The 119,760-nt window shown below is 38.3% G+C and overlaps 1 protein-coding gene and 1 pseudogene across 5 annotated transcripts; both read right to left on the reverse strand.

Annotated features, from left to right (window-relative positions):
• Positions 1 to 21,228: 21,228 nt before the first annotated feature.
• On the reverse strand, positions 21,229 to 83,806 carry rad18 (RAD18 E3 ubiquitin protein ligase). Of its 5 annotated transcripts, none has more exons than XM_034314051.1 (14): positions 83,632 to 83,806; positions 82,204 to 82,282; positions 81,597 to 81,658; positions 81,325 to 81,395; positions 60,719 to 61,056; positions 58,548 to 58,647; positions 58,010 to 58,054; positions 56,746 to 56,927; positions 54,855 to 54,925; positions 54,659 to 54,719; positions 48,898 to 49,020; positions 48,269 to 48,407; positions 31,181 to 31,227; positions 21,229 to 21,463 (listed from the first exon to the last, which is right to left on the reverse strand). In XM_034314051.1, the coding sequence occupies exons 1-13, from the start codon at positions 83,680 to 83,682 to the stop codon at positions 31,203 to 31,205; spliced, it is 1,347 nt and encodes a 448-aa protein (XP_034169942.1). In that variant the 5' UTR covers positions 83,683 to 83,806; the 3' UTR covers positions 21,229 to 21,463; positions 31,181 to 31,202. The 5 variants fall into 5 exon arrangements, with proteins under 5 accessions (XP_034169942.1, XP_034169938.1, XP_034169944.1 ...); XM_034314053.2 differs by lacking the exon at positions 21,229 to 21,463 and adding an exon at positions 21,480 to 27,824; XM_034314047.1 differs by lacking the exon at positions 31,181 to 31,227.
• Positions 83,807 to 84,613: 807 nt separating this feature from the next.
• Positions 84,614 to 86,866, reverse strand: LOC113529572 (uncharacterized; annotated as a pseudogene).
• Between the last annotated feature and the right edge of the window lie 32,894 nt (positions 86,867 to 119,760).

Here is a 119,760-nt window from a genome sequence, read left to right on the forward strand (position 1 = left end):
TGAATTATCATTACATGAATGTCAGGGCTACTCATGCTATAGCTCAGGAACATCATAGCTCAGAGTATTTTCTTCTCCCCTGACTCAATATTCATGTTCTATTCATATTTCAAAATATTTCAAATGTGCTGTTTAACAATATGCCTACCTAAGATTATATAGAAAATGGCTATGTTTCTGTTTTCTGACCACATTCAGTCTACCTAATTATGTAAATAATCATTACTGCACTCTAATAGCTATCCTTTCAGCTATTAGTTTAATAGTGTTCAATCTAACAGAGTAATGTTGCAGTGAATAAAAAATTAGAAAACAGAATGAGAAAAAATAATGTAGAATAAAATCAGAATTTTCATGACAGTTCATTTCACAGGAGATCTAACAGCATAACGAGAAAAGCTTTGCCGCTAGGCCTTTTGTGTTGTTCCAAACTTAGTATAGCAAGGCCAGCATATGAATGCAAACGATGCTTGTAAATGTGTTGATCTGATAATGATATCTCAGTGATGCATTCAAAGCTAAAAAAAATGGTGGTTGCATCACACTGTGGTCATGACTCAAATCTGAGCTCCACCAGTCACATTTGTTCGTACTTTCAACATCACTTTCTATTTTAGTACTGCTGACTGCTGACACATCTACAAAACTACTAGGTGAAATGAAACAGGTGAAACATGGATATATTCTGCAACAAGAGACAGTTTAAAACATAAGGCAAAGTCAAAAGTAACCCCATATTCTCCAGCCAGGTTGCTGCTTAAGTACATATACAAACACCAATAACTGCTAAGAGTACAGTTGTGTAAAAACAAATAACACAATGTTACTGATAACACCAAAACATTCTCTTTTAGCTTTTTCCCATTATCTTTTTTGATTCTTCATTTCCAGATACTTATTTTAACATCCCAAGCCGCTACACAGTCTAAACAGTAAGCCACTATAAGAACTGATAATGGTGCACTAGAGGTGGTGCTGTTTAAATTATAGAGAATGACTGCTAATTCGAGATATTTTATATATTGTCTTTTATGGTATTTCCAGTTAGAAAACATGAGCATGCAACACATGGAAAGCATGTTTGATGCATGAAACTTGCAAAGAAAAAGTTCACTACTACCCAACATTTTCACACTGGAGCAGTATTACCTGGAATTCACACCGCAAACATTGAGTCAGCACATGGCAACTGCCCATACAATCTACATCTCACCTGTTGCTTATTTTTTATGAAAGAAACATCTGCCCAAATGTACAACAATAGGGACATGCAGAAAGGGGACAGTTGATGTTGGGCCAGCCATATTTACAATACAGTTCAATTAAAAACTTGGCGGAGAATGATTAGACACACCATAAACCACATATGTGTGTTGATTATTATCTGCATTATAAGTATCAATATGGTACAAACATATGGTACAGCTACCAGATGTTAAATTATGACATCATTTACCTTATGATTTTCAGTAAAGTTTACATCATATAGAACATGGAGGTATGGGGGTTTTATATACTGTAGGTGTAGAAATCATTGGAAAGTAAAGATGAGATGGGGAGCCGCCGGGTATAAACATTTGTCAAGCAAAAGAAGTTGCCAGACTCAAAAATTCAGTTCAGCCAAGTGGAAAAATGAAAGAAAAATCATAGTAAAACCTCCAAAAGGGAGGCGGCGCATGTAAAGGGTTGCAGATTGTCCGGCAAGAAGACCACATGCTGTTAGAAGGTGAAGATGCTGTTCCAGTGCTGAACGAGGAGAAGCCAAAACCCAAGAACATTGAAGAATGAAGAAGTGTGAAGAAGAGGAGCTCTAAAGGAAGCCATGTACAGAAGAATGGCAAGAAATTCCAGATGAATAAAACAGGATGAGAAAAAGGGTGGGGGTGAAGAGGAAAGATGAACGGAAATGGGGAGTGAGCAGCTAGGGTGGAAGTACTGACTGGCTGACAGGAAATGAGAAGCAAAATGATGTCAGGCTGAAGGGGTTGTTGGAGCAGCATTTATTCCAAATAGTGATTTTACAGTACAGACTAATCAGGGCTTTACAGAAATCAATGCCTCAACATCTAGTCAACAAGCCAAGAGCAACAGTGGCAAGAACAGTCACTTAAGAGAGATCAAGGGGGAAGATGTCTTGGGAGGACCTAGGGTCTAGCAGCGGGGGCCCATCCCCATATGTACGGCATGGAGAATAATGAGTTTATGAATCATGAATCACATGGAAGTGCTTATGGATATCCAATAAGACTGGTAAGATTATGATAGTTCTGCCCTTATGGGCTTGTTAACACCTCCCCATCACTGGAAAGGGGCATGTTAATAAAGTGCATAGTCTTTGTTAATAATAGTCTAGATCCTCAAAGACCACATCAAACCTGGGTGGTATTATAGCAGCTACTAGATGAATATCTATTTGTTATAGGTTGCAGAAATGTGAATTTCATAAATCGTCTGACTCCTTTTTAGTGCTAAAGGACCACAAATGGATGAGCATTTTAGTGCATACCACCCCCACCTTTCCCCCGGCCTGAGGAAACATCAGATGTCCCAGCCATGGTTAATTAGATGATAAGAAGCCGGCCAACATGGGCTCATTTGAGACTCTAACGAGGCTTTCGTTGTTTCATTATTTAATCCGTATTGTTGCCAGTGATCAGCGACCCTGTTATATCCAGGACAGCTGGCCTGGCTATCTATGCAAAACCTGCAATAATTGTTTCCATGATATACACTGTATTGACAGAAGTATGTGGACACATGACCATCATACCCAAATGTACTTGTTGAACATCCCATTCCAAAGTTCGTCCCACCCTTTGCTGCTACAATAGCCTCCAAAATAGATTTTGGAGCATGGCTGTGGGAATTTCTGCCCATTCAGTGACATGAGCATTAGTGAGGTCAAGCACTAATGCCAGGTGAGAAGGCCTGGGACATGTTGGCATTCCAATTTATTCCAAAGGTGTTCAGTGGGGTTGAGATCAGGGCTCTGTGCAGGCCACCCGAGCTCTTCAACATCAACCTTGGCAACCCATGTCTTCATGGAGCTTGCTTTGTGCACAGGGGCATTGTCATGCTGGAACATGTTTGGGTCCATAAGTTCCAGTAAAAGTAAATCTTAAAGCTATAGCATTACAAAGACATTCTAGACAATTTTGTACTTTCAACTTTTGTGGCAACAGTTTGGTGAAGGCCCACATATGGGTGTGCTGGTCAGGTGTCTACATACTTTTGGCCATATAGTGTATATTTTGTCCCCAGTTTTTAGGTCCCTTTCAAATAATACATTTTTCATACCACTTAAAATACCATCAAGCTTCTGTCACTTTTTTAACTGTCCATGTTGGGATGATCAGCATCCAAAGCCTCTTGAACTCCAGGCTCTATGGTAGGTGGTTGTTCTGTCTGGTTGATTGGGAATGTTGATTGGGGTACTTTCAGAAAACATCCTCAACCATTCCAGCTGCACCATTCTTAATGAAATAGGAATGTTTTTTTGGCTTAGAATTAAGATCACAATTCTCACTCAAATTCTCTCACCATGTTTGTAAAGAACAATTTACTGTAGCAGGCCATAGTAGCTACATTTTTCCTGCCTGATGCAGTATTAGTAAATGAAAAAAGTAAAAATTTTAAATTACTGAATTACTGGCACATTTGTACTGCAAAAGCCTTGATCCTCTGCAAAGATAACTGCTATTTACTTTAAATAACATTCGGATGATAAGAGTGCTGTGTGTCCTCCCAAAGTTAAACGCAAAGGAAGCAATAATAATCACTGGTTAATTAATCATGGCAGGCTTTCTGTTCTTCTGCCAATAACAACTCATGAGACACTTGTGGGTGTAAATCGGTCTTGATAAATGTGCTCTGTATGCATAATACATCACTGGCAATTTTTGAGCAAGACGGCATGTGCAGCTATGACTCATTACCCCATTCATTCCATATACTTAGTCATTATTTATTTAGTAAATTGTGAATTTATTATTCAGTACATTACATTAAATATTTGTTTGGACATATTTTTCATTTTACATCGATGGTCATTGATCACAACAGATAAGCAGAAATGGTGTGGCTCTGCTTTATGGTTGCTTGAATAGCTGTAGCTACAGAACAGGCAGCTCAGGCAATTGCTTGAAGCCCTGAAGGCAGACAATGTCCATGAAAATCTAAAATCTCAAAGTGTAGAACTACTCCAAAACCTCAGATGGGTAATGTGCAATACTGTACGATAACTTGCTTGCATAAATGAAGAGAACTCACCTGTCTGGAAGCCACTGGAAAACAAGAAGAAGATGAAAAGATGAGTGGCGAGTGGTGGAGATAATCTAATACTGAAATAATAAATAATAACAACTGTAGACTAAGCCATAAAGTAATGTAGCACTAGCTGAACATCTTTTTGGCAAGCAAGCAGCTAACTAGGAGTTGGTGCTTGGTTTGGAGCACATAATGTTAATTACTTAGCTAGCTTTCTTGGTAGAATTTGGCATTTTGCTCAAATTGTCTTGATAGCTTGGTCTTTTAAAGTATACAGAGTATAAAAGCAAACACTTCTGTTTTAGCCTTCGTGATATGTATGTATGTGCATGTCTGTTTTTATTTTTATTTCTATATAGTTTCTGTTATCTTGGCATTCAATGTGGACAGCAAAGGAAGAATTTCATTGTTCAGGGAAACTTGGTTTCCTCACTGTGCACATGACAATAAATGCTTTGAATCTTTGAATCTTTGAAACAGTGATGGTTTATCTAATCGGGAAGCATGATCTATCACTACATCTAGCATGCAGAATATAATGCTAACACATTCAGACAGTTATCCTATAGTTGGCTCATCATATTTATTCTTTATAAAGGTATCTAGGTAACATAATGGCAATAAAGAGGAAAAAATGGCAGGATAGCCCCTGCATTTTAATGCCTGGAGCCCCACAGTACCTAGAATCGACTGAGTGCAATTGCAGAGTTGATGTAGTTCTTGAGTCAAATTGAATAGTGAAACTAATCGGTATTGTGATTTTAATATGACTTTTTTGTGCAGTTTTAATGTAGGATTTCCATTTTCACCACCCTAATTGTCTGTCAAATTCTACTTAACAATCCTTCATGTGGACTAAGTTACAATATCTATTTTCTGTAGTTAAATGGTTTAAAAAAAAATAGTTCCACCATAGATAACATGGAACCAATTTTAGAAATGTGATGGTGCCGAATTGAAGTTATTTTACATGCAGTTTTAAAATAGCATATTTTAAAATAGAATAAATATTATTGCATTACTCATCCTCAAGACAAACCCAGAATGACTCTCATTGGTCGAATGTCTAAACTGCCTTTGAAGGTATGTAGAAAACCCTAAATAGACAAATATCCTGTGTTCTGTATTGGGTATTCTGCTGAAAAAAAAAATGCTATAAGGATCCAAAACCTGAAAGTCAATTAGGAAAGGATAACATCTCTTTTATTTGTGGTGTCATGACCCAGACATAGGATTGTGAAATTATGAAGGTCAAAAACAGTCAAATGCATACAAATATCCCCATTATATCTGTCCTAATGCTCATCAAGTGAATATACAAAATATATCTGCAACAATAGGAGTACTCTAACCTAAATTCCATATAAAAATCTAAGAGGGAGATCAAAGTTGAAAGACCCAAAGATATGATCCAAGGGCAACAACAGTAAAAAGAACAATAACAGTTTCATGAGATGGAATACTGCAGATGTAACCTTCTGGGATTGGAAAACCAAGAAAACTACTTGATCAATGCACTGTGTTCAGACAGAATGAGTGAAGGAGAAAGGTTTTATGGTTTCATTACTCTGTCTTTGATGGCTTTCTCAACATATCAAATATGTTTCTTGAAACAGAACCCTGAACATTCAGTTTAGACTGCAGCTCTTTGTAGTAGTCTATATATTACTATCTATTTCACAGTCTGGAAATAAGGGCCTTCAAACCCCATACTTTTTCCTGAATTATGCAGCAATCCTGGATAGTATGCATACCACCAACTTTGTCTCAGAGCAAGGAATCTGACTATAAATTGACAAAAAAAAAATCTAATTCGACAGATTCTCAAACTAACATAGTGGACAGAAGAAGTAAAGTGATCTTAAATTTAGCTATCATTATATGTACAGCAAGAAATAATTATTAAATTCCAAATAAGTTATCATCAAGGAAGATGGTACAATGGACACTCAGGAATTAAATTGAACTTTCCATTCTGAATAAATCTGCCAGTCCTTACCAACATCATTATTCAGAAATAAATAATGCCATGTGCAAGATTTTATACAATTTATAAACTGAAATATATGATAATATAATTACCAGCAATATGTAGGTTATATAAAATGTGTGTAGACTCAACAAGATAAAGTATCTAGCCCTAATAACAAACATATCAATAAATATTTGTGGTGCAGTTATATTCTGAACTTAACCAGAAATATGTTCTTGAATGGTTACATGCCCACGTACACACATGTCTGTTATACTATGTTTGGGAGGACCTTCCACTGATAATTATTAATGCAGCTAATTAATGCTATTAATGCCTACACTGTGTGTTTTTGTAAAAACGGTGTTCAGCAAAATGGTGATCAGCAAAATGTGGGACCAACAAATGTCCCCACAAGGACAAAACACGGGCAGATATTCCTATCCTTGTGAGGACATTTGTCATCACCAAGATTTAAAAACATACCTCCACCCACACTCACGCACAGTTCCTAAAATTTACTGAATTTTAGCTTTAATTCCAAGCTGCAAAGCTTAATTCTGTGTTTTGGGTCAAAAATAGAATTTAATATGAGAGATAACTTACAATGATGCTGATGCTAATGAGGAGTGATACATTTAGCCCCAGATGTTATGACTGTTGAGACAAAAGAGGAAACTGAGAAAGGGGAAGAAGCACCTGAACCACTTCAGCAATAGAATAGTGAAGTGAAGTGACTTGTGGCCAAGTATGGTGACCCATATTCGGAATTTGTGCTCTGCTTTTAACCCATCCAAGTTCACCTTCGGGTTGCAAGTCCAACTCTCTATCCATTAGGCCCGGACTGCCTCCGGACTGCCGAATAGGGCTCTACAAGTAATCACAAGCAGATGGGGAAAGTGGCATCATATTCCCTTCGAACCTCAAGCATCAAGACTCTTCTCTCCCAGCACTCAGGTGGAGGAATGAACTTCTCCTGGCTATCCAAATAGCTGAGTCACTGGCTGTCTTGATATGAAGACTAAAGATCTACCTCTTCATCAAGCACTTAAATATGCACTATTTAATTAAAATAAATCCCCTGATTTATTGCTGTACTAAATTCCCTCTAACATTGAAAAGAAATCTGAAATGCTGGCTGGATGGGGACATCTAAAACCAACTTCTTAATTACAGCATCCATGCCTCCAGATACCTCAACTCAACAAGCAGAACTGAAGGAATTAATCAAAGCATGCCTGGCAAAAAAATTGTGAATGTATACGCCAGTTCACAATATGGCTTAGGTATTGTCCATGATTTCAGACAGCTATGGAAACAAAGGATTCATAACAACAGAAGTGACAAGGAGAAGCAATTTAAACAAAAACTATTTCTGACATCAAACAGATACAACTCTTCTTCAAGAGAGGAGATCTGGAATTAGATATAACATGAGCAAAGTTTCACAAAGACGGTACTTGGTGTTATAGAACTATACCTATGGAGCCCGAATGCATTCTGCTTTGGATAGTGAATAAAATACATATTTGGATAGGTGGGTGAGGACAAACTAGTTCATCAATTTTTTTGAGATCTGAGTGTGCTTTAGGTGCCTTTTAGCAAATTCCAAGCAGGTTATCATAATTCATTTAATGAGGAGTGGCTTCTGTATGGCCATTCTGCAATAAAGGTCTCTGATTGGTGGAGTTCTGCCGAAATGGGTGTTCTTTTGGCAGATAAACACATATCTCATCACTTCACAGCCAGTGTTCAGTTAAATTCCATCAGGCTCTTGGTCAGCACCACTAAAGCCCTTGTTCCTGTTTGCTCAGCTGGACTAGGTAGCAGCTCTGTAGTCACACTGGCTTCAAACATGTTCCATTTAAATTTGATGAAAGTCGCTGTGTTCTTGAGAAATGTTTCAGTATCCTTCACCAGATCTGTACCTCTACACACACCTGAACTTTAATCAAATTGTAGAAACATCTCAAGGATGATCTGGATGCACCTGAACCCAGGTGTCTTAGCAAAGGAAGTGAATACTTGTGTAAATACAGGTGGTTACAGGTGTGATGATGTTATTATGATTTTTAGCTTTCATTATGATTTATGCTTTTATGAGTGTACTAGCTAAACAAATTTGCCCTTGTTTTTATTACCTGCTGCTGAGTCTTTTTATTAACACAAAGCAGGCTCTCAGCCATAGACTTTAAAGTAAATAAGTAAAAGAAAGTCAATGTTATCATTGCTGTGTTTGCTGTCCTGAACATAATTCTCCCCAGTACAGGCCATATAAATCACTGTTTGCATTCTACAGAAATATGAATGTTGACAACTATAGAAAGCAGTATGAAACCCATGAAGCTACAGTTAAGCTAAAAACAATCAAATTACAGACATGCCAAATGTAATATATAAACAGGAAAGCAAAAATATAATGTAAATGTTTGGATTTTTTCATTTTGTTTTGGGCCAGGACACCTGGAAGAAATCGCAGTAAAAGTACATGCTGAGAAATCAAATCTAGGAGAGTAAGAGCAATTTAGCAGTATTTGTCTTCACTCATGGAAAACATTCTGACAAGCCAAGTAATTTATTTCCATTCAATACAGACAATATGTGTGAATGTCCTAGCAAAGACACTCTCCTGGCATTTGTAGACAGATTCCAGTTCACAGGACTGGAGTCCAATATATTTAGGTAATTTTTCTGTTTAATGACAAGTTATTTATCTCACCGGGTTTAGTAGCTGTGTTCAAGCAGGGGAGTTAGCACACTGCACTGTACTCTTGCATGTGGGCCCCTGCCATGTACAATTCACTCCTACGTTAACAACAATCACAAATAATTTAGACAAAGTCCAGCAAAAAGGGTGAGAACATTTTTGAATAGCAAATGGAAAGGCATTAGTGAGCTTCATCATTTATCAGATAATTGATGTTTCACTCTATCCATCTATAGGTCGCAGTTAATTACAGTAACCAGTATGCACTCTATGGATGAAGTCTACAAGCCTCTTCTCCCACCCAGATCCTGTTTCTGCCATCCTGAGTCTGATTCACTTCAGTTAAACATGTCTCCTTTGCCTACTGCGAGGCAAACTAGTGTATCAGTATCAGCAGTGGCTTTTATAAATGGGCTGGTAGGGTTAAGCTCTCCATCACTTTTAAAGAAAAAAAAAAACATACAGAATGTTATGAAGAAGCAGGGATAACTTCTTTCTAATCCAGACTGGAGCTTCATGCAGTCTATCAGTCATGTGAAGTGATTTCACAGAGTGAATCCCTCTAGATTTTGTGTGCCTTAATTTATTTAAGCCTGCGTCACTGACACACCCATATCACATCATCAGCAGTGATTGAGAAAGTGTATGGGTGTAATAAAAATGAACAAGACGGATTATTTCTCAATCACAGAGGTGTTTCAAAAATTAGATTTAGGGGCAAATGGCAGAATTATACATTTTGTGTGATTTTAACAAAAGAACTGACTAACAGCAACAGAGCTTTTCTGTTCTTTCAATGCTTCTGTCCCTATGATGAGACCCTGTTTTATAAGGCTCAACAATAATGGTTTTTTAAATAATAGTATAGTGTGTTATTCATAGGAAGTAGAAATTTTTAGCCCTCCCATTCAATATCACAACCAGCCAATACTGATCAATATACTTATTATGTATTGTTAATATATATTCCAAATACACTGAGATAAAAATAATCCATAATCCAGTGCCAGCCAAAAGGAGAATAGATTTCACCTGCAGAGAACTGGTTTATGACAAGGTTTCTTCCTTTTCACTTCCACCTTAAGGAGCTTTTTCCTTGCTGCTGTCATCCTTGGCTTGCTCACTGGGAGTTAAGACAGACACAGGCAAGAGATTACAGACTCAGGCTTCTTTGCAGTTCATGGCAAAATTGAGTAACCCTCCAGAAAGTGTTAGTGAGAAATTTCAGCACAGATGAGCTTGGAAACATGACTGAATCCTGAGAAACTCATTTACTGGGTGCCCTTTATTGAGTGCACATGGAAGATCAACACAGCATCATAGTTAGCAGCCTATCTGTCGTTTACACGCTAGAGACTTTAAAGGGACACAGTGTCCTAAGAAGGAATGTCCTTGTAATTATTTTTGGAACAAACAAAGACCACACACATACACACTCTCCCACTGTCCTTGTACAGGAAGAAACAGAGCTGACACAGCATAATAATAATAATAATAATAATAATAATAATAATAGTCACCAAGCCGTCAAAATACTGAAGTTTGCGGATGACACCACCCTCACTGGGCTCATTTCTGAGGGGGATGACTCTGCCTACAGGTGGGAGATTGTCCATCTGGTAACCTGGTGCAGTCAGAACAACCTGGAGCTCAATGCTATTAAAACAGTGGAGATGGTGGTCGACTTCAGGAAGAACCCAGCTCCACCCGCCCCCATCATCCTGTGTGACTCCCCAGTTGATACTGTGGACCCCTTCCGCTTCCTGTGAACCATCATCACCCAGGACCTCAAGTAATGCTGAACATCAACTCTCTGATCAAAAAAGTGCACCAGCGGATGTACTTTCCTGGCAGCTAAAGAAGTTCAACCTACCAAAGACAATGATGGTACATTTCTACACCTCCATTATCAAGTCCATACTCACCTCCTCCATCGCCATTTGGTACGCTGTTGCCACTGCCATGGACAAAAGCAGACTGCAGCATGTCATTCGCTCTGCTGAGAAGGTGAATGGCTGCAATCTGCCACCTCTTGAGGACCTGTACACTTCCAGGACCCTGAAGCGGGCAGTTAAGATTGTGGCTGATCCCTCTCACCCTGGACATAAACTTTTCAAGGCACTCCCCTCCGGCAGGAGGCTGCAGTCCATCAAGACTAAAACCTTATGCCACAAAACAGTTTCTTTCCATCCGCAACTGGCCTCATCAACAATACCCAGTTTCCACCATGGTCTCTTATCCACCTCCATGGACATTACGCATTGCATTAACGAAAAACCCCACGTTTCTGTTTCATATGCTTTACATTAACGCACATAACTCGGACTGCTATACTCCACCTTTTTACCTCAAACTGTGAGCATTTGCACTGGCCCACTTTTGCACATCCTGCACTATTGTACACTTAATGTCTAATGTCTATGTTTAATTTATTTTCCTAAATTTTTATATTTCTATATTAATGCTCATAGTTGTTTACCGTATTAATATTCTTTTTATTTCTTGTATTTTTACTGTTATACACCAAGACAAATTCCTTGTACATGTAAACCCAGGGTACTTGGTCAAAAAGGTGATTCTGATTCTGATTAATAATAATAATAATAATAATAATAATAATAATAATAATAATATTGGTAGAACAGTTATGCAGTAGTTAAAGCTCCAGGGTTCTCCAGTTTCTTGCCACCTCCGCAAGGTGTTTTGGCTGCTCTAAATTGCCTCTAATAGTGTGTGTATGTGTGTGTGTGTGTGTGTGTGTGGGTGTGGGTGTGTGGGTATGTGCGCATGGTGCCGTGTGATTGACTAGCATCTCAGCCATGGTGTTTTCCTGCTGTGTGCCCAGCCCAACCTACAAACTCTGTGACATGAAGACACACAGGAGTCAGCCTTAAAATTAGCAAATTAGAATTATAGCAAACACTGAACATACAGATTAGTTTTAGCAGCAGGGCATCCACTATAATTGTCATCAACATCTCCAGCATATTTAGCATTTTCCAAGCACTGACATCGTCATAGTCAGCTGTCTCTAATAACTGACCTTCAGGTTTGTTGTTAAACGTAATGCACTTAACGGTGATGTGATTCATTTCAATCCGGAAGCCTGCTGCACTACACACATCAGCTGAGACACGATGTGCTTGACAATAGAATGGTTTTTACTAGGTGGATTAATTAGCATTAGCATTAATGAAAAAAAACTTTTTCCGAATCAGGAACATGGAGATGAAAATACTTTCAAAACAGAGGAAAATTAAGTTTGGCACAAAGCTGTTATATAACTGAAAATAAAGACACTAGCCAGACTTAAATAATATATTTTTTTTACATGTTGTTTGAAGACGAAACACCACATATCATAGCTGAAACGTTGGCCAATGACTTGCTAACTTTTTGTCAAAAGCGCAAACACAACAAGCTACATTAGAAACTGGAAGAGGACTCATTCATTTCCCTCAGTCTTTATTAATACACTTAACTAGAAAACTAGCTCTATGTTAAATGTTATTTTAGCTACATTACATTAGCAACCTCTAGCTTTTAAATCTAGTCAAGTAGATTTCAGGGGAACCAAAACATGGATCTGTGGAGCACACTGGAGCTTTTACTTGCCCAATAGCTCAATAACTTATGAATTTATTATTTGTCCAACCCTGCTATAGTTTCCACCACATATTTTGTATTCTTGTGCTTGGAAGACAAACAGCCTACAATAGCCTACAGACAGCCACCTCTGCTGTGGCATAACGTGCTGATCCATTTTCCTAGTGGCTGTTTGTGACTTTTACTAAAACCGAGGTAAGCTGAGTACACGTGAGAATGTAGACTCTGTCATGGAACAGTGCAAACTGTTGACTACAGCCTAGTAGTTGATTATTAATATCTAGTATAGATAGCTAGTTTACTCTACCTTATCTAACACAGGCTCATAAATGCTCATTCAGTCAGTGTTTAGGATTCATAAGCCAAGTTTCCATCCACTATTTGCACTGTTCTGTTATCAACAAAGTGAAAATGCATTAAAAAAAAGTTTGCGAAATTTGCTGTCTCCTGCCCGTTTCCATCCAGTTGGCCTTTTACTCATAAAATGGTGTGCGTGATGACATCGGCCTAAAAAACAACAAACAAACAAAAAAAACTAATTGTTGCATAAGTTTTGGTGCATCACAAAAGAAATCTACCCTTGAGCCCTTTCCATACATAATTTTGTGTATATCAAAATATGTGTAACTTTTGCGTCCCACATGTCCTCAAATCTTTGTATAATGGAGAGAGTATTGAGACAAATAATTGGACACTATACTGTCATTTTAATTTCACAAGCAATTGCAATTGTACGAAATATCAGAAAACGACATCAGAATGGAGCAGTTGCTCATCTGATAGGGTTCCAAGTAACTGCTCTTAGGCAACAAAGCCCATGGGTCTGGGAGAGACCACGCAATAAGGCGTTATAGGAGGTAATGGTGGAGAGACATTTCACAGAAAGTCTCTGGGTGCAACATTTTAGAATGTCACTGCCCACGTTTGAGATGCTGTGCCAATGAATTGGTCCTGATGTTGCACCCACAGCAGGTTGCCACCAACCACTGGGTCCGACCCGAAAGCGGATTGCCATCGCCCTGTTCAAGCTGGCAACCTGTGCCAAGTACAGGGTAGTGGGGGAAACCTTTGGTTGACTGTCTATCAGTGTGTATATCCTGTGTGCACAGCTATTAAAGAAAAATTAATAGGAGTTATATCAGGCTGCAGAATGTAGTGGAGGCCAATGAAATTGCATACCATAACATATTGTGCCACAGGTTTATGGTGCACTGGATGACATGCACATCCCTATTCTTCCCTTGACGGATGGCTACCGCGATTACATTAATTGCAAAGGGTTTTGTAGAAAATTGCCTGTTTCTTTTTTTATATAATTAATCATATGACGTGTTCGGTGATATGAGTACAGAGACACTCTAGCAACAGTTGTCATGTAGAAAATAAACACTGATCATAATGCACTGTTTTTTAGTATATTTAAAATAAAATGTTATGTTAGGCTATACAACATGTTGTGATCTTTTTAATACTTTATTGTTCTTCACATAAAACCTTTATTTGAAGAACAATAAAATACAAGCTTCATATCTTACTGCTTGCTCATGCCCACACGAAAGTAAAAACTTTCCACTCGTGCATCATTTTTTGGTGCATCCCACAGGATCCCAGTCTGGATGTCAACCAGATGCTCTGGGAACCACTGTGGCAAGCTTTCTAAAAAAATTGGAGAAAAAAGAATATTGCTGCTCCTATTCCTATCTATATTTGTATCTATTTAGCACATATTATACAATCTAAATATAATCCAAATAATGTATTTGTATTGGGTTACATCCCTACTCTATAGGATACAAAGAATGTATTTTTTTAAAGAGGTAGCTCAGTGGTTAAGACTACTAATCAGAAGGTTGTAAGTTCAAATCCCAGCACTGCCAAGCTGCCACTGCTGGGCCCTTGAGCAAGGCCCTTAACCCTCAACTGCTCAGTTGTACACGTGAGATAAATGTAAGTTGCTCTGGAAAAGGGCGTCTGCCAAATGCCATAAATGTAAATATGTAACAAGTAATTGGTAGTGTAGGAAGCTTATAACCCAAATAAGTTAACCATGCAAAATGAAAGCAGCAGGGGTCAGGGATTTATTTTATTTTAATTGTTTCCCCCATTTTACCCAGTAATGTGTGAATACTCCAAATAAACTCTAACTGGATTATGGTTGAATACCTACCAACTTTACATGCATATAATTGACTTTCAGAAATTCAAACAACTCCATAATCCAACCTGTGACACTATACAGTGAATTTTGTGTTTGTGTAAACCCCGTCTCAATGCTGAGCGACAGCCATGTAAGAGATAGAGACAGACATACTGCACAAACAAAAGTTGAGACTGAGGTGTGTTGTGTTGCCATGACAAGTGAAAGGTGTGTTATCTCTGTCTACTTGTATGCGTGCACCCAAATGATTTTTATTTCTAGCTTAATCTCCTGTCTGTCTAAGTACCTGCCAAACCCTGAGCTCAGCTCTGTCATGTGCGTACCTGCTGTGGATGACAAGTACAGGATATTTTCAATAGTAAAAAAGATGAGTGAGACAAACAGACAAAAACAAACAGAGAAAAACAGTAGGTGGGGAATAAAAAAGGTGAAAGGCAGGCAGTAGTCAAAGTGATGTACATCCTATGAAGACACAGAAAGTCTGTCTCAGATGAAAACTATGATGGTGAAAGGATAAAAAGGAGAAGGGAAATGGAGAGAATGTGAACGTGACAAAACATAAAGTTGAATTTTGGCAGCTGACACACCAACTTTCGCAAACTGAGCAAGCATCTGAACTGCTTTCTCTTTCTAAACCTAGCTGGGCTGTTTTATATTGCTAGTTTAAATCTCAACTCTTGCATTTCTTCTCATGTTTCCTGTTGTCTTTCTTACATTTTGAAAAGAATGATCCCGCATGGCACATGGATCCAAACAAACATAGATGGTCTGATAGCTGTTTATAGTCAACACCACATATGCTGAGATCAACTGACAGATAACTTCAGCAGCTCTATGCCTCACCAAGCTGAAGCACATTTAACCTGAGTCATAGTTTAGATCGGGGTTGTAAACTAAAAATGATGAAGAATCAGCTCCATAAAATTCTGGATAATTCTCCAACGAACATGACTGACTAGTGACAGGTTAACTTTTGATGCTTAACAACTAATGATTAGCTCATGCCTATAAAGAAGGCAATTTGAATTGGCTGTGTTGTTTCCTGTTTTTCTTCACTTTATCATTTTTTATTAGTGCCACAGATTCTGAACAAATGAGAAATCCATTTTAAACTGTTTTGAAGCAAAGAATAAACACATACTTCTCTGTCCAGTCATATTTAGCTTAACATATTTCAGCTTTTGTAGTTGACTTTTTGACTTCTTTTTGAACAAGCCACATTGCCTCCTCACTAATCAGACCACAGAGGTAAAGGAAATACAGTCATTTTTCATAGGTTGATTCTGCTACAGTGTTTTTCAAGTGCTTGGTTCCATCCACTGAAATACTTTGCTGGCTCCACCATTTGATAACACCACTGGTTTACAAAAAGGTAACAGACAAAAGCAGGAATATAGTTTTCCTGTGTTTATTTGAAAGAGTGTCTTGCTTTCACTAGGTGGCTGCAGATATTAAGCATGTGGTTGCGTGGCTGAATACTCATATATCAGGTCTTAGGATAATAACATCAAATCCCAAACATCAAATGCAACATTTGTTAAACCCTTTGAGTAAATGCCGAAAGTCTACACTTCACTCCAATCCTGATTGCTTCATTTTAAATCCATTGTGGTGATGTACAGAGGCAAAATTACAAAAATTGTGTCACTGTCCAAATACTTATGGACTGGACTGTAGCTACATTAAACCTACACTATACCTACACTATACATACATTACACCTACACTATACCTATACTATACCTACATTATATCGACATTAAACCTACACTATACCTACACTATACCTATATTATATCGACATTATATCTACACTATACCTATACTATAGCTATGTTAAACCTACACTATACCTACATTATATCGACATTATATCTACACTATACCTATACTATAGCTACGTTAAACCTACACTATACCTACATTATATCAACACTATACCTACACTATACATACATTACACCTACACTATATCTACACTATACATACATTACACCTACACTATACCTATACTATAGCTACGTTAAACCTACACTATACCTACATTATATCAACACTATATCTACACTATACATACATTACACCTACACTATACCTATACTATAGCTACGTTAAACCTACACTATACCTACATTATATCAACACTATATCTACACTATACATACATTACACCTACACTATACCTACATTATATCAACATTATATCTACACTATATCTACACTATACATACATTACACCTACACTATACCTATACTATACCTACATTATATCGACACTATATCTACACTATACCTATACTATAGCTACGTTAAACCTACACTATACCTACATTATATCGACACTATATCTACACTATACATACATTAAACCTACACTATACCTACATTATATCGACACTATATCCACACTATACATACATTAAACCTACACTATACCTACATTATATCGACACTATATCTACACTATACATACATTACACCTACACTATACCTACCTTATATCGACACTATATCTACACTATACATACATTACACCTACACTATACCTACATTATATCGACACTATATCTACACTATACATACATTAAACCTACACTATACCTACATTATATCGACACTATATCTACACTATACATACATTACACCTACACTATATCTACACTATACATACATTAAACCTACACTATACCTACATTATATCGACACTATATCTACACTATACATACATTAAACCTACACTATACCTACACTATACATACATTACACCTACACTATACCTACACTATACCTACATTATATCGACACTATATCTACACTATACCTATACTATAGCTACGTTAAACCTACACTATACCTACATTATATCGACACTATATCAACACTATACATACATTAAACCTACACTATACCTACACTATACATACATTACACCTACACTATACCTACACTATACATACATTACACCTACACTATACCTATACTATACCTACATTATATCGACACTATATCTACACTATACATACATTACACCTACACTATACCTACATTATATCAACACTATATCTACACTATACATACATTACACCTACACTATACCTACATTATATCGACACTATATCTACACTATACATACATTAAACCTACACTATACCTACATTATATCAACACTATATCTACACTATACATACATTACACCTACACTATACCTACATTATATCGACACTATATCTACACTATACATACATTACACCTACACTATACCTACATTATATCGACACTATATCTACACTATACATACATTACACCTACACTATACCTACATTATATCGACACTATATCTACACTATACATACATTAAACCTACACTATACCTACATTATATCGACACTATATCTACACTATACATACATTACACCTACACTATACCTACATTATATCGACACTATATCAACACTATACATACATTAAACCTACACTATACCTACACTATACATACATTACACCTACACTATACCTACACTATACATACATTACACCTACACTATACCTATACTATACCTACATTATATCGACACTATATCTACACTATACATACATTACACCTACACTATACCTACATTATATCAACACTATATCTACACTATACATACATTACACCTACACTATACCTACATTATATCGACACTATATCTACACTATACATACATTAAACCTACACTATACCTACATTATATCAACACTATATCTACACTATACATACATTACACCTACACTATACCTACATTATATCGACACTATATCTACACTATACATACATTACACCTACACTATACCTACATTATATCGACACTATATCTACACTATACATACATTACACCTACACTATACCTACATTATATCGACACTATATCTACACTATACATACATTACACCTACACTATACCTACATTATATCGACACTATATCTACACTATACATACATTAAACCTACACTATACCTACATTATATCAACACTATATCTACACTATACATACATTACACCTACACTATACCTATACTATAGCTATGTTAAACCTACACTATACCTACATTATATCGACACTATCAATACTATAGCTACATTAAATCTACACTATACCCTCATTATACATACATTAAACCTACACTATACCTACATTACATCGACACTATATCTACACTATACATACACCTACACTATATCTATACTATACCTACATTATATCAACACTATCAATACTATAGTTACATTAAATCTACACTATACCCTCATTATACATACATTAAACCTACACTATACCTACATTATATCGACACTATATCTACACTATACATACACCTACACTATATCTATACTATACCTACATTACATCAACACTATCAATACTATAGTTACATTAAATCTACACTATACCCTCATTATACATACATTAAACCTACACTATACCTACATTATATCGACACTATATCTACACTATACATACACCTACACTATATCTATACTATACCTACATTATATCAACACTATCAATACTATAGTTACATTAAATCTACACTATACCTATGCTAATCCGACATTATTATGACAGGACATGGCGTCAAAGTTTTATTGACGCGCACGGGGAGCAAAGGCTAGCCCAATTCCACAGATAAGTTACTGTAGGACAAATTTTTTTTCCTCTTCCTGTCACAATGCGGCAAATAGCACACACACACCTCATGAGTGAATTTAGCTAGTTAGCTAGTTGTGTACAATGAGTGAGATAAAGCAAAAAATGATTAAGGGAGAACTTATTACAGTGCCAAATGATGCAGGGACAGCTGCACTATAGAAGAATTGTGACCTTGTTGTTACAACCAATAAAGTGCTCAGCGGTTACGTGCAGCGTAGGACTTTTTTTGTTTGTTGTTTTTTGCAAAGTTTCATAACTGGTAAGGATGTGTTTCTCTATTTTGCTGTTGTGTGCCAGGGACCTGCTGTGCCTTGAGGAAACTGTGTTTGTTTATACGTGTTTGTTTACTGATTGTTGCATGCAATCCTGAAATACTGCATATTGCAAAAAGCTATTTGTTGTGAGAATCCGATTTCGGGTTTGGGTCGGGTCGGGTCGGGTCATACGATCTCGGGTTCGGGCTTCAATTTAAAGCCCATGCAGACCTCTACCCACTACTGCACGTCACTGCTGTGTGGGGAATAAGCTCTGGTTAGCATTGCTTGTTACAGTGGTCCTTTTCTATTGATCGATGGTGTAGAGGGGATAACAAATAGGCTTCGGTCTGTAAATGATTACCAAAAAAGTGCACCTATCATATATGGATAAGATGGCCAATGAGTGAAGATACAGGGTAGGTGTAATTAACTAGCAACTCTGGTTGTAACATCAAGCAGAGCTTGAAAACATTTATAGCCTTAAAGGAAAAAAGAGAAACAAACCCAAATACTCGTGTAATCTTGTTCTCTTGAAGATGAAAGACTTCGATAGTTATTTAAATTGTAAAGAAGTTAAAGGACCTAGCTAACTAGTAAGTAGCTTTCTTTGTCTTATTTCCATTTGTATTTCAAGGGCTACCATCTGGCTTTAATAAGACATCAAAATTAGAAGCACAGATCAAGCAGTACCTCAGAGCCTACAGTGAGTACTGTACCATGTTCCCCAAAGCAAACACATCAAGTTCTTTGTTACATTCCTTGCCCTTGCTTGTTGTTTTAAGATGTTTACCTAAATGGATGTCCAAAGCTGTGTATTGCCTTCAACCTTTTGCAGATGTGAAATACAAGTGAAAATATGATTCTCTAACACACAGGCTCATTACTGATGGAACAGATGGAGAAATCAAAAACATTCACTGAGAATCCCCATATCTTTCCTTTAATCACAAACTTCTGAATCTTCAGCTGGCTCAAGACCATTTTTCTTCTTGTTCTTTACAAAGAAGTACACTGTTAATCTTGTTTATCCTATAGGGTCAATATAAGCACTGTTAATCCTTTCTGCACACATGGAACATAAGTGCATCAAGTGGAGACAGACAACAGTCTTATAATTAAGCAAACAGTAAGAAGAGGCCAAGGGCTTGCATGCTAAGCTTCAATTGGAAATGTGCCAAATAGTATGGGTATCCATGCTGGGTAAATTATGCCTCTTTCAGATGCTCAAACTCAAATTGTTATAGTGTGCAAGCAGAAAGAAAGGCTAGATTCAGATAGCTGGTTATTATGTGTAAATTCTTTATCTGTCTACATTTGTGCATTTAAAGCTAGAGCTCACTGAAATTGTTGAAAAAGCCTGTCATATTAATGGGATCATGACATTTTGATTTTTTTTTTTTTTTTAATGACAGAGTTAATCCTATTTTCATTTTCTGCTTAAATACACACAAATCATTACATTATTAAAATGAACAGTACATTATCATCATAAGCAATATTAAGTAATAGTTATCATAAGTAATGATTTAATAATACTCATAAGTACTAATTTACTGGGACACAGCAGAGACATTTTTTAAAAATAGATTTTATTGTTCAAAATCTATGTACAAATCCTGTACTGAAAACAGAGAATCGTGTGTAAAGTTATAAAAAAAAAGTCTATTCAGTGTTAATTTTAAATTGTGTCCAGGTGTCACTCCGGTTCTTTCTAGCCATGAGTGCATTTTCCTCCCACAATAAGAGGATTCAACTCCCAGGAGCCTGCGGCTCTGCGTTAGCCTCTTGGACCACTCTCTGGGACTCTGTGGAAAGAAAATCAGAGAGTTGACCTGTCTGGCCCAGCAGTAATGCCCAGCTTTTCTGAGCAGGAAGAGATAATTTAGGAGAAATGAGTGTTACAAAAAAAAAGCAGAGAAACATCAAACATCTAGACTTTAAAAGCCTACACAGCGACCAGAAGTAGACTGCATACTGAAATAAGTTAGTGTTCCCTTGAGTGGTTTCATTACACTGCCATGTCCAATCTGTATCCTTTGGTCCCTGAAAGCCCATCAATCAGCTCTCTATACAAAGTAAACGACAGTACCAGACCAGAGGACCAGATTTTTCCATATCCCTTTTTAAAATTCAATTCAAGGGTGGCACGGTGGTGCAGTTGGTATCGTTGTTGCATAACAGGTCCAGGGTCTCCGGTTCAATCCTGAGCTCAGGTTACTGTCTGTGCATGATCATTACGCATGTGTTTCCTCTGGGTTCTCCAGTTTCCTCCCACCTCATTGGCTACATTAAATTGCCCCAGTGTTTGTGTGAATGTGTGCGGACAAGGTGCCATGTGATGGACTGGTGTTTCTGGGATAGGTGCTAGATCCACTGCGACCCTGACTAGGATAAAGCAGTTACTGGAGATGAACGAATGAACATCAATTCAGATCTAATTCTGTTTGCATGATATACACTCACTGAGCACTTTATTAGGAACAGCTGTACACCTATCATTCATGCAATTATCTAAATCAGTGAATCGTGTGGCAGCAGTGCAATGCATAAAATCATGCAGATATGGGCCAGCAGCTTCAATGTTAATGTTCATATCAACTGGCGGAATGGAGAATAAATGTGTTCTTGTTGATGAGAGAGGTCAACAGAGAATGGCCAGACCAGTTTTAGCTGACAGAAAGGCTACAGTAACTCAGACAACCATTCTGTACAACTGTAGTAAACAGAAAAGCATCTCAGAATGCACAACATGTCGAACCATAAGGTGGATGGGCTACAACAGCAGAAGACCACATCAGGTTCCACGTCAGACAAGAACAGGAATATGAGGTTGCAGTGGGCACAGACTTAACAAAACTGGACAGGTGAAGACTTTAAAAACGCAGTCTGGTCTGATGAAACTCGATTTCTGCTGAGGCACACAGAGCGTCAGAATTTGGCACCAACTGCATGAATCCATAGACCAATACCATTGTCAACAGTCCAGGCTGGTGGAGGTGGTGTAATGGTGTGGGGAATGTTTTCTTGGCACACTTTGGACCTGTTATTACCAATCAATCATCACCTGCATGCCACAGTCTATTTAAGTATTGTTGCTGACCAATTTACTCATCTTCTAATGGCTACTTCCAGCATGATGATGCACCATGTCACAAAGCAACAATCGTCTCAAACTGGTTTCATGAGCATGACAATGAGTTCAGTGTTCTTCAGTAGCCTTCCCAGTCACTAGATCTGAATCTAATAGAACACCTTTGGGATGTGGTAGAATGGGAGATTCACAGCATCAAAGTGCCATGAAGAACTGAGAGCAAAGGGAGGCCCTAGCCAGTATTAGTGTAGTGTTCCTAATAAAGTGCTCCATGTGTGTATAGTTCCATTGTTACACCTGATCAACCCACGACCAAAAAGTCATTTTGTTTAATCAGTTATTAAGAAAAACTAATTAGATTTCTTAAACAAGATTACACGACTCTACACTAATTAAAGGAAAAAAAAAACAGCAAAAGCTGTATTAGTAGAGACAATAATGTAGTGAACCATACAGGATATTCAAATCTGATTTCAGTTTAATAAGGGATAGCTTTAAGTAATGTGTTTTGACATGGTATTATACACAGGGTCTTACACTCCTCTAGAATTCCAGCTGCAGCTCGTTCATCTTTTTTATCCTTCAGCCTTCTCTCTGCTCAAGTGCTTCTCAGAGCACTTCTTGAAACATTGAGCCAAATCACACGGCTCTCATAAGAAAACTTTTCACAATTAATTAACACTACATCTAAGCGGCTTCGAGGTCAATAATCCACCTACATCATTTCCTGCAGGCATTTCAAACAAGACAACTCAAAGAGGTGTGATTAGAAAGGAAGTGGGATAGGAAGCAAGCAGGAGGCAGTGAAGTGAAGAAAACCTGCAGGAAGGCAATTTAAGAACGTTCAGTACACGGCACCTGTGGGAGATCACAACCTGTGAGGAGGCATAAGGCGCCGATGTATGATTTGAAGCAGAATTAACCAGTGCAATCCAACATGAGTTTACTAATTGATTGTGTGGAGTGTAGTAATGCATGCAGCTACACTTCCTAACTCTTCGCTATAGATTAGATGTAAAGACTTGCTAGGGCCTCCACAGCCTTAGCACTGAAGTGTTTGAAGAGAGGCTTCTGTCTCTAATAATCTGGGTGGATCAAGCCAACTATGAGTTATGTCTCCTGGTCTCGTTTCTGAGGTTTGATTGTGTCTGACATATGTTAAAAACTAATTTCATCAACTTATGCATTTCAGCTCAAATGTTAAATACACTGTGTAACCTTGAGCAGTGACTTTCCTTCACAGCTGTTTTTAAAATACACTTCACGTTCACTCAGCAGAGAGAGATACAAGGACAAAAAAGCACTGGAGATTGACCTTCAAATGCATTCAACAATATTTAAAATGTATTTGAAGGCGCATTCAGTGATTTTTGTATTTCTTACTTGTACAAATAACCTGCAAAATAAGTAGAAGTGATTAAAAAAAAATAATGATTTCAGCCATAGTCTCAGCAAATTTATTATGTGGCTGAGAAAATCCATTTGGAAAATGTGCTATGGTCCGGAGTGCTTGTTTGTGTTTTGACGGGCTTCTTGTCAATCGTTTTATAGATACTTGCTAATGCCTGTTCACTCCATCCACAGCTCAGTCTGAAATTAGCAAGCACCCAGTACAGCCAGATAATTCTCCTTTGAGCAAAAAACTATGTGGTGTTTCAAAAAAACCTAAAGAAAAGTAGGCAGTAAAAGCATAAAGAACAGTGCCAGCAATTTTCCATGATAGAGTAATTTATAACAGACCTGCTGGAAAGGTCTGTAAACTCAATCTTTATAAAGCTTTGAATTGTTTGAATGGGCTGCTTTACACAGCAAATCAAGTAGAGGTTTTTTTTTTTGCCATTACAAAGAAAAACAGGAAAGCGAAAGCACTTGACCATTCACATAAATCAGTATGAGCAAAAGTTCATGTGTTTAGTGTTATAACTTGTCACTCAAGCAGCTGAATGGAGCTTAAAATGTTAACAGTGCCAATACCAAACCTTAGAAGCCCAAAATCTCATTTATTAACCAAAAAAAAAAAAAAGACAGCGACTGCATCATTCTCATAAATCATAGTCAGATTACTAACTATAGTTGAACCACCACAGGTTCTGAGGGCAGAGCTTTATGTACATGTGTACAATCATTCAAATCATATTCAACTCCACCTACTAAACTGCTGGAGACCTAATTTTTACAAATTTTGACAAATCGTTTCTAATGCTCCTTCAATAGATACAGATCATTACAATCTACACAAGGCAAACAATAAACCAGGTCAGAAGATACAATCTTTAATACTTTTCACATTACATGTGATCCGGTCCTTACTTCCTTGTTTAGTAGGAGTGACATGATGATGTGCATTGTGGAAATGTGCCATTCATATCGTGGAAATCAGCATTCTATTAATTATGCATCTAATACAATTGCACTGTGTGAACACCAAAGGTCCCAATCTGCACAACTAATAGATTGAAAATATACAGAGAGCACACAGGTCACATGATCGCATTCTTTGAAGAAGAGTCTGTGCCATTACTGGGAATCATCTGCACTTGTGAAGTGACGATAGCTCCGGACCCCAAGGACTGACAAATGTTATACATTATACAGTTACACAACACCATTATAACCGTTAAAAAAGAGCTCTTCAGTAGCTTGCAAATGACACCATCCACGCACTGCAGAAATCTCCAGAGCCCGAGAAATAAGTCAAGGAAATTGTGCATTTTAGCAAAATTTGGAGCTTTATTTATGGTTAAATTGATGCCTCAGATGCTGCTACAGAGCTCGTTATGTTTCAATCGATCATTTTCCCCAGGTCAGAGACTTTGCTTATTCAATCAACTTTTTGGGAGAATTTATATATTTATTTATTTTTAAGATATGGCAAACCTGTAGTACATTTTGTTTAAAATATACATTTTTACCATTTTATAGACAAAAATGCACATTGTTTTGAACCGAATTGAATCGAATCGTGAAGCTAGTATCATGAAACAAACTGAATTGTGACTGGAGTGTATCGTTACACCTCTATTGTTCGGCTGTTGCTACTGTATTCTCTATAGTTGTGAACTATAGCGAGTGTGAAATAATGGCTAGTAATAAAGACTCGTACTGTGTATGTGTGTAACTGAATTAATACGTCATTTCATCCTTCTGGAGATTTTTTTTTTTTTTCAGTTTAAGAGTACATCCACATTCAATTCTGAATAATAAACTCATTATATAAAGTAGTAGCATCACAGTAATAACTAGGCCTTGAAGGGAAGTGAAGATTTTTCAAAAAAAAAAAAAAAGAACATTTTTATTTCTAGAACAAGATTACTCCATGCATTTAAAAATGTATGTAATGAAACCATAAATTTTTGATATACATGGAAAAATGTGCCTGCTAACCCATGAAAGATGACTGAGTAACCTAGGGTGCTCTGGGGAGGAGTCTTTTAAAGGGAGAAAGCAAAATAAAACTTGACATTTTTATATCCTACCACCAAGGTTCAGCACTACAGCGCACAAACAAATAAACCGGCAAAGCACAGCTGTAGCGAACACATCTAAAAATGGGATGCTGGTCACACAGCAAGACATGGTGGCAGTCGTCTTGCTAGCTGTGCATGGTTGAAAGCTGCATGGTAAAGGCCACTAAAACCCAGAGTGTGAAGGTGACATCTCCCTCTGCACGACACACTCTCAGACTGATGACACTTTTATTACAACAGCTTTACTGTAGGGAGGCGAAGGGGCCTCACACATATGTTTTCATTACTCCCAGAATGGCTAAAGCTCCTCAAAGCTGCTCCTCAGGGGAACCAGGCAGCACGACTATTAATCAAAGTCGCAAAGCAGCCATGGAGGACAACGTGACCATGTGAAATACGATAACACCTCGCTCTCTCTGGACAATTATCTGTGGAGAATTTTCAACAAATTAGCCAAGTCAAATATTTTTCAGATCAGTTCCTAACCAGTAGAGCTAATCAGTTTGGGCCATCTGAAATGGAGCGTCTTTGAGCAGCGAGAGATCGCGTGCCAAGGCCTTTTCTTCTTGGCTAAGATGGCAGAGTTAAAGAAACTGCAAATCTAAAGAGACATGCATAAACGGAGCGTGTCCTTGGATTGTCTATTCCAAGCCTTTTATCAGACTAGACATAAATTGAATGATGCAAAAGTGCAGGACAGCTGGGAAATTAGTTTATAAGCCACTGAATAAGTGAAAAGTCTACTGAGGCAATTATATTTAGAAATTATTTTTTTTTTTGCATTCTAGTACATTTGAAGACCTTTTTCTTCATTCTGTTTTATTTCGTCTGTTTATTCTATAGCCAAAAAAAAAATAAAAAAAATTTCTCTACATGACCAAAATGTGTGTGTGTGTGTGTGTGTGTGTGTATGCTAGCTCAGTTTCAGCAACTAGTTAACATTAGCTTCAGTTTAACAAACACACTGGTTTTTGTCATTGCCATTGGGATGCCATAATATTTATATACAGATATAATATACAGATTTTACATCATGTGATATTTAGACAAAGTGGTGATGGATCAGTATCGGGTATCAGCCGAGACATATAGTTCAGACATCGGTATCAGATCGAAAATGAAAAATCCCCAGCTGTAATTATGCCCAATACTGAAGTGCCTGTGTTACTTAAAAAAAAAAATCTTTACAGGCAGATTGGGGGAAAAAAGAAAAAAAAAAAAAAAACAACGAAAGAATTTTATTAGAAAAACTGTATTTCAATGGTGTTTTTTTTTGTTTGTTTTTTTTTTTTTAAAAGATGTGCGCCAAGCCGTAGTAAAGAAAAAACGGTGAGGCAAAAGTTTGGTGTGAGCAGTGCTTACTACTTAGCATCTCCTCCTTTTTTGTTGTTCACCACAGAGACCACAGTCCTGATCCTTCTTGTTTTCTTTTGGCTCAGACAGAGGCTTATAAATTTACATGTTAAAGTTCTCCTAGATAAAGCTGATGCAACACAAAAATAAACACAACCAGACACAAATCTGCTTCTTCCATATCCTTTCCATTCAGCGAGTCAGCTTTTTCTGCCAGGTGAATTTTATTCGCCATTGGTCTGATCAGTGATTTAGCTGAAAAAACAAACAGTATAGTTTTTAGGAGTGCCCCATATCACCATAACATGAGGTCAAACATTGTAAATTTTACAGCTGAACCCTATATGTTTACACATCTACCGTATCAATCTCCAAATCGAATCGGTAGGTCCATGGATTGTACACACACACACAGTCACAGCCATAATTAAACTTGAATTTCTGCTTGTGGAAAAAAAATGAGGTGCTTAAGTGATTGTGATGGCTGAGGTCAAATACAAGAATGATGAAGCACCTCACACACACTTTAACTGTTTTTCCTCCGCCATCGCCTTTTACAGCTCTCATCAGACTGACAGCATTTCAATTAACAGCTGTGTCAGAGGGTTTATGACACAAGCTGAAAGTTGCAGATAAGGTTTCTCCGTGAAGAAAAACTCACCTAGGTGAAATCTTACCCAGAATATGGCACTAAGCATTAGCTTCGCACTCCCAGAGTAGACAGTTTAAAAGGAAAACAAATAACAGAGCTGGGGTTCAGTGACAGCAATGGTTAAATTACCCTTTAGACTAATCCGAGATGGAGCAGGGAATGTTTCACAAACACAATGCTGAAGTCATTGTGAAGACAAATCCATTATCAAAACACATGACACTAAAACCACTTTAATTCACTGGAGGGCATTAAATCTAGCATTTTACACTTGTATCCAAAATTTCTGAGGGCTTTTTAGATGCAGCTTTCTCCTTGCACTCCCAACTATGTATCATTAACAATATCAAAATCTACCTTCTTTTTTAAATTATGAATCTTCCTCTCATCACTCATCATCCTATTATAAGCAAAGGGATCATTTGTGCCTCTATAATTTGGCCGGAGGTTACAAGATGACAGCATCCAGAGAAAACCAAGCCAATCACGCAGTGAATAATTATAATTAAGATTAATTAACAGTGCCGTTTGTGGTCAGGCTTCAGAAAAGAGGTGAATTATAATATGTATAAATAATAGGTATTTATAACTGATGTCTTCAACCACCAGTTATTGTTCATAGCTCTCAAAAGTTAATAGTTTTAGTCTCCTTTTCTTTTACATATTTTACTAAGGGCCATATTCAGAGTCAAAATGACTTAAGTAATTTCAAAAGCTTTGCAAGTAGACATATATTGTTTAACTTGGCATTCTGGGAGACCCATTCAGATTATTAAAATTATATGAGCGTAACTCATGCCTTTGAGGTTGACATTTTACTTGTCTATACATCACTTGCCTTAAAACAAGCAGAATTAAAGAATATATCTTTAAAACAAGCAGACTGATAAAGCATATCGAATTTACTAATATGCTGTATATTGTAACACAATACAGCATCAAAAAGGTGAACAATAGTTCCAGGTCATGTGAGCAGATAACTGTGACATGCCTCTGTTTTTGTCACCCTGCATGTGTAGGTGTCATGGCAGTGCTTAGATCTACAGAAAATTCCTCAGGCTTGAATATGGATGTGAGCAATTTTGCCAATAGACCCCTGCTTAACTGCCAACTAATAAAATCATTATTTAATTAAGCAAGATATAGAGCAAATTTAGCAGAAATACGGAACAACTGTTTATGTATCAGGGTAAAGAGATGCTTGAAATGTGATCGGAGTTTCTGACTGCAAGAATTCTAACTGAACATGCTGCTGATTACACTGTAATCAGAAACTGTCTACCCAACCCAGGCTTTATGAAGTTCTCATAAAGCATTTCATGTGACAGCGAATGTAATCCTGACTAATACTATTAAATTAACATCTATTTATATGTTTAGTTGAAACTGATCATTAGAAACCCCCCCAACACACACACACACACACACACAGACAGAATTTCACAACTAGTTTTCTAAGTAACATGATAGCAAGCTAAAGGATGCCTGACAGTCATGGTTGCAACTGTATTATTCCATGAAATTGTATCTCCAGTCGTCACGTTCTTAATAATGGTATTGTTTAACTTGGTCTCTCAATTGTAATTAATCAGAATTCACTGTTAATGTTAGGCTAACGCAACGGTCATTGTTTTTAATCTTTCTTTCATATGATATCCACCAGAAATCACTCCTGCTCCTGTCAAAATTCTTATGAATTTTGCAGCAGACTGGCCTGATAATTTAACACGCTTACAATATTACCAGTAATACCAGTAATGAATAAATGGTGGACACATGAGCCATATATCTATTGCAAAGTCTAAAGAAAACGAGATAGCGATCAAGATCTGGATTGCAGATTCAGTTCTGTAGTCCAACTCTGCTCTACGTGTAGCAGAGTAACACAAACAGCTTGCCAAACAACTGGTGAAACTCTTAATTTAATAACTCGAGAGAAGGCAAATTTAATAAACTAAGAAACTGTGACAGATATGTAGAGGAAGTGAATTATGAAATTAAAAACTGGCAAGCAGGAATTGCACCAGAACAGGACATTACCATGAATAACACTGTACTTGTGTTAGGACAGAATATAAAAGGATCTCCTGAGAGACCGATTACAACCTACTTGTAAATAATTGTTACAGTTAACATTTGACTCGTCATGTTTATATTTTGATAGATCAGCTCTGAAGATGCACTGTAAGGAAATCTGAGGCAGTGCAAGGAAAATTAAAAGTCCTCATTCTCCTATAATAGATTGTAAGTGAAGCCTGCAGTCACTCCAAATGCATTATTATTATTTGGTCCTCACTCTATTGTTTTCCTCTGTAAAATATAGGCTTACAGATTTTTATCCTTAGTCACATTCTACTCCATTCTTAATCATTTCCTGCCTGCTGTCTCCTCCTCTTTATCTCTCTCCACCTGCTCTCTAAAGCCAAGCTGTTCTCAAGTTGCCCATGTGTCTGGGCTATATGAAATTATATAAAACTCATAATTCTGTATTCTCTGTAACTCTCTATAAAGAAAATGCCCCTCAACATGGAATTCCTAACGGGAACATCAAGGAGTCATCAACCTCAAGTTTAGCACAAGACATCATATCAGCGAAGTACCACTGCCCTAATTTTTAATAAGATTAGAGTAGTATTTGCTTCACCTCACTCAATATAGAGAAACAGTAGTGAGCCAGCTTGTTGCTAGCAAAAGGCAAGCTTTCATGGAGGGCACCCATGTTTTCCCCACTTTTGTAGCTAGAAAGACTGGAGGTCGAAAATGACTTAATTCAGAGTTTCAATTTCCCACTTCTAAGTCAACTGCAGCAAAATCCAGCCCAAAGGCATGAGACTATACAACATTTAAGCTTTCACTTGCTTGATCTATTGGCTATATCTTGTTATTGTTAAATAAAATAGTATAGATATGATTAAAATATTATTTATTAAAATAAAAGTAGATTAGAAGAATAACTTACACAGGTAGCTTCCTTCTGGTCTTCAACTGAAAACATCAGAAATGGAGCTACAACACAAAACCAAAGAAATGTTTACTTGGCATTTATACTATGTGGAGATTGAACAGTGAGACAGGGCGTAGTAGAACATCCGAGCAGTGATCACCAGCCTTGTTCCTGGAGATACAGCCAGAATTCAGTTTCCAACACTAATCCAGCTAAGCTGATCCAACTAATCATGCAGACGGATTTTCTGGAGCAGATGTGTGGACTAAGGGCTGGAACTGATCTCTGCAGGACCAGGGCTGGGGATCACTGCTACAGGAGGTATAAAAGGACATGAATGCCATCATGAGACTTAGGCTTATGCAAACCTGATGTGATGACATGTACGTAACAGAGTAAATACATGTCAAATGTGTTTGGAATGAAGCTGTCTGCTTAGATTATTGTGTCCCAAGCGTTTGCTGGTTCTTCAAATGCTAATCTATATTAACAAAGAGGGGGCAGGCAGAGCCATTCTTTGAGATGAAGGAAGATTAAGGAGCTGCCACAGCAGACAAAATTAGTCAATGATGGACTGCAGATGTGATTGTTTTCCTTTAGCAGTTTCATCAATCACTGTATCCACATTTAACTCATAAGAAGGAAAAATACACTAAACAGTGTCGAGGCACTTACAAGTAATATAATTCTTGTAATACAAGATTTAGACATACACAAGTTCTCAACAATCTATAAATCATCTGAATGTGGCAAAAAAAGAGAAAGGGAAAGAGAAAGGCATGCCACATCCAGGTCTACATGTGTGATGATTACAATACTGTGTTGCACTAATGAAAAGCATATAATTAGAACAAAGCCACTTTCAGGCCAGGACAAAGTAAGGAAATTGCAAAGCTGGAGGTGGGGTGGTGAGAGGAGAGGCATTGCCACTGATGTAATGAAGAGCCAGTGCAAGCAAAATTGAGGCAGTGGAAGGGAAATTGAAAAAGCTTTTGGCTTTCAATAAAGTTTAAAAGATTGCAGGTGATTTCATGCAGTCATTCCGAATGCATTATTTGGTTCTCAGTCTATTGTTATTTGTTCCTCTGTGATGTATAGTATATGTACTACGTATTGTACAACTTAGTCATGCTCTACTCCATTCTTTATCTTTCTCTGTACACATTTCCTCTTCTTCCTAATCTCCTTCCACCTGCTCTCTTAAAATAAATCTGCTCTGAGTGACCCAAGCTATGAAAACAGCAGTGATCGATTTCATGTCCGATTAATAAAAAAAAAAAAAAAAAAAAAACGAAGGGGGGGGGGGGGGGGGTGTCCCAAAACAAACAAGCACGCGCGCGCACACACACATATTATATACATTTTTCAAAAGTATAATAAAAAAATACATTTATTGAACCTTAGAAATAATAATAACTAAACACACACACACACACACACACATTTGCCTTGTCATGACCATGCAGCATACAAGCACATCAGGACTGCCTCACCATGGCCATGAGAAGATGAAATGAAGCTGCTGTAACAGACCAGATTAATTGGTGACAGACAACATCTGTGATCAGTTTATTTTAGAAGTTTCATCCTTCATACACCTCCATATTTAGGAAACATTTTTCACACTAGATTCATGTGTAATACTTTTAAAAGGAGCATAACATGAGCATGGAGAATTATCAGAATAAAGTTGGACTAACATTAAAATGAGTGAAACCAGTAGGAAAACAGGAAACTATTTGAAAAAATTAAATCAAACGTACACATATGGCAGCGTGAACAGCTTCACACTGGTGCTACAAAAGTGTACCAAAGACAGTCATCTGGAATGTGTCATGACCTGACACATTTGCCATATTGTCGCATTTAAGTTATCATCAGCATAACGGTGAAAACTGATTGCAATGACAGCAAATTATGTGACCGATGGGCAATGTGTAAATTATGAAGAGAAAGAGCCAGAGGAGGAGAACAGGTCCCTGGGGAATGCCTTTGCTGATGAATGCCAGTGAATTGTTGTCTGTCTGTCTCTCAGGAACATTTCAAATAAACACCAACATATATTCAGCAGGGCAGAAGAACTAATTCAGGACTGGGGCAGGTGCAGGGGGTGTAGGTCTGCAAGATTAACTCAGTTCAGGGGTCTGTTCTTAATGCAATACCCAAGTAGTTTCAGCACACAGATTACACTGCTCCAAGTAAATCCACTCCTTCAATAACTTTCTCATTTTAGATGGACAGAATGAAGAAACTAAGATCATATCAAGTGCACCGTGTGTGCGTCTAGTGAGAGAGGAAACAAAGAAATACATTTCATCCACCAACTACCCAGTGTACTTTACTTATGCAGGTACAGATTGTATATATTTATGAAACGTATAGTTTCGGTTCTATTATCTGATTATCTGTGCTGTGTTCAAAGTTGTAAAATCCCTGTTAGAGGCACACCTGTGGCTGCTTCACAATAATTAATTTTTGCTTTAATGCTCCTGGTTTTAAAACAATAAGAGCATTACCCTTAAGCCATTGTTCTGTCCATGGAATGCCCGTGGGTTTTAGGCACTCTGCTTCACATCGTACCGAAGAACACCCTTACACATGATAAATTCACTGCAACACACACCCTCTAATGGCTTATTGCTTTATTTTAGGTGAACCAGGATCCAGATAAACTTCCACCATCTTATAATTCACAGTTAAGCTGAATCCCAAATGACTTTCTATTCACTATACTGTATATGCATACTCACTACATAGTTTGCAAGATCCTTTAATAAGGCTACTTGTTCTGCAGGGAGCACATGTTTTGCTGATCACATTCTACCATCCATAATATTAATTATTAATCTGAACTGCTTTTCTGATGTATAACTATGCTAATTCCTTAAAAGTTCTGCCATAAAAATCAAGGAACAAAAAAAAAGTACAAAGGTTTCATTAGTTTCAGAAGTCAAAGGTTTAAACAGCAAACTGAATAAAGCTGAAGATCTTTTATTTTAGCAAAGGCCAGAAAGTGAGATTCCACTGGAAGTAGCAGCATCTCCAGCAGTTCAGAGAATTTCTGCACTGTTCACAGTAGCACTGTTCAGATTGGACCATTTAAGAAATGGCAGCAAACCACATGGAAAACTTACACACACCGAAAAATAATATATTAGTTATGAGAAATATGACGGTTCAAGCCTACTAGTGTTCCAGCATCAGTTTTAATATTAGCACAGAAAGTGCTGCATACAAGCAGTGGGTCTCAGTAAAATAATACTAATACTAATAATTGTGGAAATATTTGATATCAGAGAAAACATATTTGATATTAAATCCTGTAACAAATGGCAAAGACTAGGATTGGATTTGGAAAATATATTTATTTTTGGAACTGAAAATGTTTCCATATAAAGAGACTAGACTGGTTTTTCTTCTTATATTTATACCTTTTTATATTTATTATATTTACTATGTAAGTGATTTCTGTGTGAAAGCATTTAACTATTAACTATTTATTTAATGTGCTAAATAAAAACATCTTAATATTTGGCTGTTTTAAAGAAAACACTATTGAATAGATACCAGAAAACAATATCAGATAGCGGCTGATATCAATACAATTAATTATATTTATTGTTATAGCACACTTAGGGTCCCTGGAGGCCTAGTGGTTAGGCCTGGTTCGATTCCTGGCTAGGGAACCACCCCAGCCACTGGGGTTGCGTGCAACAGTGAGCTCTCTGTGCTGGTCCCAAGCCCAGATAAAATTGGGGAGGGTTGCGTCAGGAAGGGCATCCGGCGTAAAACTGTGCCAAATCAAATAAGTGGACCAATGATTCACTGTGGCGCCCCCTAACGGGAGCAGCAGAAAGAGGAACAACATTTTTATAGCACACTTGGCAAATTCAAGGTTACTTTACAAAATCCAGGACAGAAATCAGAAATAGTTGCGGCAAAATTAAATAGAACAAAATAAAGCATTTGTATAGTAAATATGAATAGGAAATTAACTGTGGCACAAGACCACGGATAGCCTTAAAGATTTTTTTTATAAGAAGTTTATGGAGTTTAGCAGGGGGTTTAGCAGGACAACCAATAAAATAATCAAGATGGGAACTGATGAAGGGAAGAACTAGTGTTTCTGCATCTTTGCTGTTGATTAGAAGGTGAAGTCTAGCAATATTGTGAGGGTGTAGGAAGGCTTTGGTTAGTGAGCTGATAAAAGTTAACAAGCAGAACTCAATACCAACAACTACAGTCCTTCTTGTTCCCAAATTTGTATGCCTGAAATACCCTTAAAATATACTCTAAACAGGAAGACAGCTATTGACGAAAATCTATTTCATAAATAATTCCATATAAATCCAATAAAAATTCAGCCACTCATTTTTGAGATATTGCACTAACAAGAATCTCAGAAAACAATGTCTCCAGCACCTAGTGGCAGAGGCATGAAAATACTAAGTACAGGCAGTTTGCAAGTGTTTAAACTGGACTTCATTAATGTCAACAGGTCACACAGGTCAGAATGGGCACTAACAAGATGGACCAATTAAAAGAACTTCTGTTTTGTCAATAATGAGTGTAAGGAAACTGGAACTCATCTAGATCATAATAGAGAGTTGAGGAAAAGGCATACTGGGGCTATAACTGATATAGATGCAAAGGTCATCAGCATAACAGTGAAAACTGAGGCCATGATGGTGAATTACGTAACCAAGGAACAGTTACATGTAAATTATGAAGAAAAGAGGTCCAAGAAGAGATCCCAAGGGGCTGCCTTGAGTGACCTGAACAGTGGGGGATTTGCTGTAGAATAGCAATGAAGTTTTCTATGTCTGTAAGGTAAGACATAAACCAATAAGGGTGGTAATGCCAAAAGCTGAGAGGAGATGGTCAAATGTAAAGGTCAAAGAGAAGACGAGCCCAAGTGTCAGATGCAGCAAGATGGAATGCGTTAATCACCCGCAGATGATCAATCTCAGTGCTGAAAAGGGGATGGAAAAAAGGCTAGAAATGTTCGAAAAGATTACTTGTTGCCTGCACTTGGGAGTCATTGACTATTTCCACCAGTTTGGCAACAACAGGTGGATTTGAGATTAGCCGATGGTTATTTATATCGGCAGGATCTAAATCAGATTTCTTAAGAATTGGTGTGAGTGCAGCTGTTTTCAGATCACAATCAGTGGGGTTAGCTTCACAATCTTGAATACCATACTGTATGTTTGCAAATGCGGGATCATAGTTTTTAGATGACTGCGACCGACAACAGCAGGAACTCCACCCCTAGATATAAGATGACACTTTGAGCAGGTTCATGTGTAGGTAGTCATCGCCTCTTTGCTATGTTTCAATAAGAAGCAACATATCCAATTAATTGTTGGGGATTATGTCAGTGTGGCTTTTTCACTTACAAATAATTTAACAGAGCAATACGGGCATTGCACACAGTATCTTCTCACAGTAGGAGGGGTCTCTAGGGAGAGCTGTGAGATCACCAAAGTTTATTCCATGGGGCTTAAATAAAAAAAGAGGACTAGTGAATGTCCAACCTGTTGGACCAGACAGAAGGGACTGTGGTGGGCAACAAACAACAGCTTGTCAAGAGTATCTGTAATTCCAATCTCCTTGAAAGAACCATAAATTACAGTTGTTAAGAAGGGGCTGAAAGTTCAAACTGCGAAGCTGCAACAAAGTTGAAATTGAAAACTGTGTCAATCATGTAGCTTGCCAGTAACTTTGCACAAGCACTCTGATACAGGTTAACTGTTTATCCAAAGCATGCATGGTTGTCCACTAGAAAGCAGGCAGTGTAGTGCTCAAAGACTTGCCAAATAAAATGCCAGACACCTCACATACACTGCTAGAACACAGTGCCTCACAGCACTAACTACAGGTGCTGTGAGGCACTGTGTTCTAGCAGTGTCTAGCCGGTGCTGAGAAAGATGGACACCTAACAGAAGATTGATAGGGGAAAGACAAACAGCCACATAGAAACTGTCAAACCTAGCTAGAAAGAGTGGAGGCTCGATTAACATCCATGCTGAAAAGATGTGTATCAAACCAGGGGCAGCCTGGCAGTAACTAGTGGACTGGCCTCTGAAAATAGTGACAGTGAGAAGAACTTAGGATATGCAAGACCAAGACTACTGGAGTCACTCACTCACATCCAGGTCAGACAGAGACAGGAAAGACTTGTGCTTTGTGTTCAGGTATAGTGGATGGAAAGTGACAGTGGTGTCCTATTAGGATTTCATCTAAAGTGCTGGTACTCTTCTAGAAGACCAATCCTGTTAGAATAGACAATTCTGGGATTTCTTGTGAATGAGAGCAATACACTGAAAGAAAACAGCAGAAATTCAAAGGCCCACTGCTTTTCTGAGAAAAAAAAAAAAAGAGAGAGAACAAACAATTTGCATCTTATTTTCCTATCTTCATTGAGATTTCCTTAAAATTAGCGTTAGGATATAGTCAATGTTGAATTTAAAGTGATTAATATTATACTCATAATTATGGTAGGGCACACAGTCATCTAATAATACTTTTATTGCTGCTTCAACAGATCATCTGGAACAAACACTTGACTTGAACCTGACTGTTCTTGACACTAAAGACAAAAAATAGATATAAACCATCTAATATTAAGAATTAACTAGACATCATGCTTATTATTATTATTGAATAGACAGTGCATTCACTGACAGTGGCTGTGCAAACAGTGATAACCTACAATCATGTCACAGAAAACTGAACCATAGGTTCTACACATATGCTCAATCAATATTTGCACTGTTAAGTATACTGCCTGAGCAGAAAATAAAACAGATGGAGTAATATTAAACAGCATAACCTAAAGAAATATGTATAAATTATGTCCTACAACTTCAACTAGACCAAACTCTAACACTGTATTCAGAGTGTCCAAGGTCAGCATCCTCCATGAGTGGAAAAACTGTATGATTAAGCCAAAAAAAAAAAAAAACAGTTGATTTGGCTCTAGAACAGAAGAATACTTTTCGCTGTAATTGGACAAATCCCACTGAATAATCCTGCTTAAATCCAAAGTGATTATTTTTTATGGCTAAGAAGTGAGATTAAGCACACGGTAAAGAGATAAACCTCATAGTTATACTCCATACTCTGTTTTGTAGTCATAAATAAATCATACGAAGTAAATCATTTAAATGCAGTTAGACCACAAAAACATAGCATTAAATGAATCCTCGGTTGGTTTATTATTTTGTGAATGGAATTTAATCTGAGTAAAGTAACTAGGTAGCATAAATTAGGAATCAATATTGTAACAAAATGAAGGATGTGGCATTTCAAATGCCAATGACGCACTGATAGGAGATTCGCAGAAATGCAACATTAAGGCATGAAAAATGTCAAGACCAGGAAAAAGCTATGCCTTAGAAATGTGTGGAAATGCCTTACAAAAAAATCGCAACAACCAAACTTCTTTATAAATTATAGCACAAAAACATGATGTACTAAAATAGTACTGTATAAAAACATTTTATAACATTTTATTAAAAGAATGGCAAAGCATCTGTGAGTTCATGTGTAGAGAAGGTGGGACTTAGAAACAACCATATGTTTAAAAAAAAAAAAAAAAAAAAAAAAAAAAAAAAATATATATATATATATATATATATATATATATATATATATATATATATATACATACACACACACACACACACACACACACACACATATATATACACACACATACACATATATATACACACACACACAAACACACACACCCAGATCAGCCATAACATTAAAATAACTGAGAGGTGACGTGAATAACATTGATTATCTCGTCACAATGGCATCTGTCAAGGGGTGGGATATATTAGGCAGCCAGTAAACAGCCAGTTCTGGAAGTTTGTGTGTTGGAAGCAGGAAAAATGGGCAAGCGTAAGGATCTGAGCGACTCTGACAAGGGCCAAATTGTGACGACTAGATGACTGGGTAAGAACATCTCTGAAATGCAGATCTTTTGGGGTGTTCCCAGTATGCGGTGGTTAGTACATACCAAAATGGTCCAAGGAAGGAAAACCAGTGAACCAGCGAGAGGGTCCTTGGGTAAACTTGGGTCCTGGTATTCATGTAGAAGTTACTTTAACACGTACCACCTACCTAAACTTTGCTGCAGACCAAGTACACCACTTCATGGCAGCGGTATTCCCTAATGGCAGTGGCCTCTTTCAGCAGGCCTAATGCACCCTGCCACACTGCAAAAACTGTTCAGGAATGGTTTGAGGAACATGACAAGAGCTCAAGGTGTTGACTTGGCCTCCAGGTTCCCCAGATCTCAATCCGATCGAGCATCTGTGGGATGTGCTGGAAAATCTCGTCTTGATCCATGGAGGCCCTACCTCACAACTTACAGGACTTTAAGGATCTGCTAACATCTTTGCGCCAGATACCACAGCACACCTTCAGAGGTCTTGTGGAGTCCATGCCTCGACGGGTCAGAGCTCTTTTGGTGGCACAAGGGGGACCTACACAATATTAGGCAGGTGGTTTTAAGGTTATGGCTGATACACACAAACAGTCAGGTCCATAAGCATTTGGACAGTGACAATTTTCACAATTATGCCTTCATGTACACCATCACAATGCATTTGAAACGAAGCAATCAAGATGTTACTGAAGTTCAGTTTTGTCTTCAGTATGTGAAAAGCATGCTCAGTTGGGTTGAGGTCATCAGACATTTAAGAATATTTAATTTCTTTGCCTTAAGAAGCTCTTTGTTTGCTTTCGCTGTACATTTTGGGTCATTATCCAGGTGTACTGTGAACCGCTGTCCTATTGGTTTTGCAGCATTTGACTGACTCTGAGCAGAAAGTATAGCTCTATACACTTCAGAATTCATCACTCTACTTCTATCAGCAGTCACATCATCAACAAACACCAATGACCCAGCCATACATGCCCATGCTACAACACAGATGAAGTGGTATGCTTTGGATCATGAGCCCTCCCTTTCCTTCTCCATATTCTTCTCTTCCCATCAATCTGGTACAACTTAATCTTGCATCAGAATGAGCCAGGCTTTTTTTTTTTTTAAAGCAAAGTCTAATCTGGCCTTTCTGCTCTTGAGTGTTTCTCTCTTGGTTTCATCTTGAGGAAATACCTCTATATTTACATTCATGAAGGAGTCTCTTTATTGTAGGCTTTGACAATGGTACGCCTACCTCCTCCAGAGTGTTCTTGACTTGGCTAGATTTTGTGAAAGGGGTTTTTCTTCACCAAGGAAAGAATTCTGCAATGATCCACACTAGTTGTCTTCTTCCATGGTCTTGCATCAACACCTCTTTGATCTGCACAGTGAGAGTTCCCACGAACAGCTACCAAATGCAAATTCAACATTTGGAATCAACTCCAGACCTTTTATCTCCTTAAGTCTCATGAAATAAGGAGGAAACAGGCCATGTCTGGCCATTTAACTCCTTATCAGTCAATTGTCCAATTAATTTTGAGCCTGTGAAAAAGGAGTGACTGTGAAAAATGGCTGTAATTCCTAAACGACTAATGCAATATTTTTGTTAAACCCCTTGAATTAAAGCTGAAAGTCTACACTTCAATCACAACTTGATTGCTTCATTTCAAATCCATTGTGGTGGTGTACAGAGTCAAATTGTGTCACTGTCCAAATGCTTTACGGATCTGAATATATGTGGGGGGAGAGAGAGGGAGAGAGAGAAAAACTGGAATACAATCCACTGTAAACAATCTTATAACACTATTGTCACTGACTAAAATACAACACAATCTCCTTCCTCAGGCTCTAATCTACAGTCTACCAAAGCATAGATCTCCCATGTCTTTGCTCTGCATATTGCACTTCTGGTGACATACTGGACATATTTCATGTTTTTAATTCATCCACATCCCTGTCAAAATGTTTCAGATCAGCACCGAGATGAAGAGATCATATTTTCCTTTTTTCTGTAGCACTCTCTCTGGCTCTGTGCTTTCTGTAAGAAAAAAGAAATTTCTTTAAAAACAGTTTCAGAAATATTCAAAGAAAGCTGCCAAGTGTGTGGCAAACAAAAGGCTTTTTTCATTTATTCACCTTAGCTTAATCATTTTACTTCTTATGAATAGTGTACCGGTAACATACCACAAATCTAAAAATTAAGCATCCAAGTGCTTCACAGAACTCAAATGCAAATGGCATAGAATGATGCCAAATTGATCTGCACAAAATTTCCACTTTTCCACTCCAATTTCCATTTCCATTATAATGAAAACCCTGCAGATCAAATTAAAAACAGACTTGACCTTAATTATTTTCTTTAGAAGTACAGCTGGAGCTTAATGTGTGTGAGAAGTGGGGACACACGCACGCACGCACACACACACACACACACACACACACACACACACACACACACACACACACACAAATAAATACTACATATATGAAAAGAGCAGAATTTCACAGTATGATTAGGCTCAACACTATCATACAGGGCACAACTGTGATGGTAATCCTAGCTCTATCAATGTCTTGAGGTGGATAAAGCAAACAAATCAGGCACCAGGCTTTACTGTATTACTTGGACTCACCATCTATCAATTCTAACGGCGCTGAAGAACAACTCTGAAGTTCCACTTAATTGCGTGGTGGCCTTTGAAAACTCTTCACACCTATATATAATTCTGAAAACTATCGGCTTCGCTGAACTGAAATATCTTACTCTTTTGCATCTACTAATCAAATGTTCTAGTAATTACCCCAAAAAGTGAAAATGGAGAAAACTACATTTGAAGATTCCATTTTAATTCCACTGAAACATGCTCAGTCTACCTCTACATTTACAACCTAATCTACTCATGGAAAAACAACATTACTGCCTAATTTGAAAGAATTATGGGAAATTAATTCTCACTTTGATTTTCAGCATCATCCACATCAGTCTGTCTCACCAACTGAGGTCAGCCATGTCATTCAAACACAAGCCTCATTGTTCTTCAAATGACTCGTATCTAGCTCACACCACAAACAAGATTTGTGGGGAAATAATCACTAATTAATTCAGCCAGTTCTGTTTTGTTGACTAGATTTCTTTTAATTAAAGGTTTTATTAGGTCACGTAAACATTTATAAAAATTACATTGTGTAAGCTCTCTTCTTGGGTTCTTTGATGATGTGATGGAGTGGGCGCATCTTGAACTTTTTGACTGCCACTATCAGACTGAAGACACTTACTTAATTAGTCTTGTGTCAATTTTGTTATGACATGTAACTATCCAAAAACTTGATCAAATTGTGAGAATAGCACATTTAGCTAGCAAGGTCTAGATATCTTTAGATTACCTCTGTTTTTGTTAAACTGGCTCCTTATCAGACATGAACATCATAAATAAATACATTTCTATGTAGATTTGGTCAAAATTGGCAGAAAAAAATTTTTGGGTTAAAACCAGATTGATTATTTGTCTGTTTTCCAAAATTCAGCCTAAGTGTCTTGCAACGGGTGTTTTCAGGCCTCCTCACAAACTGCTATACACCATATTATATGAGGTAAAAACAGATCATTGGAGACTTGCCCAGACTCAATTCTATGTACATGTGGAACTTATTTATTACTCTTATGCAAGGTTTTTAGTGTTTACCTACTCTCAGTGTATGTACAATTAACAAAAACAATGCAAAGTTTTAAACTGTGAGTAACAGAACACATTCCAAAATGTATGATATGGATGCAGGTTACACGCTATTCTAAAATGGGTGCAATCCATCTTGGCTTGACATCTTTGATCAATTATGCAAAAAATTCCCTAAAGCAATTATGCGGATAAACAGATCAATAATTCCCACAGCAAGAGGATCTGTGTCAGAGCTTTTCTTCCATTAACGCTGCTGCAGGACATGCATCCCTGGCTATGCAGCGCATGGTTTCAGAAACAATAATTAGAGCAATCAACAATGGTGCATCATAATGATGACATTGACTGCTGCCATATGACCCACAAATAGGACATAACAGACATAATATCATGAATAATAATTATATGTTGAGCATTCTAATAAACCGAAATGCATTAATAGGCATAAATAACAAGCAAAAAAGGAAATCCCTGGAAAGAGAATTCACATATTTCACAGAAACACACAAATGAATAGTGAAAGGGCAAATGTAATAATCCATTTAACACAAGATGTTTAACAGAACTGTCAAAATCACTTGCTCTCTACTAGAATGTAATGTCTATTTTGTCTGTGGTAGTTTGATAACCATTAATGCACATTTACAGCTTTTCACTCCTCAGGAATGCTTCTGGACAAAGCAAATGACCAATATTTTCTGTGTTCTTAAGCCAAAACCATTCCAGAGTCTGCCATTTTAGACTAATTACACACAATGGTAAGCACGGTAGTTTTATATATACAGTGGATGCCAGTAGTCTGTGATCATTATTGAAAATGCTTCTATTCTGCATTCTTTTCTAATTTAATGAAAACTTTTCATTACAAATTATATTATCAGCAATTACATAAGTGAAAAGCAGATCTTAGAAATATTCACAGGAATTTCTTAGTATTGGTTATGTTCCCTTTTGCTTTAATGACAGTGTGCACTCGAGCTGACAGGGACTCCCCAAGTTTGTGTAAAACATGATAATCCATGTTAGATCAAATCCATCAGAGTGTTGCCTGAACATGCGCTTCAATTGAGGGGATAAGCCTTGGGCTCGCAGGTGGCACAACAGAAACGCATTCACTGTACTGTATGAAAAACACAAGATCCAATCCCAACAATGCCACAATGTTAAATCCTAATACTGATGTGATGATTTCAGGACACAACAGTCATTTTAATGAGAAGTTATTTGCTCCTCAGCAGACTGTAATTTAGTCCAAATGAGTGTGTGAGAAAGTGACTGACAGTACACCTGAGGAAACAGACAGTACACCTCTTTCAATTCATTTCAGTAAAAAATCTCATCAGTGTGACAACTGACTGAGCACAGAATGCTAGAAACATAATTAATCAGATTGCTCCCATACCTGAACGAGTTCTCGACCATGCAATTCAACAGCTGTTAATATTCACTGCAGGCAAAGAAATAAGAGCCAATGCACTGCACGTAAGAAAAGACTATCCCTACTCCGAAAAAGACCAGGACATGAATACAGAGTGCACAGCACAATACAAGCTCAGTCTCAATGCTACATTTTGCTAAAATGTTTCTAAACTGTCACAATACATCATCTCTGATAGAGACAAGTTGCCAATTACCTTTCTGTGGGAGCTTGTGGATACTTGCATCTGTCATGTATGCGCATACCAACAATGGTGAACCAGTCAGTCATGTAAGCTAGAGATGACACACTCTCCTTATTAAAAGTCATTAAGAGATATTTTCAGAATTCTGAGCAGCTCTGTGTAGCCTGAAAGAGGTGATACGGCATAAAATGTGGTATCTATTGTATGTTCCGTTTATCAGTTCACTATTATAGGACACAAGGCTTTAGCTTAGAGCCTGGAAATAGTACTGCTATTAAATATAATATAGTGCATTTAAAAGAAAAAAGTCAAGTACATTCATTTTCCCTTTACCTTTAACCTAAACTGTGTGTAATCCTCCAGAAAGAGAGAGAAATGATCAAGTTAAATATACGGCAGGTCAAGAAAACTCAAAACACTGCACAGGGTTTCATTCTAGAAGCTCATTTCATTAAACCTGCCAGTTAGGGTTGTCATGATACCAGCATTTTGGCTTCGATATCATGTTTACTTGCTTTGAGCACATTAATAATTACACAGTCTTTTGTCTGTGTTCAATGCTTACAGTTTGCTACTTTTTGCACTACATAAGAGCTCATTTATCATATTTTCACTGTGTCTGGGTAGGAGTGTGCAACTGTAGCACAAAAATTTCATTGTATATAAAGATCCTCAAGCACTCCTTATGCACAGGACAATAAAATGGAAACTTGGAAACTTGAACTACTTGAACATGAACATGAAACTTGGAACTACTTTCCATGAATAAAAATGTAAATAAAATAAATAAGTAATTAACTCAATTCAAACATGGTTTCATTTAATATGTTCCGGACAATCTGGAAATGGAGCAAGTTCCTGCAGTTTGGCTGCTAAGTTCTCCCCAAAAACATGCACAAAAATATTACTTATAGCAGTTATAGTTATAGCCCAATACTTTATGACCCCAAGCTAAGCTAATAATAGCGCCCTGAAGCAGAACGTAAAGAGTATGATGCTTGTCTGCCCGATTTCTCACTTGGCTGTTTTTCAAGGACTTTATGTGGGTTTTTATTCAAGGGCCCAACACTGGCAGCTCAGTTGTGCTGGGGTTTGAACACACAACTTTCTGATCAGTAGCCCAGAGCCATAACCATTGAGAAACCACTGCCCCAAACCTTTGATACCTCAGACAACTCTAATGGCAAGCAGAGACTTTTCACAGAAAGTCAAGGTTTAACTGACACTACACAGGACCAACAATATTTACTAGCCACTTTACTGCTACAAAACAATTAATACAATTTAGAGATGTGGTGCCATAAACTTTTTCAATCCAATAAGCTCCATCTCACGGAGAGCCTGAAGCCTATCCCAGGGGACTCTGGGCACAAGGCGAGGGACACCCTGGACGGGGTGCCAACTCATCACAGGGCACAATTCCACACACTCATCATTCACTCACTACAGATGCCGATCAGCCTACAGTGCATGTCTTTGGACTGGGGAAGGAAACCAGAGTATCCAGAGGAAACCCCTGAACCACGGGGAGAACATGCAGTCTCCACACACACAGGGCGATGGTTGGAATCAAGCCACAACCCTGGAGGTGTGAGGCAAACGTGCTAACCACTAAGTCACCGTGCACCCCAATAAGTATATCCTACCCAGAAAAGTTGTTAGTGACATTTCACTCAAAACTTTTTTTTTTCTGCTGGAAACCGATGTACAATACTGAGTATATATAGAAGTGCAGAGAGCCAATCAGATAGCAGTTGTACATTATATGTATGCAACAGTCAAGATTCACTTAAGACAAGGTATACTGTCAGATATAAAATTGGATGAAACTACTTATTGTAGCTCTCCTTGGTACAGCATTGTTTAACTTATCAGTGTAAATATGCCAAACTTTTCTATGTTACTGTCGAGGTGTATGCCCAGGTACAACAATATCCACATTGCTCCTGTAAATACATAGACAGAAGCAGGTCCTTTTTGGTCTGAAGTCCACTACCAGCAACTTTGATTTAGCCATGTAATCTGCAGTCGTGTCTCACCACACCACTCCATATAGCTTTTAATCAAGGCTCTATAGTCTACCTTTTCTCCATGTGCCACATACTTAACAGCAGAATCTGAAGTTCTCTAGGTGATTTGGTGTGCAGAGAGTAAACAGGACTGGAGAATGGACTAGAGAAAGGATGATCCCATGGCGAGCACCTGTGCTGTTCATTTCCTGTTCAGACAAACAGTCTCACAAACCCTTTCAAATTGTGCTCTGCTAGTCAAGTAGTCTGTGATCTATGCAATTACAGAGGCAGCCAGAAATCATGCATGGTGGGCTCATAATACGTTAACCAAACACTGAAGCGAAAGTGTATACATATATCCCAACCCATCTAAGTGTAGCAAAAATACATTAAATCACCCTAAACCGTGTAGGGAAATGTCTTATGGTCTGACTAGATGTGTTGTCCACAATTCCTGAATTCTAAGATATGTTTGGTGCAAACACAACATATATCATCCAAAGATCAGCATATCTACTGTGAAGCATGGCGGTGCCAGCATCATGCTTTGGAGCATTGCTTCTCTTCAGCTATGACAGGTGCTCTAGTCAAGATAGAATGGATAACGACTAGCTTCAAATATCAAGAGATTTTGGCTGCTGTCATCCATTAGAAAGCTGAAGATGAAAAATTTCATCTTTCAATACAATGAACCAAAGCACACCTCTACATCAACCAGTGAATGCTTTCAGAAAAGTGAGATTAGCGCAGACCTCAAACTAACTGAGAATTTATGAAATGACCCATAGAAAACCTATTAAATCAACCCTGAGACCTGAAGAGGGCTACGCCCTTGAGATCTTCTGGCAAAGAACTTCAACCTTCTGCAAGGAAGAGAGGGATAAAGTTGTACAATAAAAGTCCAAGTGTGCTCTATTGTCCTTAAATTATCAGGACATTTTCCACAGTACAGGGACTGTCTTCAAACAGCTTCAGGTGGTGCTGTTGCAATCCACTCAACCGCTCTGGCCAAGCCTTAATGATTCTGGGACAAATGTAGTCCAATCCTGCAGTGTTGCTGAATAAAGTCTTTAGAGCTTTTCTCCTGTCTGATTGTCTTTGATTGTGATGGTATTCATACTGCCACACCACTGGATATCACATGTTAATTCTAAATACCGATATGCAAGAAGTTCAGGGTGGATTTTTCTTTTAAGGGCTTCACACCAGGAAATAGTGGCAGATGCACTAAAAAAAAAATCAATCAGTTGGACTCGAGTTTAAATAATGCAGATGCTGCTGGCCAAAGACCAAGATGACAGAAGCAAACAAGATTAAACAAAATAAATAACCAAAGAACACAGAGCTCCCACTGCTATAGGTTAGGATAGAGATTACCCATGTGCTGAGCTCAACCATGAACTCCCGTTACAGGGAACAACTAAATGAATTAAAGACTGCTTTTAAAGACTGTAAAGATGTTTTTAGCCGAAAAAGTGAATTACATAATTCACATAATCTTGTTTCAATTTGAAAATAATCTTGTTTTGGAAAACGTCACACATGACTCCACTAACTTTATAGCCCGCAGTTTTACCATCACATATGTCTCTCTAGGAAGCATATACAGCATATGACTGCATTTCATTTAACTCAAATATTTTACTTATCCCCTGCACCTCAGAGAAAGCCACAAAATGTGGCAAAGGGCCAAGACATAGCTTTTTAAGATAGGAAATCAGCAGTTTCCACACATGTTTTCTTGCAGTAATGTGGAACCTGAATCCCCCTGTAAGGGTTTACTTATACTGTATTTTAGTGGGCTGAGCTACACTTTGTACCAAAAAGCAGACATGAAAATGTGAAGTTACCTGCTGACAGACACTTCACTGAGAGTAGGGCTTGGTGACCTCGACCCAAGTTCCATAACAGAAGTCTTCTCATTGGTGGCAATTTCCAATGTCAAAGAACCTGGGGGCTGGGGTGTGTTTTGGACTACTGTGTCATCAGCTAAAAGATAAAAATCGAGCGGTTAAAAAAATATAATAAATGTATAGTATATTATGTGTAAATGATCAACTGTTCAAACAGTTATGCAAAAATTAAAAACAAAAAAAGACTTATCTTTTACCTACTCTGTTTCTGAAGGAGACATGTTTTCTATTTTTGGTTACCTCACACATACATGAGTATAAACTGGTTCCCTACATTATGTTACTTAGTGACAATAAAATACCACTTCTTGTGGCATGATTTCATGAAGATTAGAAAGCCAATTCCCTCTAACCATTTGAATGAGTATGTGGAAATGTAATGTTTTGAATTAATTCACGTTAAAACAATTCTTTACTTTTTTTGACAAGGAAGGAATGACCCCACAGGCCAATGGGACTGAATGGCATAAGCCATTATCTACTTTTACTTATTACCTATTCTTTGACTACAGTTCCCCTGTTTTGGATAGAAGGCCTATCGCTGACAGAACTAATGCAGTCCTTACCACTGCAACACAATTCCTCTGCTGATTTCCCTCCTTCCTGCTTAATTTGTGTTCTCCTGGAATTTTCCAAACGACCTCTGACCTGAGCAATTAAACGGGAAAACTCACCACTGTGCTGTTTCCCTAAGAAAGACATTGAGAGAAAATAGTGTGGTTAATATGGTTGTATGTATGATCCACTCAAACTGAAATACAGAATTAAGGGGTTTTACATAATGCCAGAACAGAACTATTGTACACTGTTAGGTTCTAAACATCATTTAACAATAACTGAGTGCATAAAAAACCACATAAATCAGTGGGACAATAAAGACCACGTGTTGTACAAATATCCAAAGATAACGCAACATGAGGAGTTGAAGGTTTAAAATCGGAGCACAGCTTGACTAGTGATCATGATGAATGCGATCCTGTATTTCCTTAACACATGGCGTTCATACATGCGAATGTGATATGACTAAGTAATGTTCTGCATTTGGAATTACTGGCACTGTACTAGAAAAAGCAAACATCAAAACTGATATCATGGTAAAATTATATAAACTATGAGTTTATTCACCAGATCTGAAGTTAAAAGTTAATGGACACAGAAAGTAACCATGCATGTCCGAACAATTCGTCTAAAATGCCTTTCTTGGGATATGGCCGTTTCATTCCCAATATTACTGCTCATCATTGCTCCAGCTTGACCACGCAGACTAAAAACCATCTCTCCTTATACCCTTGAATCCCCAAATGTTCCAGCTGAGGAACCTTACAATTACATATCATCTCAGTTTACATCTTTCTCTTCATAAAACCAAAATGGGGAAATGTCATGTGTCAGGCAAATCAAAAGGTGCTGTCATATACAGAAGGATCTTGTGCCTGGCTGAGACTGGAAGAAGAAGAAGCATGTAGAGTCAAGCGAAAATGTCACATTGCCTACACTGAAGACACGCCACATCTCAGCTCCTGATGTCTATAGCTTCACATTTTTTCTTCTGTGCATTGCCTTATCACAGGACGACAACTCCTTTTCAGGTTTTTTTTTTTTTTTAATTAGACAGGAATTGTTATAAAGTAATATACTGAGATTTGTTTGCTTTTAACATTAATTTTCTCTAACAGCATGGATAACAGCTAGCTCTAAGTTGAATTATTTATGTTTTACACAATGGTTAATATTAATGTGCTCGTTTTATAAATGTAATTTCTGTAGTAACAACTCGCTCAAAGGGACATGTGTGGCGGACTCTCCATATAATCTAAGGCTAATAATAAAAAGATGATTTTTTAAAATGTGTCATTAAAACAAATTTTGATATAGTAAAGCTTTTAGATTAGACATTTATTTAACATTAACAGATGAAATATCAGGTGTCAGTGCTTTGTTAGGTTAGTACAGTTTTCCACCACGGAAGAGTCTCCAAGCTAGAGGAGTTTGTGTGTTCAGATTCCTCGGTAACGTGACAACCTGCGTTTTTTTGTCTCTTTAACTTCAAGGAGACAAAAAAGAAAAAAAAAAAAAAAAGAGAGAGAGAGAGAGAGAGAGAGAGAGAGGCACTGGTGATTGCTGCTGCAACAGAAGTGATAATTGGAACTAACAAGCCTTGTGGACATTCCATAGCATTAATAATAAATGGTTAAAAAGCAGGGAGTGTCATTCATTAATAAATAATAAAATGTAATTGTTGGGAAATCAGTGTTATAAAGAGAAAAAAACACTTTGGGATGTGCTGTTATAGGAAATCCACTTTGGGTGATTATTTTCCTATAACAGCATGCCTCATCATGTCTTGATAAGTATTATAGCCTTACTGTAGCTCAGTGGTTCTCTGTTCTATTCCTGGATCTCAAAGAACAACGAAATTTGCAATGCTTGGGACTTCCATGACTGCAATCAAGAACCACTCACTGTTCTAGTGGCTGAAAGATTAATAACAATGCTATGAACTACTAGCCTTAAATATGTGGAAAAAAGTGATGTAACATAAACAAGTTTTAATACCAGTGAATTTAAGTGTGAAAATCCTCACAGCTTGAACTTGACTGTTTCTGTAAGAAAGGGTTTTAGACAGTCTGGAAACTCCCTGTCAGCACAAAATCTATTGGAAATGACTGTCAGTTTTCTGCTGTTTCTCTTTGCACTACATTGCGTGGGTGACCTTCAGTACAGCACATCTGCTCATTATATTTGACGCCACCGATTCCAGTTTATTGTAGACACCAGATGCCTCAAGCACATGGTAATGCAAAACAGAATAAGAATGCAAATTTTTGGATATACATTTGCTTTAGTATGACACTGTGTACAGAGTTGCTGTAATAAAATTTATGACCTTATGCTCAGTGAATAGTCAATGAAAGAATGAAATTATATCAAAGACAAAAAAAAACAAGCATTTAAGAAACATCTATAGTGCAGTGTTCTGAAAATATTTAGTGTGCACTACTTCATTACAATTTTTGAAACTGGTGAATAACAAAGAAAAACCCTCACACATGACGCTTGATTTTAAAAAGACAGGCACAGCCGTCAGTTAGCGGTTTTTATGGAATCACAATAATGTACAAACAAAAGCAATCATGAATTTAGGCATGTGTGTACTCAAACCTCTAAACAGCAGTGAACATTCCCTGCTGACAGCCGCTGTGTTTAATCTCCAGAGTAACGAGCAAAGACAGCACTTGTTACACAAAACACACACGGGAGAAAACCAAAGGGGGTTAATTCTTCTTTTTTTTTCTTCTTTTCCTAAGGCATGTCAAAAAGATTCAACTGCTCTGAGGCTGGATCAGAAAATGTATGTTTTTCTAAACACAACACACATTGCAGCCAAAATTTTTTAATGGTGATTAAAGCCATATCCAGCATAAGCGCAGATACTGAACACTGAAGGTTCATTCAGTGAAAATATCAAGGGTTATAAATGTTCATGACCCATGAATACCTATTTGACTCAATAGTTTAATGTCCATGTTGTTCACATTTCCAACTTCACTCACATACAGGACACCGCTAAGCAAATTTAGATGTGCCTAAATTTGCACCACTCTGTTTGACCAGCAAAGATGGACTATGAGTCACCGATAGCCTTAGCAAAGTCAGTGTGTTTGTGTTCGCTCCCTTCTCATTCACTCTCTAACTCCTGTTCCCATTCATCATCTCTTCCACCAGGCCAGTCAGTGACTCATCATGCCTTTCACTGATTATTCAAGAAGTTATCTTGGCAGGTCTGCTATTTATAGAGACCCCCTGATGCTGCACATCAATATTTCAACATCCTTCCTAACATAATTCTCTTCTTGCAAGCTCGATTACATGTGGTAAATACTAACTAGATTTTTTTTTTTTTTAACTGCAGAAAAATAAAGTAAAATAAAACCCACATTACAATGATCTTAAGCGATTTCATTTCTTTTTATTTACTTCAGGAAGCAGGGTATTAGGGCAAGCTGCACAGGGAGCAGCCTTCAGCTTAAAGACCTGAGCCATGCTTTATATTTACAGCACTGGGAAGGGTGGAGTTTGATATGAAGCTCATTTCAAGGTTCTGTACACACACACTGACATGGTATATAGTACACCTAGAAGATCTGGGATTAAATACAGCCAGTCACACACACACACGCTCTCTAGGCACTCAGAAGACTTATAGCATCTAGAATGAGATTTTTTATTTATTTATTACTGCAATCTGTTAAAATGCCTGAGTGTGACGCATGTACAATATACGATATACTAACATTGCATCCTTTTGGAATGTGCAAGCTCTTCAGCATCTTGCCTGGTTAAATATTGCATTAGAGGATTTTTGCAAGGTTGTGTGCAAGATAGCAATGCAATACATTAAACCTGTATATATATATATTTTTTTTTAAATTGACCTGGAAAAAAGCACGTCACACATTTCATGTCTAAGATACAGAATGGAGATCTGTCCTGAAGCCAAAAACAAATAAATAGCATATTAGAAAATACTTCTAAAGGTGCTTTCACATATGCAGTGTTTAGTCCGTTTGAATTGGACCCTGGTCCATTGTGCTCAGCTGTGGAAAACCACACTCAGGTACAGTTCACACTGAACTTTGAATGTAGAGAAAAGAAGTGATTCGATCCTGAATCATCCCAAATGCAGGAAGTGAACCAAACATTGTGCGTATTTGGGTTGCAGTAGGCATTTTCATATTGATGTGAGCTGATAAAATGATCATTTGTGACAACCGAGCTGTAGAAATGCAATGTGTTCTGGAGATTTGTCTCGACGAACAAAGAGAGAAAATAAAAGGTGGATGTGACACACAAAATATTTATGTAATTATCTAGTAATTTGTTGAGAGTTGGCTCTGTGTTCTCCTTGCTCATGTGATTTATGATTTCCATGCCAACTTGGTAAAGCACTGTTTACCCTTTCTGATGCCGTATTTCTGACCAGCGAATAACACTGGCCCTATGTGTGACTTTTTAGCCCTACATGCCCTCCCGCCAGCGTTTTTCACTTTTTGGTTCCTTTAATTACATGCAGTGAGAAAAGACCCCAAATCAAATAGCAAACAAACCAAAGGTATCAAAGATAGCAACCAGACTAATATGCATGAAAATGCACAAAGAGACATAATATCATGACTATAAGCCATTCCTACTCCCATGTCCCTTGCCCAGTCCCATGTTTTATTTGCTCAGAATCACAACAGACTAGAATAAAACTCGCTTTAACTCAAGGGCTAATGTAATTTAACAATCAAAAGTCAAAATCAGAAGTTAAAAAGTTTTGGCTTTGAGCTGTAGTGTTTTTTCTTCACGTCGCATGTAAAAGGTATTATTTGACTCTGTTTAGTGTCTTTTTTCTCAGTATGTTGAACTGAGAGGTGACTGTATGCTGTGTTGGCAGGAGACGTATAAGACTGCTTTGCTCTGTGGATTATTTTGCTGGTTTTCATCAGTGTTTCCACATACCTGTGTGTTCCTGATTCTGAAAAGTCAGTCTACGCTAATTAATCTGCCTAGCAAAAATAGTTCTACTGACAGGCAGACTGCACGGCTGATGTGTGTAATGTAGCAGGCGAAACACACTAATGAATAGTTAGAAATAGTGCAGAAGTAGGAGAAAATAAAAACCTGTTGCTCAATGCTCAATATAAGTGACTTAATTCCACCAACCTTAAAAAAAAAAAAAAAGGTGTAAAGAAATGCTTTTAATTTAACAAGTAATTAACAGGTAGACGTTAAAAACATGGCACATACGTCTCTTTAAGAAACCATGTCAAGTCTCTGACCTACACATTTCTCTCCTATTTCCAACACATCTTTTGTATCTAAGACTTTAGAGAAGCCTTTGCCTAACAGACTGTGTGCTTTTAAGGAAGGAATAACAAGGCTGGTGTGTTTCAGTATTATTTCTGGAAGAATCGCAATAGAGAATCAGTGTTTGCTAAAGTGGTCAGTGGCCTGCTGTTTGCCTCAGCTTGTGGAGATTTTTCAGTTTTGTTTCTGTTGGACTTGACTGCAGCACTACTGAGTGACACTATTGACCATGATACATAAATGGCCAGGCTTGAAAACATGGTTGGTTTAGATAGACTTGTTCTTTCTAGGTTTCGCTGATGAGTGGGAAATGATGAGACCAAATTGGGGAGAAAATGAGGGGAAAAAAAAGTCAGATTCCAAAACAACACCTGAATCTGAGGTTCCTGGACAAACATACTTGGTCTATTAATTTGCTTACAATATAAATAAACAAGTCTGACTTTCTGTGCATAAGAAAATGAACTAACTTACGGTAATCTGAGTGCAACTGTTCAATTTCAGTGACTGTGTGGTTTTTAGTGATGAGTATTGCCTACAAAGGGGGAAAAAAAAAAGAAAGAAACATTAACTTGTGGCTTTGAACAGACTTTTATAGAAATAACACTGGACTGGCACGTATAATTGACACACTTCACTGTGAGAAGAGAAAAAGAGACGATGCACATACAGGTTTATTTTTACTCTCCAGCTGATTCCTCATCTTCTCATTGTTTTCAACCTCTCTAGCAATGTCCTCACCTGTCAGAATGAAAAAGGCATATTACATTAAGTCATTACACAATGACTGATGCTGACATTTTACTGACAATACTGAGATTACAGTTATGTAAAATTTTTTTCACCTAACTACAAGACGATATATTGATGAGGGGCAGGTAGAATTCCTGTCCTAGTACTAAAACTCAAAAATGGATCTCTAACAGGTTTCACCCTTGCATTGCTAAAGAATACACAGATATGCTCAAAAAAGAAAAAAAAAAAAGAAAAAAAGGAAAAAAAAAAAAAAAAAAAAAAGAAAGAAAGAAAGAAAGAAAAAGAAACCTCACTGGAAGTAGGGCTGGGCAGTATGATGATATTGAAATATATCGAAATTGTGATAAATTATCTCACAAAACACTTTCCTGAGATTGTGGGGGTCATATCTTTTTTCTAATTTTTATTTTTACAAACTCTGGAAGCAGATTTAATAAAGTTTTCTGCTGTCTGAATCTTTATAATTGTAAAATTAATAACTGGAACAATTAAAAATTGTTAATTAATAATTTCTTTCTTTCTTTCTTTCTTAAAAAGATTTTTCATTTCCCCCCCCTCGTTTTTCAGTCTTACTTTTTGCACAGATTAAATAAAACTATTACCTCAGGAAACCCATATATCATGAGGCATGTCGTGTATCCAAGAAATGTCTTGAAATATCAAGATATACAGTATATGATATTTTTGTCATATCACCCACCCTTAACTGGGAATGAGCATATGTATGATTAGGTGTAATCAAATAAACTGGGCCATGGATGGGTCTTAAACCAGGTTGTCTGTCACATGGGCAAAGAAATGCAGTGAAGATGGTATGTTTCTTCAAGCCATATACATCCATTTCCCCATTTTAACATTCCAAAGTGTTTATTTCTAGTTACCCTTGCCCTAACACTAACGTGGCACTTAATTGCCTTGAGGATTTTGTGGCTTAGTCAGAGGAATCGGTTTTTCATCACAGCGAACAAAATTAGTTAGCGACGAGGAAAACAGGGCTAAAGTTGTGTAGTGTGCACAAGGCTTAACAGAAACGCTATGCTTTGTCTCCATCAAAACATGTCCTCAAGCTAGTAGAAAATAGCTCAGGGTCTAAGAATACTATCAAGCTAGTAGGTGTTAGAATGATTAGATTTATTACATTTATCAGCTTCTACTGCAAGCTAATAATAAAAAAAAAATGGTAGCTATAAAATTTGAATTTTCTTAGAAACAAGGTCACTATCCTAGCAAAATGGATCTATTCTGCTTAAAGGAAGGCAGCAAGGCAAAACAATGTTGGCAAGGGTACAACATAGCTGACAGTGGTTTTTACTAGATTCACTGCCCTCCACGGAGTGACTAGCTGCACAACTATAAATTTATAGTGACTAACTATAAATTTCCCTCCAGCAAACTTCTAGCCTGTTTATTACTCTATATTTAAACACAACCTGAAAAAACACACACTGCTTACACACACTGTTTTCTCAGATCTTTTTCTCACAACATGCTCATTCAAGAAAATTCATTTAAAACAGCACAGAGAATTGATAGTAACTTTCCTACTTTTTTCTCAGTAGCCTAAAGAGATCTAAATATGACAGCTATACAGGTTCATCTCAGTAACCAAACTTGGATAAATACCGGAAAATGTGTCTCAAGAGAAAATATATTTGGCAAACAAGGAGACAAGAAAACCAATGCAGGTTATATTCTTTTTGCAAAGTACTTTCTGATCTTATTTACTAGGCTTAAAAAAAGTGGAGTGCCATCTTCTTTTCCAGTTGATTTATTTAGTCATCTCTTATTGAATGACGAAGACGTACTTGATCTGGGGTTGAGTGCATCACACTGTGCGTTGTAGATGTGTATGAACTCCTGGTGCCGTCGGATGAGCTGCTCTCTGGAGCCTTGTGTGGACAGATGGCACTCTCTCAGTCTTCTCTTTAGCTCCACCATTGTCAGCAGGGTGTACACCAGCTTAGCCATAGGCCTGCGCTTCCGAGAGCTGACAACGTACACAACAGCCCAAAAAATTGGCAATTTCAATACAAAGCAAGTGCTGGGATTTAAACAAAACTCTCAAGAATAATGATAAAATAACATTTCCAAGATTAAACATCACACTAAACCAAAACGATATCTACTGCATAAGGCAACGCCAAGCTTTCCGAATAAGATGTAACGTGACTTTAACTCCATTAAGTCACTCATCAAAACCCATTTAGGCACACAGCCCAAAAACACACCACGCATTAACATAAAAAAGCCATGCATCATGTTTCCATCCATCTGCCATCAATCTCTCTGTCTGTGTGCATGTGGAGCGGTGGGATGCGCTTAAGGCCATCAGAATGCTGAAGCACAACCACATTCATCAATCCTTCCATGAAATTCTGCCGCAAAGCCAATCAGGCCGACCTCAGCTGCCAGGGTGGAGAATAATTGGGCTGCATAGAAACACGTTCACATAAACAAAATCTTGGAGTCGCAACGATCATCTTTTATGAATCTGAGGGCAAATTTTCTGCCTTCGCATGAGGCGAAGAAATAAATAAATGGTTTAAAGTTGGGATTTAGCCACAATGCTGATGGAAGCAGAATTCCAGGGAGATAAAAATGTGCTATCTAAAAATGTAGCTGTGTTCGCTGATGACAGAAACACACTCGAAAATAGATTTGATTCATAAGTCAGACATTTTTCATTATCGACAGACTCATCTGAAAAGGCAACAGAAACTTTTTTATTTTCCTTCTCTATTATACAGTAAGCACACACTTTATCAGCTGAGCAATGATGTATGACTATATGTCTCTCCCATCAATGTAGAGTTTCTAACATTACAAACACTGTCAGTAAAACACTTTCCTGGGCTAGTGCTAGAAAGTGGACATCATCTACAAGGTGGTTTTCAGTGCTGTTCTCTACAGCAATGAATAATCTGTGGATGGCAAAGCAGCAGCGTGTGCTTATTGCATCTTTAGACACACAAATGAGTAACAGTGCTTTTCACATCACCTGCCAAGATGTTAGATGGTGTAAAAAGCACCTTCTAATTGTATTACTTTAAGACAACCTTGCGCACTCACTTGGGGTCTATAAATGCAGAACAGGAAAAGCCTAGCTGGTCAGACCTAAGGGGAAGATAATAATATATTTTGTAAGACACAATAAAACTCTTCTTATACAACGCTATACAATGCTACAAAAAGCATTATGTAGGCGTATGCAGAAATTCTGTCCTGTATATATTCTGTATGCTGCCACTGAATGTTGATGTTTCTGTCTTCTGCTGCGAGCATATTCACAACCATAAACCTTATTTTAAAATATGTCATTTTTCATAAACCAGGAATGCAATACAGCTGCTGTATTTTACAAATCTACCTCATGGGTGTGGCAGAAAGGCACTGCCACATACAACCAAAGACACAGGAATTCTGCAGTTTTACAGATTGCTCTTCCATCCTACAGGAAGATTATATGACCATAAAACAGTAACAACAATAATGAAAAGCTCGTAATTCCTTTTATGCATAAAGCATGTAACTCTGCTGTCACTGCTGCTACAGCAGTTACATGCAGGTTACGGTACATTCAGCTTACGGTAATAATATAACTTCAAACCTTCTAAGGCTATCCTTCTTCTCCCCTCTGGTCAGACATGTATCCAGATGTTTATTAATATGTTGCTGGGACACTTCCACTCCACACACTGGACACTCCACTGTAACACATAACCAAAGCAGAAACACAAATTTGGTAACATTTTTTGTATTACAAAAGCTTACAAATAATGCAAGTCATTGTGTTTTTGAAGCAAACAGAAATGGAAAAAGACTCAAGACTCAATTCTATTGTAATTACAGAACCCAAAGACCAACCTATAAGCACACAAGTTCGGCAGCTTCAACAGCCGAGCAGACACAAAGAAACAAGACAAAATGATAAGAGGAGAGTAATATAAAAAATTAATGAAGCGAAATGAGTCAGCATGTGCAATTCACACACTCAAGGAAGAGGTGGAACAAACACCTTCAGACATCAGACATCAGATGGAGTGTAAATTTGTGCCTCAGCCCATTAAACTGATTAAATATCACCTGTATTTTTTTGTTGTTGTTTCTGATTGACATCATTTGTTGCTGTAGAGATGAGTGGTTAATTTTTTTGTACACTTGTCTGTTCTATTGTTTGAAGATAATTATTTCTATCCAGAGCAATCATTTCACTTCAGCGAAAGGTTCTGAGGATGACTTGCCCCAAAACGCAGCAATTTTGAGCCGTCGCAGCAGAGGTGAAGTGGCCAGGGACCGGTTCATATCCTCCAGATATGAAAGGCACTTTCCAGAATGTAAATGAAGAAGTAAACTTAAGTAAACCTTCAAAAGGTGGCATCAGGTAAAGGCATCATTCAAATTCAAATCTCGTCAGCACAATACTAACATTTAAGGCAACTCAGAAACATTCTCTTCTCAGAACTTCACGGGGTAATTAGATGTAGAAGTATTCATATGCATAATAAGCTGTTAGAGCTGCATGCGGCCAACAAGAAGAAAGTAATTACAGAGGTTTCTGAATGACCACGACAATATAAAGTCTCTACTGAAAATTACATAAACCACCTCACAACATTTCATCACAAAAGGGTATGCATTTAAAGTAACGTGTATTTTCAACAATCTGTGCTATATTATTTATGTCTTCTCTGCCAAGGAGACTTGTTACTGTATAACAGTTTTGTAGGCATAGTGCTGACTATTAAAAAAATCCATTTCCATATATAACAATCAATGAGCTGTTTCTGCTATAGGAAACTAGACTCCCTAGATAAGTCAATTGGGCAGCAGACACAGCTCTCTGAAATCAATGAAGAATGGAGACTTGTGTTTCTTAGCAGAGCAGTCCTTGTAGCTCAGTGGTCCATCACACTTCTCACCATTTATCAAATGAGTAAGCCCTGCCCTGCCAGCTCGCATGCACCTATGGCACACACCACGCTAGCTGTGCCAGCCACCCTGAAGATGGCTATGGCTCAAGAAACATTGGATAATGTGATGCAACCCACATCATCAAATGTACTCTTCTGCAACGGGGTTTGCTATGCCACATGGACACATGTGCCCACTCCCTATTGTGGTTCTCCCTGAAAGAGCCAGAATGCACAATAAGACAGAACTCACAGGTGTAGGACTGATGAGCAGGTTTGTATTGTACACAAAACACCTATATTGATAGAGGGAGAATTACATTCTCCTTGACGTTGATGTCATGGTGCATTACTAAGTCCAACCCCTAACTTTTTTTTTTTGTAAAATACACTGGTAATGGAACATTACTTTTGTAAAGTCAGAAATGATCAGAACAATACAGTGAAAGACAATGTTTTCCTTACATTTTTCATGAAAATCTCTTTTTTTATTCATTGCCCTGCCAGTGTAATACATCAAAATAAATGCATGAGTGCTGCTGTTTTAAAAATCCAAATTTTCACCATATGCTTGTGTGGTTTTAAAAAGTGGCTTAATATTATTTTATTCATACGAAATGTCAAGTCTTAACACTACTACTGCCAAGTATCATTCTGACTCCTTACAAACACACAGAGTTCCCTCTCGAATTATTTAAAAGTAAATACATTTTAAATTTTATTTTAGTGGAATGCTTTCGCACTTAGGTATAAACCTGAAATAGTTTTCTGTGTTTGTTTCTTTGTTTCCAGCAGTCTACAGAATAAAGTGATGTAATAGTTATGAACATGAGTAATTCAAAACAGCATGAATATGGGTATGCATCACCTTTGGCCACAGGTTTAATATCCTGCGATGTGGAGGGAAAAGCAGGCATGTCCAGCTTCTCTTCTTTCACTACTGTGGTCACAGTCACTGCACTCTCTGGCAGGAGGGCTCCCTGCACACACACATCCATGGGCTCCTGTTTCACTGGGTGCAGACCCTTAGAGCCAGACTGTGCTCCTATGGAGGAGTTGATTGGGGCTCGTTTCTGGAAGAAGTGAGTCAGAATAGTGCCCTCTTTTTTAAGGGCTTTCTGCCTCGCTGCTTTTCCTCCGACAGCCATTGTCGGGGTCTTGGGGGAGATCGGAGGTGACTCAAAATTAGTCTGAGACAGCTGTTGCCTGGAGACACAACAGAGAGAAACACAGCACGTTAGTTAGGTTAATCAGAAAAAGCTGACGCCTATCAAAACACAACTCACAAAGACACAAAAACACTTTGGATCACACACAAAAAAAAAAAAAGATGAAAGGAAACCCTGTAAACAGAAAGCATCTATAGGCATTTATAAAACTGGTATGTTGGGGAGCGGGTAAATGATTGCGAGGAACTGACACTAATGAAAGAGCAAAAGCACTAAGATGACTACTCTTTACATGCAGAAAGCAAATAATCAGATTAGGTATTTGCAAGACCATTTCGGTGCTATAAAGTAGACACGAGTGGTGCAGTGCTCTGCACTCTTATTACACTCTTCCACAAGCACCCACAGAAATAAATAAAGAAGGCATCAGCATCCATAAGTGGATATAATAGCATATCCTGGCTTGTGTCAGTGTCAGTCTGGATGGTATGGAAGTTTAATTTAATTTAGATGTGACCCACATGTATCAATACCATGTTCAAATATCACACTGTACTGTTATTTCAGCTCAGCTGAGCTTCTCTGACAATTATGGCACAAAGCAAGCAAAACATATATACCACATAGCCAAGAAAAGCAAACCTAATCACAGATATGGGTTAGGCTAGGAAAGTAAACTCAAATATTAACCTGTGCCTTCACATTTGGATAAAATGGATGAGCTTTTCTGTATTGTTCAGAGTTAGAGCTGTGTGATATGGCAATACGTATCGAAGGACAACAGAAAAATGTCTATTGATAGATATTTTCCCATATTGTCTATATTGCCAATGTTGCAAAAGTCACATTTCGGCAGCCGATTTACATCACTAAGGCTGGTGCTAGGAGCTACTAGAGGTGTGCTGTAACAAAAACAAGCATAAAGAAGCGTGTGACAGAGCGAAACTCCCTGCAACACTCTGACACAGAGAAGCATCAGTGCAAAAGAAGAAGAGGAACTTGTATCTAAAAGGGAGGTACTTCTGTCATTTGGATTCCTGAAACTTGAAGTTGAAGAGAGTGTTTTAATATTTATTTTTTATATTTTGTATTCATATTGTTCCCATTTTGACAGTGTTATATTTTTCTTGTTCTCATTTGTAATACTTCTGTTCAATGTTACTGCCAAATAAAAGTAGAAAATAAAAAGTGCCTTTCACTTGTGTTTAGTTCACAGAATTATCAAAAAATAGTCATGAATGCATGCAGTTACTTTATACAGATAATTTTTTCATCAATTTTAGAGAAATGTAATATATCGTGATGGTATATTGTTACGAGATATAAAATGATCCATATCGCGATATAAGCTTTTGTCCATATTGCCCAGCCCTAGTCCGAGTGAAGGAGTAAATATAGATTTCCAACTTCCACAAGCTCATCCAGTGCATTAAAACATTCTTTATTGTGCTTTGTTGTCCAGCTACACCAGTCTGAGGAAAGGATGAAAACCAAAAGCAACTATTAGGGAGCATTTGCCCTATCTACGCAGTGCGGATTATAACAAACACATGATGACTATCATTATAACGGTCTGACTGATCACCAGAATAGCTTCACTCACAATCTTGTATCTTGTATTGAATTACACTTTATTTTCCTTTTAAACACTAGCTCAGCACCACAAAAAAAACATGACCCTTATTTTTGCTTTCTCATGTATGGAAGCCTAAGTCCTCCAATTCAGCTTCCAGATATTACCAGTGTAATTTCATAACAACCGGGGTTATGTGTATAAAGCAGACTTTTCTCATGTCCAACCTGTTTAAGCAGGAACAATTTGAAGATGAGCTGTGGTAGCTGCTAACAAAGACAAGAACACTTCAGCAGTGTTAGCTGTTTGGAACATGTCCTGCCGCATATGTAATTTGCTTTAGCTGCTCAATAAGAAAAAATGTAAATCGTTTTTTAAAAAAATAAATAAATAAACTGCATTCTAATCACATTTTAATTAATGCTTTACAAATTTTTAATCTCATGCATGTTTGACTCCATAACCCCTTCCAAACATTTTAATGCACTTATCCATTATGTTCATAATTTATTCCTATACTGGAACTTCTAGGCTAGGATGAAGAAGAAAAAAAAAAAAAAGAAAGGGGGGGGAGAAAAAAAAAAAAAAAAAAAAAAAAAAAAAAAAAAACAGCCAGTACAGGAACATTTTAGCTAGCACAGGAAACTTACGTTATAAAATTAACTGCTGATACAGCTATAACCTTCTGCTTTTGTTACTTTCTGCTGATGCATAAATAACCTTCATACAATGCTAACAGTAATTTAATTATCAGCATAAAAGATCTGAGCTAAAATGTTTCTATACTCCAGAGATGACTGAGTTTTTTCTCCAGTGCCAGGACAGGCATAAATCATGAATGAACTGTAATGCCAGGCAAGGCAAGTGCTTTAAACCATAAGGGCTGTAAGAATTAGTGAGCATGCATGTGATTAGCTACTGGACAACTTTAAAGGCATGTTTTACCAACGCTCTGCGGCAGGGGTATCCAAACTTTTTTCAAAGGGGGCCAGATTAGACCCCATCAAAATACTCCATCAAATGTCCAAGGGCATTTTGTATGTATATATAAGTTGGAGTTGAAATTTAATAACCAGCTTTAATTTGAGAGCGTTTACATCTAAATCAAGTGATCGGTGTAGTAATTACAGCACTTTTGTGTTGCTGCAAGCCACTGGCCAGTTAACATCTGTCTGCAGGCCGCACTTGGTCTGGGGCCGGACTTTGGACACACCCGTTCTAAAGTATGCTAAACACATGTACACATCTTTCTTGGATACGACAGTTTAATAGGCTAGTCTAATCTATGAACAATTTAAAGTAATGCTCAAGTGCTGCTATAGTCTGGCAAATTCTGGCCTGGAGCTATTGACTAAGAGAAGCAACACAATCTCATTACAATATTGAGAACAAGCACACCTCTTCCTCGCTTCATACAGCAAGGAGGGTGATCTGGTAAGACACTTACTTAGTGCTATCAGAGAACAGGGGTTACGCAAGTAACCTATTATTCTCTTTCGTGCATACGGTTCGGTCTCTCACTATCCTAACTCCCGCATTGCCAGATAGCCTGTTTCGAACTTTTCTGCCAACCAGAAATGACATTATTCAGAGCTGGATGTGTCCTGGTGGACTCAAGATCCTACCTCAGTACAGCAGGTGCTAAAGTCTGTGCTGTAACATCCAATTTATAAAACCTTGCAAATGCATGTGGTGAAGACCAACTCACTGCGTCACAAATATCTTGTATCATGACTCCCTTGAAGAGAGTCCACGAAGTTGACATTCCCCTTGTTGAGTGTGTAAGTAAACCAGCTGGGGGCAGGAGACCCTTACTTGGATATGCCAAAGAAATTGCTTCTACTATCCAGTGCGATAAGCGCTGTTTGGTGATCTGCTTCCCCATACTTGGTTTCAACCCAGAACATGAACAGCTGACCTCTCTCCCTGAACTTTTCAGTCCTCTCTGGGTAAATATGCAGAGCACGCACTGGGCATAATGCACTTGACCTTTTCTGTTCTCCTGAAGCAAAAGGTGGTGGATAAAAAATCCCTTAGTTCAAGAGGAACGATGGAATTAATAACTTTGGGCATAAATGCAGGGTTTGGTTTTAATAGTACCCCTGCATCCCCAGGCATAAATTACATACCCGCGGAATGGACGGAAAATGCGCAAATTTCACTTACAGACTTCGCTGAAGCCCAAACTAACAGCAGCGCCAACCTGAACAACAATAATTTAAAGTCAACTTTGTCCAGTGGCTCAAATGGAGACACCAAAAGAGCAGCGACTACCAATACTAAATCCCATGAGGGAGAAAGCAGTTTTGAGACTAGCAAAGCACGACGCACTTCCTTCATAAAGCCCAACTATCTTTCCATCAAAGCCTAGGTGGCATGCCAATATAGCAAACAGAAACACTTTTATGGTTGAAAATGCTTTCCCTTGATCTATCAAACCTTGCAGAAATTACAGTATAACTGAACACTGAAAGGGAGTCTCATGTTGAACTGCACACCATTGCTCATTCATAAAGAGACCTAGTAAACGAAGCTCTAGCGCTCTGTATGGTTCTGATAAAACTGTCGAGCAACCCAGATGCATCCCCGGGAAGAGTATGTATGGTATGTATGATGTGTATGATCTCCCTCAGCCAATACTTCCCTGGCCAACACAGAGCTATTAATATCATTCTCAATCCCTCCTCTCTCACTCTGTAGAAGGTTGGGTGGGGATATTAGCACTATCAGTGGGAATGCATAAAGGAGAGTGCAAGGCCATTCGTGCGCCAGTGCATCTATTCCCAGAGGTGCGCCCTGATCCTTCAGGGAAAAAAACAAGACACTGAGCATTGCCCTGAGACACAAACAGGTCCACTGTCACTCTGCCGTATTAGCCCCAAATTGTTCAACCACATCCTCGTTCAATTCCCACTTCCCCTTAAAGAGGATTGCCCCTGGATAGCAAATCGTCACCTCGATTCAGAACGCCTTGTACATGATTCAATGATTCAAATCAGTTTGTGTACCAACGTGAGCAAGAGGAGTGATCTGAGACCTCCCTGTTGGTTTATATACGCCACCGTAGTGTTGTCCGTTCTCATGAGAACACGATCCCCTTTCAGAAAAGGAATAAAATTGCTCACACTTTTCTGGCCTGAACAATGCCCTTGGGTACCCCTTGAACCAAAAAGAATTAGTGTCTCCACTGGCGCAATGCCAGCACCACTGCTGACATCACCCTCACTCTCCTTCAAGAGTCCTGTAACAGGTCAAGTCTCAGAAAAGCTACCCATTGTTGAAACTCCCTCATGACCAATCGACCTAGAGGAATGACTATCAGGGCTGAAGCCATCAGCCCTAATAATCTGAGGAATGTGAGAAAGGAAATGCTGTTTCCTCTCCGAAACTCAGCCAGACAGTGAGTAATTTTTATCACTCTCTCCTCTGACAGTCACGCTCTGAATGTCACTGAATCCAGTGACAGTCCCAGATATGTTATTGACTGTGTGGGAATTAATTCACTCTTTTCTGTGCTTAATTTATGCCCAGTTTTTCTACATCCTGTGTGCTCTCTTGCTTTGCGCTCTGACTGAGCTGTCACCAGCCAATCATCTATGTATGTAGTGAGACGAATGCCTTTTCCTCTGAGCTTCCGTACATTTGACAAACACCCTCAGGCTGAGAGACAAGCTGAAAGGAAGAACTAAATATTTGTATGTCACCCCTTGGAATGCAAACCTCAAGAATTTCCTGTGGGGTGGATATAGTCTTAAGTGAAAATAAGCGTCCTTCAGGTCGATGGACGTGAACCAATCGCCTGGGCACACAAATTTCAGGAATGTAGAATGAGTGAGTATTCTGAACTTGTACATTCTTAGGTAGTTGTTCAGTGCACGTAAATCTAATATGGGATTGAGGGCCTGAGACCCTTTCTTTGTATCAAGGAAGTATCTCAAGTAAAAGCCACTTTGGCTTTGTTCAGGTGGAACCACTCTTATTGCTTATTTGTTCAGCGAAGAGGAAATTTCCTCTTGGAGAACATGTCCTGATGCCTCCTGCACCTGAGAGTGAACTGCAGGGGGGTAGGCGGCAAACTGCAGTCTGTACCCGAACTTGTTCTCAATACCCAACGGGACAATGTGCACGCAAGCCATTTGTTTATTTGCTGCGTTCTGGCGCCATCCAGTGCCTGAGTTGTGAGCGAATTTTATAGTCTGTGTTACGCAAAGGGGCGCATCAAGCTAATCACCCGAAGATAGTGTCACCGTGGTGGGCAGCTTCACAGGAATGGATACCTGTGGGGTGGCAGGCGGAGCAGGGCTAGCTGACATGAGGGATCCTGCCTTGACAGGCTAGCTTGGCTTGCTAGTCTGCGATGAAGGTTCTTCATGGTGAAGCATGCACAGTGCTCACACGATCCAGGACTATCGATCGCCACTTGGGCATGTTCCAGCCCAAGATATGCAGAGCAGACCTGGTGTGTGTCTTTGCATGAAATCTTATTCCCGCATGAGCAAATACGTGAAGAGAACTGTCCTGTGATCATTCCAGGACTCTTATTCACAATATGCTCATACTGAACATCATTTCAACACACATAGTATTGTTCGCCTTTACTCTTCTTCATGTGTATATTGTAATGATTTATAATCGTACTATGCAGTATCCAGGATTCTGTTTCCTCTCTAGGGTTCTTCCTCATGTCATCTTAGAGTGTTTTTCCTTGCTATTATAGCATTTGTCTTGCTTATTAGGAAACTAAATCATCAGCTGCGTTGTTATAATGGCTGTTATTAAAATCGCTATGCAAATAAAGCTAATTGAATTAAATTAAGTTTTGTAGACCATAGAATAGAATGATGACTGAAGATGAATGAATGAAATAATGTAAGTCAGGGTTACTGCCTCATCAAACCTCCCCTGGATCAAACAAACTAAACATCAGTGTCGATTAAGCTGATTACAAGAACTTTAGTCAGAGTTAGTCTGAGTCAAAAAAGCATTGTGTGTGAGGCTAAAATGAAGTTTGTAAGTGTCTGTCATTTTCTTTCTCTCCCTCCCATCACTCCTTTTTCTGCTCTCTCTGGGTCTCAGATGGGATCAGATGTATTTTTTAAAAGGCCAAAAACCAATGCACAAAAGATCTAATGGGGTATTGTGGGTACACGTAAACTCTACAAGTCACCGTAATTACACTGTAAATTCAGTTCTGTTTGTATACAAATGTAGTAAATGGCAGGCGTACAATGTCATGCATACAATTTCCTGAATGTAAACTACAAAAACAAACTACAATAGTGCTTAATGACATAAAAACATATCATGCCCACTGTTAAAACTTGCAGGCTGTCCACAAACATTGACAAGGAAGTACTCTGTAGTGCTGGATAAAAAATATACTTAAAATATCTAATATACGTAAAACTATGACTGACTTAAAACATACCTAATAAATCATGCCAGTATTTTATACTTTCAGAATCAAATAAAACACATGACTGTCACTGTACTAAATAAAAAGAAATACTAAATCATATCACAATGCTGCAAGCCAAGCATAACTTTAGAAAATATGCAAATAATCAGGAAAGATGTCATTAACAAACAAACTAAGCTTTTAAACCAAGACAAAACAGAGCTTTTCACTTTGTACACACTGCTGTGTTTGGGAGCTCACTGATCACTCACAAGCTGCGGGAGAAAGAGGAGAGAGCAGACAGGTCAAGAGCAATGGCAGATCAGAAAGAAAGTCAATACTCAGGCCAGGCGCCTAATTGCATTCCCTGTGTCCCCTTGGGCCCGATTCAGGTTACTGATGGGTAGAAATGTAAATATGCAACACCTATAGTCATGTATGAATGTTTGTGCACCCACTGCATGATGTGATATTTTTTGGTTAACCCAAAAAAATGCATATTGAATTAAAAAAAAAAAAAAAAAAAAGCTGTCTCATTTATTTATAATAAAATTAATACAATACACATTTAAAAACAATCACAACTTTTCAAGAAGTGGACTTACTCCTAACATTCCCCCCATGGCCCTAATAAGAATAAATAATGCAGAGCTCTCTAAACTCCCTATATGCCTCTGGAGAATCAGTGCAGACTAACAATAAGAAGAACAATGTACAGAAACTGAACTCCATGAACAATCCACTCTGTCAAAATAATAATAATAATAATAATAATAATAATATAAAATGTGCCTGTATGACATTGGACAAGCTGGAAAAGTTCTGGTTCTCTCTCTGGATGGATGAGTCCATGTGCAAAAGAGAAGGCTCATGTTTGGCAAAGAGCCAACATAGACTACCACCAATAAAACCTTATCCCTACTGTCAAGCACTGTAGATTGAGTGTCCATACATGCGGCTGTTTTTCTTAATCTGGCCTTGGACTACACGACATCAGAGGAATTCTGAGAAATATTTTTAAAAAATCCTAGGAAGAATGTCAGTCCATCAGCTTGAAAAGTTAAAATGGGCACAAAGTAGGGGTTTCAACTAGGTTTGAGTGATATTGATTTTTCATTCTGCTTGCAATTTATGTCTTTTAAAAGAAAATCAGATTAACAATTTAATCAGCTAGAAGCTAATAAAACCTCAGACACAAAAATGACCTAAAAGCTTTTGCTGCCGTGGGTGCCATCACGCAATCGGTTTATATAAAAACCGAGACATCACGATATCGCAACATCAGTTTGCTTCAACAATAAAATATTGAATCTTAAAACAGGCCTATTACATTCAGTTATTACATACCTTTCTAAACAAAACATATGCTCAAATAAGAGCAAAATATATGCTCTAATACCTTAAATAATAAAAATAAACTTAAATAATTGGATAGTGTTTGACATTATTTTAATTTTCCAAAGCAACTTGCATGAAAATACAAGACTTAAGGACAGCAACATTGACTGTGGCTTTTGACGAGGCACCAGTCCGTGAGGTTTGCCAGTATTCACTCACCTGGCTAATTCTTAAATTTGCAAAAAGTGTGCTTGTATTTCTGCCCTTTGCAGTAACACATTATTTGCACAGCTTGTACATTAAAATCATCTATGCAATATCTGCTTTTTTCCCCCCTTTTGTACAACCAAAGACTGTTCACACTATGGGCCAGATCTGAATGTTTGTTGTGGTAGGTGGTGGAGGAACTGCGTTTTAGGTAGTGGTTAATGCACAAATAAGAGATTGAAGCAAAACATTGTGAAATTTTATTGTGTTCAAGGACGCAATGTCAGATAGACCCCAATACACAAACAGGCTAAGTTCATTCCGTTTCCATTATATGGCCACAAGTCTATTGATGGTCTGTCATGGTCTATTGATGCACCACCACACCAGGGGATGAAACAGTTTGGGTTTAGTGTATGTTGAATTTCCTCACAGATGATAGGATTTTCACAAAAGTGTGTACCAATTTCAGCCACACCTCCTCTCCTCAATCGATAATGTCATTGGTTTATAATTTTCTTCTTCATATGGGTTCAAAACAATTGCATACTTGGCACTTCCACAAGCTAATGCTAAATGCAAAACTAACAGAAAATGACGCATTAATTTTATCAAGTGGTAAGTTTAACAAAAAATTTGCATGTATATTAAATGTAATATAATGCAGTTCACATCATACTGTATATTGTGCCAGTGTAAGTCTGTGTAGGAAAGACTGCATCATTATAATTGCACAGGCATCAACAGGACAACAATCATAAACAAGTAAGTCAGTCCACTAAAAAAGCGTAGAAAGAACAACTGTTGACGTGAAAAAGCCCTGACTGAATCCTATTGTGATGCTGTGGCAGGACCTGCGGAGAGCTGTTCATGCAAGAAATCCTTCAAATCTCAGAGAGCTCACAGAGTTTTGTAAGGACAAGTGGAGAGAAATCCATCGAGAAAGATGTCAGAGACCAATAATTGGTTATAGCAGGCAACTGTGCTAATTATATTACTGCTACAGGAGAAGCCACAAGTTGAATCACTGAAAAGGATTAAATTACTTAGGCTAAATAACATTTGTTAAATATTGCAGTTTAATAGCTCCCAAATTATAGTGCTAAAGTGACAATTTATTATTATTCCTCAGATTAATTTATGACAACAGATGAAGATAATTCCATTTAACTCGCACCAAGCTGTCATGAGGTAGCTGTAACATTATTGCCACTTCATTCACACAAGGATTTAACGTAGGATATTTTACAAATTTACAAAATTTCCTGTGGTTTTCTCACTTTAACAGTCAGCCAATCAATCGTACTGCAGAAGTACAACGCATAAAATCATGCAGATACAGGTCAAGTGCTTCAGTTAATGCTCACATCAGACATCAGAATGGGGGAAAAATGTGATCTCTGGAACTTTGAACAGCGATCCAGTGAGCAGCACTGGTGGAAAAGCCTTGTTGATTAGTGACGTCAGAGGAGACTGGTCACGACTGGTTCAAGCTGACGGGAAGGCTACAGCAAATAACGACTCATTACAACATTGGTGAGCAGAAAAGCATCTCAGAATGCACAGCTTGTTAAACTTGGTGTGGTGGATGGGCTACAACAGCAGAGTTGCACTCCTGTCAGCCACAAACAGGAATATGAGACTACAGTGGGCACAGACTCACTGAAATAAGCCTGGAAAAGAATTCTGATGTTTGACATAAACATTAAGTGAAGCTTAACTCTTGACCTGTATCTGCATGATTTTACAGATGTTCCTAATAAAGTGGTCAGTGAGTGCATATACAAGTTCAACCTTCAGAACATTCCACACTATCAGCCAAATCAATTCTCTGAACACACACACAGATCAAAAGAGGATTACATATATTGCCTGTAAGGTCCTTGATGAACTTTGCCTTTCGCATCGACAGGCAACAACAGGAAATTAAGCAACTGAAAGCAACACAGATATCTAAGGCACTTCTCTCCCTAGACTGATGGCCATCTCTTATTCCAGCCTGTTGTAAATTATCCCCTCACAGACCAGACAGCATTGAGAAGACTGATGTCTGCTACTGACCTAGACTCAAAACACATTGTTTGGGGAAGTCAGTGTTTTCATTAGTAACCCGACTTATATGAAGAAAAGATATTGATTTCTCATCAATCACTGTTGCCTCATGTTCTCCATCACCACAACAGATTTCCATTACATCAGTCTTACACGTAGAGGTTATGTTTGAGATCAACATATTTTTGCAGGACTTGAAAAATAAGGTGTGTGGGAAGAGGGGTTCACATTAAATCAGCTTTTACACATCTAAATGATCAGAAAGACCATGGTTTGTAGCACTCTTGAGTGCGAGTGTGTTTCACTATGGCTCACTGATCTTATCATTCTCACACTTTTTCTGGTGGAAACACCGGCCCTGCACAGACTTGGTGTTATTATCCTTCTTGGATGATCTTTTCAGAAGTGGACACCCGAGGCAAATAGCCTTTCAAAGCTGGTATTTTCATGTCTCTCGAATGCATCTCCACTGACCACATGTGATTGTGTTTCATCAGTAGCAGGGTGCCAAATCTGCCAAAAGCAACCCACTTTCAATTTCAAAAGCATAATACTAGCCAACACCAAAACTCAAAGGAAGTGATTACATTCAGTCATTGGACAGTGTTTTCTAATTACACCATCAGGCGGTCAGACTGGCCCAAAACCTTTAGTGATACTGGCATCTGGCTGCTCGGGTAGTCTGTTTTGTTCTAATCATACTCCATGTGCTTTTAAAAATCACACAGAACCACATAAATGAAAAGAAAGGAAAGTAACAAATGAAATTAAACGCGAGTTGCATTTAGACAGTGTGTAGCAGGAGAGCTGGCACACACTGTCAGTGATTGAGAATTTAAAAAAAAAAAAAAAAAAAGGCACCAGTCCCTCAGACACAGAGCTCTAACGAACCTGGCAACTCAAATATAACACTGTCCTTGTATTCTAACTATGCAATCAGGTTTCTAGAATTTCTAGCAGACAGGAGTTTTAAGCTCAGATAAATGTAAATACACGCATGGAGATGTTTTTGCATGCTTTCTTATCATTACAGTGTGGCTGGACAATTAAAAAGTAACTAAATATGCAGGTAAACCACAAATCTGGCAACACTGGGGACTAGACAATTGATGTGGTCAGTGACACATTGTTATTCACACTACACATGTAATGCGGTCAAATGCATCTCAGACCACTTCCGCAAGCAGCCTGAGTGACCAGATTACAAGACCAGATTTGACCAGAGACATCCTGAACAGGGCCAGTGTCTTTCGGTAATCTGTCACTGGCAGCTCGTTTAACAGCTACATGCTTGAGTTGAATTCTGCCTCACATGTAGGTAACTTTAGATGAATGAATGAATGACTATAAATGTAAACTGCTTATCTCTCCATACTTTTATACACTATCATGGAATAATGGCATTTCTACAATTACCTCTTATGGCTGACACAGGCACAGACCAATGTGATATTTTGGTAAAACTCACATGAAAAGGTGTTTTTACAGCCTTTTGACTTTGTAAAAGTCAACATACACAAACCCCCTGATTAGGCAGCACCATCAAAATGGATCACACTAATATGCACTGATCAGCCATAACATTAAAACCACTGAGAGGTAAAGTGAATAACTTGGATTATCTTGTTATAATGGCACCTGTCAAAGGGTGGGATATATTAGGCAGCAAGTGAACAGTCAGTTCTGGAAGTTGATGTGTTGGAAGCAGTAAAAAATAGCCAAGCATAAGGATCGAGGAGACTTTGAGAAGGGGCAAACTGTGATGGCTAGACAACTGGGTCAGAGCATCTCCAAAACAGCAGGTCTTGTGGGGTGTTCCTGGTAATGCAGTGGTTAGTACCTACCAAAAGTGGTCCAAGGAAGGACAACCGGTGAACTAGCGACAGGGTCATGGGGTCCCCGACGCTCACTGATGCGCATGTGGAGCAAAAACTATCCCATCTGGTCCAATCCCACAGAAGAGCTATTGTAGCACAAAGTGCCCATGCTGACCCCTGTCCCTGTCCAGGATAATGTGCCCTGACACAATACAAAAATTGTTCAGGAATGCTTTGAGGAATAAAGGATCTGTCACTAACGTCTTAGTGCCAGATACCACAGCACACCTTCAGGGGTCTTGTGGAGTCCACGCTTCGATGGGTCAGAGCTGTTTTGGTAGCACAAGAGGGACCCACACAATATTAGGCAGGTGGTTTTAATGTCATGGTTGATCAGTGTAAATAAATAAACTGCAAAATGAAACCCCCCATTCCAAGGCACCCTAGAAATATCGGTTCATCTGAACCCAATATAAAGCTGTGAGTTCTAAACTAAAGACACACAAACACACAGTGCTATTTCTGTGACCTTGAAAAGTGTGTTTGCAACAGACGAGATTTGCATGTAGTGATGCAAAAAAAAAGAAACCGAATTTCTAATGCGTTGGGTTTCCAGACTTTGTTCGCTCTAAAGACGATACAACCACAGGCTGATAACATTCTGTTCAAGTCTAACCCGAGCCACACGCCCTAGCACTAACTCTGAACCTGACAATATTCTGCCTGAACCTGACCACCAGCACAGACACCAATAAAACCAAATTCCTAATAAAAACATCATTCCAAATGATGGTTTCTTGTAACATAAGCCATCATCTGATCATCAGGAAACAGAATCAAAATGAAGAATTAATATCAGCCATATTCACCATAAAGTGATCCAAAACTCATTTTAAATTTCACAAAGTCCTTAATACAAACCACAAAGGCAATGTCTGATCCAAACTAATACTAGTGTAATCAGCCATCTCTGTGGATTAACAAGTTTTACTGCGCTGTATTCATGCTGCTGGTGGATTCACCTGGAAAAGCAAGTTAAATCTAACTATTATCCTACACATAATAATGGAATAAATGCTGAAGTAAGAAAAAGCAGGAGGGGGAACCCATGGGGATATGAGGAGAAGGTGCACAGACACTCAGCACAGACAGTAACCAAGCTCGGGATCAAACTGCGGATCCTGGAGCTGTGAGACAGCAATGCTCCCACACCACCAAAAAGTTCTTATTGCTCTAGATCACGCGTCAAACACAAGGCCCACGTGCCAAATTCCGTCCGAGCCCTTGTTTCATTTGGCCCCTGTGAACTTGGAAAAAATAATGCCGAAACAGCCCATAGTACAGTACTGCTTGACATTTTCACACTATCCATTTTCACAGATCTGTAGCATAGCCATCCACTGGATAGTTACCATAAACAGATCACTCAAAAAAAAACAAAAAAAACCAATGTAAACTAAGTTTAAATTAAATAATGTACATATATTCGTGCATTAAAATTAAAACAACTGTGTTGAAAAAAAAATTGGAAAAAGTAATATATCAAATTTACACAGCTCATTTAAATTAAATGAATGAACAAAAGATGTGTTGCTTCTGCAGTACTGCACATTGATCAATAGGTGGAGCTAAATTTGCACATGCGCAAATGGAAAGCTCATGCTTTAGCTCTCTTTAGATTGACGCTACTTTGAGTGAATCAAATCTCACAAAATTCACTGTGCAAACGGAGACACATGCAAAGTTTTATCATTATCTGGACACTCAGGTGAGATATTTCCAATCCTTATGCATTACTGTTGTGGCTGCCAGTAGATTAGAATAGTGAATCGTGGATAACTTTTTTTTTTTTTTTGATATTTTATTGTATCATATCTGGCAATAAACACATTTGACACTTGAATAAGATGGCATCTTGCTAACCAATGTAAGCTGGTTGGATAGGTCATTCATCATAATTTTACTAAAGTTTAGTAGCTGGCAGTCTGAGAAGTTTTTTTTATTATTATTTTTCTTTGGTGTAGCTAACTCACATCTTCATTTTTTTTCCAACAGTTTTGAAGTCTTGCCTTACATGTGGCTGTGCACAGATTGTGGATCTTCACAGACATCCAGATCGAAGCTTTTAAAACACTTCAGGTTGGTACATGGAGACTATGGCTGCAGACACGCATATCCATGTGCATATTCCTACTGTCCATGCACTTTAAAACTTGGAATGAGCAGCGGTCCCACTTTGCCGATCACTACCATGTGATCAGTATCCCTCAATAGCAAACTTCTAGCGAAGGGACAGTCATGAATTGTCATGTTTGTGCTGTTACTGACATTCCTTCACTAAATGATTACTTTCCCCACATAAACAACCACTTGCACAGTCATGAGACAGTAAGTTGTATGTTTAAGGACTGCTCATTTAAAACAAATGTGTATGGCTCATTCAAATCACACAAGAGCCAAAAACATAGTCAGTGTTCGCTGACAGATTTTAAAGAGGGAATAGTGAAAACAGACAGTTCCCAAGAGTTAAGTGGAATATCTGATGACACTCTTTCAAATGAAGAAACAGATACACCTACTTAAGAGGAGGATTCCAAGAGTCTTGATACAAGAGACGTTCCAGAGAACTTGCCAAAGTTAGTAGAGCTTAAATTTGCTTCCTTGCTATTAAAGCTGAAGAATCATTACCATGAACCCAGCACGGCTGTCTACGAGTTGTTGTAGGGCTTGCATTATTTACTGACTGATGCATCTTTCCCTTTGTCTTACAGAATTATTGCAGACACCTTACAATAGCACAGGAAGGGTAATGATGAGTTGTTTGTCAAAGATCTTGCTAGTCTTTAAGTACAACAAACTCTTTACTCACTGCAATAAAACATGGCGGCCCGCTAGCCTCTGCATTTAAATCTAAACAATATTAAAGGGAAAATTTTGATGTTGTAGAGTATGTTCTTGAGGCCAAGGCAAACAGAACTTTTCAATATGTTCCAATACTTGAGCCTTCACAGAAGCTACTGTCAAATGACCTGCTTGTCAAAGTGGTCGAAAGTCACAGCTCTAAACGTGTTAAGAAGAGATGGCCATCAGTACAAGTCAATTCAGTTTCATCTCAGAGGAATGGAGGATATCTGTGTGCTTATAAGTGTTGATGACTTTTGCAACGTTGATGAAATCAGCAACCCTCTCAGGACATCAAGAAAAAAAAAAAAGTTATGTGCAATCTACTGGATTCTGGGTAACGTACCATCAATGTTTCAGTCAACATTGTCTTCAATTTATCTTGCTGTTTTGTGTAAGACACAAGACATGAACATATATGGATTTGAGAAAGTCTTGCAACCTCTTTTACATGATTTAAAAATTTTGGAACAGCAAGGTGAGTATGTTCACCAGTTGGGAACATTCCTCAGAGGAACAGTACAACGTGTTGTAGCCAATAAGCTTGGCACACACTTGTACAGCTGGCTTCATTGAAAACTTTTCAGGTGAATACTGTTGTCTATTTTGTACAGATTCTCGTGCAGATTCTCAGACCAATGAAGTGAAAGCAGGTGAATTTACACTTCGGTCTGCGGAAGAACACCAAGGACATGTTAAACTTGCTCCAGAAAAGGGGGTAAATGTCATGGGTGTGTTTTCAATGACAGCCTTAGCTACTTCAATGTTACAACAGGCTATCCTTCCGCTTTGGAACACAATCTTTTTGAAGGCATAGCACTGGTTGAGCTAGCCGAGTGCTTTGCTGTATTTATTTCAAAGATGATCATGAACTCATCCATACTTTTCCATACATGTGGAGTGATAAGAAAACTCAACCTCAATTTGTATCACAGACAAGTAAAAAAAAATCAACTGGTGGCAATGCACGTGAAAATTGGTGTCTGTTAGGATTACTCCCATTGATTATTGGGCATTTGATGCCTGCAGATGAACCTGGGTGGCTTATGATTTTAGACTTGAAAGATATGGTGGAACTGGTTGTGTCTTCAGTTCATACAGATGAGACCATTGCATACTTGGAATGCAAGATCTCAGAACACCGTCAGAAATATCAGGAGTTGTTCCCACATAAACAACTAACTAAACAAATAACTCTCCCAAGTGGTATACCAGACTCGTTGAATGACCTTAAAAGAGAAATTCAAACACAGCTCAGAGTCTTTGAAACTTTTCGAACTTCAAAAATCCTGATTTTAATTATGTTGTCAACCTCAATTCAACTTCAGACATACAAGACAGAGCTACACTCAAGGTCATTCAGTTGCCTTCATCTCCCTTCTGCTTCATCTGTGCCAGAAATAAATGAGACATCTTCAGTTTCATCATGTGTCACAGACATAATCTCATCCCCACAGTCATCTGTACTCTCGACTCCAGAATCTGTGTCCTCCATGACAAGTCAGGCATGGCCTGAAAGTTTCCCGATGCCACAGTTGAGTTTTGATCCCGAAATGCAACTACAAAAAGCTCAACTTTCGTATCAAACTGACAGCACTGTCCTGAACCCCAATGCCAAGACTGACATTTTGGACACTTTAGCTTCAGAAACAATAAAGTACAAGGCATACCCTTCAAGTGCAGATCTTGATGGCAAACTACAGAACAAAACTGAGGAACATAGAATGTTCCGAGCTAAACATCAACCGCCATAAGCGGAAACAATCTATGGGAAATCCTAACCAAGTGAAGAAACCTAGAAAGGCCGAGGTAAATTACTGTCCAGATTACCCACTGGGTGAAACAAGAGATACCCTTGAAAAGCAAAGGATTCCACTGTTGTCTGAGGTGACCAAAAGAAACAACGAGCAGGTTATCAAGGTGCTGATGGACAGAACAGTTGCACACAGAAGGCATAAGGTGGTCAAAGATTTACATTTCATCATGGGATAAGAACAGATGGCCAGCACTTTTTACTGAGCAAGAGGTAAGCCTTTGTGATGTAATGTCAGCTGTGATGAATTACTTGGATGGTTGTATGTAAATCCAAATTATGAACTGAAGTCCTTTAGATGTAATTCACATTTATGTTCATCTGTAACAATTCTGTATTTCATGTGTGTAAGAGCTGGTAAAGAAATACTCTAAGTATTAGTATATGATATTGTATATGATATTGTAAGGATTGTCACAAATTTATCAGCAACCTGATTTGTCATTTTAAAATTTTATTAGTTATCTGCGGAATTCAGTAGAATTACAACAATCCAGCTGGTGTCCAAATTTATTGGTCATCTTGATCATTTCTCAACCCAACTCCTCAGAATTATCAAAAACAAAGGAGGAACAGGGGCACAGAAGATCACAAGCAACCTGTCAGTTATGGATCAGGTATGTTTTGTTGAATTCATGCTCATTTTAAATCTGACAATAATTCACAATAGATTAAAGTAATAGTTCACCCAAAAATGAAAATTCAGTCATTATTCACTCACCCTCATATCATTCGAACCCCCTTTGTCTTTCTTTTTTTTTTTCCTGAACTCAAAAGGTGAGTTTTAGCCAGTTTGTCCTGTTCGTTTCTGTCCATACAATGACATTCACTGGTGAGTTCCTCTTCTGAAGCTTCAAAAGCATATACAAAAGCATCATCAAACCATGTGACTCCTACTGTATAATCCAAGTGTTCTGATGGAATATGAATGGGTTTGGTGAGAAACAATCATAAGTGTAATCCTTACTTTTTTTTTTTTTTATTTTTTATTTTAAATCATACCATCCACCATTGCTCTCCTATGCATGTTCACGAGTGTTGCCTCAAGGCGAACTGTTCCAAATAAGTCAATCCGATTTGGTGAACTGGTTCATCCAGTTCCCTGAAAAGAACCAGTTCAAAAAGAATGATTTGTTCAGGAACCGGTCATCACCACTCGGAAACGGTGGAGGGTGCGGTTTTCAAAAAAAAAAAATGTATGGGTTACACTTCTGATTGTTTTTCACCAAACCCATTTATATGCCTTCAGAACACTCAGATTATACAGCAGGAGTCACATGGAATTGTTTGATGATGGTTTTGTGTGCTTTTGAAGCTTCAGAAGAGGAACTCAACATTGACTGTCATTGTATGGACAGAAATGAGCAGGACAAACTTGCTAAAATTCACCTTTTGTGTTCCAAGTATAAAAAAAAAAGATTTAGGGAGTTTGAACAACATGAGGGTGAGAAATTAATGACTGAATCTTCATTTTTGGCTGAAGTATCCTTTTAAAGCTTGGTTTATATGCTCTGGAATGTTAATATGCACATGATTCATACTGTTTAATTTCAGGGCTTGTTTGTAGCTTTACTACATTTCTCAGAAGCATCAGAGTTGTGATTTAGGCAGCTACATTTGGCACAACTGTGATATCCGACATTATTTTGTAGCTTTCCTATAGCGAAGCTTCTGGTTTAGAACTAGTTGTTAGGTTTGTACTGGTTCCCGGGGCTTTAGGGCTCTCATAGATTTGCCTTTCTCCCATTAAAAAGAAATTACACTGCACTTGCTTCTGTCTCAGCATTTCTCTCCCGACATTTTCAAACAGAGAAAGGAACTATGCATCATCACAATGGGCTAATCCTGTTTCTCATCACAGCAGGTAGTATCTAACAAACTTTGATTAAACAAAGGAATGTGTTCATAAAAAACTTATTAGAATCAGTATAATAAATGATATTACCTAATAGGCCGTACACTTTAATTGTTTGTTAGCCCGTCATTTTCCTATAGAAACATCCTATTCTAATTTCAGAGCCTACAGATTATTTGTATTAATCAATAATTTGCAAATTTTAACTTAACTGGATATCTGAGTGCAGTTTAGAAGAAAATATGAATTATGTGTTTTGGGTCACACAGTCTTTTAGAGAACAAGAACATAACCATCAGATATGTGCAACTAAGGCACAGTATGCAACCCAAACTTGCCCAGTTTCCCCATTTAAAGGCCTCAGATGATATTCTCATCATGTGAGATGTGGTGTATAAGGAATTGACAAGCCTCTAATCCCTCTCTCTCTGTCAATCAATGATGGTAAATTGGAAAAGGATTTCAGGCTTGTGTTCTCTACAGAGATGTGGGACTTTAAACAGATGGCACATTTCGATATGTGAAATGGATTTGTTCAAAATACATCACCACCTACATTTATCTAAGAAAAAGACACAACCCAAATTAAGACCCAAACAGAAACGCCTGATACAAGAACAAACGCTATAATATTCAGACAGCATAAGAATTACATTACTCAAAATTATGTTAATAAAATTGCCAATAACCTCTGCCAAATCCCCATATACATTATTCATATCTAAAATCTGTTATTCCTCGAAATCCTGTTTTCCATGTCCCAAAAATCATAAGGCCCTAAAATTATACATGGTCTCTTGTCGGACTTTTTGAAACTACTAGTCATTGGACAGAGATTTTATGAATCCAATAGTGTATGAAAGACATGTGCATTTAAGTGTCCAAGTGCCTAACTATACACAGCAATATCATAAGAACTATAATAATTTCATATTTTCATTGGAATTTCATATCCACATTGGTGAAGTGTATGTATATATGGGTATCAGCTTTCATCCAATGTTCCGAAGTTTCCAATTAAAGGCCATGGGCAGATGAATTTGTGAGCTAATTTGATAATTTTCTGATTTCAACCTTCTCTTTAGTATATTTCACTTCATTCATACTTTTAGTGAATAGCAGATATTGATGCACCTGTGCTTATTTGAACTCATCAAAGAAATATGTTCATTGTAGAGAACACATTTTTCTAAATTAAATAACTAGTCATATTTGCTGGTCAGGCAACACCTGCTTTGATGGTGACTTAAGTGACGAAAGCTATATGGGGATTTAGAAATCATGACATCTTATAAGAACCAGGCTTGAGAAGGAATGTTCCTTTCCTTCCTAGTTAAAGCATGAAAGTTACCTCGCAGCTTGGAAGCTCTGAACAAGGTCATCCAGTAGTCTGTTGTTCCTCAGCTCTTGTTCTGTGAGTGGCTGAAATGGAAAGTTGATATCCTGTTAAGGTTGTGACATATTCATTTAAAAACATCATAATTAGTCAAGGCATGAGTTTGGGTCTAGGAATCTAGACTAACAGATAAATGGCTTTTATCCAATATTATGATACAGAATGATGGAATAACCTATAAAAGGACTCACATTCAAGGTACAAGTACACTGATGTTTAATACCCACCGTGTTACAAAGAGGACACAGCAACTTGTAGGAAAGAAATTTCCGTATACATAGGGAGCAAACTGTGGAGAAAAACAACAATCTAGTCAAAAATGATCTATTTCCCATATTCATCACATGCATACTGTGGCAGACATTTTACCATGTTTCAGTCATTTACTATATTAAGAATGAATTAGTCTATATAGATAAATATATAGATATATAGATAAATTTGGAAAAAATATGTACATTTGTTGATTATTTTGGTTTACAGCCATGTGCATTTAGAACAGTATTTATTGTACATAAAACGAAGGGACGGGGGGGAAATTGCATTGTAAATGTCAGGAAGGAGAATGTGGCTTAAATATAAATTTTTTAACCACGTTACACTTTCTTTTCCACTGTATATTGTACCACCATATCGCACTTTATGCTACTTCACTACATTTCATTGATGCCACTGGACTACAGACATAACTAATAAAAAAAAATGATCAGAGATTTTATACAAAACAGCTCACACATTCATCTGCCCATGGCCTTTAGGTGGAAACATCGGAACACTGGATGAAAGCTGATAGCCATATCACCAATGTGACCAACGGCTGGGGTACATACTTACAGTTATGAGAACACTGCGTCATCATGGATATATTCAAGAAGTCGAAGCAAATCGGGCATCGGAGCAAAGTGTCAATATTCTGGTTTAAAAAAATAAGATAAAACCAAAGAGGAGTTAAATGATAAAGAACAGTGGTTATTCTTTCAGAAGTATAATTATACTTTTCTGAAGAGTTTCTGAATGGTAAGCAACGAATTGTAAAAACACTATCAGAGAGAGTAGTATGGCGTACACTTCAGTATTCCATACGTCCTATCTTTTCCCACTTAAAAAACAGCAAAACAATATATTACACTCAATATTCATATATTGAACATAAACTAGCACTAATGTTATTTGTTCCTGCTTTCATCAATACCGTTTATGAGAGATTGTGAAAGATCCCCTGCAAGACATTAAAATCATGAATGCAGAAGCATCAGAGACAATAATTTTCAAAACTTTTTTGCCTTCCCCGATTAAGCACTCATGTCAAGCTCACTTTTCTCATAAATTCAAGTGGGAACGTATTAAACATATTAAATACATATTAAACAGAATTACTACACAGAGCAGGGGTTCTCAAACTGTGCATCCAGGGATCCTAACATTAACTGCAAACTGAATTCTACATAGCCCCTTAGTACTGATTAATTTTTTAAAATATATATCAATTTTAGACTCATTATTTAAATCTGTATAATAACACTTGGGTTATTTATTGGCATCAAAGAGCTTTTTATTCCTGAATTTTACACTTACTGACCAGATTTCTATTAAAATTGTCAAAAACTGAGAATATTTACAGGTGTTCTTTTTTTTTTTCTTTTCTTTTTGTTATTGAGGTTCGGCCCATTCAAATCAAGTGGCCAGTCGAAGAAGTCAATAAAATGAAACAGCATAAGTTTAAGAACTAACTTTCAGAAGTGACAGAGAACACAGTACAGCAGTATTACACTAAATATCAAAGATTTTTTAACCTAATCTCACTCAACCCTGTCCTATTTGCCACAGAGTAGTGAGACATGGGCCTTTTTTAACTTTTAAAACTTTTGAAGCAAATTTGTACTCATTTAAATGCATTTTGCTTGGTAGGTGGATTTTTACAAAGTCAAATTATTATTAGAGATCATACTAAATCGGCTATTTCCGTAAAATCCACTGAAAGCCGAAAAAAGCCGAAATTGTGCACGGAATGTTATTGTCCTACATTAGCAAACTTACTAGTTAGCTATCCTATTTAATAGATGTTATGGCTGTAATAACAACAGGAAAATAAACGTTTTGTTAATTTTAGCTGTTATTTACTATATAGAGTTGACAGCAATCCTTGCAGGACATGCAAAGCTGACTTTACCCCAGCAGCTAGCTGATTAGCTTGCTACCTTACCTAGCCACCTTACCCGGACTGAGGGGTTTAGCGAGCTACACATTATGAGCTGAACTTACTTTCAAGCATGACAAGTGCGGTGGTAAATCCGCTTCGACTGAATGAGACATTTTTCCCAATTTTCTAACTGGGTTTATTAAAATACGCGATATGCACTCAGCTAACACTGTTACTGAAACAGGTATAGAAATTTCCCCGCGCACTTTTTCACGTCCTGCACTGACGTCATTTCCGTTTACATTTGCTTGTCGCATTTTGGAAAAGCGATCGTGTTTTATTTTAATTTTTTACAATTTGGTCTGATGTAAGGGATTATTTGTATTTGTTTAAACCTCATTCACAAAAATCTGTTATTGTAATGCTGTTAGTGAGCGCCTAGAATATACTGTTCATTTTTTTTCAGATTTTTTTTTTATTTAACAAACAAATCACTTCTCCAATCCAATAACCTTATTTTGAAAAATAAGTAAATAAAAACAATAAATTAATACAGCTGTGTCTTTGAGGGGACTCAGACAGGTGATTGGCTGGCTTTCCTCTCTGTCTAACATTTTTTAAAGTGCTGTGTAATATTGGGTTGTAAATGTCTAAGGCATGGAGAAAAATTTTATTGGTGAGCTATAGTGCCCCTGAAATCAAAAGAGCTTTTTATACCCTGTCCTTTTAGTGTTATGGACCCCAATACAGTACTACAGGGTGTCCCAAATGTCTCCATACATAACACTTTTTAGCAAAACGTTTCTCTGGAAACACACACAGAGTCGTCTCTCCCAACTTTGACTCCCAGTTTGGCAACAGTGTTGTATGTGATGTTGTGTGTTTCCTGTTAAAGTCCATCGCAACCTTGCAACAGCTTCCCGGTCCATCCATGAGAATGATTTCAATAGATTCTTCATTTGTCAAAGGTATTCTTATTTGGTTTTGACACACACCTTCCAGGTGCGCCCTAGACACATCATCAGTGATGTAACCTGGGGTCATCAGGTGTTTCGGGTCTTTCAACATCATACACCCTCACCCAGGCGACCCAGCCAGGGGTGATCAGTCCCCAACTTGTGTCTAGGTAGCTTGTGTAGTCCACAGCTCGCCCCTTTTGATCCACAGCCATCTTGATGCCTTCTCAGCGGCATCCATGATGTTCCTTATGGCTTTATTCTTGTGCAGTCCCCTGATTCCCAAGAGCTTGAGGGCCCTGCATAACGACTGGCCAGCAAAACCTCGGCAGCCAACCTCGATGGGGAGGCAGCGGGTCTTCCATCCCCTATTACTTCCATTCAAACGCCTCTTCCAAACAGTCTTCCCAGGGCACAGTTAATTCCAGTAGAACCACCTGCCTTGATGATTCGGAAATAGGACCATATCAGGCCTAAGCGTGGTTGTGGCGATGGTTTCTGGGAATTTGAGCTGCCTTCCCAGGTCAACCTTTAGCTGCCAGTCTCGAGCTGTTGCCAGGAGTCCACCTGCTGGGTTCCTGCTCCCTGATGGTTTCTCTCCAGCCTTAACAAATGTGATTGCGCGCTGTGCTGGCTGATGGAGCTTGCTGAGAGAGATCCCTGTGCTGATAGTTCCAGCGATTATCCTTAGCATGATCCTGATCATGGTGCAACAACCCTCTCCCAGGGCCTTAGGGCAGCAGCTTAATATGTGCTCCAGGGATCCTCTTTTTTGGCATTGGAGGCATGCAGGGGTGTCTTTCAGGCCCCAGGAGAAGAGGTTGGTTTGACTGGGGAGGACATCGTAGACTGATTGGATAAGAAACTGGATCCGGTATGGCTCCGCTTTCCACAACTCAGTCCACAAGATCTTTTGGTCCATCACTTGTTCCCATTGAGTCTACGCCCCTTGTTGTCGCATCCCCACCATCCTACTAACGCGCCTTTCCTCCACCCCTGCTCGGATTTCTTCTTGGACCAGTTGACGCCTGTCCTTTCCGTGGGCCTTGTCATATCAAGGTTTATGTTTACAGCCAAGCCCTGCGCGTCCTGACGCCACTGTCCCCACCAGCACACTGTGCCGCAGCCGCGCCTCAGCCTGGTTGACTGCCTCCTGGGCCCTCCACTTCCTACCCGTCCTCACTTCAATGCCAGCTGAGGAAACTTTGGTGTCAGTGGATTCTCTGTACAGCAGTACCTCTCTTGCTCGGGAAACCATGAACTCCTCTGACAGGCTACTGAAGGGGAGTTGTAGCTTGTTCTTCCTTCCGTATAAGGCTATGCTGGTGACACTGTGAGGGAGACCCAACCACCTACGTAGAGAGTGGCTGATCTTCCTGTCAAAGCTCTCGAAAGTGGTTAAGGGAACGTCGTAAACCAGCAGTGGCCAGAGGAGTCGAGGCAGAATGCCATGCTGGTAAATCCAGGCTTTGAACTTCCCTGGCAGCCCTGACTTGTCCACTGTAGCAATCCAGGCGTGCAACTCTTTTCCAGTTTCATGAAGTGTGGCTGTGTCCTTAAGTGTGCTGTTGAAGACTTTTCCCAGACACCCTCTGCATGTCTCCACTGCTGCAAAACTTTCCCCCTCCTCCAGATGACTTTGATGATTTTCCATAGTCACTGAAGGAATTTGGGGCACCTCTTGTAGACCACGTAGGGCACTCCACTTGGACCTGGTGCTGAGTTCGTCCTAGCTGCTTTGACAACCTCCTGAACCTCTCTCAGGGTTGGATCCTTGAGGTTAAATGCCACACTGGGTTCCGGTAGGGTTATCAACGTGCTACATGGTCCAAGGTCCTGGTCTCTAGCTCTATCACTGTAACTGGTGCTGAGGTACTTATCAACCTCATCTTGAGTACAGGTGAGTCGACTGCTATGCTTCTGGCCGAGGAGTCTCCTGGTGAATCCGAAGGGGTTTGTGATAAACTGTGCCCGTCTACGAGCCCTCTCCTTACCCCTCTTTCTGTGCCACTCAGCTTGGCGGGTGGTAGTGAGCTTACTCCTTACAATGTTCCGGAGCTCAGCCAGGGCAGCTTTATCCTCCTCCTTAGCCTGCTTAGCACACGGAGCTCCTGCTGCAACTGACGGATCTTCTCCTCCCGACGATTTGGTCTCGCAGAACCACTAGACGGACGCTGCAGGAGCTCCGTGTGCTTAGAAAGCAGTTCAAGCAGGCTAAGGAGGAGGATAAAGCTGCCCTGAGGAGGTCCACGTCCTCATCAAGCTGGTGCCACTCATTTTGCTTATTAGCGGCAGGCCACTTAACCTGACGTTGTTCTGAAAGCCTGGTTTGGAAACGGCCTAGTGGTGCGTGGAGGGTCTGGGCACTGTGGGTTGACTCCGGGCCGGGCTCCTCCTGCATCTCACCAGGTACTTGACCTGTGCGTTACATGTACCACACAAGCACTTCATTCTGGCCTGGTGGATCTTAAGGCCATGCAGGTTTTTGCAGACCTTGCCACATTTACAAACTGCACTCGTAGTCTTATGTCCATGAGCTTGGGTCAATAACTGTGAGTCTGTCCTGTTGAGATGTTCATTCTCCCCCCCTCTCGGGCACCTCTGGGGGTATACTTCCTTAGGGTTTTCCATAGCTTAAAGGCTGAAAAAAATATGTAATATAAACTAAGTATGAAAACTTTTGGAAGACATTTTAAAAAGTGTTAAATTCTGCTATGTATGGAGATTTTGGGGACACCCTGTATATCCAGACTATATCATATATATATATAACATTTATATACAGTGAAAGTAAAAAGTATTTGATCCCTTGCTGATTTTGTTGGTTTGCCCACTAATAAAGACATGATCATTCTATACTTTTAATGGTAGATGTATTCTAACATGGAGAGACAGAATATCAAAAAGAAAATCCAGAAAATAACTTTAAAGAATATATATTAATTGATTTGTATTTCATTGAAGGAAATAAGTATTTGATCCCCTAGTATGCATTAGGAGTTCTGGCTTTCACAGACCAGTTAGACACTCCCAATCAACTTGTTACCTGATTTGAAGACACCTGTTCTAACTAATCACCTGTATGAAAGACACCTGTTCACAGAATCAGACAATCAGACAGATTCCAAACTCTCCAACATGGGTAAGACCAAAGAACTCTTTCAGGACCTCAGAGGCAGGATTGTTGACCTGCACAAATCTGGAATGGGCTACAAAAACATTAGCAAGATGCTGGGTATTAAAGTAACAACCATTGGTGCAATTGTGAGAAAATTTAAGAAGTATAACATGACCATCAATAGACCTCGGTCTGGTGCTCCACAGAAGATTTCACCTCGTGGGGTGGCAATGATCATGAGAACTGTGAGAAATCGGCCTGCAACCACACAGCGGGAGTTAGTGAATGACCTCAAGGCAGCTGGGACCACAGTCACCAGGAAAACAATTGGCAACACTTTGCGCCGCAATGGATTAAAATCCTGCAGTGCCCGAAAGGTACCCCTGCTTAAGAAGGCACATGTGGAGGCCCGCCTAAAGTATGCCAATGATCACCTCAAAGATGTACAAAGTGATTGGGAGAAGGTTCTGTGGTCAGACGAGACCAAAATTGAACTATTTGGCCTAAACTCTACTCGTCATGTGTGGAGGAAGAAAAATGCTGCCTATGACCCCAGGAACACTGTGCCCACCGTCAAGCATGGAGGTGGAAGCATTATGTTTTGGGGGTGTTTCTCTGCCAAGGGCACAGGGCTACTTCACCGCATCAGTGGGAAGATGGATGGAGCCATGTACCGTGCAGTCCTGAGGGACAACCTCCTCCCCTCTGCCAGGAAGTTGAAAATGGGCCGTGGTTGGGTCTTCCAACATGACAACGACCCGAAGCATACAGCAAAGGCAACAAAGGAGTGGCTCAAGAAGAACCACATTAAGGTCATGGAGTGGCCCAGCCAGTCTCCGGACCTCAATCCAATCGAAAATCTATGGAGGCAGCTGAAGGTCCAAGTTGCCAAGCGACAGCCCACCAACCTTAATGATTTAGAGAGGATCTGCAAAGAAGAGTGGGCCAAAATTCCCCCTGATATGTGTGCTAACCTTGTGGTTAACTACAACAAACGTCTGTCCGCTGTGCTTGCAAACAAAGGCTGTGCCACCAAGTATTAAGTGCTTTTGGCTAGAGGGATCAAATACTTATTTCCCTCAATGAAATACAAATCAATTAAAATATATTCTTTAAAGTTATTTTCTGGATTTTCGTTTTGATATTCTGTCTCTCCATGTTAGAATACATCTACCATTAAAAGTATAGAATGATCATCTCTTTATTAGTGGGCAAACCAACAAAATCAGCAAGGGATCAAATACTTTTTACTCTCACTGTATATATATATATATATATATATATATATATATATATATATATATAAATGATATAGTCTAAATATACAGGGATATTCTGTATATCAAGACATTCTCATTTTAATTTTCTAATTTGTGACATTTAGGAAAACAATAAATAAAAATTGATGACTTATCCTGTACTAGTCTTTTGTTCGTCCAATTAAATGCTTTCTAGAATGTATGTGTCCCGCCCCAGAGTTAGGTCTTGCTGTACAGTAGCTGCTTCTTAGCGAGTAAATACGGTTCATCTGTGTGTTTAGCTGTGTCTTCCAGCACACTATTAATTTTTCCAACTATCCCTTAGTTGAGGAAAAAAATATGGATACATATTTTACATGTAAATGAATACATCTGATTCACAAATGTGTAATTCACATTCACAAAAAACCTGAATATATTCGCAAACAGCAATCCACACATTCATACCCTAATTCATATTCACAAAATACAATTTACAAATGCATAAATAAATTTACATTCACAAAGTACGAGTCACAAATGCAAAAAAACACAATTCATAAATACACAAGTGTGTTTGTAAATTTCTGAATGGTTATACGTTTATGAATGAATTGTTGAATGAATCTGCATTTGCAAATTGTCACCTGGGTAAATCCCTTTGGATTTGTGTTCCTATATTGAGACTTTCCTGCCAGGCTCCAATTCACAAATTAGTGTTTTATTTAAAGGATATTCTCTTTAGCTAGTCAGATGTGAGTTTTCAGTCCAGCCAATCATAATACACTTTGCTCGAAGCTTTGACTCAACAAGCATAACTTTGCATGTCTGCTGAGCAAAGTGCTTTAATTAGTGTACAGGGAGGATGGCATTTCCTCATTCCAATATGGCAGCTGATAACCAGACTTCACTTGTAAGTCATGCAGTTTTTTGATAATGAAGTGTGGCATTTCCAATGCTAGATATTGTAAAAACCAAGGTAGGAAAGTTAAAAAACATGTTAGTTTTATGTTAGTAGCTTGGTAATGAAAACATAATGATAAATCTTTCAGGTTATCATTTAATGATAGATTCCTTGCCATATTTCATGTTGTCACGCATGAATCCGATATCAGGCTGATATCCCTAGGTCTGTTTGTTTATATTTATAAAATACTCATTGTATTTTGTAATGTCCTAAATTGTATTTATCCTGACAAACTATATATATATATATACACACACATGTATATTATTATTAATTTCTTATTATCATATGTCTAACCATTGTCTATCATTAGAAACCAGGTCTAAGACCTCGCCTTTGATAGTTGACCACTGATTTATTTTTTAATTTTAATTTTTTTCTTTTTTTGTGACAGTATGCATCAAAACATGCAAAGTCATAAGGGGTGTTCTGAGCTTATTATACATTCACGATACACAGGCATCTAACGTCCAGTAATAATAATAATAATAAGAAGAAGAAGAAGAAGAAGAAGATTTATCATTACGTTTTCAATATCAATCTAACATGCTTTTAACTTTCTTACCCTTGTTCTTCCAGTATCTAGCCTTGCAAATGCCATACTTCATTATTAAAAAACTGCATCACTTAGGACTTTCTAAAATGCTTAATGTGGCTTAATGTTCTAAAACAACGACCAGGGGAAACCATTTTTCTCTCACATTTCTCTTGTCTTAAACACTATCTACCCCCTCTGGCTTGCTCATTTGGGATAAATTCACATATTTACAATATATTTTTTGTGAATCCATTTATTTCTGTAAAGCTGCTTTGTGACAATGTCCATTCAAATAAAATTGAATTGAATTGAATTGCTAAGACAATGGGACCCTAATCCAAGTGGAAAGACCATTTTTATGTTAAGCGTTTTCTCTCCCATAGGAAACACTTATAAAGAAAACTCTTAACTTGGCTTAATTTATTAAGTGATATCAAAGGAATGAATTCAGTATACACCTTATTGATGATGCATACTATATACAGGCAAGCAGATGAGCCCAGAATGCAACACGCAAAGTTTCACAGTAAGCATTTTCACATAGAAAACCGTTGCGTTTGGATTCTGGGTTCATCTGCTTGCTTAACATATCAAATGTTATTCACTTCACCTGTCAGTGGTTTTAATGTTATGGCTGATACACACACACACACACACACACTACACAATAGGATGAATACATTTGTGGAATTTGGAAGTGAATTCTGTAAAATCAGTACTGAAATGAAGAAAGAAATAAAACTGAGAGAACTTGGAACAACATGCTTTTAAATAATATACATGAAGAGGAGATACTCCGCTCAGAGTAGCATGTAGAGCACAGTAGTGGCCAAAAAATACATTTACCACAGCAAAAGAGACAGGAGTCTATCACCAGGTTTGGAGGACAGGTTACTTGTAACTCAGATTGTAGCCACAAGCAGATAGCTGCATATAGTGCACATGTTCAACTTGTGTCCAAGACGAGAAGAAGTAAGGGGATATAGCTGTTACAAATAATGTCTTATACATCACTTCATGACACTGCTGGAAGGTCCTGGCATGCACATACCCAAAAGAAGGTCAACAGGTGATTCTAACCTCCCCTTGGCAGTTTCGAGAAGTGAAATAGAACCATGGTTATATCATAATAAACATGGTAAAACCACGGCAAAGAAAGTTTTAAAAAGATTTTAAGCTTTTGGAAAGTATGGTTAATATATTTTACAAGGGCATAGTTTCCTAGCTAACAAATAGAGCTATGTTACATATTTGTCACGAAAAGAGGGCTCAGACAGATGCAAATGCATTTAGGCAGTGTGTAATGGAGAGAACAGCAAACAAATCCAAAACACAGGACAATACTCAGAATCAGGGACAGGCAGAGGTCAGGAAATCAGCAAACAATATATTGGAGGTAAGGCAACAGGCACAAACAGAAAACAGGCACGAAATCATGTAATAATGTAATGTAATTGTAATGACAATGTAATAATCAGGAAGGAGCAGGGGAAGAAAAAAAAATTGATATCACCACAAACACTAAGGAACGGAGTGTATACTTTGCATTTAGTGAGCGTTCTGAAAGTCTTTAAATACTGTGAGTGAGTAATGAGATAAATGAGTCCATGTGTGTGTGAGATCAGAAGGATGGTGATTGTGAACGTGGCAAAGTGTGTGTGATCTGAGTCCGTGGCGGCCATGTTTGTAGGCCGCGATGCAGAATGGGTTGTGGAGTTTACTGACTGGGTTGACCTGATAATATTGTAGAGAGATTTTAATTCTAAGCTTCTGGAGTTCAAAGCCTTTAATTCAACATCACATTGCTTCCCAGGGAGCATGACAGCACACAATTAAACCTTACATAAGCTATTGCTGAGGTCAAATTTGACCCATGTTTGACATTCCAAGGCACTGAAACCTAAATATTTGTTTCCAGGCTGAAATTTGGTGACCCAAAATTCACAAAAAAATTCCACTCATTTTCATTTTCAAATTCCACACATTTTACTATATAGATTCTGTTTTGGGTCAATTTTGATCCACATTTATTGAATGAATTACAGGCTAAAATGGGGGAAGTACCAAAATACAAAAACAGTGAAAAGCTCCGGTGAAAATGTCAAGAAGTGTCTTGACGATTTCATGAGAAGACATGCCTACTATTTCGCGAGATACACTTAGATTCCCACCACAACATATTTTTATATAGACACCTATAACTTATGGGGCAGTTATAGGAGAAGCTAGAAAAAGTGACAGAGTAAAAATATGACTATGTCAGAGACAAGGGAGTATGGTAAATTCTAAATGGAGCGAGATATATTTTTGCCAACAGCAAAAAGGAGCAACTATAAACAAAAATTATTATTGTGTTATTGATCATAGAGAAAGAGTTGTCAATAGAAACAACAATAATCACCTCCTGGCTGCTCTGCCATATTTTTATTTGTATTTTATTTGTATTTGCTCATTTAACTGTAATGATTTTAAGGGGTTACGTTTGCATAATATTAAATGTCTTAGAAATATTAGTGGAAATATATGTCCTATTTAGGGTCATCAACCCTAATAATGTATTACTGGTTGAGACTGGCATAACGTACTTACAGCCACACTCTGTGGATCTCTTACACATGTGGAATCTTAAGTATTTAAGAAATGCTTAATATGCTATGCTGCTGTTTCTGTGCTAATTATGTTTGGCTCTATACCTCATTTATATGCATGCATGACACACAAGCCTCCACACAGTCATCCCAGGCCCAGCAAAAAAAATACCACCCTTGGCCCTGCACACCAGTAGAGACAGCTGTGTACATGCATTTGCATCCTTGCATAATTTCATTCAGTTTCTTTCAGAATTCATTCTGGTTCTTTCATAACTATCTTCTCCTGTTTCAGTCAGTAATGCAGAAGTGATGTGGTTATTTTGGGTGTATTCAGGGGATTTTAAATACTCACAGAGTTAAATGGCGTCATCAGTCATTATCACTAGGTGTATGACGTTACTTACTTAAAAAAGCCTCAGTCACTATACATAGCTTTGGTATGACTAATGAGCCATGCTACAGTATTCACACTTGTACAGAGAGTGTCTAAGTTCCATAGAAGCCAAGGACAAAAATGTGCTCTGTGTCCGCAGGCTTGGCATTGACTATCTTAGAAAAGTAGACTCCAGTTTGGACATCCTTTGTGCTAGCTATGAAGCAATGCCAATCCTGACACCCAGCTGATTTGGATTTATAACCTGAGGCAAATCATTTCCAGTCAGGTAGTGATGTTCAACTCTGCAAATTTATCCGAATTAGCCACTGCATTTACATTTATGGCATTTGGCACAGGCCCTTATCCAGAACGACTTACAGAAGTGCTTTGAAGTCTCTATCAATAAATACATCCTGTTACTGGTTCACTAGGTCACAGACTCAGAGTACTATCAGTTTAAAAACTCTGTTGGGGAGGTAGTATATTAAGAAAAACACACAGACAGTACAAGATTTTTTTTAAAATAAAGTGCTCATTTAAGTATTCCACTACCAGGTCTCATGCACTGCTGGCAGACTCTGAACAGGCTGCGACAAAACCCTCAAATGGTGGCAGCCTGGACTGGACTGGCTGCTAACATGCAGCTCGTAGCATGGTCACAAAGGATTTCACTGAGCCACAGTGTGAAGATTACACTGAGATTGTTAAAGAAAGTTTTGATCTGTCTGCTATACCATGCCCAGGCTCTGCAATATTCAATTTAGCTAACATGATGAAGCACTATCTTCAAGCATCCCAAGCACTGGATGCAGGTACACCGATCACAAGCTGATGATGTGTTACAAGATTGTCTCGCGTATGGCACAAACAGGCAATTCGTTAGCCATTTTGCAGCTTTCTCTGGAACAATAACTTCAGTCTCTAGCTATCCACTCCTATATGATGGTAGTGATCAAAACCTCACACCTATGCCAGGATGCAGGGCAACTGTCCACCAGTCTAGTTTTTATGGATAGCTCCAAGTGTGGTTGGCACAGTCTGTACTGCTAGACATGTGTAAATCAACCTTGTGAAACCTACCCTAACTGCTAAAAGCAAACTACCCTAACCTTAAAAGCACTCTTTGGGCCTGCATCCAAAAAAGTCTTGGGACGTCCTTTATAAAACTCTGCGTGGATCTCAGTTTGAAGTGAAAGGGTGCATGTGCACAAAAATCAGGAAATGGCATGTGCACACAAAAAAATCTGATTTATAAAACCTTGAGCATGCACACCTGCCTGCTGTTTCCACATTACAAATCACAATCTTCTTGATAACATGAGCAGCTGAATGAGCCTCTTCTCCTGCCTGATAACCACCCATAAAATATTCATAAAATGTCAATGAAAATGAATGCATACATATTTAAATGTGGGGAGTCCCATGCACAGCTGAGTGAGGTAGCAGTGACAATGACAGAGAGAAAAGCAAAAAGGAAGTGTGCAAGGGGAATGCAAGGTAGTTCTTGTGCTGGAGATTGAGACAAAAGGACACAATTACGTTACTGAAAACTTGACAAATGAACTAAAAGTAATAAAGGGGATCATGTCCTAATACCAATACCATACCAATTAAATTAAAAGAGTTTGTTAAAAAATATACCTTTACACTGGTCTCAGTTATTCAGAATTGTTGCATGACATTCTCACACAGTGAAGATTGTGCTTGTCTGGTGGGTATAAGCTGTGAACTATTTTGTAGTGTAGCAGAATAAATATAGCAGCAATATTGGCAGCAAAAATGAGTTCCATAATAAAGAGTGTCTGATGCAGCTTTGTAAAGTGCGATGTGCAGTGGTATTGAGTCATACTGGGTTAGGTGTTTGACTAGCCCAGATGAGCCTTGGTAGGCAGCAGGGTGTTGAGTAATCTGACTGCCTCGGGGAAGAAACTGTTGCGGAGTCTGCTGGTGGTGACACGGATGCTCCTGTACCTATACCTGAAATGGGTTATTACAGCCAAATTTCAATACATTTCCATATACTGCAATGGAGAACCCTATAAACCCTACAACACAGGAGTTTCCTTTTCCTTAAAGAAAATGCTTTAAAAGCTTGAAACAGTCCAAGAGCACATCACTTAAATAAAGCAATGTTTTCTAGCAGATGAGATTTTTTCCCAGCCTTTCACAAGAATGGAGTTAACCATATCTCACTTGGTGTGTATATGTATTGAATAGACAGTCATATATTCATTTTTACAGCTCTTTGCCACTGAATAAAGCAGGATGCCTTTTAATATGCACAAGGCAACATCCAGTATCCTTTTGTCTTTTTCAGTAAGTATGCACTCCATCTCTGCTCTAGAACGGCAGTGCTTTGTGACTGTATCTCCCTCATGCAGCTTACCCGATGATACTCAAGCATAAACAACTGCCCGTAATGCTGATGAAGAATGTAGTCGAGTTGTTGTTGTGTGCTTATCGCACATTCATAACCCTAGTGCTGCAAAGTTGAATATGTTTGATTCTAAATAATTGATTCTATTTTCTTGGTGTTTCTCAATCACTGCTTTTTCTATCAGTTGCAGCCACAGACAACATAGACTGACCATTTCAAAGTACCAGATTTGACCCTTTTTTCTCCATTCTACACTTGCAGTATAAGTTACATACATTACTCACAGAATGTGCTTGGGTCACAAGCATATGTAACCCATTAAAAAAGACTGGACCACTAATCCAACCTCGAGTCAGCACTTGAGGAACTGGAAAATGAGAATACCACACATGGAAAGTACACCACATCTCCAAACCACTATGTAGCCTGAGCAGCATTAGCATAACCATTATGAAAAATGATACATGCTGATTACTGATACTGTGCCACGATGCTGCAAATTGAGGCTTGGGGTGTAATACTGTGCACTGGTGATAGTGCAAGTAATTTAGGAATTTAGTCTGCAGTACTGATTAGCAAAATAATGTCACTAATGTCACACAGAAATGACCATAGCTGGTCATTATTATTTTTACATTATTATTTTATTATTATTTTTACAAAAATGCAGACATCCTGCTTTTTATTTACTGTGCAATTTCAGTGAAAATGAAGGGTTTCCAGGTCTCAGCAAAAATTTCCAGCCCAACTACATCTCAAAAAATGCACAAAAACACTTGAAACTAGCCCAAAAATGTAGATTAAATTCCTTCATTCATTGGTCAAAAAACAGGTAATTGTTTTACTTACCTGACTTGAAAATGCATGAACATATGTTCCCTCATTCTTTATTTGGAAAAAAAACACATTGGAACTATACACAGTCTTCAATTCTTAGAAAGCAGGTCCACATAGTATTTTTAAACTAGTGCCCAAAAAACACCACCTACGCACTTCCACTCACAACCTTACTCAAAACTATCCCAATTTGGAGTTAAAAACCACAACACTGGCAACCCTGCCTATGTGTAATTGTACATGTACATGTAGCATATAATATATTATATAATGGTTTCAATGACAGATAAATACATGTCAAGTCAAGTGTTTTTTTTGTCATTCTTCTATAGAGCTTGTATACAGCTTGTATGGAAAGAAATGTTGTTTCTCCAGGACCATGGTGCAACACATAATACAGTAGTACAGTACACAAGACTACATAAAGTGCAAATACACACAGTGTGAGATGAGTGCAGGACAATAAAACACAGAAAAGTATACGCAGAACAATGAATACATAACAATAAACACACAGAATGATGAACACACAGGGCAATAGATACACAAGACAACAGAACAGTGTTGTGCAGGAAGCTATTGCACAATTGACTGTAAAATATTATGTAGTGTAGCAGCAATAAATCTAGCAGAAATATTTCCAGCAAAAATAGTTTCATAAATAAGAAGTATCTGTTGCAGTAAAGTGCAGGTGTGCAGTGGTATTGAGTTATACTGGGTTAGGTGTTTGACTAGCCCAGGCGACCATTCCGAGGCAGCAGGGTGTTGAGTAATCTGACTGCCTCAGGGAAGAAACTCTTGCGGAGTCTGGTGGTGGTGCCTTGGATGCTCTGGTACCTGGCAGGAGGGTGAAGAGTCCATAAGAGGGGTAAGAGGAGTCATTTGCAATGCTGGTGGCTTTGCAGCTGCAGCAGTTATTGATCGAGACGATGATGGTAGCGATGGTAGTGACCTTTTCAGCAGTTTTCACAATTCACTGTAGAGCATCTTCTGATGCAGTTCCTGTACCACCCAATTATACAGCTGGTCAGGACACTCTCTATTGTCCTTCTGTAGAAGGTGGTGAGGATGGGAGGGGGAGTTTGGCTCTCTTCAGCCTCCATAGGATGTGGAGGCGCTGCTGGGCCTTCTTGGCAAAGCAGGTGGTGTTGAGATTCCAGGAGAGGCTCTCTGTCATATGCACACCCAGAAACTTGGAGTTTTTTTACCCTCTCTTCAGTTGTTCCATTTATGTGCAGTGGTGAGTGGCCTATTCCCAATGTCAACCATCATCTCTTTGATCTTCTCAACATAGATTATTTCTCTACACCATTCTATGAGCTGCTCCACCTCCTCCCTGTACTCTGACTCGTCATTGTTGCTGATGAGGCCCACAGCTGTAGTATCATCAGATCATCAGCAAACTTTATGATGTGATTTGAACTGTACTTTGCAGCACAGTCATGAGTCAGCAGTGTGAACAGCCGTGGACTGAGCACACAGCCCTGGGGCGTGTTGGTGCCCAGTGTGGTGGTGCAGGCGGTGGTGTTGCCAATCCTGACGGACTGAGGTCTCCCAGTCAAAAAGTCCAGAATCCAGTTGCAGAGGGAGGTGTTCAAACCCAGCAGGCTCAGCTTTATTCGTATAGTTGCTGTGGGATGATTGTGTTGAATTCTGAACTGAAGTCTATGGTAAGCAACTTCACATAATTGTCCTTTTTGTCCAGGTGAGTCAGAGAAAGGATGGTAGTAGATATGGCAGAAATGGGTCCAGCTTGGTGGGACGACTGCTCTTTATGTGTTTCATGACTAGCCACTCAAAGCACTTCATTAGGATGAACTACCTTTGGTCGTCATTCAGGCTGGACACAGACAATTTCTTTGGAACAGGGAAATTGATGGTCATTTTGAAGCACACAGGAACAATAGCTTGGCTCATGGAAATGTTGAAGCTATCTGTAAGGACAGGAGAACAACAATTGTAAATATTAAACCCCGTCACTCTGCTGTCTTCTAGTACTGTGTGTAATAGTGTGTTTTACACTATTTGGCCTCACTACTCAAGAAAGCCATTAAGTCTGGAATAAATTCTGGTTGGAGTTGCTGTTCATTGGCCGGCAGAAAGTCACATCATCTCCTGATGGTGTGATCCAGGGTTTCTCACTGGGGCTAAAGGTCACAGGAGTCTGAGAATCTGTTTGGCCAATCTGCTAAAGCTTAGGGATGAAGTCAGTACACAGAGAACAGTTTTATTCCAAAAAGTCTGGCAATGCTGGTATATAATTTGTCTGCCTGCAGCATGCCACGGCCCTCTCCTTCAATTCTCCTACCATTTGAAACATTAAGGAAGGCACAGGAAACTGAGAGTGACTTTTTTTTTTTTTTGCAGTGACTTGAGCACTGAATGTTGGTGAACTAATTAGGCTTTGTGCCATGGACCTGATTAGGTAAAAGTGCACCAACTACCTTGACCATGCAGTAATGCTAGTCATAGCTCCTAAAACAAAGTGACAGCTTTCTTTAAAAAAAAAAAAAAAAAAAAAAAAAAAAAAAAAAAAAAAAAGCTTTCTAGTTGCAGAAATTGTTTCTTTTTTCCATTGGTATAAGGTTGCAGACTGCATTTTTTTTTTTAAATTAAAAGCAACAAAGTCAAGGTTAATGTTCAGGAGTAATTAACAAGCTATAAGCTATCTTACCCAAATAACCAATAAGGTGGATATTACAGGTTTCTCTTGGCTCCTGGTGTTTTTGTAAAACAAAACACAAAAAACATTGATACTGAAATGTAAAGAACTCTGGTGGTTTAACAGGTGACTAATGACAAGTCCTATACATCTGATTGTTTTTGAGATCCATACATTTGGTGATCTCTGATGGTGACCTTGTAGTAATAGATTGTGATTTAAGGGTCATTCTTAGTGGACATCTGTGATATTCACATTGGAAATGATTAGGATTTCTGTTAGGAAACAGAAAAACAACTGTTAGGAAACCATTCAATGTTATCCATAGAGAATTGGGAAATATTAAATATTTAAAATTTAAAAATATTCTAAGGATTACTTCATTGTTTTTCAAGCTAACCTCTGTCCATCACATCTTTAGCATATAAGTGATTAGCACAAACAAGAATTTGTCTGTATTTAATTACACAGTGAAATATCCTGGATTTGTAACTGAATGAAAAGTAGTAAACTCCATTAAAGCCACTAGATTATGATAGGGCAATATTTCCCAGGATAAAGTGAAACAGTTTTTCAATTTTTGTTTTCAGCAGGTATACCTTAATAAAAGAAATAAATAAAGTGGCAGTCACAAAATCAATTCCATAGTAACTGAAGAATTGAATGCACTGTGTGCAGGCTATGATAACGAATTGCTGTACACTGTGCAATGTCTGGCTTGTTCATAAATAATCACACTCCAATGAGTACTGGAATTCAGAATATGCTGCCTATTTAGTTTGAGTAAACCTATTACAGAACACAAAATGTACTTACTTTTTGCAATCCATGAAATTCAATTCACATGCATCTGCATCTGAGCTGAACGTATATAAATATGAACTATGTGAACCATATGAAATATGTATATGAACTTATTGTGAGAAATTCTTAAAAAGCAATAAATGCACTGATGTATCAAGTTTCAATGTCACTGTTAATACTGATTAAACAAATTCCAAGATCAGGTTTACTTTCATTCACGGATAGTTTTTTAAGCATTAAAATAATTTTGATTCATTCATCTTCAGTATTTATCCAGATTAGGTCTGCAGTAAAATTATTTTTAAAAAGGCACATTTAAACAAGTAAGAATGAATAAGAGCATTTATCTTAACTGCTAATGTATAAAACTGTCAAATTATACATGTTCAAAGCGGCTTGGATTTGTTCTCTAGTAGCTATGTTTTAAAAATCATGGTTAAAAATGTAATTGTTCTTTTCAAATATCTTATGATACTAAATGCTGTTTTTTGCTTTTAATTTCAAATGTTCAAATTATTAAATTTGGAATACAGATACTCACAATCCAGATCGAAACAGTTCTAATCCAAATGACTCTTTAACTGAACTAAAATGGTGCTAAGTAATATTGTGATGGTTTCAAAAAAATTCAATATAGTAGCAAGAAATAAAATGTTAACGTACCCCTATACTATACACTCTTCAGCTACTTTAATGCATAAAATCATGCAGATGGAGGTGAAGAGCTTCAGTTAATGTTCACATCATAATGTGATGTCATAATGTCAGTGACATTGATTGGGGCATAGTGGTTGGGGCCAGAGAGGTTAGTTTGAATATTGCATAAACTGCTGATCTCCTGGGATTTTCACACACAACAGTCTATAGAGTTTACATAATGTTGTGCAAAAAACCAAGAACATCCAGTGAGTGTCAGTTCTGTGAGTAGAAACGCCTTGTTGATGAGAGAGGTCAGACTGGTTCCATCTGACAAGAAGGCCACGGTAATTCAAATAAGCAATTTTTACAACTGTGGTGAGCAAAAAACATCTCAGAATGCACAAGAATCAAACCCTGAGGCAGATGGGCTACAAAAAAAAAACTGCTAGACTGTATGTCGACTCTAAACTGCCTATTACAGTATTACTCTAAAAATTCTCTAGATGGTAGCCTATAACATAAGACACATGTGAGCCTCTCTACGTAATTTATTTTGAGGCTATTTAGTTTTTAATGTCATCCTACCCCACCAAAATCTATGCTCATGAGCTGCTGCTGCTAACTTGGTTTCTAATATTAAATAGCCAATAGTAATGGCAGCTATGAACTAACATTTGCTTATCATCCTAGTTATCTAGGCTGCCACACTGACACACTAATTAGCTAGCTTATTAGTCAAATGTCACTGATGGCAATACCAAAATAGCAGTATTTTTAAGAAGCATTCTTCTGTGATCCAGTATAGAGGCTTTTTATTGCTGTTTAAATTAGGTTGCATGTCTGAATCCAGTGCTTTATTCAGCATACTGAATATAGGTGATTCATCAACTGTGTCTGATTCCTGCCACTGCTTTGGCAATGTTACGTTAGCTGCATATTTTGTCTGTGTTGCGAGGTATACCAGACTGCTTTACTGTAATTTGCTTCAATAATTAAGCAAGCTAAAATTCAAAGTTAAAATTATAAAGAGAAAAGAATGGTAAATGCAGGCTCAGTACAGGCCATGCCAGCTTGTGCATTCCTGCCACTGGGCAGCCAGTGTTCATAGCCTTGGTGAAGCATGCAAACATCTTGGTAGTGTTTCAAAAATCTCTTGAGTTTAACAAGTGTAAACAACCATCATCTCAGTGACTGGCTTATTACAATATAGAGCATGTAATGACTGTGTCCATTATCTCGCTCTCTGTCTCTCACTCCCTCCTGCTCAGTAATATCAAACAGAAAATTATGGGTGGGTTCCTTGAGCTGCAAGCATATCCAATTTCATCTCCACATTTTCATCTGTATGAAAGCAGTGGTGTTTTTAATTTGCTCTTTTTGGGAGTAAAGGGAGTTGGAATGGTATGTTAATGAGGCTACAATCAATCTAGGAGCCATTTAGCTCTCCAACTCTCCATAAGAGATGAATCAGTGAGCTTGCCTCATTAAAACCAGAGGTGACTAAAAGCAAACAAAGCCATTTAGCCATGTCCTTGGCCTTCAGTCTGTCTATAAATCTGTTGCTGTACAGCCAATTTTGTCAAGATGTACTTTATGAGGTATAAAAGGGATGGCACCTCCTCTTGTAGGCTTCCCAAAGAGACATGGAAAACACAGATAAATCTGACATAGATAAATAAATTTGACACCCTTTTTATCAACTGACATATACCTATTTATTTTTATGCCTTTTAATATGCCTCTCCATATTTGTTTTTTATCTTTATTTCCAAAATTTCTCCTTTTTAATTAATTTCCTTAATCAATCATTTTCATGTTTATGTCCTTATTTCTTTTAATTTCTGTATGTTTTTGTCCTTCTGATAATGATGGGAATCTCAATCAAATATGTCATGATCAATATTAGACTTCATAGATCAACTGCCTTGACTTGCAGCTTTTGGGGTCTTGCAATAGTCTTACTGACGCCTCCTCTATCTCAGGTCCGACATGCTTTGACCCAGTAATCAATTGATGTCCACCATCATTAAGGATATATCAATACTTTGAATGCACTTACAGAGACTTTCTATGTGTCTTTTGTCTTTTTTAATACAGTGTATAATGTGAGCGAACAGTATAGGCATCAGAGGCATGCACAAGACGAAAGCCATCAGAACCACTAAAGAGGCAGCAGATAAGGCCTCTAGATGGCTCTGGATCAAAAGGAACGATCCTTGTGGAGTGGAGTAATCCATAGAACATTAGCTACAGGGACACAAGTCAGGGCCTAATCGGATGCTGAAAGACCTGAAACACCCGATGACCCCAGGTTACATCACTGATGATGTGTTCAGGTGGATCATGAGATGTATTTTAAAACCAATAAAATATAATGGGTACAAATAAAAACCTTAAATAAAAAGCTTTGAAAATGTGCTTGACTTCCCGTAGTACAATTGTTAGTACAGTAAAATCTTAGAGCGTCAACATTTAAGCATCCAGTTTAGTATTACACCTTGTCATGTATTTGCAAATTTGTTATGCCCTACGGCACATGATATAACTGGGCAATAAGTTCTTAATAAATTACATTGCTTTTAAGTGGCAGTGTAGTTATCAAGGACGTCTCTCATTTGGCAAAAACATTTGTCACTGATTTCTTTGTCCCCACATTCTATCTTTGTATCCCTTCCTCACATACTCAGAAGGAAAAAAGCAAAGGAATAAAAAAGAGGAAGGAATGCTATGGAATGCAATGTAAAGAAATGATGTAAAGATGCAAGCATCACATCCCACTGGAAGAAATATGGGCAAGCTGACCTTAGGTAAGAAGGTAAGACTTTTCACTCTTAAACAATTAGGTTGTCCGGGAACAGGCAGTTTTTATTCTCACGTGGATGAAAGCAGGAGGTCAGATATGAAGCTCAAAGGACAAAGAAAGTCTACACAGATGAAAATGGAAGAATATCGGATGCAGCATGATAACAGCATTCTCCTGGTTATGGTAGCTATAGTTTAAATTACTTATTTCTTTATATTTTGGTGAATTAAAACCAACTAAATTCATGAGAAAATATTGCAAGTGGATTCAAAAAATATCAGCAGGACTGGAGGGGATTGGTCAAACATTCTGAAGAAGCTGGTGGGATTGGTCAAGAGTGTCTGTGGAAGCAAGATTTTAAAAAGACACCAACACCTTTACACTGAACACTAACAACTGGTATCAGCAAAGCCACAATTTATAAATGCCCCAACTGCCACAGCCATTACAAACAGGAGAAGCTTTTTGTTGCACATTTCCAACAGCCATTTCATTAAATTACATTTTTTTGTTATGTTTCTTTTGCATGTACTTGAGTTATGTCAGTTAAGAGTTGTATGTATCACTATGGTGGTATAATGACAGTGGTGCTATGTGATATTTTGACTGGAATACTGTATTTTAAATAAGGTTTATCAACAGAATTCAAAATGTTTTTGTGAAATGTTGCCATTGGCTGCATACAGATTTGAGACTCTTGGCTGAGCTGAATATAAATGCCAGTAGATGTTTTGTGTGCTCTTGGTCTTTTGTGTAGAGGTTCTAGCTAACTCCTACTGCTCCTACTGATACAGAGGGTGGCCAACAATTCAAAAGAAGCGCCTTTGCCTTTCACTCCAAAATTCAGGATATTGAGATATTCTCACATGCTGGAGAGTAATTTATTGGCAGATTTATATTCTGACTGACAAAGTAAACCTTTTGTTGTCATTGCTGAACAAAAACTCTGCAAGCTGAGGTCCTGAGTCCATTACTTCCTACCCTCCCTTCCTGCTATATATAAGTAGCACAATATATGTAAGTAGCTAAATAAGACCACTGTTGTTAGCTCTGTCTGTGATTGCACTCATTGCTCACTGACGGGAACAGCAGTGGAGGAAATTCTCCATCCTGCCCTGGCTACCCAAGGCATTCTGTTGGATGCACAACAGCAACATATATGGAGTTCTCACATTGCCCAGTTACTCATGCTGCTACAGCACCTTAAAAAAATTCTTGCCACCAGTACAAAACCAGAAGGCACAGCTGTTGTGGCCAAGCTTGAGCAATTTAGCACACAGTTCCCATCTCTGGCAGGATGAGAGGCCAGTGTTGATTTAATAAACTGATTAATACAGGAGATTTCTTATGTTGTGCTCCTGTTGTTGAACTTATTATTTCAAATAATAAGGGCCTAAATAGCCGTTGTTATTAATAAAGTACTAGGACAACAAAATACAGTTTAGCATCTAACTAGATGGTGCACTATTACTAAACTGCAGTGTATACAATATATACACCGATCAGCCATAACATTAAAACCACCGGCAGGTGAAGTGGATAACACTGATTATCTTGTTACAGTGGCACCTGTCAAGGGGTGGGATCTATTAGGCTGCAGTTCTCAAAGTTAATGTGTTGGAAGCAGGAAAAATGGCCAAGCATAAGGATCTGAGCGACTTTTACAAGAGCCAAATTGTGATGGCTAGATGACTGGGCCAGAGCATCTCCAAAACGGCAGGTCTTGTGGGCTGTTCCTGGTATGCAGTGGCTAGTACCTACCAAAAGTGGTCCAAGGAAGGACAACCAGTGAACTGGCAAAGGGGTCATGGGTGCCCAATGGGGATGGCGATCAAATGCTAGCCTGTCTGGTCCAAACCCACAGAAGAGCTACTGTAGCACAAATAGCTGAAAATGTTAATGCTGGCAGAACACACAGTTCATTGCCGCAGACCTGTCGGAGTGCCCATGTTGACCCATCCACTGCCGGAAGCACCTACAATGGGCATGTGGGAATTAGAATTGGATCATGGAGCAATGGAAGAAGGTGGCCTGGTGTGATCATGTTTTCTTTTACATCATGTGGACGGCTGGGTGCATGTGTGTCGGTTACCTTTGGAAGAGATGGCACCAGGATGCACTATGGGAAGAAGGCAAGCCGGTGGAGGCAGTGAAATGCTCTGGGCAATGTTCTGCTGGGAAACCTTGGGTCCTGGCATTCATGTGGATGTTACTTTGACACGTACCACCTACCTAAACATTGTTGCAGACATATATATATATATATATATATATATATATATATATATATATACACACACAATATTTGTATGTATGTATGTATGTATGTGTGAGCACTTTATTTGGAACATTTGGAACATGTAATAATGGGTAGGGCCTGAGCCTCAATACTTCATGGCATGATTCTACAAGATGATGGAAACATTCCTTTGAGATTCTGCTCCATGTTGAATTCCATTTGCAATTCCTGCAAATTTTTCAGGTGCACATTCAGGTGCACAATCTCCCATTCTGCTGCATCCAAAGGTGTTTTATTGGATTCAGATCCAGTGACTTTGAAGGCCACTGAAGAACACTGAAGTCATTGTCATGTTCATGAAACCAGTTTGAGATGATTTTTGCTTTGTGACCTGGTGCATTATCATGCTGGAAGTAAGATATCGGAAACAAGCGATTGGGTATTAACGGGCCCAAAGTGTGCCATGAAAACATTCCCCACACCATTACACCACCTCCACCAGCCTGGACCGGATTCATGCTGCTGGCACCAAATTCTGATGCTGCCATCTGTGTGCCTTAGCAGAAATTGAGATTCATCAGAATCTTCTGCTGTTGTAGCCCATCTGCCTCAAAGTTTGATGTGTTGTGCATTCTGAAATGCTTTTCTGCTCACCACAATTGTACAGAGTGGTTATCTGAGTTACTGTAGGCTTTCTGTCAGCTCGAACCAATTTGGCCATTCTCCGTTTACCTCTCTCATCAAGAAGGCTTTTCCATCTGCAGAAATGCTGCTCAGTGGATGTTTTTTCTTTATTGCACCTTTCTGAGTAAACTCTAGAGACTGTTGTGTGTGAAAATCTCAGGAGATCAGCAGTTATAAAAATACTCAAATCAGCTTGTCTGGCACCAACAATCATGCCACAGTCAAAATCACTGAGATCCCATTTTTTCCCCATACTGATAGTAGATGTGAACATTAGCCAAAGCTGCTGGCCCGTATCTGCAGGATTTTATGCATTGCAATGTTGCCACATGTTTAGCTGATTAGATAATTGCATTAATGATTAGGTGTACATGTGTTCCTAATACAGTGCTCAGTAAGTGTGTGTGTATGTATGTATGTATATTTATATATAGTCTAGTGATGAATATAAGTAACAAGATTAATAAAAATATTTATAATATTTACATATTTACACAACATATACAAATAACAAATAGGTCCATAGGTGGAACGGAATGTGCAAAAAGACTGTGTGCAGAAAAATGGATGCAAAGTTGAATGCATGCAAAGACACTTATGTATAATATGTGCAATGTGCAAAATATGAATATGTTTTCATATTTTGCACATTGGTGTGCAAAGCAAAGGGTGTGTGTGTGTGTGTGTGTGTGTGTGTCTGTGTAAAACAGCCCTTGGTTAATGAGTGTGCTGTTGATGAGTGTGGTTGATGAGTCATTATAGAATAAACCATTGACTTTTGATCTTGGCAGTTGAAAGTTGATGGAACCAAGAGGTCTGCTGATGGCTTTTCTGTAATTACATGGCAGAGAATATTAAAGATGAACAAAATAGTCACAACTGGAATAAGCCTCTGGACTAATTAATCTCCATGGCAATCCTGTCAGACCAGTGCCCAGCCTGCAGGATGAATGGCCAATACAATTAGGGAGACTATGATTATCCCGGGAGAAAAGGCAGCAAAGATTATGACAGGATAGGTACATGTAGTGCAGAGGACTGTCTTAAATGGCAGTGCCCAAGGCTGTAGGAAAAAAGGGTCTCTCATTAGTGCAGCTGAGGCCTCTAATAAATGTTGTGGTACTCACCAGTTCTCCTTCCATTTGTCTCCAACTTCTGGCTATCACAGCTGAATTCAACACATAAATCCTTGTCCCATTCACCTTCATGTTTTCTTGAGTTCTTGAGAAAAATCTGATGGACACTTCACTGGTGCAGCAATGTAACATCAGTTAGGAATCTAGTCCTCTTTAATGTTCAAACTTTTTATGGTGACCCCATTAGCCCAGGAACAATTGGGTATCTCTTAAAAAAACACTTAATGCTTAACAGCAAACATTAAAGGAATTTTCATCATCACCTTCAGTAACTTTTATGTTGGTGAGGAACATGATGGATCTGGAGTATTTTCCAGAAACATCAGGCATGTGGCAAGAATGCACCATGGATAGGTCACCAGTCATTCATGCCCACCTACCTGCATGTTTTTGGACAGTGGGAAGAAACCAACAAACCCAAAGGAAACCCATACACAGGGAACACATGAGAAATTCAGATCTGCGACCCTAAAACTGTGAGGTGGCATCACTACCTGCCAAGCCACTATTCCACCATTAAAGGATATATGGACAAGTGGGTCCATATTACTAGTCCCTCCTCTCCGAGAGCTGCCTATCAGTATGAGTCCATTGCCTCACCTCTGTGGCACAGCTCTACGAAGCCCCTAAGGGGACATGGTGATGGAAAAAAATGGTGATGGAAAATTTACATTTCAATGCTTTCACTTGCAAAAGTTTTGCATTCCCCAGAGAGACTTTGCATTCTCTCTCTCTTTTTTGCATTCTTTCACAAAGATATTTGCATTCTCTCACAAAGATATTTGCATTTGCCATGTTCACATTTTTCCATCACCATGTCCCCTTAGGAGCTCCATACAACTCTGCCTATGTCCACTGCAGAATCAAACTCCTGCCAGACATAATGGGAAGATTGTACTCCCTCTTTAAGCCAGACTCCAAGGCCATGGAACTCACTGGAATTCACTGCTCACCAACAGGGCCTGGCCACTATGAATATGTGGTCATGCCGTTTGGGCTGTTGAACAGTCTGCTATGTTCCATAAATTTGTCAATTTGCTCCAAACAAAGTGGCCATGTATATGTTTGTGCTTCTGTACCTCATTTTATTCTTTTCTTGCTCATTACACTAACATACCCAGGTTCTTTACAACATCTAATACAGAATCTATACGCAAAACCTTCATTTTAGACTGAAAAGGTCAGCACATCTTTTCAAGTGCACAAAAAATTCTGAAAGAGGAAAAAATGACTGTAAGAGGAAATAACACTGAATTCTCTTCCAATACCACAACAACCAAAGTCAAAACTATGGACTTTATCACCAGATTTCCTGTAATCGGTGGGGGTGGACAAGTAGCTCATTTTTTGCCCGCTTCAAGGTCCATTCTGAAAAGGACTCCCAACTTGACATTTTCTCATCTCATATCACGATGGTCTTTGTCTTTGTTTAATAATAATACAATAGTCTTTATTTAGAATTTCCCAGCCTGACCAGTGGACATAATGAGAGGGTAAATCAGGACAGGAAAGAAATGCTTACACTGCATCTCCACAGAACACTCAAGGACAAAGAGATTTGGGCATTGATTGCACACAGTCACCTGTGACCAGGATGTTCCAATTTGAAATTCAGTCAAGGTTCTAACACCCTTTCTTTCTATTATCAGTAACCTCAGGTTCCTCAGTGGAGCCATGTCTCAGTTCAGATAGACTATTTTACTGATGCATTGTGACCTCTATTTATCTTCAGGGTTTTTTTGTATTTAGTTTTTATTTAGTTTTTCATTTAAATGCTGTTACCACTTTTATCAACTCTGTAATCGTGCTTACTTCCATACATTTAATCAAATGCATAAATACAGTTGTGCAAGTTTATTTAATGATCCACTGAATGTGTTACATTCTATTACTCATATTAATCTAGCAATATGTTCACTGTGTAAATCCTAAATCCTACAAGGTGTAAATGCTAAACAGTCACCAATAGTATCTGTGAAACATACTGTATATCATCCACATCTCTAACATTGGCCATGTATGTATGTCCTATGTCCTAGCCTTCTGGATTACATTACTGAGAATGACAGGATTGGTCATATGACTTCAGGGAGTTTTAAATGTTCTAACATCTGAGGGTCAGTATATACAAGAGTTGCTAAAAGTGGTTTCTCGACATCTAAGAACACTTTTATCCCTGATTTTTATCTTGGTGTGTTAATACCAAATTGCTATTAACATTTTTATGTTTGTCTTTTTACTTATTATACATGGACAACACTGGTATTACCAGCTGTATGCCACTTAAACAGTAAACAATGTTAGGGTATTTGTTTTAGTGAAGGATTCATTAAATTATTATCAAGTATTCATTAAATTCAGAAATATCAGGTTCAGTAGAAACAAAGTGTAGTACAGACATGATACAAATAAGTAGACACTTTCTGCCATAAAAAAAGATCTGCTGTTCTCCCACTAATCACTTAATCATAGGTAGTTATATGGATGAATTATATCTGATGTTGATTTTCTCCAGGATTCATATGTAATGTTCTTCAAGGCTGCATTCATGGTTGACTGTGTCTTGTGCGGTTGTGTAACATGGCAGACATGACAGGAGGTTGTAAATCCATGTGCAGAGGTTTTAATTAAAAATGATGCAAACATTATCAAAAAAAAAAAAAAAAAAACGGGAACAGGAGACCTCAATACTCAAGTACAAAAAAAAAACCAGTGTCCAAGGAAAAAATGAGAATTGAAAGAACAGTCCAAAATCAAAACACGAGAGATAAACCCAGAAAACACGATGATTTGACTTACAGAGAGATCGGTGAGACTTTGCAAGGATTATGATGCCAGAGAGTCCTTAAATAGAGCCGGTAGGATGAGGACAAAGAACACTCCTTTTAGGACAACGGTATAACATTCTAGAAAGAATTCCATCTAAGTCAAAATGGACCAAAACCCATCTCTGAAGAGAGGGAAAGGTGTGTAACATCACCTGTTATCTACCTACAATGTCAGCATGTTTTTTTTTTTTTAAAAAACTATTCTTTAATTTCTAATTAGAATTAAACAATTCTAATAAGAAATCCCTTATCTGGGTTATACATAATCATGAATAGGCAGAACAACCCAGAAATAAGGGTAGAAATGACCTTTGTCTGGATCATATTGAAACAATTTTGGGTAGTTAAACAACTCAGCACATTGGGTTGGTTCTACACATAACAGCATGTGTTTAAATTAGCCCAATGTGAGTTCTGTTACACATTGATATAGTCAGAAATGACTCAAATTGGGTGGCATTTAACCCAGCATTTTTAGAATGATATATTGACTGCTAATTGGTCAATAAAATAGTTCAACTGTTTAGAGCTTTAAAAAAAAAAAAAAATCACAACACTAAAGGAAATGCATTTAAACAAATAGATGTGCTTCAACCAACACTTAAGTTTGTTGGATGAAAGGGTGAGACATGCTGTCAGAGCTCCCACTGGTTTCCTCCCTCCCATTTAAACTGGTATCACAGTGTTGTAGGTTAATGAAAAACAGTACCTATCGAGGCTGATGAGGGTTAAGGCTTTTGGCTGATATGATACATTAAAGGCTTTGAAGGTCGGTGAGAATTAGTAATAGGTGTTTTGCTCCCTCAAGCCATTGTCTTTATTCCTCCAGTGCTACTTTAATAGCTTTTAACTCTTCTCGGCTTTTCAATGTAATAGTTCTGTTTCACAGAGTTGAGCTTTCTCAAATAGAACACTCAAGGTAAAAGTTGCCATGACACTGAGACAGGATTGCTCCAATCCTGTTTCAGAAGCATCTACCTCTACTACAAATGATAGTGAGGAGTCTGCATTTTTTTTTGTTTTTTTTTTGCATGGGGCATTGATGAACTCGTCATTGAGTGTAGAAAGCCATTTTCCACTCCCTCTGTTCCACTTCTGGCAATAAAAGTTGGTCATTCTGTCATGGCTTTGACCTTTTCCTGCATGTAAGCAAGGAAAATTTGTTCTGAGGTGACCACTCAAAGCACACTACAAGCAGCGACCTTTGTTCTGGCCTCTTTGTTCCTTCACCATTGAAAGTTAAATCCATCCTACTTCCGTGACTCTCTCCTCTTCTTTTTGGGTGACAGTCTGTGAAGCCTTATATTGGGAAGGTTTAGTGAGATTTTATGGTCAAAGGAGATTATCATTGTCAATCTTAATGACCAGCTGAATAGTTGGTTATCCTTTCACAGAGGTTCTGCTTGAAGTTGGTCGATGACATCATTTTGGGATTCCAATCACTGTTGGCAGCCAACTTGTGGAAGGTGAGTGCGTAGTTTGCTCTGGAGCTGCTACCTTGGCATAGTGGCATAGTTTTTCCATCTGGGTCTTTACCTAATGTGGGATGGTGGAAACTCTCCCGCTTTGACCTGTGACTATGATAATTGGATAACAGATTGGCAGTGAAAGATTATGATAGAAACTTCGATTGCTTTGTCATTTTAAATGCAAACTGAAGGGGTTGGCTGAAAAATGTATTGTGCATTTCATGAGTCCCTGCACCTGCCTGGGGAGCCATTAAACTTTTCTGGTAGGGCCATGTAAGAGCAGAGTAGACAAAGCTGAATGAACCCTCCTCCTGTCACATAAAAATAACAAGCCAGTACCTATTCATCAGTCAGCTATATAGTCAGCAATTTACAATGTACAGCAGTGTACAGCTATATGATATAGCATATTGGATTTGTGACAAAGCTAGCTTATACAGTTCAAACCTAATCAGGGTGCAGATTCATCCCACCCTGCGTCCCATTCCTCAATCTAGAGGACTTAGTTGGTATATACTGTAGATAGAGGTATATCATCAATTTTATGATCACATGTCTTGCTGCTTATGAGGGAGGGAATGACAGCAATGAAGGGGAGGGCTTGTATAGCAAGTCAACAATCTCAGGAAATGCATATGACTATAGTAAGGGAAATGTGATGTGGAAGAAAACAACTGCATTATTGATAAAAGAACAGAACAATGAAGTGGTTGAGGAAATTTGCATAAACTTTTTACAAGCAGTTTTCTATATTTTCTATGTTTTAAATTTGACCTGTTTTGTTTAACTTTTTTCTTGCATAGTGTGTCAAGGTTTATTTTTGTTTGTTTAAACAAGTGCAAACATTTGTGTATTTTTCAAAACTATAGAGGAAATTTATAGCTAACTGAAAGTGATATGAGATATTTAAATAAAATTTTCAGGATATCAGAGTCAAACATTTTAAGTTAACTAAAGCCTTTTTTGAGTGAAATAAAATGTAGTGCTGCACAGTATGAACTGATGTGCTGATGTAGAATTTTCCCCCAATGTTTAAGAAAACCTGTTTAAGTAATAGTGGTAAACAGATCACATGATCACATTAATTGCATAACACACACAAGAGAGAAGCTGTCAAAGTTTGGGTTTAGGTTACCCTAAAACTAAAAAATTACAGTGACAGACACATTTAACTTAACTGTCAAGTCTATTATTACATGAAAACTAATAACATATGTGATAGCAAACTGAATCTATCTCTGCCAAGGAAGCTTTAGCTTTTTGTCTTCATTAGAAAAAAAAACACCAGTCCTCAGAAATGTTTTTCCCTCCTTGACAACATGCAACAGCTGTGCAACACAGAATAAAGCATTTTAGTGTCAATACGTTAGTCACACTTACAGTAAACAGCTAGCTTTCTATATTTGTATCTTTTGTGAGGCAAATAAAGACTTTGCTATTTGAGAACTTGTCAAATATGTGATCTGGTTAGCACAGATATCTACTGTATATTTGTCTTCTAAACCGATAAAATGTTATAGCAAATACTTCCATTAAACCACAAACTTTGAAAACTACTTCCTTTTAAAACTATAAACTACTAAGTTGCGTCTGTAGCAATAATGAATAATGGAAACACAGGAATTATTAGGAATGCACTATTAATGGATTTTGAATTTGAACAGTATTACTATTGTAATATTTTTATCTGGAATGTAGCAGAGTACAGTATAGCTTTATAGGGTGCTCATACAATTTGTCACTAATTCTTAATTTGACAGTATGCTTCTTGTTAGGAACAGGTAGTAAATGTAGTTTATGTATACTATATGCAAGGCTATAAAAAATGATTAATCTCTAGATGGTACCCTTAATAATTCTCAGGAATCATGTGCACTCAACAGTATTTTTGAAGCATATTAACAGTGAACCAGGGATTTCTGATAAATATATACAGAATGTTGTGCTTTATACCAGGAAGAACATATGACAAGATAACACAAAACATAGCAAGCCTGTGCCTATGAGTAATCTTGTATTTACTCAGATGATTAAAATAACATGATCCCTGTTTTTTATCACACTATTTCAGACTCTGGTTGAATGAATATGGATGTCATTCTCTTTCTCTCTTTTTCTCTGAGGGAACTCGTAAATGTCACAGCCAATCACTCCTCTTGTGCATCATCTTGTTAGGCAGACTGATTAAATAGCTGAAACCTAGGACCGTATATCATCAGCACTCACTTCTTCTTTCACCAGTGCAAGACCCTGTGAAATAGTCAACAGCACAAAGCCTTTGTTATTGTCTCATTTGTTCTGACTTAATATTGAAGTGAGGGTTTATTTGTTTATTTATCAGAAGACCACTGAGGTTCTGCTATCAAAGTGGAGAAAAGTACTTTGTTGGAAATCAATCCACCATTATCAAAAGTATTACAGAATATTATTGTACATATTTAAATAATAAGCCTAATATTTGAATAGGTGGGTTATGTTCATTAAAATGTTTTGATGGGGTCTAAGGAATTTATTTCACAGAAAAAGGGGTACCTTGTTGCCAAAAGTTTGATAACCCCTGTACTAGATGATCAATGTGGCTTAGAAAGTATAGTAGTCACTGATTTTAATACAGCTCATGCTGGTATTTTCTTACTTTCACAAATGAACTTATAATACACACACTAACATAGTCAATGCCTCTAATAAATAAATAAACAAACATACAGTATGACTCTCTATAGATAACTATAATGTGAAATGTTATGACAAACAGGCAGTCACTCTAAAGTCCTTATTGTGAGTCGGCAGACTTTGGTGCCACATTTCCATCTGCTTTCACCATGAGCTGTTCAAATCACTGCCACACAGCTCCTTCTCAGCTGCCTCAGCCCTCATCTGTAAGCACACAGGAACTGTCACCAAACCTTAAAACGAAAAAATATGTGGAGATAAAACACCACACTGACAGGCCTGGGAGATGGAGCCTGGAGATAGCAAAACTGATTGATTGTAGTACTGTGTGTGTGCATGTGTATGTGTGCGTGTGTGTGCGTGGGTGTGTGCGTGCATGTATACCTGTCATGTCAAATGTATTGGATATTTCACATTGAAGTTTCCTGTTGACTTTCCTTTTACAATATTTTTGCTGTACTTAATAATAATAAGGATTTTGCCTAATGGTGTACCTTGTCTGATTTGCTTAACATTTCTGAATTCAGATCATTGTACATGGTGTGCAAATATGTTAATTGATTTTTATCTGTATAGTGTTAATATACATTCACATTATCATCTTAATCTTCTTTTATAGCTTTCTCGCTGCCTACATTTAGATAGCAAGAATGTTCAGATTAAATTAGTCTTTTCTTTGTTGAACAGATTTGTGTGTTTTAGAGAACATACCAGCATCTCTGCTTTCCAGACACATACACCGATCAGTAAAGGGGTGGGATATATTAAGCAGCAAGTGAACAGTCAGTTCTCGAAGTTGATGTTTTGGAACAGGAAAAATAGGTGTACGAATCTGAGTGACGTTGACAACAGCCAAATTGTGATGGCTAGATGACTGGGTCAGAGCATCTCCAAAATGGCAGGTCTTGTGAGTGTTCCCAGCATGCAGTGGTTAGTATCTACCAAAAGTGGTCCAAGGAAGGACAACTGGTGAACCGGAAACAGGGTCATGGCTCATTGATGCACGTGGGGAGCGAAGGCTAGCCTGTCTCGTCCGATTGCACAGAAGAGCTACTGTAGCACAAATTGCTGAAAAAGTTAATGCTGGCTATGATAGGAAGGTGTCAGAACACACAGTGCATCGCAGCTTGCTGCGTATGGGGCTGCACAGACTGTTCAGAGTGCCCCTGCTGACTCCTGTCCACTGACAAATACGCCTACAATGGGCACATGAGCATCAGAACTGGACCAATGAGCAATGGAAAAAGGAGGCTCTGATGAATCATGATTTCTTTTACATCATTTGGATGGCTAGGTGTGTGCCTCGCTTACCTGGGGAAGAGATGGCACCAGGATGCACTATGGGAAGAAGGCAAGCCAGTAGAGGCTGTGTGATGCTCAGGGCAATGTTCTGCTGGGAATCCTTGGGTCCTGGCATTCATTCGGATGTTACTTTGACATGTACCACCTACCGAAACATTGTTGCAGACCAAGTACTCCCCTTCATGACAATGGTCTTCCCTAATGGCAATAGCCTCTTCAGCAGAATAATGCACTGTGCCACATGGCAAAAATTGTTCAGGAAAGGTTTGAGGAACATGACAAAGAATTCAAAGTGTTGAGTTGGCCTCCAAATTCCCCAGATCTCAATCCATTCAGGAATCTGTGGGATGTGCTGGACAAACAAGTCTGTTCCATGGAGGCCCCACCTTGCCACTTACAGGACTTAAAGGATCTGCTGCTAACGTCTTGGTGCCAGATACCACAGTGCACCTTCAGAGGTCTTGTCGATGTCACGATGTTGCACGTTTCCTTTTTTTTTTGTTTTAGAATGTTCAAAATTCTAAAACTTTCTGTTTATTTCCAGTTTTAAATAAAATTTTTTAAAAATCTCAGATTTTCAATGTGGTCTCAGAATTTTGGATCCCACTGTGTATATACAGTGTATACATACACACAGAGGCCTATGCACTCCTGTCCACATTCACAGATTTTATATGCATTTTCCCCAACATGCCCCCTTCAATAAAAGAGAATGGCTGGCAGAAGCCATCTTACATAATGCTGAATCAGGTTTTTCAGAGCGTTCAGGGTTTTTCCTCCCATCTTTCTGTTAATGCACTGCAAAGCTGATACTGATATTTCCTAACTTTTTCTCATTTCCTTAATAATAGAATCATTTATTAACTGAGGAAACTTTAAAACTCTGTGTAAATGTATAGTAATAAACAAAATAATCTTTCACTATATATTATTTTATTATGGTGAACCGTGTCATTGTTCAAATGGGACAATAAATGTTTTCATTTTATTTGGAAATAACTCTGATGAATGCCATCATGATCTTCATTATGCTTTTGAGTCTAACTGAACCAGCTGCCTTGTAAAGACCTCCTCAGGAATACATGGCCTTCTCTCAAAATGCAATACTAAACTCAGCAGGATGTAGGTCTTTTTAAGAGCAGGAAAAACAGCAAAGGCAATCTGGAACAAAGGAAGCAAGGGAAGGAGTTATTTTCCCTATGGCTTTCAAAGATTCTGGGTTTGAAAAGTACATGAGTCTAGGTGTGCTTGTAATTCTAAATTCATGTAAATGGCATTCTTGGAGAAATGCTGTACTTTCATTACAGGCATATTACATCATACAGGTCTGAGCCTGAAATCAATGCAAATGAAAAGTATTTAAATGCATGGAAGATTGTGTGAACAGTTTTCAGTACCCTAACGATGAACTAGAGAAAGTAGAAATTAACCAACTGTGTTGTATTAAAGCCGTAGTAGGACTTCTAAATTCTGCTTTACATGTGCCAAATTTAAGACTTATTACACTCCCGGTCCACTAGCATGCAGAGACACCATGCATGGATGAGATGCCTCCTGACTGTTTGTAGAAATCAATAGATGACCTTTGTGAGTCATCTAATTATCTATTAGTGAGCTATCAGGCAAATCTCACTTTAAAGCTATTTAGAATGCTAACTGGGTGCAACTCTCTTAACCAGCTATTTATTTGTATAGTTTGCCCACATTCCCTTATGATGCCTTTCATTCAATCTGAATAAGCTCTGGGCATATGGTCAAATGCCTGATGCAGATAATGTATTCTTAGCGAAGAGGATGTCATTGAAATGAGTCACCATGCAATCCTGTGAATGACTTGTGCATCTCAAGTCAGGAGTGTTTACTCTCTGTGTTCTCCCACTGTGTGGAGGGAAATTATGTTAGCATCTGTAGACACTACTTTGGCCAACAGCTGGCCCAGCATTGACACAGCCTGACAAGACAGGACAGATGGTCCAGTGTTTACCTCAGTGTGTGATCTGCTAATTGCCAAACTGCAATCTCCTTGCTGTTTCCAACAAATCACACATTTTGTATCTCACAGTTGGTCAGTTTCTGGCTCGTGTTACTTAAGCACTTCAACTTTTCATTCAATATCAAATTACAATCTAATATTAATATGTGACATTTACTGTTACTTAATTTACCTCATCAACCATCTTTGCTGTCCCCATAACCAAAAGACTGCTAGAGATTACCTTCTCTGTTTTTCCCTTTCTTGTGCCTGCTGTTTACTGCTGTGTGTGGTCCTGGAGCACGTCCCACTCCCTGATGCCTTCTGAGATGGCAGAGATAGCCACCGTGCTGCCTTTTGAGCCACAGAGATGCATGCAATTACCTGGCCCTCCTTCCAAAGAGTAAATTTACAGACAAAAACATGTTCCCTTCAAACCTCACTTACAACCACAGACCATGTTCCTTTCACAAGTAAACAAGCTCAAACACTATTTTATGCTGTATGGCTTCCAAGAGCAATTTGTATGGAGCCCAAACGCTTGGATTGATTTATTATCAAGGCCATAAGGATTATGTCTGCATAAACTAATTGGATCTGGTATTTAAATAATACATGGTGAATGGATATGTGCCAGAGGCACATGCTTCGTGATAGCTCATCAAAAACAGATGAAACAAGACAGCAGAGCATGGTGGAGGAAACTGGCAGATGTCTATCAATTTGTACATTCCTCTACACAGTGGCATACAGTGTCCTCCACAAGATTTTATGTGCTGATTTACTTATAGTCATATTCAAACAAAGAAAAAGCATCAATCCCACCACTTCTCTTTCTCAACACCTTTATACAGGGTGTCTCAAAAGTCTCCATACATAGAGGAAATTAACACTTTTTAGCAAATGTCTTCCCAAATTTTTAATACTTAGTTTATATATATTTTTTTAGATAGCCTTGAAGAATGCCTTTGACAAAAGAAAAATGTATTGAAATCATTCTCATGGCTGGATCGGGAAACTGTTGCAAGGCTGTGATGGACATGCAATTACATGCATAACACCAGAAAAGTCAACATGAGTTCAGCATGAGTGGGAGAGATGACTCCATGTGTGTTTACAAAGAAATGGCAATTATGTAGAGGATGTTTTGTAAATAAAGTTACATTTTGCTAAAAACTGTTAATTTCCCCTATGAATGGAGACCTTTGGGACTTCCTGTATTTATTCCTCTGCACACATCTATGTTCATACATATATCTTCTCATGGTCTTTTTAATTCCCACACATTTTCCTGGCTTCAGAGCATGTGTGTGTTCTTCCTTTTCAGTGTGTGCTATAATTAGCCAGTTGTATTGATCTGTTAAATGCATCCTGAATTCAGGGCAGCAAGGTGTCTGCCAAACACCTCTAATTCAGACTGATTACAGCAGCATCAGTGCCTCAAAGCAGCAGCTCTACAGTTTCCCAGTCCTGTTGATGAAAAGCAATATATGGCCACTTTATTCAATCTTCTCACCACTCTACCATAAAGAACAGCTTTGTGGAGTGTCTGAGCTATGGTTGTCCTGGGAACAGCTTCTCCCATCTGATCTGTCGATCTCTTGGATCCCTTTTCACACACATTCTGGGGTACATAGTAATGTCTAGGGACATTTGGGTTGGGTCAGGTCATTTTCTAGTCCTTTCGGAATATCATCCATGATTTTCTAGTTGACGAAGATCCTTATGAAAGAAAACATCAAGGACCCAGATACCTCACCCGGAATAGGGAAACTGGGGCCACACCCCGGCTCATCGGCGAGCACCTGGTGGTTGGGATCTTACCCATGGGGCCTGTCCCTGCCCAGCCCGAACAAGCTACATGGGACCATCTTCTTGTGGGCCCACCACCAGCAGGAGGAGTAGTAAGGGTCTGGTGCATTGTGGATTGGGTGCCAGTCGAAGGCAGAGGCCTTGGTGGACCGATCCCCAGACACTGAAACGGGCTTTACGAACATGGAACATTACCTTTCTTGTGGGAAAGGAGCCGGAGCTAGTGTGGG

Source organism: Pangasianodon hypophthalmus, chromosome 2 (assembly GCF_027358585.1).
Source record: "Pangasianodon hypophthalmus isolate fPanHyp1 chromosome 2, fPanHyp1.pri, whole genome shotgun sequence".
Taxonomy (NCBI): Eukaryota; Metazoa; Chordata; class Actinopteri; order Siluriformes; family Pangasiidae; genus Pangasianodon; species Pangasianodon hypophthalmus.

Bases quoted from the DNA above. Each gene is read 5' to 3' on its own strand.
- rad18 (XM_034314042.2), bottom strand. From the start codon at position 83,682: ATGTCTCATTCAGTCGAAGCGGATTTACCACCGCACTTGTCATGCTTG. The intron at 54,720-54,854 runs GTATGTGCATCG...CCCCCTTTGTAG, and splicing joins TGGAGAGTAAAAATAAACCT to GCAATACTCATCACTAAAAA. The intron at 48,408-48,897 runs GTAAGGACTGCA...TTTATCTTTTAG, and splicing joins AGAGGAATTGTGTTGCAGTG to CTGATGACACAGTAGTCCAA.